At 49.0% G+C, this 141,296-nt stretch overlaps 3 protein-coding genes across 6 annotated transcripts; 1 reads left to right on the plus strand and 2 right to left on the minus strand.

Moving 5' to 3' along the window:
- The first annotated feature begins 1,418 nt into the window (after positions 1–1,418).
- Positions 1,419–64,754, plus strand: STK11 (serine/threonine kinase 11). 3 transcript variants are annotated; one of them, XM_035118028.3, is made up of 10 exons: positions 1,419–4,614; positions 21,719–21,802; positions 23,500–23,589; positions 25,492–25,624; positions 27,737–27,873; positions 33,465–33,592; positions 40,278–40,335; positions 47,647–47,849; positions 59,318–59,563; positions 63,806–64,754. In XM_035118028.3, the coding sequence occupies exons 1-9, from the start codon at positions 4,331–4,333 to the stop codon at positions 59,530–59,532; spliced, it is 1,332 nt and encodes a 443-aa protein (XP_034973919.1). In that variant the 5' UTR covers positions 1,419–4,330; the 3' UTR covers positions 59,533–59,563; positions 63,806–64,754. The 3 variants fall into 3 exon arrangements, with proteins under 3 accessions (XP_034973919.1, XP_088529168.1, XP_060131310.1); XM_088673042.1 differs by having other exon boundaries at positions 63,810–64,754; XM_060275327.2 differs by lacking the exon at positions 1,419–4,614 and adding an exon at positions 5,871–6,031.
- Positions 64,755–69,190: 4,436 nt separating this feature from the next.
- CBARP (CACN subunit beta associated regulatory protein) lies at positions 69,191–102,960 on the minus strand. Of its 2 annotated transcripts, none has more exons than XM_088673043.1 (12): positions 102,791–102,960; positions 95,018–102,652; positions 90,426–90,590; positions 90,095–90,171; positions 86,953–87,098; positions 86,230–86,291; positions 84,413–84,578; positions 81,258–81,429; positions 80,211–80,339; positions 78,466–78,667; positions 75,381–75,564; positions 69,191–72,815 (listed from the first exon to the last, which is right to left on the minus strand). In XM_088673043.1, exons 4-12 carry the CDS (start codon positions 90,143–90,145, stop codon positions 71,699–71,701), a joined length of 2,229 nt encoding a protein of 742 aa, XP_088529169.1. In that variant the 5' UTR covers positions 90,146–90,171; positions 90,426–90,590; positions 95,018–102,652; positions 102,791–102,960; the 3' UTR covers positions 69,191–71,698. The 2 variants fall into 2 exon arrangements, with proteins under 2 accessions (XP_088529169.1, XP_060131309.2); XM_060275326.2 differs by having other exon boundaries at positions 90,339–90,590.
- Positions 102,961–104,252: 1,292 nt separating this feature from the next.
- CIRBP (cold inducible RNA binding protein) lies at positions 104,253–108,487 on the minus strand. Its single transcript, XM_035119825.3, has 7 exons — positions 108,428–108,487; positions 106,846–106,956; positions 106,518–106,624; positions 105,926–106,064; positions 105,740–105,830; positions 105,577–105,644; positions 104,253–105,089 (listed from the first exon to the last, which is right to left on the minus strand). Exons 2-7 carry the CDS (start codon positions 106,946–106,948, stop codon positions 105,073–105,075), a joined length of 525 nt encoding a protein of 174 aa, XP_034975716.1. The 5' UTR covers positions 106,949–106,956; positions 108,428–108,487; the 3' UTR covers positions 104,253–105,072.
- Positions 108,488–141,296: the final 32,809 nt, after the last annotated feature.

A 141,296-nucleotide genomic window follows, 5' to 3' on the forward strand; every position in this document is an offset into this window, starting at 1 on the left:
CATGACCAGTCCAACGAAGTTGATGTTTCAGAATCATTGCTTCGACACTGGGGATCTTTGCTTCTTCCAATGCACTGGCATTAGTTCGCCTTTCTTCCCAAGTGATGTGTAAGCTATTTCGGAGACGCCGTTGATGGAATCTTCCAAGGAGTTGGAGATGGTATTTACAAGCAGCCCATGTTTCACAAGTGTACAGTAAACTTGGTAGTGCAATAGCTTTGTAAATGAGCATTTGTAAACTACATATAACGTAGCAAAATAAAAAAAATTCCTTCAGTAGCACCTTAAAGACCAACTAAGACCAGAGTTCTTCAGAACTCTGAAGAAGTGTGCATGCACACACGAAAGCTCATACCAAAATATAAACTTAGTTGGTCTTTAAGGTGCTACTGAAGGAATTTTTTTATTTTGCTTCGACTCAGACCAACACGGCTACCTACCTGTACATAGGTAAAGGTAAAGGGACCCCTGACCATTAGGTCCAGTCGTGACCGACTCTGGGGTTGCGCGCTCATCTCGCATTATTGGCCGAGGGAGCCGGCGTATAGCTTCCAGGTCATGTGGCCAGCATGACAAAGCCACTTCTGGCAAACCAGAGCAGCACATGGAAACGCCGTTTACCTTCCCGCTGTAGCGGTTCCTACGTAGTGAATGAGAACAGGTGGTGAGAGAGGACACCGAAATTTGCTGTCGCGCAAGGCACTGCTGAAATTTGGAAGGACCAATAATCGGCCGCTGCCAGTCCCCAGTACAGTAGTTTGACTTCACTCCCAATGGCACATTCCTGCGCTGCCTCTTGAGACAGACTGATGCCAACCATTCAGGGGTGCCAACTTGAATATAATATCGGGGGGGGGGAGCCCAAGTAAGTCTTGCCACACATTATTGATCGCACACACGTCATTTGAATGGGAATGGCCGTTAACTTTGTGGGGGCCATAGCCCCTAGGAGTTGGCTCATATTCAACCGTGTCCTTTCCTTCCTCTTTTATTCCCTTCAGACATCTCGAACTACAACCCCCATCAGCCCCGGCCTGACTAGGCGACGTGCCGGGGATTGTGGGAGTTGTAGTCCGGCAGCGTCAGGCGGGTCAAACCCCATTGGCTGGCGCCAGCGCGCGTACTCACCTCTTAGGCGTCGAGCAGGCCCAAGCCGGCCTCCCCTTACGCGTCCCCATGGCAACCCCGCTCCCCCCCGCCCCGCGCCCCCAATCACCCAATCACCAATCTCCTCCTCCACCTCCCGCGAGGCGAGGCAGAGGCCGCTTAGCCAATCGGGCGAGAACGACGAGGGGAAATGACCTATGACAGCGAGAGGACGCTGCGGTGGGGCGGGGCATCATTTTTGTGGTTTTTTTGGCCCTAGCCAGTACTAGAGCGCGCGGATTGCGCATGCTCGGAGGAGGGGGGAGGTAAACAAAATGGCGGCGGCGTGTTAGCTGCGGCGGCAGGAAGGCAAGGAGAGGGGCGAGGCGGCTTTGACGTAGTCAGGGGAGGGGAGCAGCCGGCCAGCCAGCCCCCCACATAGCCGCCCCTTGGGGAGCGGCAGAGCCCCCCCCATCCCACCCACCTATTCCCCGTCAGGCTCGAGGGGGGAGGGGTCCCAAAAGGACTCTCACTCACCCCCCCCTGCTACTTGAGCGCAGGGCTTGGGCCTAGTTATTTTTTTTCCTGGGGTGGGTGGGGAAGGCTCCCCCTCATAAGCAGCAGACTCCCCATATTCATTTTAAGCCGTGTGTGTGTGAGAAGGAAGTTTGGGGGGGGGCTCTCTTTGCAGGGGGGAGGCGGAGGGGAGAGGATCTGTGTGTTTGTGGACGGGAGGGTGGTGGAATAAGCTATTTTTATATAATTTATATTTTTTATTTAAATAGAGAAAAGTGTGTGTGTATGTGTAAATATATATATATTGACACACACTTGGTGTTGGGGTTTTGTGGGGTGGAGATTGGTAGCCTGTCCTTTAGGGAAGGCAAATCTACTGATAGTTCTGTTAATTGACTGCTCTGGCAATTCAGGGCCCTTCTTCCCCTCCCTCCCCTTACGGAGGAAAGTTTCTTCCCCAATTTTTATTCGTGAAAGTCCATTAGTTAATCCCAGTTCCCAACCCTTTCTTTTTCTTTCTTTTTTTTGGGTGTGTGTGTGTGTGTGCCAATTAGTGACATTTATTTTCTCCCACCCCATTCGTAAAAGGGGGAGATTGGGGAAGAAATTGTAGGGAACTCTTGGGTGACAGCCAGTGACCCTTCTTGAGGAAAGATCCTTCTCCCCACCCTATTTTTTAAGTTGAATCTCATGAGGAATTGAACCCCCTTTTTCATTGGGGAGGAGTGATCCTGAGTTGAAAGGATACTTGCCTCTTTTTTTGTGGACGGGTTAGTGATTCCTCCTGTTAGAAATTGTGACGGGGAATTAAGTCAAAGAGTATTACGTTAAGCAGAGGTGTTTCCGTTAACCGACTTCCCTCTTCCCCCTCCCCTTTTTCCAATTTAGAAATTCTTCTGAGAAGGGAAGACCCTTACCTCTTCTTCCCTTGTGGTGGTGTTATTTTTTCGCTTCTGTTGCCCCTTCTATTAGGGTCAGATTTTCTCTTCCTCACCCCACTTGCCTTTGCAGAGAGCTGTCACCCTTGTGTAGCCCTCATTAATTGCCACCATTTGAGAGAAGTGTTATAGCTGCCTCCCACCCCCAATCCCAACTGGCACTTGTTTTCCTTTTAGCTCTTAAGTTCTCTCTGGCTGAGAAGGGACCAGGTACTTTCTGTCCCTTAACATTTTTTCCCCTCTGAGGCATCTCCCATACTACAGATTTCCCTTCCGCCCCTCCTGTAGAGGGAGGAAGCTCCACATAAGGATTCCCTAATTTTGTGGGTGCCAATCTTGTCAAGAGGAAGATACTTGGGGATTATTGAAGCTTTTCAAAAGAAAGAAGAGCCCCATTAGGGATTTGGGAGGAAAGAGCCAACTTTCTCTCCCCCCCCAAGTAAATATTCTCCCCACCTGTTTGACAGGCATCTTGGTCTCTTGTGGGAACGGTACAATTACCTGTCAAGGGAAAATCTCTCAATTCCTTCTTTTTTCTTTTCCCCACTCATGTGCCAAGGATAACTTTCTCTTGACTCTCTGGGCTTGTGAACATCACATTGCATTTCCTTATTTAGATCGGAAGGCCACATAAACAGAACTGTGTGCGTGTCCATTCAGAAAGGGACTTAATTACTCAGCAAGATCGGTCAGGAGTCTGGCACTAATGGGATCAATCTGTTCTGAGTGATGCCTTCAAAAGCCTGGAGTTGCTGCAGTATAGCTTGAAGGTAGAGGGGGTTCCCCAAGAGCAGGATGTTTAGAGGCTTCCCCTCTTTTTTCAAGACAGTTGCTTAAGCTAGATGAATTGTGTAAGCTTAAACTTGCCTCAGGAGAGCTTGCTCAAGCACCATCCCATTCTCTCTCTTTTTGTGGGTGCTTAGTTCTGGGAGACTTGAATAGGGTTTGCGCTGCCTGCCTGCCTGCCTTAATACCTGAAGCAGTGGGGTGACACATCATGTGTCAGGTAGACCCCAAGTGGTTGAAGGATGCCCCTGGTAGTACCTACTAGACACGGAAGGCCTCGAACCTTTGTCAAGTGTGGAAGAGAAGCAGTTGAAATCAGTATTGAAAATTCCTTTAAAAAGACTTGGTTCCAGCTTCCGAACGGCTGAGAGGACTCTCATCGGAGGTTGTAGCTGGGTGGTGAGAGTGGTCAAAGCCGAGGGGTGGGTTTGGGCACCTTGATTCTTCACCTCACAGTTTGGAAACAGGAGCTGCCATGCCTTGCTAGCAATGGAACACCCTCCGAGAGACTAGCTTTCTGTTTCTGAACGCAGGAAGTATTCTTGAAGATGATTTAGGTCCTCAAGGAAGGGGGGAAACACCTTGGACTTCTTCAGGAGAACATTACCTGATGTGAAAGACTTGGAGGAGCAAAAACAAGATTTTTGCTGACTGTAAATCAACTTTGTTGCTTTCCCCCATCCTCCACATATTGTTTAAGAGAAGCTCTATAAGTATTGGAACGAGGTGCTGGATCTCTGTAGGGCCCTCCTGGGCTCGAGAGAAAAGTTCTCATAGGCTTTTATTTTTCATTTGGAAGTTAAAACGTTTGTACAATCTTTTTGGGAATCCCTATTTACCTTCGCTGAACATCCTTCTTCCACACCCACCCCACCCCAAAAAAACTGGGAGTAAAAAGGGAGCATCCGATACACCAGGAAAGTGGATTTTTAAACTTTGGCACACACGCACACTTGTTTTCGTCGTCGTAGAACACAAACAGGCTTGGGTCATTTTGATTCGCGATGGAGGATTCCCAGCAGTTGGGGATGTTTGTCGAAAGCGAACTGATCTCGGTGGGCATGGATACTTTCATCCACCGCATAGACTCTACGGAAGTGATCTACCAGCCCCGCCGGAAAAGGGCAAAGCTCATAGGGAAGTACCTGATGGGGGACCTGCTTGGGGAAGGATCCTACGGCAAGGTCAAGGAGATGCTGGACTCCGAAACCCTCTGTAGGAGAGCAGTCAAGATCCTGAAAAAGAAGAAGCTGCGGAGGATCCCCAACGGGGAGGCCAATGTTAAAAAGTGAGTGTTGGGGTTTGGGGGGGGAGGGTTTGGGGGGGAGGGTGGGTCCATACCTACAAAAAATGAGTAGGTATGTCTTCGTAGCACGTCACTGCAGAATAAGGTAAAGGACCCCTGGACGGTTAAGGCGGCTATGGGGTTGTGGCGCTCATCTCGCTTCCAGTCTGAGGGAGCTGGTGGTGGTCCGCAGACAGCTTTCCAAGTCATGTGGCCAGCAAGACTAAACCACTTCTGGCGCAGTGGAATGCCATGATGGAAACCAGAGCGCACGGAAATGCCAGGGACGCGGGTGGCACTGTGGTCTAAATCACTGAGCCTCTTGGGCTTGCCGATCAGAAGGTCGGCAGTTCGAATCCCCACAACAGAGTGATCTCCCAGCTCCTGCCAACCTAGCAGTTTGAAAGCATGCCAGTGCAAGTAGATAAATAGGTGCCGCTGTGGCAGGAAGGTAAAGGGCGTTTCCGTGCGCTGCTCTGGTTTCTGTCACGGTGTTCCGTTGCACTAGAAGTGGTTTAGTGCTGCTGACCACACGGACCCGGAAAGCTGTCTGCGGGCAAACACCAGCTCCCTCGGCTTGAAAAGTGAGATGAGTGCCGCAACCCCAGAATTGCCTTTGACTTTCCATGGGTCCTTTACCTTTTACTGCAGAATTCATTCCCACAAGACGTAGTGATGGCTGCCAACTTGGATGTCTTTGAAAGAGGATTAGATAAATTGAAGGAGGAGGAGGATGCTATCGATGGGTTTTGTCCGGTGGCTGTGTTTTGCCTCCTGCATTGGAGGGAATTTTCCATTGCTGGAACTCAGAAGGGGGGAAAGTTGCTCTTGCACTCAGGTCGTGCTTATGGGCTTCCCATGGGGCCGTCTGCTTGGCCAATGTGAGAAGAGGATGCCGGTCTCGATGCCCCCCCCCCTTTGGCCTGATCTAGCAGGCAGGCTGTTATGTTCTTCCTACAGCAAGTGTTGGGAACCTCTGGCCTAGGAGGATATATGCTGCCCTCTGCCTAATAGCAAAGAGGTGGGAGAAGTGGTTGCAGGAAGGGATGGGTGCACACATTAGGCCAGGCATGGCCAAACATGGCCCTCCATGTAGTTTGGGGACTACAATTCCCATCATCCCTGACCTCCGGTCCTGTTAGCTAGGGATGATGGGAGTTGTAGTCCCAAAACAGCTAGAGGGCCATATTTGGCCATGCCTGCATTCGGCCCAGCCCCCTCTCACTGCTCGGCTCCGGCCTACAGCGGATTCCCCTTCCCCCTTCCCCTAAGGTTATGTGGCCTTCGAAAGGAAAATGGTTTGTACTTTCGAAAAATGTGTGATTGTGAAGCAGAGAAAACAGCCACCTGCTGGCGTTTCTGTCGTAAAAGTTGGAGCTCCAGGATTGACTATGGGGGTCCCACGGGACAGCAGTTGGAGGTAAGGGGGTTGGGGCGATTTGCAAATACTGTACTATGGTCTGCTACTGGCTGGCTCAACTCCCGTGTTCGGATGTGTACTTGCTGGGTGGTGATTGGTGCCAATTGTCTGTCGGAGTTGTTTCCTCAGGCAGGAGGAACAGTTATGGATTCCCTCTCAGGGCTGTCAGAAGGTGCTTTGGGCGACAGCCCAGGCAGAAACAGTTAGGGGGCCCCTGCTCCTGTACCCTATTCACTTGTGAGTCTCTCTAGGTTTCTTTTTGTGCCTTGTCTGTGCCAGGGAAGTCTCGATCTGTGATGGTGGAGGGGCATCTCCCTGCCAGTGTCTTCCCAGCTTCACTTTCTGGCACTTTTCAGTGGTGGGGTGCACTTGAGCAAATCACCTCCCAGGGAATAACCAGAATTGGCAAAAATAAATGAGAGCTGGAATATAGATCGGAGCTAGACAAACCCACTGGCTTGCAAGTTATAGAAAATGCGACGGCATCTGCTGGAGGCATCCTGCGTGGTTTGATATTGTTGTGCTCGTGGGTTGTTCAAAGTGGCCTCCTGGGCAGCAGTTTCTCCCCAGTACAGTGGAACCTCTATTTGCTACCATAATCTGTTCCGGAGGTTCGTCCAGAGGTCGAAACGGGTCGCTGGGAGAGGTGCTGTTGTGGGCAGGCGCGGGCGGTGATTGTCCACTTCTGCGCATGTGTGAACGGCAATTGCGCATGCGCAAACGGCAGCAAACCCGCCGGTTACTTCCGGGTTTGCCGCAGTCGCAACTTGGAACAACTGTAAGAAGAGGTAGTGGTAAGTAGAGGTTTGACTGTAGTATTGGGCAGGTATCCTCAAGAACATGGGTAGGCAAACTAAGGGCCGGATCTGGCCCAATTGCCTTCTAAATCCGGCCTGCGGACGGTCCAGGAATCAGTGTGTTTTTACATGAGTAGAATGTGTCCTTCTATTTAAAATGTATCTCTGGGTTATTCGCGGGGCCTGCCTTGTGTTTTTACATGAGTAGAATGTGTGCTTTTATTTAAAATGCATCTCTGGGTTATTTGTGGGGCATAGGAATTCTTTCATTCTCTCCCCCCCCCAAAAAAATAGTCCGGCTCCCCACAAGGTTTGAGGGACAGTGGACCGGCCCACAGCTGAAAAGGTTTGCTGCCCCCTGCTCAAGAACAAGGGTGATTAACTTGGGTGCCCTCCAGATGTTTCTGGGACTACAACTCCCATCTGCCCCAGTCAGTGGTTGGACATGATGGGAGTTGTATTCCAGCAGCTTCTGGAGGGCCAAAGAGTGCCCCCCTCCCTCCCTTTGTGCAATATCTGCCTCTGCAATTGGCCAGGCAGCATGAACCCTCTGGATTGGTTGTGCAGGTGTAAACTCCAGCGGCATCTCCTCCTGCTTTGCTTAACCAAGATAACCTCACTTGTGCAGGCTGAGGTGTGGAACTCCTTCCCCACAGAGCTGCACCTGGCACCTTCACTGGACAGCTTTCAGCAAAGACCGATGGGGCACCTCTTTACCCTGGCCTTTTGACACGTCGCGTGTCCTTTTCCAGGATGCACCCTATGCTTGTACCTGCAGTCTGATCTGCCTGTGTTTAATACTGGTTTTTTAATTGTTGTAACTTGTCCTGGGACCTGCTGGCGAACAAGCCTTGCCACGTCCTTGCCAGCCTAGGAAAACAGTGCAGTGCTGTTGAGACTTGCCTGGGCCGAGAACTTTGCAGCCAGTAGAGGCAACCCATGTTTCCTTATCAGGCGCCTGTGGCCCTTCAGACGTTGCTAGCAATGATAGAAACTCAGGTATGTAAGCTAATTGCCAAATGGCACCTTAAACCTGGGTTGCGGTCGCCACAATGGAATGTCTAGGCACATTTCTTTTCTTTCTTGCTGTGGAATCTATTTTTTTATTATTCATTTCATTTCAATAACACTTTATATATTAAAGAAAAACATCACAAGCATGTTAAACCATTAAATAAAAAAATCCAGACTAAAACAAATGCAAGCTTCAAGGAAAATATTTCAGATACTGTACTTCTGAAAGTGACATTTTTTCTTTTCCCATACAGTAGAACCTCAGCTTACATTACCCTCGGGTAACATAAACTTCTGGTTGCGAAAGCAGCAATCCCGGAAGTATTTTTCCAGGTTTTGCTGCTCGCGCATGCGCAGAACAGAAATCTCCGGTTGTGGAAACCTTGGAATCCGACCAGAGCTCTGGAACGGATCCCGTCCGTAACCAGAGGTACCACTGTGTTTATTTGCCTACTTAATTTATAGAGCTGCCCCATAGCAGAAGTGCTCTAGGAAGCCAGTGGGGTACAGTGGATAGAGTGTTGGACGAGGACCTGGGAGATCAGGGTTCGAATCCCCACTCCCATCAGGAATCTCACGGTGTGACCTTGGAATCTGTCACAGCCTCTTAACTTACCTTACGGGGTCGTCATAGGAATTAACGGAGGGGGGCGTAAACCAGGCATCCCCAAACTTCGGCCCTCCAGATGTTTTGGACTACAGTTCCCATCATTCCTGACCACTGGTCCTGTTAGCTAGGTTCATGGGAGTTGTAGGCCAAAACATCTGGAGGGTCGCAGTTTGGGGATGCCTGGCGTAAACCATGTACTCCTTGGAGAAAAAGGATGGAGAGAAATGCAGTAAATAAGCTCTTCTGCTGACCTGCTTAAGAAAGCTGGATGGGCCAGCCAGATGGAGATGTCAGTCACCAGCCTGGCACCCAGAGATCTCCATGTGGACGCAATTGGACCCACACAAGTCACAAAACACGCCTGGCCTCTGAGGGGTTTTGAGCACTGGGTGTGAGTTGGAGGACCCGAGGGTCTTCATCCCTGCCTCACTCTCTCTCTCTCTGTGTGTGTGTGTGTCTGTCTGTCTGTCTGTCTGTCTATCTTTGACTCAACAGTGTGTTGCAGCAGCAAAAAAAGCTAATGCAGTTCTTGGCTGCATCAACAGTAATCTAGTGTCCAGAGATCAAGGGAAGTGATGGTACTACTCTATTCTGCATTGGTCAGACCCACTTTCCCAGTTCTGGACAGCATTCTTAACAAGCTGGAAGGCAGGCAGAGGAGATAGACCAAGATTACCAAGGGTCTGGAAACCAAGCCTTATGAGGAACAGTGGAGGGAGCTGGGGAAGTTTTTTGGGCTGTGACTCCTACATTGCAGGGGGTTAGACTAGATGACCCTCAGAGGTCCCTTCCAGCTCTACAATTCTACGATTCTAAATTCCTATTGCTCGCTATCCTCATTTGTGGGGGAAGGTTCTTTAGAGGCCAGTGAGACATGCTTACAGGCAGGCACACCGAGCACGATTCCAACTGCTGTTCTACATAGACCAGCCTTCCCCCAACTTCTAGATCAGGGGTCTGCAAGGTTTACCTTGCCTGGGCCGGTTCACGTCCACAGAGATCGCTCCGTGTGCTGGATCGATTTCTGGCGCCATAGAAGTCCCTGCTCCACCCTGTGCTGGTTTAGCTCAGCGCGCTGGGGCTCGCTGAGCAGGCGGCTCGGTTCGGGAGCGGCTCATGGGCTGTTTAAGCAACCCCCGTGGGCTGCAGGTTGCCGACCCCTGCTCTACATCTTTAACTTCCATGAGCGCTAGCCGACATTTTGGGCCACAACTCCCACCAGCCTGATTTAAAACATGTAGAGGGGCTCAGGTTGTGGGAGGCTGCTAGAGACTGAGACTGTGTGTTTACCCTCCTTTTTATAGCTCTTCATGGTTTTAATTTTGATGCTGGCTTTGTTAAAATAATTGATTTCACCATCGGTAGGCTCGGTTGGCCCACCGCTGATGTCTTTCCCCAACGTGGTCTCCGGCTGCTTTTGGACTACAGTTCCCATCATCCATGATCGCTGGCCCTGCTAGCTAGGGATGATGGGAGTTGTAGTACAAAAGCAGGTAGAGACCAGCACTGAACTAGATGGAACAACGGGTCTGACTCGGTATAAGACAGGTCCCTGCATTTCTGTGTCAGTTTTGCATATTACTGGGGGAGTCTAATCCAGCTAGTATTTGCCCCCCTGGGCTGGTGCATCCTGACCTGCCTGCCTTCATTTTCCTTCCTCCATGTGCCTATGCAGTTCTCCCAGGCCTTTGAAATACGAGGGTCCACCATATCAACCCCCCCCCCGAAAAACAACCCAGGTATTGGTATCTGAAAATACTGCCACAGTGCCAACCCCTGCCCCCCCCCCCAACCAAGCTGGATGCCTCTTTCAAAGCCAGCATCCACCCAGCTTGTTCCGGCATCTGCTGAGCATCAGCCCCGTGGGGTTTTTCTGCCTCTTTAGGCAATCTTGGATAAACGCCTGGATGGAGACGTTCGCCTCCCCTGTTCATCTTTTTGCGCCTGGCTCATCTTTGGGGGGGGGGGAGGCTGTAAGCACTGCCGCCTTTGAATCAGCTTCACTCTGTTATTACTTCTTCAGACAGGCCTTCAGAACCAGGTTTCCTTTCCGCTTCTGGAAAAAATGAGATTTGGGGGGCGGGGGATTTAAACTACCCTAAAAAAATCCAGCATATCTGCATCGCCCTTTGAGGTTTCATGTGTGCAGGAGGCTGAGAAGGTGGTTCTGTGCCACCCTGGCACCTTCCTGATGTTTCAGCTGAAGCTCTCATCAGCCCCTTTGCGATGATGGGAATTGAACTCCAAGCATGCTGTGGTCCTCCATCTCCACCCCTCTCTGTTTCTCTTCTCTCTCACCTCTCTTTTGCAAGTGCTGTTTACTCAGAATGTCCCTCTTTGGCAAATGCAATTTAATCAGAAGGAAGGAGAGACAGGCTGCCACTTCCTCACATCCTGGGGGTGTATCTCCCTCCCAGGCCAGTTTAGTTCCAGGGATCTCTCTCCTTTGCATGAACCACAGGCCAAAAGCATTAGGGATGATTTGCAAGTGTTCACACATGCTTTACATTCCAGATAGGCAGGAAGTGGGGGGGGGTGTTATTGGGTTGTTTTTGTTCTTATATTGATTATGTATTTTGTGGTTTTATATTCTGATTTTACCCTGCCCTGTGACATGCAGAGATAGGGTTGCCATACGTCTAATCTCCCGGTCATTGCTTCAATTTCTTTTGAGATTTTGCAAAAGAAAAAGCTCAACAAATTTGGGCAAAACGAATTGTGTACAGATTTTCACTTTTTGAAATACGGCAACCCTAGTATAGGGTGGTATATACAATGGTACCTTGGTTTACGAACTTAATCCATTCTGGAAGTCCGTTCTTAAACCAAAGCATTCTTAATAATAATAATAATTTATTATTTATACCCCACCCTCTTAAACCAAGGCATGCTTTCCCATAGCAGTGGGGGACTCGGTTTACATATGGAACACACTCAACAGGAAGCAAAACATGTTCTGCTTCCAAGGCAAAGTTTACAAACCAAAACACCTACTTCCAGGTTTGCAGCGTTCTTAATCCAAGTTGTTCATAAACTAAGCTGTTCTTAAACCAAGGCAACCATAAATTTTAAGTGATAGACATTAGGCTAGTAGAAAAAGATTGAAACAAACTTCATTTCTATTCAAAAACCATGCAGAGAATAGCTCATATATCTGCGTTTCTAACACTAATGTAAAGGTTGGAGTTAGCTGGCAATGGAATGCAAAAGTTACACTCTGTGACAGTTCAGTTAGAGCATAAATAGAGGCAAAACGGCCCTTTGCAGCAGCATTCATAGGTAATAATGCATCTCGAGTAGTATTGCTAAGTAAATTAACCCTCATAGCAAGGCAGAAAGCCATTGTCTTTTTTTCTGACACAAATGGGGGGAAATAGAGGTTTTGACTCAGCACCCTTATGCCAAAGTTCTCTTGTTCTGGGGCAGATGCCTTCAGATAAGATCAGGAACAGAGTGACCTGGTGGACTGAAATGTTCGTGTTCTGGTTTCTGGATAATGTGCTATTTCTGATGTCGGATTACTGTGCATAGTTCTCCTTTTGTGGATCCTGCACCCCCTCCCCACTACCTCCAGCGTTCTGGATATACCAGCTTAAATACAGAAGAGCTTCACCCTAGCTGTTGACAATGAAAGTTTCCATGTAGAGCATTATCCTCTTCTAGGGACGCGAGTGGTGCTGTGGCCTAAGCCACTAAGCCACTTGGGCTTGCCGATTGGAAGGTCGGTGGTTCGAATCTGTGTGACGGTGTGAGCTCCTGTTGCTCTGTCCCAGCTCCTGCCAACCTACCGGTAGCAGTTCAAAAGCACACCAGTGCAGGTAGATAAATAGGTACTGCTCTGGCGGGAAGGTAAACAGCATTTCCATGCGCTCTGGTTTCCGTCACGGTGTCCCATTGTGTCAGAAATGGTTTAGTCCTGCTTGCCGCATGACCCAAAAAGCTGTCTGTGGACAAACGCTGGCTTCCTCGGCCTGAAAGCAAGATGAGCGTCGCAACCCCTTAGTCGCCTTTGACTGGACTTAACCTCCAGGGTCGTTTATCCTCTTCTGGATAATTCTAGAGCCCACAGCTAGCTTTGGCAAAGCTATAAGGCCTAGAAATACAGGGTGAGTCCTTTAAAAGAGGCCCTGTGGATACAGAGTACACATGTTCCACGGGCCTCTTTTAAAAGACTCACCCTGTACAGTGGTACCTCGTGTTAAGAACTTAATTTGTTCTGGAGGTCTGTTCTTAATCTAAAACTGTTCTTAACCTGAGGTACCACTTTAGCTAATGGGGCCTGCCACGCTGCCGCCGCGCAATTTCTGATCTCATCCTGAAACAAAGTTCTTAACCTAAGGTACTATTTCTGGGTTAGCAGAGTCTGTAACCTGAAGGGTCTGTAACTGAGGTACCATTGTATAAGTTGCATGTGTTAAGTTTCACAACAGAGAATGGAAACGCCTGCAAGGTTAAAGTCCTCATTTTATTTGCGTGTTGTGTTATTTCTGAGCTGTGTGCTTTTCAAGTACCCTCCTCCATAACTCTTCTCTTTTTTTGCCTTGCTCAGTTGGTGGAGCATGAGAATCTTTAATTTCAGGGTCATGGGTTCGAGCCCCACATTGGGCAGAAGATCCCTGCAATGCAGGGGTTTGGACTAGACGACCCTTAGGGTCCCTTCCAACTCTGCAATGCTGTGGTTTTGTGATTCTGCCTGCTCCCTTACCAGGGCTTACATGACTAAGCCTGGCAGGCAGCTACCCCAGCAATTACCTCCGGGCTTTTGCCCGTGAAGTCAGTGCCTCTGTTTAAGACCCTGCTTCTTCTTCTTGTTGTTATTTATTAATTTGTGACATCACCTTCCACGTATATCGTCCCAGGGAGATTTGCAGGCACACCCTTAAAAACAGGAGAAATAAAGTTGCAGGCATTGCAAGGACAACTGGGTATAGGTTTAAAAGTGACACAGCATGAACATCGCAGGGGGTTGGACTAGATGCCGCGATTCCAACACCTGAAATGGGAGTGCTTCTCATCCAGCTGGAAAAGCTTCTCAATGCAAAACAAAAACAAAACAGCTTTAGGAAAGTGTAGACAAGCCTGAGTGGCTGTGCCTTCCAAAGGTTGTTGAACGAAAACTCCCATCACCCCTGACCTTTAACCCAGCTGGCTCCTGGGGCTGATGGGAGTTGGAGTCCGAGATCACCTGGAGGGCAGCATGCTTTCTACCCCTGTGAGCATAATGAAGAGTTCCCAGTGAAGGTGGAAGAATTGAGAGTCCCTTGCTAAGTTTAGGCCCCTGCATCTGTTGCGGCCCATCTTGCGGCACTGTAAGCAACAGCTGTTGGCCTTTGCTACGTTGCGAGAAGCTCTTCCTGGACATCCACTGCCTTTCCAGTTCCTTTTTAGCTTTGGTGCGCCTAGTTCCTCTGAGGTCGGGTTTTGCAGCTCAGCGTAGGGCAGGATTTCATTCTTTCCATTCCCCTTCTCTTTCCCCTGCTCGTGTCAACCCCAGTCAAACCTGGCCAAGACCAGCTTGAAGGCAGCATTGGAATTTGTTGGCATCCGTCTGTCTCGGGAGTTCGCCAAGCTGTTGGAAGGTTGCTGCGGCTTTAGAGACCAATGCAGGATAGACATGTTTTGTTGCAGCCAGGGCAGATGAAGGCGTCTGGTTGTGCTGCTGCAGATGCACAAGGGTGTTTCTTCTCTTTTTGCTCCCCCAAGAGGTTGTTCCTCCTCTGGTCACTGCTGTGGATGCACAACCTGACTCCTGTCTCCAGACACAGCGGTCGTTTGCAAGGGGTTCCCCCACAGCAGGGTTGGCATTGCCAGTTTTCATGCCACGTGCCGGTAGGCCTGGGGCTGGAAGCCAGCTCCCCATAGAGCATGTCCTTGGGGGATCCTGTCGTCTTCCATTCTGTGGACGTGACGTCGCTGAGACAGGAGTGGGAAAGCGCTGGGAATGTGGCTCAGGAGAACACATCTTTGTGCAGAATTCTGTCCTGGCACAAGATACCCCAAATCTTCCTGATGCAGCACATGTGGAAGGCTTCGAGGCATCTCTCATGGTGGGTGTAGGTTGCCCATGACTCACTTCCATAAAGCAGCGTGCTCAACACACAAGCCTGGTAGACCTTCATCTCGGTATTAAAGGTAAAGGGATCCCTGACCATTAGGTCCAGTCGTGGAGGACTCTGGGGTTGCGGCGCTCATCTCGCTCTATAGGCCGAGGGAGCCAGCGTTTGTCTTCAGGAGCTGGGACTGAATAACGGGAGCTCACCCCGTCCTTCAAAACGCCTGCCTTCTGATCGGCAAGTCCTAGGCCAGAGGTCAGCAAACTTTTTCAGCAGGGGGCCGGTTCACTGTCCCTCAGACCTTGTGGGGGGGCGGACTATATTTTGGGGGGGGAAATGAATGAATTCCTGTGCCCCACAAATAACCCAGAGATGCATTTTAAATATAAGGACACATTCTACTCATGTAAAAACACCAGGCAGCCCCACAAATAACCCAGAGATGCATTTTAAATAAAATAACACATTCTACTCATGTAAAAACATGCTGATTCCCGGACTGTCCGCGGGCCAGATTTAGAAGGCGATTGGGCCGCATCCGGGCCCCGGGCTTTAGTTTGGGGACCCCTGTGCTAGGCTCTGTGGTTTAGACCACAGCGCCACCCGCACCCCTCATCTCAGTATTGGATGTTAGCAATTAAGAACATTGAAAGGGTCTGGTTGCTGGATCAGGTCGGGGGGGGGGGCGCAATTCACAGCAGCTTCCTCCATCACTAGAGATTGATAGCCTCCTCCTAGCCTCCTCTTTCTCAGTGAATTGGTCTAATCCCCATTTAGAGTCTTCAGAGTTGTTGGCCTCTCATGGGAATGTCATCATTTGACCATGTGCTCTGTGAAGGAGGAGTTACTTTTGTCTGTCCAGCTTCCTTGGGTGTCCCAGAGTATTCGAAGAGAGGGGAGCGGCTTGTTTGTTTACGTTTGAGCATTTTTCTAAAGGGCTCTGTGTGTGTGTGTGTGTGTGTGTGTGTGTGTGTGTGTGTACTGGTATGTCTTAAGCTGTGTGCAAATAGCCGTTACGTTCCAAAGCATAAAGCACAGCAGTGCAAAATTCCTGTTTTGGGGGTCATTGCTGTATGGTATTCTGTGTCTATCCTAGGCCCCCTTTTACACTGGACGTTTAAAACAGTGCCTTGTCACTTTAAACAATCCTGGGAGCTGTGGTTTGTTAAAGATACTGAGTGTTGTTAGCAGACCCCTATCCACCTCACTGAGCTACAATTTTCAGAGTGGTTTAGCAGTCCGTCCGTCTTCCCAGGGAGTTCTTGGGAATGTGGATGTATGACTTTACTCTGTGTGCGTGTGTGTGTGTGTGTTTGCAGTGGCCCAGCCTTAATGGCTCTCCCATGGTGAACAAGATCTCCTCTAGGCAGCTGTTAAGGAAACTTTTGCAATCTGGAAAGGGTTCCCACCCACCCCCATCATTCCTGGGATAGCTCAGTCCTGGAGCACAAGACTCTTAATTTCAAGGTTGTGGGTTCGAGCCCCACATGGGGCAAAAGTGTCCTGCATTGCAGGAGGCTGAACTAGATGACGCTCGTGGTCCTTTTCCAACTCTACAATTCTGTGATTTTGCAGGATGGCTATCAGTAATGAGATAACATACGGGTGTGGAAATTTTTGTGGGCTTATTTGGACGGCCCACCATATTGGTTTTAGTCGGTTAATCAAGATGCTTTGGGTTTAAGAACAACAACAGATAGGTGGATAGGTGCCCTTAATTGGTCCACAAGGGTTTTGTTTTTTAAGTGATGTACCATAGTGGGAATGGCTATAAGATCATAGAATTGTAGAGCTGGAATAGACACCAAGGGTCATCTAATCCAACCCTCTGATGGTCCCAGATTCAAGCCCTGACATCTCCAGGTCAGGTTAGGGAAGGCCCCGGGGGCCTGAGCCACCCCCTGCCCTGTTTCACACCCTCCTAAGGTGGTTTTGCCTAGAAATAAGTCCTTGAACTTCAATCATGTTGCTTGCTTGTTTCAGCATGTGTGTAGCAACTAACCTATTGTACAAAGGTAAAACATCATATTGCTCCACCCACTTTTGCCCCTGGCCCCTCACACTGCCAGTCTGTGGCCTCTGGGAGGAAATGTGGCTCTCAGAGTGAAAAGAGTTATCTGCTTTGAGTTCCTGTACCCTGCCATGCAATACTGTAGAACAGCGCACCAGAATTAATGGCTGGGGACAAACGTCCCTCTCTGGCTCTCTAGGAGAAGCTTCTCGATCACGCCAGGGGAGAGTTATTTTTCTCTTCTCCCCTCCTCTCTCTCCCACTGCCGCTGGTTTTCGCTTGCTGATTTGGCCATCTGGCTGCCTTTGGCTACCGGCCAGATTCCGACATCCTGCCTTGTCATGGTGACGGTAAACAGAGAGGGAGATCCTTGCGTGAACCTGTCGGCTGCGTGGCGGACTTCTTGTCCTATTAAAGAACTCGTTGCTAGGGCAATGCTGGCCGGAGCTTTGAAGGCGGGCCCAGAGAAGAAGTCCTAAGGAAAGTGTTTGGGAGGTAGACAGTCTGTGGGGAAGCCTCGGCCCAGCCTTAACCCACCTGGGGCTCTACAGATGTTTCAGCAGGGATGTGATTTTTGAATGCAGTGGATTCTTCTCCCTGGGTTACAAAGCCAGTGTTAGAAACTCCAATATATATATAAGGCTAATTGCCAAATAGCCCCTCAAGCCTGGGTTACAGTCGTCACAACAGAATGTTTAGGCGCCTTTCTTTGAATGAGATTATTATTATTGTTGTTGTTAATTTTATTTCTATACCACTTTTTATTTTAAAGGGGAGGGGAATCTCAGAGTGGTTTGCAACATATTCAAGCATCAAATAAAACGATCCAGAAAAAAACAAATTCAAGCTTCAAGGAAAATATTTCAGACAATTGGCTTTCCGCCTATTTATTCATTTACCTACTTAATTTATAGAGCTGCCCCATCAAAGAAGTACAGTCGTACCTTGGAAGTTCAGCAGAATCCATTCCGGAAGTCCATTCGACTTCCAAAACGTTCGGGAACCAAGGCATGGCTTCTGATTGGCTGCAGGAAGCTCCTGCAGACAATCGGAAGCTGCAATGGATGTTCGGGTTGCAAAGAACGATCGCAAACTGAAACAATTACTTCCGGATTTGTGGCGTTTGGGAGCCAAAACATTTGTCTTGCGAGGCATTTGACTTTCAAGGTACAACTCTACTCTGGGAAAGCAGGGTGGTATAGTGGTAGGACCTGGGAGAGTTCCAAATCCTTTGAAACCTTTGCCCAACATGTTGCCCCTCTGCGGCCTGGAAGTATCGGATTGCCATCTGTCATGGATGCTTTCGTTGAGATCCCTGAGTCTCAGGGGGTTGGGCTAGATGGCCCTCAGGGTTCCTTCCAACTCTGCAATTTTATGATTCTGCTCTATGAGTCTAAGTACCCTGAAACCTCTAGGCTCTGTATGGGGGAACTTGTATGCCCAAGAGCAAAAACTGTGGCCCTCCAGGCCTTTCTGTCTGGCCCTTGGAACGCTCCCCAGGCCACGCCCCTCACTGGCCTCTGCTTTGCAACCTCCTTGGGGTTTTTTTGTCCAGATGGCACATGCCTTCGAACTCGGATGCCCCTCTTTTGGCTGGATGGAGGATGCAAAAAAGGGGCCACGAGTAGAAAGGTAGCCTACTGTAGATGGATAACATTTACATGTGTTACTGTGTCCAATTTTTGCCTCTGGCCCTGCGGGAATGCGGCCCCTGGAGATGGCTCAGCAGAGAATTGTGGCCCCCAGGGCCAAGAAAATTTCCTCAGCTGTGCCTTAGATTGTAGAGGGGCTTGCAAACATAAGCTTCTCTCCCCCCCACCCCACATCCCCGGTACGTGATACTGGTCTTTTCTCTCTTCCTCACTCCCAGAAATGATTTGGGCACATTTTGGTGAACTGAGAGGTGAGTTTTCACTCACTTGTGGGAATTTGACTGCTGCATGCGAAGGAACATGGGAAGCTGCCTTCAACCAAGTCGGATCATTGGGGGTCCATATTGTCTACACCAGGATTCCTCAAACTTGGCCCTCCAGATGTTTTGAGACTACAGTTCCCATCATCCCTGACCACTGGTCCTGCCAGCTAGGGATTGTGGGAGTTGCAGGCCAAAAACATCTGGAGGGCTGAGTTTGAGGAAGCCTGGTCTACGCCGATGTTCTCCAACCTTGGATCCCCAGATGCGGGTAGACTACCATGCCCATCATCCACTGCCAGCTTAGCCCAATGGTCAGGGATGATGGGAGCTGCAGTCCATCCACATCGGGGGGGGACCCAAGGTTGAAGAATACTGGTCCAGCAACGGCTCTTCATGGTTTCAGGCAGGAGCACATTCCTACCTGGAAGTTGAACTCTTGGGACTTTCTAGATGCTTTGCCACTGAGCTACAGCCCTTCCCGAAAGGGATGCAGGCCAGACTCTGTGTGTGTGTTTTCTCCTGGTGTGTTTGTGTGTGTGGCTTGGCTTGCTTGCAATAGTTACCTTGTCCCGGGCACCCTTGATGCGCTTTTCTCCTGCAGCAGGCCTTAGGTTGCCTACCCCTGGGCTAGCAGCTCAACCCAAGGTGTCTGTCCAAGCTGCAGCCACACAGAGATAGCAGCAGTGACCGGCTACAGCTTCCTTTATAGGGTGTCCTGCACTTTGCACTGTCAGAATACTGCAGCTGTCCACAACATCTACCTTGGGAGTGAGCCAGGAAGCGCACAGGGCCTTGCTCCGAAGGGTGGGGGGTGGGCAGACATGGCCCAAAACTGCAGGAAGGAACAGTCTGTCCCCTTGTACAAGTGCGGCATCCTCTGCTTTGCAGACGGGGCCTCCTCACGAGCCGCCTTTCTCTCTCTCCCTTTCTGCTGCCAATCAGCTGTTCCCTTTCCCCAAAGCTTGACACAGAGCTGAGTCGCTCTTCCTGTTTTCGAGCTTTTGGGTGTGAGAATGAAGCAACAGAGGTTGCCAAGAACGGGCAGCCTGAACCGCAGAGGAAGGCCAGGCGCAGGGTGGGAGGGAGGGAGGGGGCGGTTTCTCTAGAAATCAAAGCGCCCCTTTGCGTCCCTAGTTTAGCCTTGCAGCTGCTTTGCAAAACACTTTGCGCAAGCCCTCGCAACAAGACAGTGCCAGCCAGGATTCTCCCAACATGCCGTTCCTGCAAAGAAGGGGAAGCTCGAGGCCGCGGAGAAGGACTTGCAAGCAATAAAGCTTGTGGCATAGGGACCTGCTTCATACCGAGTCAAGTCAACGGTCCCATCCGTATAGCTCAGTATTGTCTAGCTCAGTATTGTCTGGCCGTCAGGCAGGGGATTATCTTTCCCAGCTCAATCTTACATTACTGAGTTTCAAACACTGAAGACTGCCAGCAGCTCATCCAGTGAACCTCCTGCCCAAGTGAGCTTTTAAACCTGTTGTCCTGTTCCTTGCCTTATACCAGGGGTCCTCAAACTTTTTCAGCAGGGGGCCGGTTCACTGTCCCTCAGACCTTGTGGGGGGCTGGTCTATATTTTTTGGGGGTGTGTGAATGAGGGATGTTGAGCGGCACGCGAAAGGGCTCTGGAGAGGGGCTGCTTTAAATGGCGGCTGCTCGAGAGGGGCGCTCAGCCAACCGCGGCTCTTGTGTCTTGTGAGTGGCAGGGGCTGGGGGCAGCGGCAGAGGGAAAATGAGCGGCACGTGAAAGGGCTCCGGAGAGGGGCTGGCACCGACAAAGCCCAGCCCCCTTCCTCCTTTAGGCAGGGCAGGGAGAAGCCAGGAGGAGGGAGGGAGGAGGCGCCGCCGGCGCCATCATCATCATGTGAGAGAGAGGGAAAGAACGCATGTGCTGGCGACCCACACAACGATTCCCAGACTGTCCATGGGCCGGATTTAGAAGACAATTGGGTATGATCTGGCCTGTGGGCCTTAGTTTGCCGACCCGTGCTTTATACTCTTTCCCCCCCACTCTGCTGCTGAAGTGTCCGTATTCCAAGGTGCCTCTGGTTGTATCCTCTGGAAGAAGTCAAATACGCCACCAGCTCCCTCTGCCGCCAACTGCTACAGGGCTCTCTTCCCACATCACTTAGCCATAGGGTACCATATCTAGGTTGCCGGTTCATTTCCGGGCCTGATTCAAGGTGCTCACGTTCGTGTTTAAAGCCTTCAAAGACCCGGTCCCCCAATAGCTGACAGGTAGCCTTCCCTACAGATCCACTTGTGAGTTAAGATCAGCAGAGGGTGCCTTCTTGGTAGTTCCCCTGCCTTGAGCAGCTCGGGGTGGTGGTGGTGGTGGCCTGAGGGGAGAGGGCTGACCAGAACGGCTTTAAAAGAGGAGAGAGCTATTGGTGGCTACTAGCTGGGATGGCTGTTCTCTGGTCTCCACAGTTGGAGGCAACAATCCTCCCGAATTTTGGTTGCTGGAAATCTCAGGAAGAGAGAGTGTTGCTCTTACGTTGGCTAACCACTGTGAGAACAGGATGCAGGATTAGATCGTGGGATTAAATTTTACCGAAAGTTAACACAAATAAAAGCTGAAGAACTCTGGGCAATCCTACTCCCAAAAAAGCTCAACAACTCTGGGCTCAACAACTCTGGACACTCCTCTGCAAAAAATAAAAGCTCAGCAACTCTGGGCAATCCACCCACCCCACGCACGCTCCTCCTCCCTCCAATGACAATGAGTAGATCACTGCCAGTTTTTTTTATATTGGGAGTAGATCACAGTCTCTCAGGAGTTGTACATGCCTGATCTGGCAGGCTCTTCTGCTGTCCTTAGGTTGCATATGTGTGCTTTATCCCCCAAACGCATGGACCCACAAGTGCTGAGTGCTATGTGGAGGAGTAGAGGACTATCAATGGCTACCGTACTACCAGGCAGGATGGCTGTGCTCTGCTTCTGAATTCCAGTTGCCGGAAATCACAGGGGGGGAGAGTGCCCTTGTGCTCGAATCCTGCTTGTAGGTTTCCCGTTGGGATATAGAATAATACACTCATCTGGTTGGCCACTGTGAGAACAGAATGCTGGCTCTTCTGATGTTCTTAGAGGTGGGTGGGTTCAGAGAGCAACCTGCGGCAATGCCTGCAACAAGGAACAGCCTCTGAGCCTCCATTCTCTGCCCATGCAGCAACAGGAACAGAATTCATTCTTAGAGTGAAGGGAGCGTCCTCCCTTGACTCCCTCTGCAAAGAGGAGGTTGCTTTGGTCACCTGCATGTATAGATTTTCCTCTTTCTCTTTCCTTCCAGGGAAATCCAGCTCCTACGGCGGCTGCGGCACAAGAACGTCATCCAGCTGGTTGACGTCTTGTACAACGAAGAGAAGCAGAAGATATATCCTTTCTCCGGGGCGTGTACGGCTTCAGGCTTTGTCTGTTTCCCCTCTCTCGCGAGCCTCGTGGATTAATCTAAGCCTCTTCGCTCCTTGGTACCCAAGGAGTGAATTCGCCCGTTTCATGGTGTGCAGAAGATCTCGGGTTCAGTCTTTGTCATCTTCAGTTAAAAGAATCAGGTGGCAGTTGACGGGAGACACATTTCGCTACCTAAAACTCCTGCCCATCAGAGCAAGGTAGACCAATAGCCCTGGCCTTACCCCCCTGCTGATCCCTCTGTTAAATCCTTGGCCTGGCTACACTGTTCGAAATTCACCAGGCGCATTTTGCGGCTGGCATGGGTCCAATTGTGACCACGTAGAGATTTCTGGGTGCCAGGTTGGCAAGTGACATCTCCGTCTGGCTAGCCCCACCAGCTTTCATAAGCAGGAAAGCAAAAGAGCTTATTCCTTGCCTTTATCTCCCACCTTTTTTCTCCAAGGAGTACATGGTTCACGCTCCCTACAACGAACCTGCGAGGTAGGTTAAGAGCAGGCCTGGCCAGACTTGGCCCTCCAGCTGTTTTGGGACTACAATTCCCATCATCCCTGACCACTGGTCCTGTTAGCTAGGGATGATGAGAGTTGTAATCTCCAAAAAACTGGAGGGCCAAGTTTGGCCATCACTGTTTAAGAGGCTGTGATTGACTCCAAGGTCAGCCCATGAGCTTCATGACAGAGTGGGGATTCAAACCCTGATCTCCCAGGTCCTCGTTTGACACTCTAACCACTGTACCCCACTGGCTTCCTAGAGCACGTCTGCTATGGGGCAGATCTATAAATTATGTAGGCAGATAAATAGGGGGGGGAAGCAACATGTCCGTTAGAGAAGGATCTGAAATATTTTCTTTGAAGTTTGAATTTCTATTGTTCGGGATTATTTTTTTTAATGTTTTAATGCGTCATAAACCACTTTGAGATTCCCCCTCCTTTTAAAATACGAAGTGGTATAGAAGTGAAATGAACAATAATAACTGTCAGGGGATTAAAATAAAAAAATTCCTTCAGTAGCACCTTAAAGACCAACTAAGTTTTTATTTTGGTATGAGCTTTCGTGTGCATGCACACTTCTTCAGGGGATTGTTGCGGCTGCTCCCAAGTAAAGACGCTCCAGTCCGTTCTGTCTTTAATGGTTTATTGTGCATACTATTTACAGTGCAGAGATAGCAGAAAACATGACCGCCTAGTCACTCGCAGAATCCAGCAATGGCGCCCTTCTGCTCTGGGGCCAGCATAAAAGCTTGGGCACCCCGAAACGCCTCCCTCTAACCTTGCGTTTGGGCGCGTGCCTCAATTTGGGCACCGGAAGCGGCTGTGCTCCCTCTCCTACTTGTTGGCTGGAGTGGTGCAGGGGCTCTGATAGATGGCTGAGCCGTGCCTCCTCCACTCCGCTCCCATCCTCATTTCCTCCCCCTGACCCGTTATTGCCACTTTCACTGGGCGAAGTGCTGGTCAGGATGATGGGGGGGGGGAGGCTCCCTGTAGGGAGGCCCCCTGACAATAACAATAATAAATTTCATTCCTGGGAGGTGGGGGAGGGAGAATGGCGACTAGGTGTTTCGTCGACCTAGGTTTCAGGCGCCATTTGACGATCAGCTTATATATCTGATTTTTTTTTCTAACCCTGCCTGGCTGCTGCTTCCTTAACTCATCCTCTCACGTATATGGTGATGGAATACTGCGTGTGTGGGATGCAGGAGATGTTGGACAGCGTCCCTGACAAAAAGTTTCCCGTCTTTCAAGCGCATGGGTAAGTTAAGCAAGGCGGGTGCCATTTCATGTGCCTGCCCTGTCTGAGCAGTCCTGGCTTTGGTGCTAGTGGAAACTGAATAATAATAATAATAATAATAATAATAATAATAATAATAATAATAATAATAATAATAATAATTTTGTAGACCTGAAGGGGCGTCTCCACCCCCATTGTTCAGCCCGCACACTGAGGCCAACTCAGAGGGCCTTCTCAGTGGTGGCGCCTGCCCTTTGGAATGCTTTCCGATCAGATGTCAAGGAAATAAACAACTACCTGACATTTAGAAGACATCTGAAGGCAGCCCTGTTTGGGGAAGCTTTTAATGTTTGATATTTTACTATGTTTTTAATATCCTGTTGGAAGCCACCCAGAGTGGCTGGGGAGGACTGGCCAGATGGGCGGGGTATAAATAATAATTTATTTATTATTATTATTAAGACCAAAGGTGTCAATAGATGTCTACTGGGCCAAGGGTTTGTGTTTTCCCTTGCTCTCTCCTCCTGATATTATTGCAAGATCACCTTGGCATCCTCACTCCTGTTTACATTGACTCCTGAAAACCTTTTGTCTCCCCTTCTCCGGGGCTCCTGTTGCCACAGAATCATTATGCTACTGATGTTTTGGAGCAAGCGCAGATGCCTTTTGTCGCCAAACACGTGCACACACCATACACACAAGGAAGGCGTTGGCATCCTTCTTTTTTTAAATAAACATTTTTATTAGATTTTCCAATTTAAATATCTAATCCATTTTCAAATTATACAAATATCAATTAAACAATTAATCCAAATCTTCTGCCAAACTATACAAATTTAAATTTGACTTCCCATGCATCAGATTCAGAAAGCCTAGTCCTCTTATAGTCACTGCATTTCTAATCAATATAGTCCAGATCTTATCCAATAATATATTAAAATCCTATCTTCTTTCAAGCCACTGAGTTATTCGAGCAAGCAAGTTTGACCAAACCGTATATGTTTCTGTGTGAATTTATGCCTATGATTCCTCTGTAAATTAGCACTGTCTCTTCGCACGCTGGTATCTTGCCAAGTTCGTCCAGAAATCCAAAAATCCTTACAGCCAGCAGCTGCCATCTTCAAGCAGTCCCCCTAAATGAAATCTTTAAGCCTCTGTGATGATTTCTCCAGATCGCTACTCAATATAGCCTTTTCAGGGGAGATTTTGCAAGGTCAGAACTATAAACACACATCTAATGTCTTATTTATGGCTCTCTTCCCCTTTGACTAATATCGTAGCTGGCTTTGTCTCCAATATGGCGGAATCTAAATTATAACTGCGTCATAACTCAGAAGTTTCTTGACAAGTTTCCAGCCGCTAATGAGATTCCTTCTCTTTGATGTCCATGTTTAAAGGAATCTTTAACTACATTCCAACCTCTGCTTAAAAACCTCCAAGGAAGAAAGAGTCCGCCACCTTCCGAGGGAGGCTGTTCCACTGTCAAACAGCTCTTATCCTCAGAAAGTTCTTCCTGATGTTTAGTCAGAATCCTCTTTCTTGTAACTTGAAGCCATTGGTTCGGGTTATACCCTCCGGAGTAGGAGAAAACAAGCCTGTTCCCTCTTCCGTGTGACAGTCCTTGAGATATTTGAAGATGGCAATCAAATTTCCTCTTTTCCAGGATAAACCTAGCTCCTTCAACCGCTTCTCATCAGGCTTGATTTCCAGACCCTTGATCATCTTGGTTGCCCTCCTCTGCACACCTTCCAGCTTGCACATATCTTTCTTAAATTGTGGTGCCCAGAACTGGATGCAGGACTCCAGGTGTTGCCTGACCAAGGCAGAATAGAGCAGTATGATTACTTGAATCTCAATGAATTTGTTTTTGCGTCCTTTTTAAATCCAGGTTTTTCCCTCTCCGCCTCCCCTCTTCACACGCAGGTACTTCTGCCAGCTTATCGACGGCTTAGAATACCTGCACAGCCAAGGGATTGTCCACAAGGATATCAAACCAGGAAACCTCCTGCTCACGACCAATGGGACGCTGAAGATTTCGGATCTGGGCGTGGCAGAGGTACGTTTTTGAGCTCCCATACTTATGCATGTATCCCTCTTGATATGCACCAAGGCAGTTTACAAGCATAGGACATAAACCACTAAAAAGAAAGTAACACAAATAACAAAAGAGAGATTTTTTTGGAAGCAATACAGAAGGAATGTCCGAGGCAATAGAACTTCTCATCTGGCTGGAAGAGCTTCTTGAAACAACAATGTCTTTGTTAACTGAATGAAGATGTCATTGTTTCATGAAGCTTTTCCAGAAGTGTGGATAGTGGTTGACCCACGGAAGAGGGGCAGCCACACTCAAAAGGTCCTGTTCCCTGGTTACTATGGAGCAGGCCTCTGGTATTTTTAGAACCTAAAGAAGAAAATCTACAGAGTACAGTGAGCTTTGGGGTATATAAGAGGTAAGGCCTATCTCTCAAGGGCCCCTATACATGTTTGTGACTGTAGAGGTGACAGCTGCTAAGTTAATAGAATTGTAGAGTTGGAAGGAAGCACAAGGGTCATCCAATCCAACCCAGGAATCTTTTCGCCCAATGTGGGACTCGAACCCACAACCCTGAGACTTAAGAGTCCTGTCCTCTACCAAATGAGCTATCCCAGCTGTCCGACTGAGCTATCCAAGCCTTTGAAAGGGGATTGGATCAAACTCATTTGTTAGCTGCAGGTTATGGCAGTTTCATGCCACCTCCCTGTTCAGTGGCACCACAAATGCCACTCGTTGGGGCACAGCCGTGAGCGAAGCCTGTTTGCTTCACTTCGCATCAGCTTGAAAGCATTTTTTAAACAAAAGCATTTATTAAGAATGACATGGAACAGTCCAAACAACAAATGATGGGAACCTGTCGCTGGGCACAAAGCAAAATACATTCCTATGGCGTGTGTAAGGCAGGGAAAAAACCAGAATCTTAGAGTTGGAAGGGACCCCAAGGGTCATCCATCCAACCCCCTGCAATGTAGGAATCTCAACTAAAGCATCCATGACAGATGGCCACCCAACCTCTGCCTAGAAACCTCCAAGGGAGGAGAGTCCACCACCTCTCGTGGGAGTTTGTTCCACTGCCAAGCAGCTCATAAAACAGGATTTTTTTTTACTGGAAACCACTAACACCACCCTAGTTTCTGCCCAGTTTCTCAATCCCAGGCATAATTTTAAACACTTCTATCATGCCGCAGGGACGCGGGTGGCACTATGGGTTAAACCACAGGGCCTAGGGATTGCCGATCAGAAGGTCTGTGGTTTGAATGCCTGTGACGGGGTGAGCTCCTGTTGCTCGGTCCCTGCTCCTGCCAACCTAGCAGTTCGTAAGCACGTCAAAGTGCAAGTAGATAAATAGGTACCGCTCCGACGGGAAGGTAAACGGCGTTTCCGTGTGCTGGTCTGGTTCGCCAGAAGTGGCTTAGTCATGCTGGCCACATGACCTGGAAGCTGTACACTGGCTCCCTTGTCCAATAAAGGGAGATGAGCGCCACAACCCCAGAGTCGGTCAGGACTGGACCTAATGGTCAGGGGTCCCTTTATCTTTACCTTTATCATGCTGTAACCTCCTCGCCTTTTCTCTAAACTGAAAAGTTCCAAACCCTGCAGCCTTTCCTAATAAGGGAGCCCTCCCCCCCACCGCCGTTTGGTTGCCCCTTTCTGAAAACTTTCCCAACTCCACGTTATCCTGGAGGTGGCACGGTATTCCAGATGTGGTTTGCATCATAGGTGCAGCCTTCAGAGACGCCTCCTCACGGCTCTCAAGTCGTCCGATGGGAGTCCATCTCTCATTTATTCCACGCTCTATTGTGACGTGTGGCTCACAGCCAATTGATGGGACTGTGCTAGGAGCTGTTGTGCCTTCAGGATCTCCCATTAAATAACACGGGAACAGCTGCTTGCGTCCCCTACCGGTACTAATTTTCAATGCTCAGAAGTGCCCTGCTTCCAAAACCCCAGGACCCACCTTGGGTTTGGTCCATGGGAGACTGGAGGGCGTTCCTCTGTTTCTTCAGAATGTGCGAGCTGATAAGTGGGATTCTTTGTTTTCCATCTGAAGTGCTTTCGACCTGGGATTCACCCGTCGCCTCCCCTTCCTCTCCCTCTCCCCCCACGCCTCTCTTGCTTATTTCCCTCCCGCAGGCGTTGCACCCATTTGCAGAGGACGACATGTGCCGAACGAGCCAGGGGTCGCCGGCTTTTCAGCCCCCGGAAATCGCCAACGGCCTGGACACCTTCTCCGGGTTCAAAGTGGACATCTGGTCGGCAGGCGTCACGCTGTAAGCACAAAACCGTCAAGCAACACTCACAAATTCAGGGCAGCCTTGGCCTCTGCAGGCAGCATTCCTGGGCAGCTGCCGAGCCCCCCACCCCACTGCCTTGGACCCTCTTTCTCAGATGAGCTCCGGGCTTTTAATTCCATACTGTGCCCCAGCACTCATTGGGAATGCACGGCCACAGCTTCCCCCTCCTTCTCCAGCTTTCTAAGCCAGCCTTCCCCACCCATGAATTCAGAAAGGGACGAGGGGTACCATCTTATTTATTTGTTGCATTCCTATCCCACCCTTTTCTCCTTCAAGGAGCTCACCTCCTTGTGTTTATGGGTTCTCCCCGTCCTCTGTTAATCTCCACAACGCCCCTTTAAGGTAGGTTAGGCTGAGAGAGACCCTCCCCAAGGCCGCCTGATGAGTTTTGTAGTCAAAAGTGGGGGTAGTCAAAAAGGTTAGATTAGGGATGCAGGTGGCGCTGTGGGCCTAGGGCTTGCCGATCTGAAGGTCGGCGGTTCAAATCCCCGTGACGGGGTGAGCTCCCGTTGCTCGGTCCCTGCTCCTGCCAACCTAGCAGTTCGGAAGCACGTCAAAGTGCAAGTAGATAAATAGGTACCGCTCCAAGCGGAAAGGTAAACGGCGTTTCCGTGTGCTGCTCTGGTTCGCCAGAAGCGGTTTAGACATGCTGGCCACATGACCCGGAAGCTGTACACCGGCTCCCTCGGCCAGTAAAGCGAGATGAGCGCCACAACCCCAGAGTTGTCCGCAACTGGACCTAATGGTCAGGGGTCCCTTTACCTTTTTTAGGTTAGATTACTGCCATGTTTTGTAAATGGCTCAGGACCGCAATACCTCCAGGACCGCCTCTTCCCCATATGAACTGACCTGGACCCTCAAATCATCACCGGAGGCCCTTCTTTGTGTGCTTCCTCTAGAGCAGGCATCCCCAAACTGTGGCCCTCCAGATGTTTTGGCCTACAACTCCCATGATCCCTAGCTAACAGGACCAGTGGTTGGGGAAGATGGGAATTGTAGTCCAAAACATCTGGAGGGCCGAAGTTTGGGGATGCCTGCTCTAGAGGGTGGCAGCGCCTTTTCTGTAGCAGTTCCCCTGGCGCCTTCATTTTCTTTCTTTCTTTCTTGCTTGCTTGCTTCCTTTTTGGATTTTACAAATTAATGTTTCTAGTCACAATCATAGATAAAAAAAATCAAATAAAAAAGATTCTTCCGAATCCTTAGGGATCCCTCCACCCCTCCAAGGGTTATTTGTTTAACCTTTTCTGCTTCATACTATACGTCACTCCGATTTTCCAGTTATCCATTATATCCAAAGTCTTTGTTCCCTTTCAAGAGTTGTTTTAAACCTGCTAAAGAGTTTTAAATGTTTACAGGGGTCTTTCAAATATAATGTAAATTTCTCCCAATCTTCATTTAAGTTTTGGTCTTCCTGATTTCTTATTTTTCCAGGTCATCCTTGCCATCTCGCACAGTCCAGCAATTTACTCTTGCCATTCCTTTAGGTGCCAGGCGAAAATGTTCCTCTTTAACCAGGCCTTCGGCTGATTGACATTCAATGCCCTTTTAAATGTGTCACGGGAGGGGAGCAGATTATTGGTTTGCTGTTATTCTTATTATGTATTTTGTCCTTTTTAATATTGTAATTTTATGGTGTGAACTGCCCTGAGATCTACGGATGAGAGGGCAAGTATACACAGTTGTATAATTATTGTTGTTGTTGTTATTATTATTATTATTATTATTATTATTATTATTTGAGCCCTGGTCTCTGCCAGGTCCTAGTGCAACACTAACCACTATGCAACACTGCCACTCACCACAGCTTGCCCCCTCCACAGACCTCAGGGTCCTGTTTGGAGACCCTGCTCTGACCATAACCACCAGGGCGGTTCTTGAATAGCTCATGTAGGCTGGGCCATTTTAAAATCTCTCTCTGTGATAAACATTGGGCTTGTGGGTGATGAGATAGCAGCTGGTGAAGCCTTTCCTTGCTTGCAGTCACACAAACCCAACGGGTGCTTGCAGGTAAGCAAATATTAAAGTTGCGCATTGTAGGGAATATATAACATGGCCGGAAAAGTTTCTCATTCTACTCTGGCTAGTCTAGAGAAGAGAAAGGCAGCCGTGCTTCTTCCATCTTGAGGTCCAAAAGCGAGTTAGCATAGGAGAAGGAAATTGTAAAACAGGCTGCAACCTCAGACCTATCAGTGTTTGTAACAGGGAGGTACAGGAGTGGTCTGGGAATTTGTAGGTCCCTAACTATCTTAGCCCCTGTGCAAAACCCCTCTTCTTTTTTTTTTTTTAAAAGTTTTTATTGAGGATTTTCTTGGTTTACAAAGGTAATGCAGTCTCATATTTTTTTTTCCATTGTTATACATCAATCTTGCTTGTTGAGACATTAGGAGGAAGGGGGTAGAGGTGGGTGGGGTGGGATGCCTATGTTTCTGTTTTCCTAGATATATGTAGGCGTTCAGTGTCAGCGTTGTTTGTGCGGGTTCTCTGTTGTTCGCTTGTACTCCTTTGTTGCCGAGAGAGGATGGGGGTTGGCGTAGGGTGTGGTTGTTCATTTTTGGATGGCTGTGGTGGTCTTTGGTTTCTTGTGTGAGTGGGTTGGGTGGGTGTTTTGGTTAGTTTAACCATATTGATTTGAATGCTGACGGTGGATTTTTGTCATTATCCTGTTGGGCTGTGTAAGTGATGAAGGGGAACCATACTGGGGTGAATGTGTCTTCTTCTGTTTGTCCCCGTGCTAGTTTCAGCTTACTGGTTAGTTTTTCTAGTAGGGCCGTTTCCCATACTACTTGATACCATTGGTCCATGTTTGCTCCTGACAGGTCTTTCCAGTGTCTGGTTATGATGTTTCTGGTTGCTGACAATAGGTGGGTTATGAGTTCTTTGTAATCTGCGTGGGCGTTGTTGTCTTGAAAGATGTTTAATAAGGCCAGTTCTGGGGTGATTTCTAGTACTTGCTTGGTTATCTTACAAATTTCTCTTATGGTTATTGTCCAGAATGATTGGATTTTGGGGCATTCCCACCACATGTGGAGGTATGTTCCTGTGGAGGTGCACCCTCTCCAGCATTTTGGTGGGGTTCCTGGGTGTATTAGTGCTAGTTTTCTTGGGGTTAGGTACCACCTGTAGGTTAGTTTCATGGAGAGTTCTTTTCTTTTTGTTGATATGGATTTGAAGGGGGGTTTAGACCACATTTTGGTCCACTGGGTGGGGTTTATTTCATATCCTATGTCATCCTCCCATTGTTGTTTGATAGCGTTTAGGGGGTTCGTGGGGCTTTTGAGTAGTATTTTGTATATTGCGGATACCAGTCCTTTGCCGTGTCCCTTTGTCGTTAGTAGGAGGTTTTCAAATGTTGTAGGGGGTCTGGTTGCCGCTGATTTTATTGCTGGATTGTTTAGGAGTGTATGGATTTGGTTTTGTGCCAACCAGGGTATTTGGGTGTCTTCTAGTTTGGTTTGTATTTCTTGTGCTGACAGGGGTTTGTTGTTTTTATAGAAGTCGGTTAGGCGATATAGGCCTTTGGTTTGCCAGGTTTTTATTTGGAGGTTTTGTGCTGCATGGTGGAATACTGGGTGGTAGGTCAGGGGAATTAGTGGGGACGGGGTTGGGCACAGTTTGCCTATTTCTGTTTTCCATGCTCTGAACATGGTTTGTGTGTACCTGGTAAGCTTTGTGGGGATTTTCCTTATTTTGTTTGGGAGGAGTGGGTATGCCGTGGTGCTGATATTTTCGATTGTCTCCCTCTCAAGGTGTGTCCATTGTTTTGTCTCATCTTCTAGTATATATGGGATTATATGTCGTATTTGGTTGGCACTGTAATATGCTTGTATGTTGGGGATCCCCCAACCTCCTTCTGAGGTGGGGAGGTGCAGGTATTTGGTGCTTACTCTTGGTTTTTTGTGTGAGAAGATAAAGGAGTGTAGTTTTCGTTGCCATCTTTGAAGCTGGGTTGGGGGTATCCAGATTGGGAGGGTTTGGAATAGGTAGGTTAGTTTCGGGAGGGTGATCATTTTGATCGTGGCTATCTTGTCTGAGAGGGTGAAGTTCATGCTGCTCCATCTCTTTAGGTCTTTGTTTATTTGTTGCCACAGGGGTTTGTAGTTGTGTAGGTATAATTTGTTGAGGTTTTTGGTTATTTGTACCCCTAGATATCTAAATTTGGTATGACAGAGTTTTATCTTGGTGGTGTTGGTGAGTTTTCTTTGAATGTGTGGGGGGGTGTTGAAGCACATGGCTTCTGATTTTGTAAAGTTTACTCGTAGTCCCGACACTGTTGCGAAAGTGTTGAGTTCTCTGATTAGGGAAGTTGCAGTGTTTAAGGGATCTGGTGTTGTGACCATTAGGTCGTCAGCGAATAGCCCTAGTTTGTAGGTTCTGCCTTTTATTTCCATTCCCTTGATGTCTGGGGCTGCTCGAATACGTATTGCTAGGGGTTCCAGAGCCAGGATAAAGAGGAAAGGTGACAGTGGGCATCCTTGCTTTGTGCCTCTTTGGATTACTATGGTATTTGAGTCCATGTTATTGATTCTGCATTTTGCTGAGGCTTGGGAGTATATTTGCTTTAGAGTTTGTAGGAAATTGGGGCCGAATCTCATGCTATTTAGTACTTCTAGTAGGTATTTCCACTCTAAGCAGTCGAACGCTTTGAGGATGTCTAGTGACATGATTGTTAGTGGGAGTTTAGTTGCCTTGCTATGTTCAATCAGGTTCAGTAGTTTCCTGATAGGGTCTGTAATGTTGCGACCGGGGACGAAGCCAGTCTGGTCTGGGGCTATTAGTTTGGATAGGAATGTTTTTAGGCGGTTGGCCAAGATTGATGTGAATATCTTGTAGTCTTGGTTTATTAGTGAGATCGGGCGGTATGATTCTGCTTTGAGGCTGTCCTTCAGGGGTTTTGGGATGGAGATTATTTTGGAGTGTGTCCAGGTTTGGGGGATGGATTTTCCTTTCATGATGTCGTTAAATAGGCGTGTCATGTACGGCATTAGGGGTTCTTTGAATTTCTTATAGAATTCTGTTGTGAAGCCGTCTGGACCTGGGGCTTTGTGTGGTTTCAGGTTTTTGAGGACTGTGTCTATTTCTTCTGGGGTGATAGGGCTGTCCATGAATTCCTGTTCTTCCTCGGTTAAGGTAGGCATGGTCAGTCCTGCTAGGAATTGTCTGATTTGCAAAACCCCTCTTCTGCAGACTGAGATGCACCCCAACACGGAGGAGTCCGGCCGCGTGCATTTGTGCTTTATTTAATTTATTTAAATTGTTCTCTCTTTTTCCCTTCCAAATCCCTCTTTTATCGTTAAGTGACCCAGGGAACTTCTCGCGTTACAGGGTTGACATATAAGTACCGCCAACAAACGAATAAGCGAAATGAAGGGGGCTGGTGGGGTTGGCAAGGAGATGAAGCTGAGAGTTGGGGCTTACCCCTCTCCTCAACACCCCCCCCCCGGCCACTTCAAGCAAGGTTGTGATGTGCGAAGGAGCCAGAGCGGGAAGCTGAGCCTCCTCTTTGCAGATCCAACCCTCCCTCCCCCCCCCCCGCCCCGATCACACCTGTGCCTTTTGTCTGTTTGCAGATACAACATTACGACCGGCCTTTATCCCTTCGAGGGCGATAATATTTATAAGTTATTTGAAAACATTGGGAAAGGGGAGTACACCATTCCTGAGGATTGCGGCCCCTTGCTTTCAGATCTGCTTAGAGGTGAGTGTCTATTATTATTGCAGTGGTACCTTGGTTCTCAAACTTAATCTGTTTCCAAAACCAAAGCACACTTTCCCATAGAAAGTAATGCAAAACGGATTGATCCATTCCAGAGCAACCCCTAAAACAGCAATTTAACAAGAATTTTACTATCTAACGAGATCATTGATCCATAAAATGGAAGCAATAATCAATGTACTGTACTATAAAATAAATAAAGCAGTATTGTAGATGATTAAAATTTTAAAAAAATTCTTACCTACACTGATGATAGTCATTGTTTGGATGTGGGGCTTTTATCCCTTTCCGCAGTCACACAATCAATCAGTAGCTGAACTGGGATCCACACAGTCACAAAAACAAATTAACTGAAAAAGCCTCAAAACAAAAAATGCAAAATAAATAGCAAAAACAAAAGCACCAAATATAAGCTCCAAATAACACCCTAGAATACGCAGTCGGAAACGGAAGGCTTGAATTACAGTTGGGGGGGGGGCAAATTAGCAGCTCCGAAGCGCCCTCTCCGATTGCATGGAGCCCGGACAGCCCCGTGGTTTTCCATGGATCTGAGGGCAATGAAACAATCGCTGAGACAGCTAGAGCACCGGTGGCGGATAACCCATTCTGAAGCTGACCGGACACGGGTTAGAGCTCAATGTCGAGCCTACCAAGTGGCGGTAGCGACAGCGAAGTATACCTGAAGGAGCGTCTCCACCCCCATCGTTCTGCCCAGACACTGAGGTCCAGTACCGAGGGCCTTCTGACGGTTCCCTCATTGCGAGAAGCCAAGTTGCAGGGAACCAGGCAGAGGACCTTCTCTGTGGTGGCGCCTGCCCTGTGGAACGCCCTCCCATCAGATGTCAAAGAGAAAAACAGCTACCAGATTTTTAGAAGACATCTGAAGGCAGCCCTGTTTAGGGAGGCTTTTAATGTTTAATTATTTTATTTCATTTTTCTGTTGTAAGCTGCCCAGAGTGGCTGGGGAAACCCAGCCAGATGGGCGGGGTATAAATAATAAATTATTATTATTATTATTATTATTATTATTATTATTATTATTATTATTATTATACATCACAGAAGGAGGCAGTCTAGAGCAGAAATTCTGTCTGCCAGGATACCTGATAATGGTCACTGGTTGCATTGCCTGGGCAGCCTGGCCATTCTTTTGTGATGGTTAATACTTTAATTCCCGAGTCCAGGTCACAAGCTCACCCTTGTTGTTGTTGTTTAGTTGTTTAGTCGTGTCTGACTCTTCGTGACCCCATGGACCATAGCACGCCAGGCACTCCTGTCTTGCACTGCCTCCCGCAGTTTGGTCAAACTCATGTTCGTAGCTTCGAGAACACTGTCCAACCACCTCGTCCTCTGTTGTCCCCTTCTCCTTGAGCCCTCAATCTTTCCCAACATCAGGGTCTTTTCCAGGGAGTCTTCTCTTCTCATGAGGTGGCCAAAGTATTGGAGCCTCAGCTTCACGATCTGTCCTCACCCTACTCATACACAAATATGCCCTTAAGACGGGATTTGTAAGCAAATAGACAATGGGAAGGCTTTCCCCATTTGCCTCCCTTACTGCAGAGGAATATTTGAGGTCATTGGGAGAGTCAAAATGGCTTCAGGATTGCTCTCCCATACTATTTCAGACACATGGTTCATATATTTAGATATGTGTGCAGATATGGAATATATATTCTATATTTGAGACCTTAAAATTCTTATAATCCTAAACAGTTCCAGATGTTCCCCAATAGTTGTCACTTTCAGGTGCTCTTAAGTCTGTAGCTTCCTCGCTGCTAGTTAGCAAAGTCTGAAGGTAAACTGACTGTGTGGTGTACTGCAACCCATTTATTTAATTGCATTTTGCATCCTCCCAAGCAGCTCTGTCTGCCGTGCATGGTTCTCCCCTTCCTCCTTTAATCCACACTACAACCCTGCGAGGTAGGTTAGGGCAGAGAGGCCTTGGCTAGCCCCCCAAAGTTGCCCAGTGAGCTTCACAGCTGAGTGGAGATTTGAACCCTGGACTCTCCTGGGACCTTGTAGTCTGACACTCTAGGCTTTGGACCTCATCTTGCGGTCCACCAATTTCCCCTCTGCCCTTCCCTCGCAACCTAATAGGACAACCATAGAAATGGAAAATCGAGACATCAGTTACAGGAGAAGCAAAACAAATGTCAACCAGCCCAGCTCTTGCAGACCCAAGCAGCCAATGAAACATTTTCTGCCCCACATCCACGGGCAAGGTTAGCAAGGGGACTGTGGGGGGCCTCCTCTGTTTTATTGTGGTTTTTTTTTCAAACGAAAAAGCCAGGATGCTCTATTGCTTTTTGTTTGCGGCAAGATAAAGCGTTCCAAGAGCACTTGAAACACTTGATTCCTTATCTAACAGCCATTATGGTACAGCTCAGTAAATATTTAACGGTGGGGGCCTTTTAAGTGAATTCGTTTCCAACAGGTTTCGAAAGAGACTCTCTCTAGCAAGGGAAATGTATTTCAGTGCTTCTTGGGAAATGAACCTGCTTTTTGCCGGGGGGGGGGGGGTGTTACATATTTTCCAGTCTGCTTATGTGAGTTGTTGCCCCAAACAGTTCTCCCCCCCCCAAATATAAATATATATAGGGGGAAGGGGTCTCCCACAGAATGCAAAGCAAAATTTTGTTCTCTGTTGCTCCTGAGAGCAGGGCTATGCCCCCAAGCCTGGAAACAGCAGGGGAGCAGATCTTGGCTGAGCTTCCTAATGGCTCGGCGGTGGCGCAAGCTGGCCAGTGAAGGAGATGTCGGGGAGCTACCCTCTTACTGGAGGGATTTCCAGCATGGGCTGACCAGTGGCTGAGGACTCTGCCTTTGCAAGACTCTTGCGGGGTCAGCCTGGATGACCTCCAGGATCCTTTTCCAGCTCTAAAATTTTACAGAAGAGCGGGGGGAAGGCAGCAGGGCTGAGGATCAGCTTCTGGCAGAAGCAAAAGGGCCTCCTGGGCCTCTCTCACAGCTTTGACGAGCACTAGAAGCTTGGCAGCTTTAAATAAAGAGAGAGGAGGAAAGCAGCTCTGTTCATTGGAGAATTCAGAGTGCAAGTGAAAGATAGGCACGCATCCTGATTGGGGAGGAGGAACTAGTAGGGAATCTTCGTGCGTCACTCTGAAAGGTAAAGGGACCCCTGACCGTTAGGTCCAGTCGTGACCACCTCTGGGGTTGCGGCGCTCATCTCGTTTTACTGGGTGAGGGAGCCGGCGTACAGCTTCCAGGTCATGTGGCCAGCATGACTAAGCAGCTTCTGGCAAACCAGAGCAGTGAACGGAAACGCCGTTTACCTTCCCGCCGGAGCGGTACCTATTTTTCTACTTACACTTTGACATGCTTTCGAACTGCTAGGTTGGCATCCTCTTAGCCATCCTCTTATTTATCTGCCAGAGGGACAGCTCCGCCAGCAGAGCTCAAGATTCTTAATCTCAGGGTTGTGGGTTTGATCCCCACACTGGGCAAAAGAGTCTTGCATTTTGCAGGTGGTTGGGCTAGATGACCCTTGTGGTCCCTTCCGACTCTACGATTCTATAAATACACTGTTGGTTCTCCCCACCACCACTGCTTCAGAAGGCTGCAGTTTCTGAGAGGCTCCGGCAGGTGGCGCTGCATGCACGGGTTATTTTTCTGTGTTTCAGAAATCTCCCTGCTTCAAATAAGACTTGCAATCATTTTCTTTGCTCCTGCCTCTCCCCCTCCCCATGTGCCTGACTAACCTCTCTCCCCGTTGCAGCCAATGCCATCTGCATGGCTATTTTGATTTTGATTTTCCTTTTTTTTTTGCGACGGTTATCACTCTGGTATAAGGCTCCCGCATCTCTTCAGAGCGCCGTTACATAAGGCCCATCTCAGAACTGTTCTCCAAACAGCTGGTCCTGTTTCTCCCGCTACAGACTTTGTCTGAAGGGCTGCAACGGCATGTTGAAACACACGCAATGCATTTGCAAGGGCCTGTGTCTCTGCCTCCCCCCCAACGCTCCTGACGGGATGATGCGTGCCAAAATAGATTTAAAAGAGCCCCATAAACCGAGTTGGGTTTCTCTCCATTAAAAGCCAGCCCAGACAAGAACGGCTTTGCTCCCCGAGCGTTGGGTGTGTCTCCGGAGCAAGTTCCCACCAATTTGGGGGGTGGGCCAGCTTGCAAATTCTCTGCGTTGGGTGGTGCCATGAACCACACGATTCCTCCTCAAGAATTGTCTTCTGTTGCTTGGTTTAATAATAATAATCACCATTCCTAAATGGAGCATTGTGGAACAAGCAGTTATGAGATTTTTTTTTTAATGGTTGCAGTAAAAAGGAGCTAAAGAAAATGTTCAGTGTTCCCTCCCCCCCCTTATGCTCAAAACAATCCTGTGAGGTGGGTCAGGGCCGAGAGATAACGACTGGCCCAAGATCGCCCAGCGAGTTTCGCAGCTGCGTGTGGGTTTCAACCTGACAGACTCCGTCCCCCCCCCTTTGGACCCTTTAAATTCCCAGGACACTGTGCGATGTGGCAGTTAAAAAAACTCAGGAGACTTCCTGCCGCAGCTCTGTGCGAGACCCTGCGAACAAGCAGAAAACCCCGCCAGGCAAATTGGTGTCAACTCTTTATGAGCAGAAACAGGGGTGTCAGGCCTAGTGAGCACAGTGATTCGTTTCCGCCAGGTGTTCCCCCCCCCCCCCGCAGTTTTGGAGACTTCCCATGGAGACCCAAGAACAAGCAGTGAAGTTGATTCTTTATTCGAGGAAACAGAATGCAAACAGGGAAACCTATGGCGAGACTGACACACACACACCCCCCAGTAAAAGCAGTTGATAAAACTGACGATCTGGGCCAGGGATCGGCAGGGTTACCTCGCCTGGGCCGGTTCACTCCAACGGAGATCCATCTGTGGACCAGATCGCACACGCAATTTCTGGGGTCTCTGCATTCACAGACGAGATTTCTGGCACCGCGGAAGCGAGTCCTCGCGCTGCGCTGGTTTGGCGCAGCACGTGGGGACTCGCTGAGCGGGCACCTTGGTTCGGGGGCAGCTTTTGGCCCATGGGCCTTAGGTTGCCGATCCCTGATCTGGGGGTCCCCCTAAGTCTCTTCCCCATCCTTTCCCTGCAGTCTTAAACTCTGTTGGTGGCGCTGCCTGTGCTCTTTGTTCTGCCAAATGCAAAAGTCTCCAGCCTGTCCCACATCTGCAGCGCTTTCTGTCTCTTCTTCCTCTCTCTCACTCAAGCCTGTTGCTTGTTTGACATCTGACCATTCTGCCCCCCCTTCACCCTCTGACCCTGTAGTGTGTGGTCAGTGAATTAGGGCACTAGGGTAGTTACCTAAATCTTCCCTGTAAATTAGGGTGTTAAAGTATTAAAGCCTGGCGCCTCATTCCCAAAGTCCAGGAAGCTTCTCCTCGGCTCAGGGAAGGAGGCACGATGCTCTGACAGGTACAGGAGCCCTCCTGCCACTTTCCCAGAGCATCCTGGTCCTCCATCTCAAAGTCTGGGAAAGTTCTGCTGATGTGCGTGATGTTGCCCCCTCCCAAGCTCGCCCCCACTGGCCCTGACGGTTCCTCTGCAAAGAAATTTCACCACATGCTACTGCTCTGGCCTGTCGTCTGTACCCCCACCACCACTCCCCTGGCTCGGAGCCCCTCTACCATTTCTTCTCGTCCAGCCAGTCCCTGACATCTGGCCACAGTGAGAACAGGATTGGCCTGATCCTGCAGTCATTATCAGTGAGACAGCAGGGTTCCCTGTCGGAGCAGGGAGGATGTCAAAAGAGTGTTTTTTTATTCGCTTCAGGCACCCCAACACACTTTTAGGCAGCCGGCAGGGTCTCAGGAGCTTGCTTTGTACAACGGGAGGGCATCGCCACACGACACCACATTTCGTGCCGGGGTGGCTCCTTGCCGGCTTCTCTCAGTCCCGTCCAGGGCCCTCCCATCGCTTGGGCCTGGAGCCAGAGAGAGGAAGCCACAGAGAGCGTCTCTCTCTCTCTCTCTCTCTCTCTCCCCCCCCCCCAAGGCCCTTGGGCAGTGCAAACAACAGCGTTACAAGGTGTGTTGAGTGGAGGCTGAGCAAGATCAAAAAGCGCTCCTCCCTGGCCAAATTGGCCTGTGGGAAGGTGCCGACGCCACATTGGCAAGACCTGGCCGTGTTGTGATTCTCTCCCCACCCTCCAATATGCTCGAAACAAAAATGGCTCTGTTTTGTGCGCCAGTTTATTAGGAGATGGAGGTGCATATGTGTTAGAAAAGCGGCGAAGCAAAGCCCCGCTGTCTCCTAGAAAACCCTTCCGAGTTTTACAGAGCACTTCAGACTGAGCAAGGAGCCAGCGTGGGCCCCTGCAGTTGTTTCCGATTCCTCTGTCCCTAACCATAGGCTGGGGCAGATGGGAGTTGGAATCCAGCAGCACCCCAAAGAGTGTCCAGTTGGCTGCCTCTGGAGGGGCCCTTCCTCTCTCTTGCCACTGCAGAGAGCATGGAAATGCTCCCTGAATTATGTGTTTTGTGTTTTCATACCATAGTTTTATGTTGTGAACCGCCCTGGGATCTACGGGTTTTGGGTGGCAAACAAATTTAATTAATAATAATAATAATGGGGGTGGGGGACAACAAATCTGAACCCCCTTTTTCACCAGCTGCCCTTGTATTTGACCCCTAACTTAAATGTTTCTCTCTGCCTCCCCTTTCTTTTCCAGGAATGCTTGAATACGAACCAGCCAAGAGATTTTCAATACAACAGATAAGACACCACAAGTGAGTGCTTGAGGTTTCTTCTTCTGCTGCTGCTTCCTTCTATCTGATTGTGATGGGATTTTTGTGTGTGTGGTGGTTGGGCATGAAGCACTTTTTTGCTGCTTTGCTCGGAGGCAGCAGGAAGAAAGGATAAAAGAGAGTCAAGAGGGGAGCAGCGCTGGGTGATTTACAACCCTTAAAAAAGAAAAGAAAAAGAAAAGCATCCCATTTGGTTCTTTAAAAAGCCTTCGGGGAAGCTTTCAAAGCTCGCTCGCAGATCGATAAAAAGTATGCAGTTGCTTCGGAGGAAAGGCTGTGTTGCCCTAGTAAAAACCACAGCAGGTATGGAATTCCCCAATAAAACTGTCGGTGGGTGGTATCCTGTGTACTAATAGAGAACTCGATGTTCTGAGTGTGGATCCTCACCCGGGAAAAAATGTCTGCACCTGCACGCAAGTGGAAGAATGGGCAAGCATGGGAGGCTTCCCCCCCCCCCAAAAAGAAAGGTTTGCAGAAGGGCAATAATATATATTTGAGGGGGGATCCCAAAAGGCGAAGTTCCCTTTTTGTTCCATCTTTCCCCTCCAGAAGTGAAGTCTGCATTCCGTGCCCACGGAGCATGCCCAGTAGAACTCTTCCATCAGAACAGAGCATGCTCTGGAGGTGTGGAATGCTGGCTCAGCTGCTGGGGGACGGGGAGCATGGAGAGCCAGGGTGGAATGGGATGTGGAATCCCTTAGAGGCCTCTGCCCTCTGAGCTCTAACCCCTTTCCCTGAGAATAAGGTTCTAGTCCTCATGGTTAAATAGAAAGGCACTAGCTGGCAGAGGCTCTACAGGGTCTCAGGCAAGGCACATTCCTAGCCCAACCCAGATTGAAAGATTCCCTGCCTGGGAGCTGCTGCCGGTCGGTGTAAGCAGATGCACCTCATGGTCAGACTTCGGCTCAGGCAGCTCCAACACGGGGCTCGAACCCCCACAGCCCTTAGATTTGATAGTCTCTGCCAACTGAGCTATCGACTGCTCCTAAGCAGAGAGATTCCGCTGACCAGACCCCTCTGCAGGTTTCCGAGGTGCCTGTTTTCATCCACGCCCACTCATCCACGCCCACCACCCCTTGTGGTGCTTTGTCAGCCCTTTCATGTCATGCTAACCTAGCTGGAAATGAAGGGCCGTCTCCAGAGACCCAGCTGCAGAGAGGCCGTTGGCTACCTGGTGCAGAGATCAAGCGCTGGCATGCTGAGGCTGCATGTTCCCTCCTAACTGGGCCCTTGCAACCTCCTCCCAGGGCTTTTACCGTTACTATTTAGACTTCTGTCACAGCGCTACCTGGAGAGATGGGGCTTAGCCCTTCCGTTCCCAGAGGCTCCTCTTGCCCAAAAAATGAGGGCTACAGAGATTCCACCGCAACAGCCCAAGCTTTTCCACCCACTGTTCGCTCCTGTTTACAGCTCTGTTGTTTATTCGTAGAATCGCAGGTGTAGATTTCGGAAAGGGACCACAAACACACACACCCCTCTGGCAAACCCACTCAAGGTGGGTGCATAACAGGGCAGGCGGTGGGTCAGGGAGGGTTCTCCCCCAGCCTTACCTGGAGAGATCAGGGATTGAACCTGAGACCATCAGGGGGTTGGACCCTCACCGCCCCTTAAAATCCTACGATTCTATGATCTGTGTGCAAAGAAGTCCACCTTTTTAGCTGATGGAGTTTTTAAACCCAATCAAACTTGATCAGCTGACCAATACAGTAGGCCATCCATCCTTAGAAAGGAGCCCACAGGGGTCAGGCAAGGACTCGACTAGGGCACTCGAAGAAGCAATGGAAACGGTAGGAGGGGCTCCCCCTTTCTCTCTTTCTCTTTCTCTCTCTCTTTCTCTCTCCTCCCCCCTCCTTGTGTATCCAAGGCAACTCACCCAGAGCCTCTCTCCTGGGGAGAGGTGCCGTGTTTCCATTCATTCGTCTTCCTGCTCGATAATGGATCAAAGCAAGGGCAGGTCACAAGGGCGACAGGGTGCCCCAGTTTGGGAGCACATTGGGTGGCTGATGGTGGTCAGGAGTTGGTGAGAGCCGAGAAGCACTTATTGCAATACAGTGTATGTATATATATATGTGTGTGTGTGTGTGTGTGTGTGTGTGTGTGTGTGTGTGTATGTATATATATATATATATATATATATATATATATATATATATATATATATAGTGTTCTATATCAGGCATGTCCAACAGGTACAGGTGAAACTCGGAAAATTAGAATATCGTTGAAAAGTGCATTTTTTTCAGTACTGTAATGCAACATTATTTTTTATCTTTCTTTTAATTTTTACAAATGCTTTCTTTTGGAAATTCCACAGTAATAAAACAAATAGTTACAATAATACAAAAATAAACATCGCTATTACATTTCATTAATTACATTCCATTTGTAATTGACCCGCCTAATGACAAATAATTACAATTACAACAAATAAAGGCTTGACATATATTGCTTTGCATGTCTCATATATTGGTTTCACCTTTTAAGTTGCATTACTGAAATAAATGCACTTTTCGATCATATTCTAATTTTCCGAGTTTCACCTGTAGCTTGTGATCTACTGGTAGATCGCGGGGTGTTCCTGGTAGATCCTGGTTGACCTCTGGCCCCTCAGCAATTTCTTTACAAAAAAAGCACAAAACCCACCAATTTTGCCTTACTAAAAAAAGCTCCACAACTCTGGGTAGATCACTACCAGTCTTTTTACGACAATGGGTAGATCACTGCCAGTTTCTTATGCCATCTCACCCCTTGCTTTTTCCTGCAAGGCCAATTGCAGTTGTTAACAGTCGTCAACAGGTTTACCACTCCTATCAGCCAATCACCCATTCCCACCACCCTTCTGAGTAATACCCCTCCCCACTTTCTGACTATACATAAGGGTCTGGTGTCTTCTGTTTCAGTGTATCTGAAGAAGTGTGCATGCACATGAAAGCTCATACCTATGACAAACTTAGTTGGTCTCTAAGGTGCTACTGGAAGGAATTTTTGTTAGTTTTTTTATACTGTGAGTAGATTGCAGGAGTTGGCCACCCCTGCTCTATATTATGCTTCATGAATGGATTTGCAAGTGCAAATGCAAACTATAAAGATTGCAAAGTACTGTAGGGGGACCATGGGCTAGTATTCTGGTCCAACTGCTTGCGACCTTGGAAATGGCTCTTCACTTCTTTCTGGTCCTCAGTAACTACCCAGGTCACACGGGGCAACGCCCAGGGGGTAGTCTTTGCCACCCACCCCTCCCTCTTTTATTAATACAGAACTTGGGGGGGGGGGTTTGTCTGAGACTATCCCCCCAACACACACACAAAATATATCCCAGAAGGAGAGGCATCCAGTTTAGCTTGCACATGCAAACAACATGCGACCACCAGGCCCCCAAAAATAAATTGTTTCTGTGGTTCCATTCCCCCTCTCCATTCCCCAGAAAATGCAGGAGAGAACCTTCCTTTGTTTTCCCTTCACTTCCTCACTCTGAATTACAATCACACCCCCCCCCCCACTTTTCCTTCTCATCTTTGCCATAGATGCATATGCAAATGTTTGAATATAATCTCCCAGAGGGGGCTGCAATCAATATCCCCCTGCAGGGTTCAAACCTATTTTTTTACTCCTGTGTTAAGTAGGGCACACGCAGGTGGGGGAAAGAGAAGGGATTTAAAATAGAGCAAAGCACATCTTGACCACCTGTGCTACTAAAATAGAGCAAAGCACATCTTGACCACTAACGTTTGCCGTTCTGTTGCGTCCCAGTCTGCTTTGTGGGAAGCTGCGGTCTGGCTTGAGTCAAACCACTGGCCCAACTGCTATAGGATTGTCCGAGCCAGCTGCCTGGATAACTGTCCAGGGCTTCAGATTGGGAACGTTACCTGGAGATGCCAGGAATGTTACCTGGAGACGCAGGGCTTTTTGGTGCCACCACTGACCTGCACTCTCTCCCCTAAATGTAAAGGAAGGCTCTAGTCCTCATGGTCCGGGATACTGTCATGGACCGGCTGGATGCTGAGGAGTGCTGGAAGGCACCAGCCAGGGAACCCCCAGGGAAAGAAGGCTCAGAGCCTGTATATTGGTGGTGGGACGACGAAGGAGGAGGAGCAGACTGGGGGGAGGAGGTGTCGGGAGCAGACAAGGCGGCAGGCTTTAGTGAGCAGGAAGAGGCTGTGGCAGACAGCAGTCCAGACACAGAAGCAGGAAAGGTCGGGGGTGGGTGGGGGGAGAGGCAGGAGACAGAGATAAGGATGGCCACCGAAGAATCCTGGGAGTCTCGCCTTCCTGCTGCAAACCAGCCCCTCCCTCCTCAGTCTTTGAGAATGCGCAGAGAAAAATGAAAAGAGCAGAAGAGAGATTAGTTGTGCGGTTTGCGACTGCGTGAGGGGAAACCCAGGGGGTGGTGGTGGGGGTGAGGTTTACAGACGTGTGGGAAGGCAAGGACCTTCAGTCCTAATCAACTGCTTCGTAGTGTTGCTGAAACCAATAGGCCGGAGCTGTGCTGTGTTTCCCTTAATAAAGATTAAACTTCACTGGCCTCAAGCATGTTACTGCTGACCTATGCCTGACCTGGCAGATATAGGGCTGATTTAAACAGCAACATAATATGCTGCTTTATACAGTATGGGGTCCATTCAGCTCAGTGCTTTCTGCACTGGCTGGCAGCAGTTCCCTAGGGGTTTCATGCAAGGGGCCTTCCCAGCCCTACCTGGGCTTCAACCTAGCACCTTCTGCATTCAAAGCAGGTGCTCTGTCTCTGCGCTGTGGTCCTTCTGTATAAACTCAGGAAGAGTAAGCATCTGATAACTGCAGCAGAGTAAGCAGCAGATAACTGTCTCCTTTTTTCGTTTGGTTTTAATTGATCTGTTTTGTCTACCGTATATTCCGGCGTATAAGACGACCCCCAACTTTTCCAGTTAAAATATAGAGTTTGGGATATACACGCCGTATAAGAAATACGACCCGGCGCATAAGACGACCCCCGACTTTTGAGAAGATTTTCCTGCGTTAAAAAGTAGTCTTATATGCAGGAATATACTCTTTAATGGCTAAGTTAAAATAACAACAACAACAACACCCCACCCATCTGGTTGGGTTTCCCCAGCCACTCTGGGCGGCTTCCAACAAAATATTAAAAATACAATAAAACATCGAATATTAAAAACTTCCCTAAAGTGTAAACAAACACACACAAATTTACTCGTTGAAGAACCTAAGCAGAGGCTCTTTTCTTTGTTTCCTTTTATTAATAATTTTGAGGATTCAGGGGTTTTTTAATAAATAAATAAAAACCCTACTGTTTTGAGAAGGTGGGGGCAGATGCGTTTTGGTATCCTGTACAAAAATATATTGAATTTTTTAATGTTCTGAGACTCCTTGAGATCTATGGATGAAGGGCGGAAGGCAAATATAATAATAATAATACTGAGGGCCTTCTTGGTAGTGGAGCCTGCCATGTAGAATGCCTTCCCATCAGATGTCAAGGAAATAAACAACTATCTGACTTTTAGACGACATCTGAAGGCAGTCCTGTTTAGGGAAGCTTTTAATGTTTGATGTTATATTGTGTTTTTAATATTCTTTTGGGTAACCGCCCAGATGGGTGAGGTATAAATTTATCGATTTATTGATTTATTGATTATACTAGATGGGAGTGTGTGTTGATGCCATCCTCTCTCCTTCCAAGAAAAGAAATTATTATAATAATAATAAAAATACACAGTCTGGAAATCCCAGCTGGAGCAGACAGGGAGCAAACGTTCAAGCAAATGACAGCAAATGGATTTAAAAGAAAAAGGGGGAGGGGGAGTCTGACGATTATTTTCTAGGAAATCCTTAACTCCCAGATGGCAGCTGCAATCTTGGGAGGCCCGGCATAGCTGTAAAAAAGAATCCGTCTGTTTCCCCTCCCAACACTCGGGTTACCCAGATACTGACCTTGATAGGAGGCAATTGGTGGGGCTGATGTGATTAAGAACTCTGCCCCCCCCCCAATCCCCACTTGGCAGATGGTTTCAAAGCCTTGCAGTGGACGGATGGGTGGAAAAGTAGCCTATCTCCCTGAGAAGAGTTGGAAGGAGAGGGCTAGCACTTGGGGGCATTCCTGGGGTGGCTCAGTCGGTAGAACATGAGATTCTTAATCTCAGGGTCATGGCTTTGAGCCCCAGGTTGGGCGAAAAAATTCTCCTGCATTGTAGGGGGGTGGACTAGATGACCCACGGGATCCCTCCCAGCTCTACAATTCTAAAATGCAGGCCACACCTTTCGCTGGCTGTGCTCCACCCCTTCCTTGAGTGCTCTCGCCTGGCTGGCGCAGGTTCTCGATCTGGAAAAATGTCCTCTCATTAGCTTGGATGGAGAGCTCTTTGTGTGCCCAGGGATAACCTCACGCGGCTTTTAATTTAGCCGCAGAGGCAAGAGTAGCAAATACGGCTCCGCCTGTTTTTAAAGAATTGCCTCTGCCCCACCACCACCACCACTGCCATGTGGGCCTTGGAAGATTGCCCGTAAGGAAATATGCCCCCAACCCACCGTGCTGGAAAAACTTCCCTGCTTAAGAGGAATAGCTCTTAATCTCAGGGTCGTGGGTTCGAGCCCCATGTTGGGCAAAAGGTTCCTCAATTGTAGGGGGTTGGGCTAGATGACCCTCGGGTTCCCTTCCAGCTCTACAATTCTAAGAATCACCCAGAGACCGACCACTAAATCCAGATGGACCCAAGCCTTGTCTCATGGAAGATGGAGCAAGCTTGTTTCCTCCTGCTGTAGAGGGCAGGACCTGGGTCATATCACTGCTCCATTTAGTTCAGCGCTGTCTATGTAAGACAGATGTTGACAGGCTGGAACATGTGCAGAGGACGGCAACCCAGAAGATCAAGGGTCTGGGAACCAAGCCTGATGAAGAGCGGTTGAAGGAGCTGGGTATGTTTAGCTTGGAAAAGAGGAGAATGAGGAGAGATAGGATAGCCATCTTCCACTATCTGAAGGGCTGTTAACGTGGAAGAGAGAACAAGATTGTTTTCTCCTCTTGCTCTGGAGGGTAGGGCTCGAACCCATGGCTTCGAGTTACAAGGAAGGAGATTCCAACTCTTGTCAGAAAGTTCTTCCTGATGTTGATAGCTGTTTGACAGTGGTAGGTGGCGGACTCTCCTTGGAGGTTTTTAAGCAGAGGTTGGGTGGCCGTCTTGAGTTGAGATTCCTGCATTGCAGGGGGTTGGACTGGATGGCCCCTGGGGTCACTCTGTGAGTCGAGGGTTCCTGCCCCCGAAGACCCACCGCCCCCACTTGCTTCCCTCCCCTCTTTTCCTGCAGCTGGTTTCGGAAAAAACACGCGCAGGCCGACCCTCTGGTCCCCATCCCGCCCAGCCCGGAGACAAAGGACCGGTGGCGGAGTATGACGGTGGTGCCTTACCTGGAGGACCTGCATGGCTACAACGAAGAGGAGGACGACGACGACTTGAAAGATGACTACTTGGAGGACGAGATCATCTACACTCAGGACTTCACCGTGCCAGGTAAGGGAGCCGAGAGGCGGCAGGGGGTGGTTGCAGTTGGTCTTGGGGGGCCCAGCCAAGTTTACAGCTTCTGGCAAGGCCGGATTTCGGTTTGATGAGGCCCTAGGCTACTTAAGGTAATGGGGCCCTTTCTATGTCAAGCTGACCTGTGTCAACAACAAATTGTCACTGTTTTTTGTGTGTGTGTGTTGAATGTATGCCATAAGGTAATTTGTGGACCTCATAGGTATCTCAAGCCATTTGCACATGCAGAATGTAGGCACCCTATATATAGAAAGAAGCAAACCAGTGATATTTTAGGGAGCAGGCGGGGCCCATGACTTGCATCCTAGGAGCCTACACAACACAGAACACTGTTACTGGATGTAGGTTTTATTTTATTTGGGTTTTTTTCTTATATTTTGGAAATGTACATCCAGGTGTTTTTTTTCCCTTTACATTTTTTGCCCCCCCCCAAAGTATAGCTTGTTTAGCTTATACATAAATCTGGCACTGGCTTTCGGGGGGGGGGGCTACAAGCTAAGAAAAAGAGCTGAGTTTGAGTGCTTGGCTATGTTGTTAAGATGGCTTGCTTCATTCTTTACTATGCATATTTTTTACCTGGCGATTTTGTGTTGCGGACCACCCCCAGGATCTACGGATGTTGGGCGGTATACAAATTAAAATAATAGCAATCGTAATATTGTGCAGATCACGGTGGAGTTCATAACCAGGGGAGGGCTTCCCTGCAGATGTGCTGGGGGTGGCCAGGGGAGGAGAAATTACTTGCCTTTGTTGTGTCCCTGAAATCAGCTGGAAGGGGGTGGCCTGAAACCAGCTGCTTGCAGTAATCATACAACTAGCAGCCACAGTCACTATCAAAATTATTCAACCGCCCATTGCAAACCAGGCTTGTTAGAATTTACAGTTTGCAACAAACAAATGAAAGTTGCCTTTTCAGCTGAATTTGGGGAAACGATTTGAAGCATCCGTTGTGTTGAGCTATTTCGACTGCTTTTGTTTGATTTGCTCCTTGCAAGCAGCTGAAATCCGCCAAAATCTACACTTCCGACTTGGGTTGCCATACGTCCGGATTTTCCTGGACATACATGCGATTTCTGCTCTGTTTATGAGGGCCGAATACCGGCTGTGTCTGGGAAATTTTGGACATATGTCAGCCCTAGGTTCAGGAGCCTAATTAAACGTAGAGCCAGGAGGGTTGGTTGAAAATGGTCAAAACGTGTTGCATTCGCAAGAGCAGGGTGGGTCGTGAAAACACCTCTCTGGCGTCTAAGGACGGAGACGAGCATCTTACAGCAAGCCTCAGCCAGGTCTGTCTATCAGTGTTCCTGAAACTTGGGTCTCAGCTATTGTTGGACTACAACTCCCATTGTTCCTGACCACTGGCCCTGCTAGCTAGGGATGATGGGGTTTGTAATCGGATGTAAGGAAACCTGGGATAGCTGTGGATGTGGAGAAATGACTGGAGATATATATGATATAAACATGGTAAAGGGACTTAACAGATTTTTTTATATTTTGGGTTTTTTAATGTTCTGTAGGCCGGGTTGACTCCTGCGGTATTTTATCTCAAAAAGGGTCAACAAAAATACTCTTAAAAACAATAATAATGGGGTGAATTGAACAAGATTTCGGTTGAAACCTCTTGGCAGGTAGGAGCAGCCGGGCGATGGTTGCCTAGTTTCTTAAGAGGGGGAGGTAGGCTCTCCGGGGGGGGGGTGTGTCTTCAGGTAGAGATTGGGGCTGTTGCATGTGGGGCTTGGCAGAGATGCTTCAGCTCCGAACTCCCCGCCTCGGGCTAGATGACCTCTGAAGGACCCCTCCCAAACCCTGTGGTTCTTTTGTTCCCTCTCCCCCAAGCTCCTTCGCCTCGGTTGACATTTAAGACTGGCTTTTTAAAAAATAGCCGTGTGTTTCACAGCAGGCTAAGCACCCGTCAACGCTAAATCAGCGAGACGTGTTGTGCTTCTCCCCAGAAGGTTATTTTCTGCCCCGTTGAGCATTCTGCCTCTCCTGCCCCAGTTGCTACGCATGGCCAGGATCCTTTGTGAAGGCTATGGGAATGTTGTGGATATTAGGAGAGGATATATTGATTTAATAGTATCCTTCCTAACTCAACGCTAGTGAGTCAGCAGCAGAGTGCATAGCAGGAAGCTAGTTGCTAGATTTGTTTGAATCTCTTTACCTAAGCCCAGTGATGGCCAAACGTGGCCCTCCAGCTGTTTTGGGACTACAACTCCCATCATCCTTAGCTAACAGGACCAGTGGTCAGGGATGATGGGAATTGTAGTCCCAAAACAGCTGGAGGGCCGCGTTTGGCCATCACTGACTTAAGCAATCCAATCTGGTTTAGTCCAGATTGGAGTATATTCCTGGCAAGACCCCTTTTATCCCTCCTAAAAAGAACAAAGACGCAATAGTCTTCTTTTTAAAGTAGTAAGAAGTTTACTCACATTCAGTTCACAGATGGATCCCTGAAGGCAGGCTTTAGCTCAGAGTTACAGGAGAGGGTTTGAGTTCATCCCATATGGGAATGAGCCCACGCCCTGATGGCTGAGAGCCAGCAGACAGCAAAATGCATCAGTATCAGGAGAGCATGCCATCAAGAGGAAGAGGAGGAAGATGGTTGCGTGACCAGCCCCTTTTATATGGAGTCTCCAAGTGTCACGCCCGTCCCCCCCAACCTGGCCACATGCAGTGGGAGGAAGCTCCAGACCAGGTGTGACAGGAAGTCCTCTGGGCTGGAGTAACACCCCTCCTGCTTGTCCACTCTGGGCCAGACAGGAAGTGTTGGGCTTGACCGGTTATGTTACATCCCACAAAGGCCGTTGGGCTGAACCTTGCAAGACGGCCGGTGGGTTCAGCAGTTCACTGCCAGCTTGACCCATGTCACAGGAACACAGGGGGAAGAGGAAGGTGGAACCAGGCCCTGCCATCTCCCCGGCCCCCTCTTCCCCCCACAAAGCTGGTCCACCGGAGCCTATGTTCGCTCTTGGAAGATGTATCGGTGCCAGGGACAGCGGGCAGGTGTTTAAGGGACCTTCCGCAGCCATGAGAGCTGGGAGTCCCCATTGGGGAAGGCTCGGTTCTAAGGTTATGTTGGCCTCATCCTAGCCAGCGGTGTTTTACCCTGGAAAGAAAACTGCATCCACGCAATCGAAATATCAAGAAAAGTTAAAATTAGGTGGGCTTTTACGTTTCTCCACTCCCTGGCACTTTTTCATTCCTCCCCCAACATCTTGGTTCAGGTGTCTGGTGGCTTGAATTTTTGGACGGCCTGGCCCACATATTTTACCTCCATGAGGACTAGGAACGTGCTCTTAATTTAAACACACCCCAGTGGTTTTTCAGAGACCTGGGTTCTTTTCAGTCAGGATTTCTGCGCTCCTGCATTACCCTCCCAACTGTCCTGGTTTTCCAGGGACAGTCCTGGGATGACAGAAGCCAGCCCAGTTTCTGATTTGATCCCGGAATGTCCCGTTTTCCCTCCCCCCCCCCCCCCGCATCTCGGAGAACAATTAAAAGCGGGGTGTGTGTTTATACTGGAAATAAAATACCTGCACCAAACGAAGGAAACGGTGAAGCTGGCCTACGAAGCCCTTCCTATAATTTTTGAAGGAAAATGTAACTCGTCCAGTTTAAATCCTTTCATTGCAGTGCTCCAGCAGCCAGCAATTATTTTTAGGAAAGGCAGGGAGTGTTTATTCCTTTATTGTACTGCAAGTCTTTACATGTCTACTCACAAGGAAGCCCCATTGTATTCAGTGGAGCTTACTCCCAGGTAACTAGGTAAAGACTGCAATCTGAAGCGTTTTTACTCAGAACTAAGTCCCCTGAGTTCAATAGGATTTACTGTCTGGTATGTTCCTGATCATTCTCTCAGATTCCATTACAGTGGTACCTCGGTTTACGAACTTAATCCGTTCCGGAAATCCGTTCTTAAACCAAAACGGTTCTTAAACCAAGGCACGCTTTCCCTAATGAGGCCTCCCATCGCCGGTGGCCTTCCACCATTCGGCTTCCGTTCTTAGACCGAGGTAAAGTTTGCAAACCGGGACACTACTTCTGGTTTTGCGGAGTTCGTAAACCCAATAGTTCATAAACAGGGCTGTTCTTTAACCAAGGTACCACTGTACTATTATTATTATTATTATTATTATTATTATTACTAATACTACTACTACTGTTTAGGGAAGCTTTTAATTTTTAAGAAATTAGTGTACGGTATTTTAATATTTTTGTTGGAAGCCGCCCAGAGTGGCTGGGGAAACCCAGCCAGATGGGCGGGGTATAAATAAATTATTATTATTATTATTATTATTACTACTACTACTACTACTACCCACCATTTTTTCCTGGCAGGCTCAAGGCAGCTGACCGCTAACATTTAATTTCATCCCATTTATCAGCGGAAGGTGTTGTACACCATCCCTTCCCTGCGAGGTAGGCGGGGCGCCGTTGGCTCACGGTGAACCCGACACAGAGTAGGATGTCCCTATTGGAGAAATATTGGGAGGGGATGCTCCTGTGGGATCACAGCCTGCCCTCTGTCCCCCCCTAAGGGCATCGGTTAAGGGCAGCACCTCACACAGGTTGGTCCTGGTATTTCTGCCTGCTGCGCGTGTGTCCCATCCACCCTGACGGCTCCCGTGTTGCGTTTTCCTCAGGTTACGACAGCGAGGCAGGGCTTAGAGAGGACGAGAGCGCAGATCAGGAAGGATATCTTGCACTCCTCTTCGGGGAAGGAGACTCCGCCGCCGCCACCACCAGCTCAGAGGAAGGATGGAGGCTTAGCTTAGATGGCAAGAGAGCTCAGGAGAAAGAGGAAGACAACAAGGCAGCTTGCTTTTCCACCAGCTAGGAGAGTCCCTGGCCTCGAACCATGAGTGGGTGGGCGGGAGATTGTTGGGGGAAAGAGCCCCTTTTAAACAATAGGGTTGTTCCCCGCCCCCCAAAATGCCCAGATTGCAGCTGGTCACCTTGCAAGTTCCTTACCTTCTTGGAAAGTTAATGTATGTTCTTGGTGGCACTTCCCAGTGCTGCAGTTCCATGCCAGGGCTTTTTCCTGGTGTTCCCCAGTCACAGTTTCCACGTTCTCCACCCACCCAGAGACCCAGCTCCCCTCCTGTGCCGTGCCCTGCCAGCAGCCTCCTGAAGTTTCAGGCCTCTATGGCTCCCTTTGGCCGTGCTGGTGATCCTAACCCGAAACCTCTGGCTGTCTTGCCACAAAACGCCAACCCCCCGCCTCCCAACCGTGCCTGCCTCTCTGCACTGTGTCGGCCCCCTCTGTGGGCACTGGCGGATCATCATCGCTGTGGCGTTAATCGCTGCCATTATCTGCCACCCGTCAAAGCGGCCGCATCCCAGAGAGCTGTCAGTCCACATACTTGACAACGTGGTGGGTTGGCTTCTCCTCTTCTTGGCACGCCCCCCCCCCAAGCCGCCTCTCCTGGGGAACACCGGCTCTTAAAAAGTTCTGCCGCCCCCACCCCATTTTATCCAGATTTATTGTTATTGGTGCTTTTAAAAGGTTTTTTTTTTCCCAGAGAAAAGCTGTTCTTTTCCGCCTTCTGTGACCTTCGGTTTGAAGAGCAAAATAAAAAGCTTTGTTGCATTTTAAAGTTCTCCCTCTAAAAAAAATGTTTTAAATCCGTCTCTCGCTTTAGAAGCTTTGCAGTTCAGCTTACGGCAGGGTCGGTTATCTGTCAAAGAATATCCCCTGAGTTTTATATGAGCTGATCATGGCTCTTCCTGAGTGCTCAGAAGACATAAAAACACACACCGCTATTTAAAAATCCAGCTCAGAACGAATGCAAAATAATCCCAAGTTCCCAAACATTTTGTGGCCCAGTGAAAAGAATCTTTGCGAGCGGAGCAAAAACCTCTGGCTGGGTCTGAGGAGAGTTTCTGACAGTCAGAGAAATCAGTGCAAGGCTTGTAGACTGAATTCCTGACAGGTTAGAGGAAAAGGTAAGATTGTGCCTGGGGTGGAGAAAGTCGATAGGGAGGCGGGTTTTTCTCTCGTAATACTGGAACTCTGGGGTCATTCAGGACATACCAAAGAAAATGTCATTCGCACAGTGCAGAGTTCATAGAAAAAGAGAATCTTAAGGGTTGGAAAGGGACCCGAGGGTCATCTAGTCCAACCCCCTGCAATGCAGGAATCTCGGCTAAAGCATCCATGACAGGTGGCCACCCAGCCTCTCCTTTCTTGTCACTCTGAAGCCATGGATTCGAGTCCTACCTTCCAGAGCAGGAGAAAACAAGCATGCTCCCTCTTCCGCGTGAGAACCCTTAAGATATTTGAAGTGTTAAACTGTGGAACCCCTTGCCACAAATTCAAGGAGCAGAAATTCGCACAAATTCAAGGAGCAGAAGGGGCTTTCAGTCAGAAGCATAATATATACATCCAGGAGGCTAAGTTCGGTCAGAATTGGGTATACACACCCAGCCTTAATGCTAAATACATTTCTTCTCCTACCCTACTACAAATAAAAGCTTGGAAGGGCTTGAGGGCGGAGCCCCAAGATTTTACCCGCTTGCGAAGAATTCCTTAAATTATATCTAAAGCACACGGCCAGAGTTCGGGGGGGTTGAGGAGGAGAATAATACAAACTCCTTGACCTTATGCGGCCCCGCTCCCCTGCACTAACATGGAATCAGCAGTGGTTTTAATCTCACGTGTGGTCGGCTTTTCCCACCCGAGATACCTGCTTGAGCAGAATAGCCGTTGAGCAAACCAGTTGCGAGGGACACCGGCTTGCTCGCTGCCGCTCGTGGAACGGCTTTTAAGAAATAAACACGTGAGCGAGGGTACCGCCATATTGAAATAGCCTTTGCCATCACCGAAGCTATGTGAGCTATGGGGATCGATTCCCTTCTGGCCCCAAGGGGTGTTCTGCTTTCCAGAGTCTTTTTTTTTAAATACATTTTATTCCAATTTTCCGAATTCAACAAATTAACAAAACCAATCTTTTATACAAAATCTTATATTCACATCTTTTACCTTGCTCCGCCGAGCTATGACTTCCCCCCCTCCCTTCATGCGGGTTTCTTGTTAATTCCTTTTTTTGCAGTTCCTTTTTTAACATATTGGTCAATTCGTAAGGTTTATTTTAATCCTGCGAGAGTTTTTAATGATCTACAGTTTTTCTCCATATAGTTCACATATTTACTCCAGTCCTTTTGAAACCTTGTCTCCCCCTGGTCACGAATCTTGCATGTCAATCTAGCAAGTTCAGCATAGTCCATCATTTTTATCTGCCACTCCACAATTGTAGGTAATTCCTGTAATTTCCATTTTTGGGCTAACAAAGTCCTAGCCGCGGTTGTTGCATACATAAACAGTGTTTGATCTTCTTTTCTAATCTCTCCTCCTATTATTCCTAACAAAAATGCTTCTGGTTTTTTTGGAAAGGTATATCTAAACATCTTTTTCAATTCATTATATAAACTTTCCCAAAATCTTTTAACTTTTTCGCATGTCCACCACATATGATAAAATTCACCATCTTTCTCTTTACATTTCCAGCAACTTTTATCACTCATTCTATACATTTTAGCTAACTTAACTGGAGTTAAATACCATCTGTACATCATCTTATATACATTTTCTTTCAAGGCAGTACATGCTGTAAATCTTAAAGTTTGATTCCATAGTTTCAACCACGCATCATATTCAATATTATGCCCCAAATCTTTTGCCCATTTAATCATCACTTCTTTTGTCAACTCATCTTTTGTATACCACTCCAACAACAGATCATACATCTTTGCCAAAAGCTTTGTTTTGCCTTCTAGCACTTCTATTTGAAATTTGGATCTTTTATCCTCAAACCTATTTTTCTATCTTCTTTAAGCACATCATTTATTTGATGGTATTCTATCCATCCTGTTAACACTCCTTTAATGTCCTCAAAAGGTTTTAAACTCCATCCTTTTTCAGTTTTCGTCAAGATTTCCTCATACGTGGCCCGCCTCGTTCTGCTTTCCAGAGTCATGAGGTCTAGCAACTTGGGAGTTAGGGACTTTGCTTGAAGCAGCTGCTGCGGGTGTGTGTGTGTGTCTGGAGGTGGCATGCCCGAACGGCACTGCACGGTTGCAGTTTTGGGATGCGCCCCAACCGTCGGGGGACCCCCATGGGTGAAAGCAAGAGACTTGGCATAGCAGAGGGGTCCCCTTTTTGCGTAGGGTTTGGGGGGGCCGTATTAAGAGAGCGCCAGAAAAATCACCGGGTGGCGACTCCCGCAGCGTTTGCGAACACCAGTTAAGCTGTAGGCAGAGGTGGCAGCGGAGGGAGAAGAGAGAAGCAGGAGAGTGAGTCACTTGCGGAGGCAGAAGCTGGCTTATATTGTGGGGAGGGAAACTCATTACGATTCCCATTGATCAGAAGAAGGTGCTTTGGAGAGGTGGCTGCTTTGCATTCCCCCCCCCCACCTTCCTCTGCTCCCTTCTTCCCTGCCGAAACACATAAAAATTGATGTTGCTTGGCCAAATGTACTTTCATATATATATATCCTCAACACACTATTCTTTACTTGGCTAGGAAAGTAGAGGTCCTCTTTCTTTCCTCTCTCTTCTGCTCCCCCCTCCCAAAAAAACACCTCTATTCCCATTTCTGGGACCCCATGAATTTTTTAAGAACCTGAAGGGTTTTTGCCACACTCCAGAAACCCTTTTGTGGATATCTTCCTATATGAATAGAAATGCAAGGTTGTCGTCAGGGTCTGCATCTGCAGCAATGGGGGGGGGAGCCCTTTGTTTTTGTTTCTTTGTTTCTTTCTTTGTTGCCTTTTGTACACCCTGCCAAAAGGGTGTACCAGCTTGCAAACAAAGCGAGGCAGTTGCTATCTCCGCAGGACGACTGTCTTAGAAGAAGAAGAAGAAGAAACGCTACACGACACGCAAGGGAAAGGGGACAGGGAGGGAAGAGGAAAACCAAAAACCCCGGCACCGATTTCTGAAAGAGGTGCTCTTATAATAAATGATCCACTGACCCAGTGCAGGGGCAGCCGGTGTCTGGCGGAGGTGGGGTTTTTGCTTGATAGTTTTTATTTTATTTTTATTTGTTACATTTGCATGCCACCTCTACCTTCCAAGGAGCTCGAGGTGGTTCTCCGCCTCCCTGCTCCATCCTCACAGCAACCCTGTGAGGTAGGTTAGGCTAAGAGACGGCAATGGCCCACAGTCACCCAGCGAGCTTCAGGGTGGATTGGGGTTTTGAACCCTGGTCAGCCAGCTCATGGTCCGACGCTCTAACTGTTATGCAACACTTCTGCTCCCCCCACTGTCCTGCAAAGGCCAGGCCTGCACGCTCCACCTTGAGCTATCTGGGAGGGGAAGGCGGAATAGCAGCACATCAAATTGAAATAAATGGGGATGAACGGTGTACTACTCGTGAGCAGAGCTGAGCAGAGGGCCACCTCTGGGGATGCATACAACAGGTCTTCGAAGCAACTCCTTTTGCAAAGGTCTTAAGCAGTTGTGTGTTTTTTTGGGGGGGGGGCTGGACCTCCCTAGGAAGAAAGGACGACACGCTTTGGGTCGTGCGTAAGTTTGTTACGGTGGCAGCGGCAGCTTGCGTCTTCCCGGCGGCCCCTGTGGCACCCCGGGCAGGTGCCGTGACGGGAATCTGCCTGCGTCCTTGGGTGAAAAAAACGATCAGCAATCGCCGCTTCTCCTGGCTCCCGCTGAGTCATCCGGCTTGAAAAGGTCTGCGTGAAAATTACCTTGGCAGGATCTGCCGGGAGGCACCACCGGCAGCGGCGGGGGGAGCGAGTGCGAGAGCAGCAGACGTGATCACAGAGGGCATTGTTAGCTTGAAAGCACGACTGACGCCCTCCCTCCCACCCGCCCCCATTGCTGAGCTAAGCAGTTGTCGCTCGGCTTTTTTTTACGCTTGCTTGCTGGAAAGCAAATCTCTTGCACTCTTGTGGTTTGCTCCCCAACCCCCGGCATGGCGTTGTCGGGAAGACCCAGCTGTGGCGCTAGCACTTGCGGCGTCCCAGGGTTGCCTGGGAGGAGACCCGAGTTCGAATCCTCCCGCCCGGGTCACGGCACTTGCTGGGCGTGGTGCTTGCTGTGCCTCTTGCAGCCAAAACCTACCTCATCGGTCTTGGGGACTGGAGGGCGGGGGGCAGAGCAATGCGCACGATACCTCGAAACCCATTTGGGAGAGGAACAAGACAGGCTATAAACCTCCAGAGATTAATAATAATAATAATAATTCAGAAATGGCAATGTTTCCTGTAAGAGGCAAGCTTTAAAAGAGAATCAGGAGGGGGAATGGCGGAAAAGTTCTCCTATTGCAGGCAGCAAATGCCTCTGAACGATGCCCGTTGCCGGGAATCTCGAGTGGGGAGATTCGCACTCAGGTCCTGCCCGGGGGCGGGGCATTCCTTTGGGGCGTCCGGTTGACTGCAGCAAGGACAGGGTGCCAGGCTAGGTAGCTCCTCTTTGGCCTGATCCGGCAGGGAGGGCTAACACCAGCCCAACTCCACGGGGGCATCTGGTCAGCCGCTGAGAAGATAGGATGATGAACTTTGGGCATCAAGCGTTTTCTCAGACCTGGGTCCCCGGCTGTCGTCGGACTACAACTCCTATCATCCCTCGCTAGCAGGATAATGGCCAGCAGCCAGGGATGATGGGGGCTGTAGTCCAGCCGGGAACCCCAAGTTTGAGAATAAAACTTTTCGGAAATATTTTGACAGAAATACAATCCAACAAATAGGTGTATTTTGACTCTTCCCTCCCCACACTCCGTTTACTGTTTCATATATATATATAAAACACTGCATTTCCTACATTACTCCAATTATTAATTACTCCCTAGGTCTCTTCTTAGCATTAATTTTTAACTGCTTGGTTTAAATTAATCCCGCTGATGAACAGTAACATTTCAGACAATCCACAAATTTCCCCCAGTCTTGGATAAAGTTTCCCCACCTCTTGGTTCCCTTTTGCTCCCTTAAGTTTTGCCATTTTGGCATGGTCCATTAATTTAGTCTGCCATCCTTCCTTGGTTGGTATTGAATCTTCCCATTTCTGAGCATCCTGCGGTCGTGGCGTACATAGCACTTCTTTCTTTCTTTCAATCTTTCGGTAACTGTACCAGGCATAGGCAAGCTCGGCCCTCCAGATGTTTTGGGACTACAACTCCCATCATCCCTAGCTAACAGGACCAGTGGTCAGGGATGATGGGAGTTGTAGTCCCAAAACAGCTGGAGGGCCGAGTTTGCTTATGCCTGCTCTATACCAATTCTCCCTAAAAGAAATGCTTCTGGTTTTTGTTTTTGTTTTAAAAAAGTAAGTTATTTTGAGCATTTTCTCTGATTCATTTATAAACCATTTCCCAGGAAGTTCCCACATTTGAGATTTAGATGCTCTGCCTGCCCTCTGCGCATGCCCTGTGGCACAGACCTCCCCTGTACCTCCTTTTTTTTTCGTGTTCCCGTGTGTTTGCCTTCCAGGACAGGTGCCTGACGAGGAAGCAAGGCAGAACGGACAGAGCCGCTGCAGCCGGGGGCTCCCCAAGCCGGTCTGCATGAACGGAACTGAGCCGGCGCAGCTCGGCGGCAAGACGAAGGCCGAGCGGCGGGCCAGCGCCTCGTCCAACCCTTCACGCAAAGCCTCGTCTTCCACCAGCAGCAAGATTCGGAAGCTCTCCACCTGCAAGCAGCAGTGACAAGCCGGGGCCTGAGCATCGCCCACCGCAGGTCTGTGCTTCTTCCTCTTCTCTCTTTTTCGGGGCTTTGGGGTGGGAGGGAAGTGTCCAGAAAGGTGGTGCCACTCAGTGGTTAGAGCACTTCCTTTGCATGCAGAAGGCCCCAGCTTCCGTCTCCAGGTGGGAATAAGGAGAGCCCTTGCCAGTCATTGTAGGCAGCGCTGAACAACGTGGGTCAGTGATTTGACCCATAGAATCGTATAAAGTGGGAAGGGAATGCAGGAATCCCAACTGAAGCATCCGTGACAGACGGACATCCAACCTCTGCTTAAAAACCTCCAAGGAAGGAGAGCCCACCACCTCCCGAGGGAGACCGTCCCACTGCTGAACAGCTCTTACTGGCAGAAAGCACTTCCTGATGTTGAGTCGGAATCTCCTTTCTTGCAACTTGAAGCCCTTGGTTCAAGTCTCCTCTTTTCCAGGCTAAACATACCCAGCTCCTTCAACCGCTCCTCATCAGGCTTGGTTCCCAGACCCTTGATCTTCTGGGTTGCCGTCCTCTGAACACGTTCCAGCCTGTCAACATCCGATTTACAACGCCAGCGCTGAACTAAACGGACCAGTCGAAAGATTCCCACGTTGCTATGAAATCAAATCTCTTGGTTCAGAATCGCACGGACTGGGAACTCACTTAATTTTAGGGGAAAGGGTTATAGTCTGGTGGCATGCAGGTCCCAGGTCCAGACTGGTTAGGGCTGGGATAAACGTCTCCCTGCCTGAAACCACAGAGACCTCCTGCTTCCGGTCCGTGTTGTAGGCAGTACAGATCCAGGTACGCCAAGCTTCTGACAAGGCAGCTCTTAAGTTCCTATGCGAATCGGCTCTTGATTCAGAACAGTGAGGACCAGAACGTTAGCTTTATTCAGTGCCCGAGGGCATCATATGCAGTTCAGGCCGGACGAAACACAGGCCTGAATCTCAGCTGTTCGTTAATGATGTTTAAATTCAAGGACCAGCTGCTCCCCATAGGAACCTTGCAATCATTGCTTAATAATAATAATAATAATAATAATTTATTTATACCCCGCCCATCCGAGCGGCTTCCAACAAAAGATTAAAAATACATTAAAACATCAGTCATGAAAAACTTCCCTAAACAGGGCTACCTTCAGATGTCTTCTAAAAGTCAGATAGTTGTTTATTTCTTTGACATGATGGGAGGGCGTTCCACAGGGCGGGTGCCACCACCAAGAAGGCCCTCTGCCTGGTTCCCTGTAACCTCACTTCTCACAGGGAGGGAACCGCCAGAAGACCCTCGGAGCTGGACCTCAGTGTCCGGGCTGGGCGATGGGGGTGGAGACGCTCCTTCAGGGATACTGGGCTGTTTAGGGCTTTCAAGGTCAACACCAACACTTTGAATTGTGTTCGGAAACGTCCTGGGAGCCAACGTAGGTCTTTCAGGACCGGTGTTATATGGTCTCTGTGGCCGCTCTCAGTCCCCAGTCTAGCTGCCGCATTCTGGATTAGTTGTAGTTTCGAGATCACCTTCCAAGATAGCCCCATGGAGAGTGCATGGCAGTAGTCCAAGCGGGAGATAACTAGAGCATTCACCACTCTGGCAAGACAGTCTGCGGGCAGGGAGGTCTCAGCCTGCGTACCAGATGGAGCTGGTAGACAGCTGCTCTGGACGCAGAACTGACGTGTGCCTCCATGGACAGGTGTGAGTCCAAAATGACTCCCAGGCTGCGCACCTGGTCCTTCAGGGGCACAGTTACCCCATTCAGGACCAGGGAGTCCCCCCACCTGCCTGCCCCGCCCCCCAAAATAGTCCTTCTGTCTTGTCAGGATTCAACCTCAATTGATCCTCCAACTGCCTCCAGGCACTCACACAGGGAGCCCAAGGACCCCCTTTGTGCACCCCCTCTGCGAGAGGGCAGCAACACGAGAAGCAGGGCCTTCTCTGCGGTGGCTCCCCGTTTGCGGGATGCTCTCCTGGCGCCTTCTTTACATATTTTCAGACGCCTTCCTGTGCTGCTGCTTAAGTCATGCTTCTGTTCAGAATCAGGCACTTGAACTCAGGGCTGGGGGAACCTCGTACTCGGGCTCCAAATGCCCCTAAATATCTCCCTCACCAGCTGTGCTTCACACCCTCATATATTTTTGCCCAGCTGCAAAATGCCTCCTTGGACCTCTGGCCGTGCCTCTTGCTTGTCCGCAGGGGGCAGCGAGAAGTGCGTGTAGAGTCCCCGCCCACCACCCCCGCTCGTCCCTCGGGAATGGGAATGCGGCCCCCTGGGTTGCGACAACAGGCTCCAGCTCCCCTTTTCTCTGCGCTGGGCTGCCTCCTCACGCTTTGTGATGGACAGTTCCATTCCTCCTCCGCCTCCCTTTTGGCGAAGTCAGCGCAGGAGGAAGGAGGCCGTTACCAAGTTAACCAAAGGAACTCACTACCACAAGGTGTTACGCACACATTCGGGGCCATCTAGACTCACGAGCATCCTTTTTGGGGTGTTTTAATTCACCCCCCCCCCAAAAAAAATTAGAGGGAACTTCTGACTCTTACATACTGACCGAGGCGGATTTTTTGAAAAGCATGTATTGTGCCTCTGAGCTTAAGCGAGCAGGGATCACGGAGGGGGGGCGGTCGCGATCGGCTCGTGCGTCCGGCTTTCATCTGACTTGACGTATATCCCTCCCTTTCCCAGCTCTGCAGAAAACCCCAAATCTCTCCTTCACTCTCTCTCCTCTCTCTCTCTCTCTCTCCACCCTGAACAAAAAAATAATAGGAAAAAATCCCTCCCCTGCTGTTTTCACCCAGCCGGTTTCAGCTCTCCTGATTCATAAGCTCAGCCCAGGAAGAAAGAAGAGAAAATTATTCATCTGTGATCTGCCCACCCCCGCCTGGCCTCGCCGCAGTAATGCACTTAGCCGGTGGCGCCCTCTCTTCCTTGCACCCCCCCCCAAAAGCTTTTACCTCCTTGGCTCGCAACCAGGTTTCTCCATTCACTCCCCCCCCCAAAAGCCGGTTCTTCTTTTTCCGCCTCCTTCCTCACTCCCGGCTAAGTCTCCGAATAGCTTCGGTAAATAAGTCATGCAGGCAAGATTGAATCTGTAGCAGGAGGGGTGTGTCCTCCCCCCCCAAAAAACCCACAATCCTACTCCAAGATAAGAGATTTGGAGGCGAGCACCACCACCACCACCCCCGAAAAAGGTGGCTGTTGAGCTTTTGTTGTGCTAGACCAGCCAAGGCAAGCCCCCAAATAATTCAGCCAAAATCTACCCTCCAGACCCTTTATTATAGCAAAAGAAGAAAATCTCTGTCCTTTTTGGAACCAGCCGGTCATGTTTCCATCTCTTCTTCCCCTTCAGGCTAAACCTTTCTCCATCTTGACCCCCCCCTTCTCTGAACTGCCCCCCCCCCCCCGGTTCCAATTTGCCTACGGCCTCTTTTAAAAGTGCTTCGCCCCAGAACTGGACGCATGTTTCCTGCCTTAATTCGGGAGCCAAAGCAAAAGCGGGACTTGAAGCGACGGTTCTCTTTAATGCAGCTGAAGATTGTGTTTGGCTTCTTTGCAGCCGCATCGTGCTGCCGGCTTGCGGTCTTTATTTTTACTTCTTGCCAAGGTAGCATGCTCTCTCTTTTCTTGCTCTGAACTTGCTCCCAGTAGGCTTGCTGCAAGTTAGCAGGATGTGTTTTCTGTGGATCTCCTCTGCAGCCCCAGAAAGCCATGAGAAACAGTAGAAAGACTTCTCTCTGCCCCGGCCAGCTGCCCTTGCTAAGCCTCACTAAGGCTTTTCGCCTTCTGCCTTGAAAGACCCTGGACATCGGACCCTGTGCCGTTTTGCCGTACTGTTTGTTGGCGCTTGCTAAAAACATTTCTGCTTGGACGAGCCAACCCAGACGTTTCAAAAGCTTGTGCAAGCTCCGATCTGCTTTTAGCTTGTTGTTAAAATATTGAATGTCTTTAAATTAAGTGTGGCTGATTTTTCTTAGAATTTCTTAGAACTGTGGGGTTGGAAGGAGACCTTAGCGGTCATTTAGTCCAACCCCGTGCAATGCTGGGATCTTTTAAAAATCTGTTTTAAAAAAATATGTATGCAAATGTTAATAATAATAATTGCAGTGGTTTTTTTTTTTAAAAAAGTTTTAGATTATGCACTCTTTTTTGCAAATGGGCGTGTGTAACTGTGACACAACGAAGCAGCATGCAACAAATTGCAAAACTTTTTCTGACATCCGCTTTCTCTTTCTCTCTCTCCCTCCCCCCCTTTTCTTTTTTTTAACTCTTCGCAGCCAGAGCCCCGAATTACTGTGCTTGGCGGCCGCTGTGTCCCCTCCTCGGCTCTCTGTGCATCTCTGCCACCCACGCCGTACCCTTGCCCGTCCCCCTCCAAGGCCAGCATCCCTGGTAGCCGACCCCCGTAGATCCACGCTTGCGATCCAAAAAGAGAGAGCCAAGAAACACGAAGAGAAATGCCTTTTCGTAAAGAGAGAAAAAAAAAGACACGATACTCTTACTTGGGGGGGGGGGGGAGAGAAGAAGACATCCATCCTGCTTTTTAGACTGGCTGTGCTTCACCTCCTGAAATCCTGTCTGTTTGGCCGTCCGGATTCCCACGACTTGTTGGGGGGTGGGTTGAAGTGGGGGGCTGTTCCTGGTGGGGGGGGCGTTGTGAGATGGGGGGCAAGTTTCCTCCAGGACTTGGCACAACTTGCTCTCCCCCCCCCAGCCATTCCTCCTTGTGTTAGAATTTTTGAAAGCCATCGACACGCACTTTATGTAGTTGACTACTGTTCTATAATATATATATTATATATTATATTTTTGTTTCCCCACCCCTTCTTTCTTTCTTTTTGGCCCCCTCCTCCCTCTCTTCCCCCCTCCCTCTTTTTTGAGGGGTGGGGAGGGCGGTTTATATTTTGCAGTTATCTTTAGAGAACTTCCTTGCACATTTGTGACCGTATCTGAAATAAATAAAAAAAGGAAGAGCTGGGGAGAGGACGTCGCGGCCTGAAAAAATTGAGTGGGGGGGGGGGAAGGTTCAGAAAGTGGGGAGGGGGCATTATAGGGGGGGAGAACCCGGTATTTAAAACGACAACAAAAATCACCACACTATTAAAACGAAAATAAAATAAAAATCTGCATGCTGTTTATAAGGGCTGGAGCAAAGGGAAGTGAGTGCTTTTTTTCCTTTCCTTTTCCTTTTCTTTTTTTTAAAAAGAAAATAAAAGTCAAAATGGAGCCATGGGTTTCTGAGCCTGTTTTTTTTTGGGGGGGGAGAGGGGGGCTGTTGATTTAGCCCAGCCTGGGAGGAAAAAACAGGTGCAGTTCTTACATTTTGGACGCCGTGTTTAGTTCCAGAAATGTTGGTTATTTCCGAACGTTGCAATCTTTTTGCTTAGATTGTCCAAGAGGGCCAAATAATCATCATCAGTTCCAGTCACAGGATTGCAGAATTGGAAGGCGCCACAAGAATCATCTAGTGCAGGCACTCCCAAACTCGGCCCTCCAGATGTCTTGGGACTACAACTCCCATCATCCCTAGCTAACAGGACCAGTGGTCAGGGATGATGGGAATTGTAGTTCAATAATAATAATAAATAAATTTATTATTTATGTATTTATACCCTGCCCATCTGGCTGGGCTTCCCCAGCCACTCTGGGCGGCTTCCAACAAAATATTAAAATACAGTAATCCAGGCATCCCCAAACTGCGGCCCTCCAGATGTTTTGGCCTACAACTCCCATGATCCCTAGCTAACAGGACCAGTGGTCGGGGAAGATGGGAATTGTAGTCCAAAACATCGTTTGGGGATGCCTGGTAATCCATCAAACATTAAAAGCTTCCCTGAACAGGGCTGCCTTCAGATGTCTTCTAAAAGTCTGGTACGGTAGTTGTTTTTCTCTTTGACATCTGATGGGAGGGCGCTCCACAGGGCAGGTGCCACCACAGAGAAGGCCCTTTGCCTGGTTCCCTGTAACCTCACTTCTCACAGGGAGGGAACCGTGAAAAGGCCCTCGGCGCTGGACCTCAGTGTCCGGGCAGAACGATGGGGGTGGAGACGCTCCTTCAGGTCTTCTGGGCCGTTTAGGGCTTTCAAGGTCAGCACCAACACTTCGAATTGTGCTCGGAAACGGAATGGGAGCCAATGTAGGTCTTATAGGTGTTATATGGTCTCAGTGGCCGCTCCCAGTCACCAGTCTAGCTGCCGCATTCTGGATTAATTGCAGTTTCTGGGTCACTTTCAAAGGTAGCCCCATGGAGAGCGCATTGCAGTAGTCCAAGCGGGAGATAACCAGAGCATGCACCCCTCTGACAAGACAGTCTGCAGGCAGGTAGGGTCTCAGCCTGCGTCCCAGATGGAGCTGGTGGACAGCCGCCCTGGACACAAATTGACCTGTGCCTCCATGGACATCTGTGAGTCCAGAATGACTCCCAGGCTGCGCACCTGGTCCTTCAGGGGCACAGTTACCCCATTCAGGACTAGGGAGTCCTCCACACCAGCCCACCCCCTGTCCCCCTTTGAAAAGAGGGAGAGGGAAGGAGGCAAAGGCTTTTTTCCATTAAGGGAGCTTAGGTCCCTCTCCCTGGGAGAACTCTGGGCAGGTCCCTGTCTCGGAGGTAAGAGGCCGGCCTCCAACTGGACCCCTGCCACCTCCATGTTTGTCACCATTTCTTGCACGTATAGCCCACTTTTCCCTACCACTTCTTTAAACTCTGCAAGGTAGGCTTGAGGCACAGCGAGGTCACCTGGGGAGTTGCGTGGCTGAGCGGGGGATTCAAACCCTGATCTCCCAGGTCTCCGGGGGGGGGGGGTCCTGACGCAGAAAGCCGCAGCACGCCGGGTCGTTTGCCCCCTGCTGGGAAAGAGCCTTTTCCCATCACGACTGCAGTTTGGAGCTGTCTGGGCTGGTGGATCTCTCTCCCCCCCCCCCATTCCTGTGGTCGCCACCACGGTGGTCTCGACGTAGCTGGACTCCAAACTCCCATCAGCCAGCGGTGAGAAATTACAGGAGTTCTATTTCATTGCGGCATTTCTATCCCGCTGGCATCTTCAATCCTCTCTTTCCCAAGCTTAAAACCATGGAAGCACCTGGGATGAATAGAGACATCGGATTCTTACCTCATTATGCATGATCAAGCTTTCTTTAGCACCTCAGCCCAGGACTAATTGCAGCCATCAGCAGCCATTAACAGCCATCTACAGGTTTACCACTCCCATCAGCCCATCACCCATTCCCACCAACCCCCACCACCCTCTGTATATATATAGGGTCTGACACTTCTGTTTCTAGTGTAACTGAAGAAGTGTGCATGCACACGAAAGCTCATACCAAAATAAAAACTTAGTTGGTCTTTAAGGTGCTACTGAAGGAATTTTTTTTATTTTGCTTCGACTCAGACCAACACGGCTACCTACCTGTAACTGAAACCTCTCCCTGTTTTTCATTCTCACAACAGCCCTGTGAGGTAGGCTAGACCGACTGGGGAAGGGCCCCAGCTTGGCGATGGAACCTCTGCCTCGCATCCAGACGTTGCCAGGATCAGTCCCAGGGTGGCTTCTCCCAATAAGGCTGGAGACCCTTTTGGAAGCGCCGGAGAGCTGCTGCCAGCCAGTGTAGGGGTTACTGAGCTCGACGTGACTTGGGCCGACACTGCAAAGACATTTCCTGTCTATGCTTCTGCCCTTCCTTGCAGGAGAGATGGGGGAGCTTGCAGGAAGGGGGCGGCAAAACAACTCGAGCACACCATGGGTAGGCAAACTAAGGCCCGGGGGCCGGATCTGGCCCAATCACCTTCTCAATCCGGCCTGCGGACAGTCTGGGAATCAGCGTGTTTTACATGGGTAGAATGTGTCCTTTTATTTAAAGTGCATCTCTGGGTTATTTGTGGGGCATAGGAATTCGCCGTTGTTTTTTTCCCTTCTTCAAAATATAGTCCGCCCCCCCCACACAAGGTCTGAGGGATAGTGGACCAGCCCCCTACTGAAAAAGTTTGCTGACCCCTGACTTACACACGTGTTTTCTAGTCTCTGATCTCGGCTCTTAAACGGGAAGGGGGGGAAGAAACTTAAGATGAGGCCTTTCAAGCTGGCGCAGTATGCTTTTAAGGGCCCATGTTGCTGCGATATCTTCTGTTGCTGTGCATGAGCTCTGGAAGAAAATATATATCAGGTGCTCTTTCTCCCTGGGAACTGCATTTGCCAACCTGGCGCTCTCCTGCTGTTTAGAACTACATCCCCCAAAGAGGCTGATGGGAGTTATCATTCAAAGCAGCTGGAGCTTGTGCCAGGTGGATCGAGGCTTTTCCTGGCCTAAACCTGGGGTTCTCTGGGGGCCACACCTGCACAGCCATTGCTGTGTTTCAACACCCACAGGATCCCTTCTGAGCACAATTCGAAATGTTGGTGCTGACCTTTAAAGCCCTAAACAGCCCAGTAAACCCGAAGGAGCGTCTCTACCTTCATTGTTCAGCCCGGACACTGAGGCCCAGCTCCGAGGGCCTTCTGGCAGTTCCCTCCCTGCAAGAAGTGAGGTTGCAGGGAACCAGGCAGAGGGCCTTATCGGGGGTGGCGCCCTCCCATCAGATGTCAAGGAAATAAGCAACTATCTGACTTTTAGAAGACATCTGAAGGCAGCCTTGTTTAGGGAAGTCTTTAATGTTTGATGTCACTTTTTTTTTATTAATATTCTGTTGGGAGCCACCCAGAGTGGCTGGGGAAACCCAGCCAGATGGGCAGGGTATAAATAATAAAAAAATAATATTAATAATAATAATTTTCTGCCATAGAGAGGAGCTTGAATCTTCTTAGAACACCCTGCTTTGAGCGCTGCTCTTCAATGAACCGGACGCTCTGTTCATGTTCAAGCGGATCAGATTCCAAACCAAGCTTTCGAAACAGGGATCTACTAAGTCCTTTTGGCGTCTTGGCACACCTCCCAGGGCAAAATGTAAGCCTTGCATTTCCAAGAGGTTGCCACAGGCGAAACTCCAGTGCACTGTATTCAGGGATGGAGGTGCGGGGTGTGTGTGTTCAGCTGTGCATCATTTTATAAATAGATTTCACCTTTCCCCTAAATGGAAAAGTCCCAAATCCTTTCCCGATAGGGGAATCGCTCCATTTCCCTTGATCGTTGTTGGGCTTGCCCTTCTATAACTCCGCAATATCCTTTTCCAGGCAGCTGGAACAGCACGCAATTATCCCAAAATGTGGTCACGCTGTAAACTCGCAGCCCCACCCCTACCCCACCCCTGGCAGCAAAGCCAATGTAGAAGTGAGGTCCAAAATATCTAGATCAGGGGCCAGCAAACTTTTTCAGCAGGGGGCCAGTCCACTGTCCCTCAGACCTTGTGAGGGGCCGGGTTGTATTGGGGTGTGTGTGTGTGAACGAATTCCTATGCCCCACAAATAACCCAGAGATGCATTTTAAATAAAAGGACACATTCTACTCATGTAAAAACATGCTGATTCCCAGACCATCCGCGGGCCGGATTTAGAAGGTGATTGGGCCGGATCTGGCCCCCGGGCCTTAGTTTGCATACCCATGGGCTAGAGAGGACACCTGCTTGGCAAAAGCCACACCAGGGAGCTCTAACTCCAGGCCCTATATACAACCTCTGGGGCTGACAGCGTTCACGACTTCAGGGGAAAAGAAGACCACACACACCCATTGGAAAATGTTGGCACATCGTTTATTTTTAATAAAGTCTTGTATTTTATATTTTATTTTTATTTTTTTGCTCTCCCCCTCCCTTGAAAAGGGGAAAAAAAGGAGGTTCGTGGTTTGGTCTGCTGCTTTTACAAAGCAGGGAGGAAAGACGCCCCCCCCCCACGCCGAGAGAAAAAGAGAGAAGACAATTGTGATCATAGAATGGGCAGAGTTGAAAGAGACCCCCCCACACACACACAAAAGGGTCTTCTAGTCCAACCCCCTTGCAAGGCAGGAGTCACAAGCTAGATGATGATGGCGATTTCGACAATGACAAGAGCAAGGTGGCAAAATAAGCTAGACCTTTGGAATAAATAAATAAATATATGTGTATATATATATTCTCGCATCTCCAAAAGAAGAAGGGGCGGGGAGAAAAAAGATCGGCCCGCCGCACCTCTGGCAGCAGACTTACTTTCTCACTTTTACAAAAATTAGTTTCTCTTATTTTCCGAGCCCCTACCTACCCCGATCCCCACCCCCTTCAAGTAGTGGTTTGGATGTTGATTTTGAAAAGAAAACTGAAAAACGGGAGGGCGGGACCCACACATCCAACCAGGCAACCGCCCTCCCCACTCCTCCCCCAAACCCACCCTCTGTTGACATGCAAAATAATTGAAGCACAAGAGGGGAAAAAGTTAGGAAAGGAAAGATTTGGCACACACACCCTGCATGGCGGCGTTGGAGGTGGAGGTGGATGGGCCAGTTGCCCCCTCCCCAAGCGATGTGCTTGTAGCAGCGATACGTTAAAAGAAAAAAAATAAAGCTTGCTGCCGCCACCTTATAATCTGCTAAAAATTAAAGGCGCAATAAGACCGTCCGCTTGTATATTATTATTATTATTTTCTTCTTCTTCAACCACAAATGTGGATAAATAATTAATTTTAAAAATAAAATAAAAAAGAGAATGCACACACCCCTTTTGCATCGATTTGGAGAACGGCGCAGATTGCGGAATAGCATGTTGGAAGAGGCGCGTTTTGTAGCCGAGTGTGTGAGGGCTATGGCTGATCTCCCTCTGTTTCTTCCGCTGGGCCTTGCCCCAAACTCGCTGCTCTCCTATCTCAGCCTGGGGAGGAAAAATGCGCAGCTTTCCAATGGCTCTACTAGACTTCCTGGCTTCTGAGACTAGCAGTCCAACAGCGGGGGTGGGGGTGGGGGACACACACACACAGAGACATCAGTAACCTCTGCATCATCCATGAAACCCTGATGCTAAGACCAGGGTATTTCTCATTCTGCAGCCCAGTTTGCATGAGGACTAGAAACTTGGGAGTGTTCAAGTAGCAGCTCCGACCCACCTTTTCCGATCAAGTTGTTTGGTATCTCTGCGCAAGGGACGCTGGCGTTGGACGGAAAGCCAGAGCAAGCGGGGGGGAACAGCGTACAATTATGTTGGACGGGAGAAGTCGGAGATAATAAGAGAATCGGTGACGGAGGAGTAACAGGGATGCGAGGAGACACGGAGGCCTGAGCTATCGGAGGAAAAGAAGTCGGGTGTGCTGTTTCTACTGTGACCCGCATGCCTTGCTTTGCCAAAACGGCACAACCCGCTCCAAACCTGTGCAGGAACCCATGGCTTTTTCATCCACCCTGGAGGCAGGCAGGCAGCTCCCCAGCTTAATAAAATAGCCGGCTCTTCTGGAGCCGGTTCCATGCCAACAAAAGTTCATTGGAAAGAAACTTGGGTGAGAGATCGGGGCCAAGCGGGCAGGCTTTTCTGTCCCATCTGGAAGGCGAGGTTGTTGCTGCCTCCCGCCAAGAGGACGCCCAGCGACAGACGGAGGGAGGAGGAGGAAAGGATAAGGTTATTGCTTGCAAAAAAAGAGAGAGAGAGAGAGAGAGTCTGTGTGCAAAGGTGAAGGAGTCATTATAGTTATCTGCTACAACCAGCTCTTTTTTTTCTTAATGTCGTGAGGTAAAAGTCGGGCCTCTGCTAGGTTCCGGGGTCTTCTATTATTAGCGAGAAAAAGCCCCTCGGAAACGTAACGTCCGGGCTGTGCAATAGAGGCGCCTGCTTTGGCAAACCCACCTCGGAGGGGGAAGGGAGAACTGAGACCCCCCAACCCCAACCCCTCTCGGGCACCGGCAAGAAGGGAGCAGAGGCTGCCGGGAGCAAGGTCCCACCCTCCATGGCCCCTCGCATGCAGAAGGCCAAGCCTTAAGGGCCTGCTGCTGCCCGTCGGACAAATGCAGCCTCGACCAGAGCTTCCCTCGACCCTCTGCGGACTTCAAGTCCGGCTAGAGGCAGGGATGCCTGCGGGATGGCGACTCCCCTAGGATGCAGCGACGTCCCTTGCGTGGTACCTGCCCAAGCAGGACCGCAGTCCTCCAAGATAGCGCAACCTCTATGGCAGCCCTGGTGTGTGCCCCCTTGCCCTGGTTGGCTGGCAAATCCCATGCCGGCATAGGGAGGGACTGGGGAGAGAGCGACGGCTACCTCACCCTAAAGTCAACACCATTCCCCTGCTCCTCTACTCCGGGCTAGGGTCAGGAGAGGTGTCTGCCACAGCCACAACGCACTCTGAACTCTCTCTCGGTTTTTTCAAGCGCCCGTACATCCTTTCCTCCAACCCCCCGGTTATCTTGTCCATCAGTTCGGTGCCCAGGCCCGGGCACTGCCCGTCCTCGAGGCAGCCGCTGCCATAAGGGTCGGGCGGCACCTTGACCTCCTCTGGCGGCTCTTCTTCTATCACCTGGATTTTGTCGCCGGCTTCCGCCGCCTCCGGTGCCACCTCCTCGTCCCCAGCGCTGACGATGCGGGGCAAGGTGCTCTGGTAGCGCCCTTCGAGCGGGTAGTTGACGCTGTCGCCCCTCCGCAACGGCGTCCGGTGCCTCTCCAGGGCCGGCGGGTACCGGACGCCGGGGTCGCTGTACTGTTTGGCACGCTGCCACTGCTTCCGAAGGTGCGTCCGGGAACGGTGCTTTGCCCGCAGTGGCGAGTCGTCGAACTGAGGGTCGTGGCGAACGAAGGCGTTGAAGAGGGCGTCCGTCTTCTCGTCGATGCTGTAGTCCCGGCGGGGAAGAGTGTCCCGGGTGGGGAAGAGCTGCCCGTACGGGGCCCAAACCAGTGGGCTCAGTGGGGCTGGCGGCCCGCCGGCCGCCCCTTCCGCAACCTTGTCTTCCTCCTCCGGTTCTTGGCCCTCAAAGCTCTCGAAGATGGTGGCTCGGCGGCCCGCGCTGGTGAAGCAATAGCGCTTCTCCGAGGCCGTCTGGTCCTCACCGACACGCCCACCGGGAGCCTCGATGGAGGCATAGCCGCTGTCCATCTGCAAGAGCTTCCGGGTGCCGGCCTCTGACTCCACGCTGTCCTGCTTGGTTTTCCCCGACAACCGTTCCTCTCCTCCTTCGGCCTCGTCTGCCAAGGAAGAAGAGAAGCTAGGCAAGCCGCCGCTCGACGAGAGGCTCTCCCCGCCATCGCTGCGCACCGAGTCCCGGTCGTTGCCCTGCTCCGATGAAGCGTACATCTCCAACGAGGCCCGCAGGCTCCAGATGTCATGGTAAAGGGGGGTGGGTGGCTGCGGCGGCGGTGGCGGCTCCAAAGCGGGGGGCTCAGCGGAGGGGGGGCTGGGTTGCTCTGATGGCTCTATCCTGCATTCAGAACACAACAGGTACATTTTCCCTTTAAACACCTTTTTGGTCTTAGCAGCGCATGGAACGAAGACAGCAAATGATAATCGAGCCAGGATTTGCCAGAACTGGCACCTCTCAGGTGTACACCATTGCCATTAATATATATATATATATACACACACACCACACAAAATAAAAAAAATCCTTCCAGTAGCACCTTAGAGGCCAACTAAGTTTGTCATTGGTATGAGCTTTCATGTGCATGCATACTTCTTCAGATACCTGTGCATGCACACGAAAGCTCATACCAATGACAAACATACCTGCCAAGTTGCTGTCAGAGAAATAAGGGACCGCGCCGGAAATAGCAGACCGGAAGTAGCGCTGCCGCCATTTTGGAACTGGGCGGAGCATGCTCAGAAGTGACTTTTGATGCTGCTTTGCCCAGTTCCAAAATGGCCGCCATGCCAGAAGTCGCGCTGCAGCCATTTTGGAACTGGGCAGAGCAGCATCAAAAGTCGCTTCTGAGCATGCTCCGCCCAGTTCCAAAATGGCCGTCGCGCCAGAATAAACCGGGAAAAAACAAAAAAAATCTGTTTTTTCAGCTAGGAACAGCTGGAAAAACAGGGATTTCCCGGGGAAAACGGGAGACTTGGCAGCTATGATGACAAACTTAGTTGGTCTCTAAGGTGCTACTTGAAGGATTTTTAAAATTTTGTTTCGACTACGGCAGACCAACACAGCTACCTCCCTGTAACTACACACACACACACACACACACACACTTTTCAAGTTTATACATTTCACTGATTTTACAATCATCTTGACATTTCAAAACTTTACCTTCTTCCCCCTCTTTCTGCAGTTCCTTAAATTTGCTCAATTTGCTCATTCATTCATCTTCTTTAAATACATGCTCTTACGAAACTGCAGGTTATTACAATAATCCTGCCGATGTTTTTTATCCATTTACAAATTATCTGTAAATATTCAATAAACCATTTCCATTCTTTTATTTTTTTTATTTTTTATTGTTCTCTTGATTTATTGTTCTTCTGGCAAGTTTCGCCATTTCTGTGTATTCCATTGCCGTTATAAGATAACAAATGAGATGCTCGTAGTAAGTTCCGGCACCTTTTTTTTTCCCTAGAAAAATAGCACTGACCTGGCCCATCCTTCCCGCAAAAGGACCGCACCGATTCCAGCTGCTGGAAAACGGCAGAAGGGGAGAACGCTGCTCTTGTGCTCAAATCCAGCTTGCGAGTTTCCCTTTGGGGCAACTGGTTGGCTCCTGCGAGACAGGATGCTGGACTAAATTGGCCTGACCCAGTGGGCTCTTTGGATGTTCTTATGGAACCTCCAGGCTCAGAAGCAGTCTATCTGGGCTCCTTGGCATTTGAACAGGATGCTGGACTTAGATGAGCCAGCAGCCTCTTCAGATGCTCTTACTAAACTAGCCGCTGCAGCTCAGGAAGGAGAGGAGAGGACCTTCGCGAACTGCCTTGCGGACACGGCAAAGCCTGCCCGTTCGCAGGAATTCAGCCAGACCTAACAGCGTTCTCCCCAGCTGCCAAATCCCTCGCAGCTGGCATTCAGAGTTTTGCTAGCGGTGGAGGTAGCCCGTAGCCTTTGCTGCTAGTCTCCATCAGCACCTGTATCAATTTGTCTAATCCCCTTTTAAAGCCCAGGTGATTTTTAACGCCAAATCCAGGCCTTGCTTCAAAGACAGGGAGTGTCGCACAGTGGGTACTGCTTCGAAGACAGTAAGTGTGAGCTGAGAGGGTTAATAGCTCAGCAGTCGTCCTGGATCATGGGGTCTGTGACATGTCATGTAAACAGGAAGCAGGAAGTAGTACCTGTTACTGTTGTATCTGTAATATATGACACGGTATGTTTGCATTCTGTCTGTTGTCTTGCTGTTCGTCGCAGCTGCAGCATCATGGAGATGAACACTCCTGGCTGAAGTTGCCTTAACCTTAATAAATCTTCTTTGTTTTAATGAGCAAGGGAGTCGGAGTGAGTTATTTTCACAGGCCCTGAAAGCTAGATAAGTTTCCGCTGCAACGGATTGCTACAGACTGTTATCTGCACTTGAAAGAAAAGTTTCTGGACTTTTAAACAGAGGCACGCAGCGAAAGCGGGCCGGACATTATCTGCTACGCAGCTGGAATTGTGCACAGGCAGATAGATTGCCTGACAAGGCTGGGTTTATTGTTGTTTACCAATTGCATAATTGGACAACATTCTACAGTAAGGAAGAAAGACAGGCTTGCAGGACTTGCCATGTCTCTCCGGAGGGCCCAGCAGATGTTGCTGGACTCCAGCAGCCAGCTGGCTCAATGGTCAGGGCTGATTGAACTCCGGCGGCAGCTGGAATGGCCTCCACCGCCCTCCCTGCCCTGCCTCCCGATGGCTTCTAAGAGCCTGGCAGATGTTTTTCTCTTTGACATCTGGTGGGAGGGCGTTCCACAGGGCGGGTGCCACTGCCGAAGCTCTCCCCCAGTCTTTCCTCATGTCAACGCACCTGTGTCTTCTCTGACCCCTCCCCCCCCGCCCCATTCCCACTTATCTACTGAAAAATACCTGCCGAGGGATAAGGTGGAGCTGGCTGGAGCGGGCAGGAATGGCCCGCTGACAGGCCTGAATGCCACGTCATCCGTCCGGGCGATGTATTGGATGATGTCCGTCTGGTGGGGGTCGCGGTCTTCTTGGTCCATGCTCTCGCTGGCGGCCCTCTGCCGCTGGAACTGATGCCGTTTCGGAGAGCCTGGGTAAAGGAGGAGGTGGCGACGACCAAGAGTTTAGTTGGGGGGGAGGGAGAGAGAGAGAGAAGAAGGACAACAAAAATATGATTATTTTGGACAAGGGCAACGAGTTTATCGAGTCCCGCCCTGCCGGCAAACAAGAGATGTGCACTCAACCAACAATTACAGGTGAAACTCGGAAAATTAGAATATCATCAAAAAGTGCATTTATTTCAGTAATGCAACTTAAAAGGTAAAACCAATATATGAGATAGATGCATGACATGCAAAGCAAGGTATGTCAAGCCTTGATTTGTTGTAATTGTAATTATTTGTCGTTAGGTGGGTCAATTATAAATGGAATGTAATTAATGAAATGTAATAGCGATGTTTATTTTTGTATTATTGTAACTATTTGTTTTATTACTGTGGAATTTCCAAAAGAAAGCATTTGTAAAAATTAAAAGAAAAAGAAAAAATAATAAGTTGCATTACTGAAATAAATGCACTTTTCGACGATATTCTAATTTTCCGAGTTTCACCTGTATAAAAATGAAAGTGTGGTCAGAAATGAAGGCTCTACGTTTGTGCATACGGCTGCCATAGGTCCAGGATTTCAAAGGTGGAATCGATGTCCGAAAAGCGGCACTTTGTCCCGGATCTTAGAGAAGTCAATCGAAAATTTGTGGGGGTTTTGAAGTTCTTGTTCTTGTTTTTTTTTAAAAAAGCTCAACAACAGCTTTTGGGTTTTCCTAAATAAAAGCTAAACAAAAAATTTTTTGGGGGGAGGGCGGATTTCCTAATAAAAAGCTCAACTTTTGGTGTGTCCTGATTTTTACTTTTTGAAATATGACAACCCTAAAGGTCCGTATAGTTCAAGCTCTGGTTTTCCCAGTAATGATGTATGGAAGTGAGAGCTGGACCATAAAGAAGGCTGATCGCCGAAGAACTGATGCTTTTGAATTATGGTGCTGGAGGAGACTCTTGAGAGTCCCATGGACTGCAAGAAGATCAAACCTCTCCATTCTGAAGTAAATCAGCCCTGAGTGCTCACTGGAAGGACAGATCGTGAAGCTGAGGCTCCAATACTTTGGCCACCTCATGAGAAGAGAAGAATCCTTGGAAAAGACCCTGATGTTGGGGAAAATGGAGGGCACAAGGAGAAGGGGACGACAAAGGACGAGATGGTTGGACAGTGTTCTCGAAGCTACGAACATGAGTTTGACCAAACTGCGGGAGGCAGTGGAAGACAGGAGTGCCTGGCGTGCTATGGTCCATGGGGTCACGAAGAGTCGGACACGACTAAACAACTAAACAACAACAACAACATGTTCACCAAAGCAGAATGGATAATCGTTTCTCACGAGTTAAATACCAACAATACACTTTATAAAAATTCTCTGGGATAATGTAGATAATCAATTACCATGAAATCATGAAAGAAGAGGGTGTATTATGGCCTCGTCCTGATGAACACATCTCTCTTACTGCATTAAAAAATGGCTTCTCTTGTTGATGCAACTCAGTCCAAGGACCCTGAAAGGTCTTAAGAGTATTTTACTACCTTGCCCAGGACCTCAAGTATTTAGTCTTCAATCTCATCCAATTACACTTCAAGATTAAGCCAATTTAAACGGTACGGCTTTAGACTTGTACTGCAAAGTTTCTTTTGGCGGGGTCACTTTCCATTCCACTGGTTTTCAGATATCTACAGTGGAATCTCGGTTTACGAACACCTCGGTTTATGAATTTTCGGTTTACGAACGCCACAGACCCATCTGGAACAGATTAATTCATATTCCATTACTTTCAATGGGAAACTTCACTTCAGTTTATGAACGCTTCAGTTTATGAACAGACTTCCGGAACCAATTACACCCATGCTTCGGGTTAAGTACGCTTCAGGTTGAGTACTCCGTGGACCCGTCTGGAACGGATTAATCCACTTTCCATTACTTTCAATGGGAAAGTTCGCTTCAGTTTATGAATGCTTCAGTTTATGAACAGACTTCCGTAACCAATTGTGTTCATAAACCGAGGTACCACTGTGTATTTTTACGAGTTTAACAAATGTTTGACATGAATTTTACTCTCTAACGCAGGCATCCCCAAACTTCGGCCCTTCAGATGTTTTGGACTACAATTCCCATCTTCCCCAACCACTGGACTTGTTAGCTAGGGATCATGGGAGTTGCAGGCGAAAACATCTGGAGGGCTGCAGTTTGGGGGTGCCTGCTCTAACGAGACCATTGATCCATAAAATGAAAGCAATAAACAATGTACTGCATTCACACAATCACTCCATCAGTAGCTGAACTGGGTTCCACACAGTCAAGAAAACAAAACAAAAAAAGAGCCACAAAAACAAAAACGCAAAATACCGTAAATGGCAAAAACAGACAGACCTCGACGTAACACTCAAAACGGAAGTGTGGCACTCAAAACAGAAGCGGAACACTCAAAACAGAGCACATTCGGCTTCCGAAAAAAGTTCGCAAACCAGAACACTTCCGGGTTTGCAGTGTTTGGGTTCCAAGTTGTTTTAGTACCAAGGCGTTTGAGAATCAAGGGACCACTGTATGCTTAAATCAGGCATCCCCAAACTTTAACCCTCCAGATGTTTTGGACTACAATTCCCATCATCCCTGACCCCTGGTCCTGTTAGCTAGGGATCATGGGAGTTGTAGGCCAAAACATCTGGAGGGCTGCAGTTTGGGGATGCCTGGCTTAAATAAAAGAGGCTACAAGGTGATCCCCAGGGATCACCAGAACAAGATTGATGCCTCCAGTTTACCAGTGTAATGCTTGAATTGTGTCAGTGAGAGCTGCGTGCCGGGTGGGCACCAAAGGTGGGCAACTACCCCAGAAGGAGCACAACGTGCCCCCCTGGGCCAAAGTATCACCCCTCCGCCCGCACGACCCACCTCGTGTGTCCAGGCTGGAAGCTCTCTGGCTCGTCTCCAACTTCCACTTCTTGATCCGAAAGTAGGGTCCGGCGCCCTCCAGGCTGGCATGGCGGCGCAGACGGGTGAAGAAGTGAAGGACAGTGCCCGGGGCAGGGGCCGGCGGGGGCTCCCCGGTCCCGCCCCCTCCGGCACCCTTGGGACTCTGGCCGGCGCTGTCAGACTGAGAGGAGAGACAGGAAGGAGGAGGGATCTGTCAGGAACGGCTGGCAGATTTGCCACTCGAATGGAAATGCTTCTCTAACCCAGTGTTTCCCAACCAGTGTGCCTCCAGATGTTTTGGGACTACAACTCCCATCATTCCTGACCACTGGTCTTGCTAGCTAGGGATGATGGGAGTTGTAGTCCCAAAACATCTGGAGGCACACTGGTTGGGAAACACTGCTCTAACCATCCAACACACACAGAGAGACATGCCACTCTTTAATGGCCCCCCTCCGGGCGCGAGGACGAAAGCCGCTTCTGAACAAAACTACCGTAGTTCAGTGGTTCGAGCGTGAGACTCTTAATGTGAGGGTTGTGGGTTCGAGGCCCACGTTGGGGAAGAGATTCCTGCATTGCAAGGGGGTTGGGCTAGATGACCCCCCCCAGGAACCCCTTCCGACTCTACAATTCTAGGATTTTGCAATTTTAAAAAGCTCGCCTTTTTAAAAGCAATGGATGGAAGCTGAGTCCTGAGCGAAGATGATCCACTCTCTAAGTGGCCCTTGGAGCTATTCCTTTCCCTAGAAGAGACATAGGCAAACTCGGCCCTCCAGGTGTTTTGGGACTACAATTCCCATCATCCCTAGCTAACAGGACCAGGGGTCAGGGATGATGGGAATTGTAGTCCCAAAACACCTGGAGGGCCGAGTTTGCCTATGCCTGCCCTAGGACATGCCAAAGAACTTAGGAAACGCCTGCTGGGTGAGGCCAACGGCCGATGTAGTCCAGCATCCTGTTCTCACAGTGGCCAACTGTGTACCAATGTCACACTCTGGCGTGACCCAGCGGATGGGACACAAGGTGGGGTTATGGAGAGGCCAGTCGCGGTTCTCCGGCGGGGGGGGGGGCATATTTGCTCTCTCTCTCCCCCCCTGCCCCCGCCGAGTGAACCTGCAGGAAAAATAAACTACAACCCCCCAAAATTGGGATCCTCTCCAAACCAGTGCCAGGATTTGGGGGTGGGTTTGTTTTTGCTGCAAAAACCCTGTGTTTTGCAGGCCCCACAAACTGAGTATTTGATACAGCAAACATGGGGTTCATACTTCGCTTCGAACCTCCAAATTTGGGATCCCTTCCACAGATGCACAGAGACATTGAATCTTAAGAGTTGGAAGGGACCGGCGGGTCATCTAGTCCAACCCCCTGCAATGCAGGAATCTCAGCCGAAGCACCCCTGGCAGGCAGCCATCCAACCTCTGCTTTAAAAACCTCCAAGGAAGGAGAGTCCATGACCTCCCAAGGGAGTCTGTTCCACTGTCAAATGGCTCTTGAGGTCAGAAAGTTCCTTTTCAGAAATCTCTTTTTCTTGTAACCTGAAGCCATGGGTTCGAATCCCGCGCTCTGCAGAGCAGCAGAAAACAAGCTCCATCTTCCATGCGGCAGCCCTGATCATCTGTCCACCGTCTATTTTCCAAGCTAAGCAGCCCCAGCTCCCTCAACCGTTCCTCGTATCCTATATTTGTGCATTTGATTACCCCCGGGGCCACATTAGGTTGACGTACCGAGGTGCCTTCGCCGGAATCCGATGAAGCGGAGGAGCCAGCCTCGACGGTGGAATTATAGGTGTCTCCCGGCAAGGCAGAACTGGCGCAGGTTCCATGGCTGGTCAGGGCCGTCTCCGGCAAGGGGTGCTACCAAGAAGGGATGAAGGTGAGCAAGGGTTAGGGTTAGTGTCACCGACCCACTCACACACACCCCAGAAGTTTTTTCGATTGCCCCTGCGGGCGTAAAAATAGAAGACACATTTCCAAAAATGCATCCGAATTGCACGCCCCCCCTCCACTTTGTTTCCGTACAAAAAGTTTGCCTCTAGGACCAGCCATGGGAAGTTCCGAACTAGAGGGCTGAATGTGGCCTTTGCAGGTAAGACGACAGGTCTCTGCCCCAGAGAGCTTACACATAAATGTGAATTACGGAACTGGGAGAGGCCTTGGCTAAATTCTCTCTTCTGAGCATCCATGGGTGCCCTCAGAGAGTAGTACTGTAGTAGTAGTAGTAGTAGTAATAATAATAATAATAATAATAATAATAATAATAATAATAATAATATATTTCTTATACCCTGCCCATTTGACTAGGCAGTGGTAAATTATTATTAAGTAATAAGACAGGTCTCTGCCCGAGAGAGCTTACAAATGTGAATTAAATAACTGGGAGAGGGCACAGCTGCCCAAAATCCTCTCTTCTGAGCATCCATGGAGACCCTCAGAGAGGCCAAGCAATCAATAATAATAATAATAATATACCCTGCCCATCTGACTAGGTAACCCGAGGCATGCTGGGTGGCAGTAAAAATAGAATAAGACAGGTCTCTGCCCCAGAGAACTTACAAATGTGAATTAAGGGACTGGGAGAGGCCTCGGCTAAATTCTCTCTTCTGATCATCCATGGACAACCTCAGAGAGGCCAAGCAATAATAAATAAATAAATCTTATACCCCACCCATCTGACTGTGTTACCTGAGCCACTCTGGGTGGGTCTCTGCCCCAGAGAGCTTACAAACATGAATTAAAGAACTGGGATCCTGTCCCCGCTCCTCTGGGTCTCACCTGGAAGATGGCCAGGCTAGGCTTGGCTGGGGGGTGCCGAGGTGTCATGGCAATGCTGTTCTCGTTGGACTCATGGATGGTGACAATCTTGAGGGCGGCGGACGGGGGCAAGGGCAGGTGGCTGAGGCGGGCATTCTTCAGGTGGTGGAAGTCTCCCTCAGTCAGGGTGTACCTGGCAGGGAGGGTGTTCCAGGGGAAGGAAGGAAGAGGCAAAATCCCTCAGTGAGAGAGAACAACCTCAAAAACAGGGAACAGGGAACTTGTCCATCTAGGCTAGTTTTGCCTCCATTGACCCTGGCCAGACAGATGGCCGCCAGACGTTTTGGCCTACAAGGCCCAGCATGGCCATTTTGGATGGCAACTTCCCAGCAGGGCCATTTTGGACCATGATTTCCCATCAGCCCTTGCCAGCAGGGCCACTTTGAGCCATGATTTCCCATCAGCCCTTGCCAGCAGGGCCATTTTGAGCCATGATTTCCCATCAGCCCTTGCCAGCAGGGCCACTTTGAGCCATGATTTCCCATCAGCCCTTGCCAGCAGGGCCACTTTGAGCCATGATTTCCCATCAGCCCTTGCCAGCAGGGCCACTTTGAGCCATGATTTCCCATCAGCCCTTGCCAGCAGGGCCATTTTGAGCCATGATTTCCCATCAGCCCTTGCCAGCAGGGCCACTTTGAGCCATGATTTCCCATCAGCCCTTGCCAGCAGGGCCACTTTGAGCCATGATTTCCCATCAGCCCTTGCCAGCAGGGCCATTTTGAGCCATGATTTCCCATCAGCCCTTGACAGCAGGGCCATTTTGAGCCATGATTTCCCATCAGCCCTTGCCAGCAGGGCCACTTTGAGCCATGATTTCCCATCAGCCCTTGCCAGCAGGGCCATTTTGAGCCATGATTTCCCATCAGCCCTTGCCAGCAGGGCCATTTTGAGCCATGATTTCCCATCAGCCCTTGCCAGCAGGGCCACTTTGAGCCATGATTTCCCATCAGCCCTTGCCAGCAGGGCCACTTTGAGCCATGATTTCCCATCAGCCCTTGCCAGCAGGGCCATTTTGAGCCATGATTTCCCATCAGCCCTTGCCAGCAGGGCCACTTTGAGCCATGATTTCCCATCAGCCCTTGCCAGCAGGGCCACTTTGAGCCATGATTTCCCATCAGCCCTTGCCAGCACAGCCATTTTGAGCCATGATTTCCCATCAGCCCTTGCCAGCAGGGCCACTTTGAGCCATGATTTCCCATCAGCCCTTGCCAGCAGGGCCACTTTGAGCCATGATTTCCCATCAGCCCTTGCCAGCAGGGCCATTTTGAGCCATGATTTCCCATCAGCCCTTGCCAGCAGGGCCATTTTGAGCCATGATTTCCCATCAGCCCTTGCCAGCAGGGCCACTTTGAGCCATGATTTCCCATCAGCCCTTGCCAGCAGGGCCATTTTGAGCCATGATTTCCCATCAGCCCTTGCCAGCAGGGCCACTTTGAGCCATGATTTCCCATCAGCCCTTGCCAGCAGGGCCACTTTGAGCCATGATTTCCCATCAGCCCTTGCCAGCAGGGCCATTTTGAGCCATGATTTCCCATCAGCCCTTGCCAGCAGGGCCATTTTGAGCCATGATTTCCCATCAGCCCTTGCCAGCAGGGCCATTTTGAGCCATGATTTCCCATCAGCCCTTGCCAGCAGGGCCACTTTGAGCCATGATTTCCCATCAGCCCCTGCCAGCACAGCCATTTTGGACCATGATTTCCCATCAGCCCTTGCCAGCAGGGCCATTTTGAGCCATGATTTCCCATCAGCCCTTGCCAGCAGGGCCATTTTGAGCCATGATTTCCCATCAGCCCTTGCCAGCAGGGCCACTTTGAGCCATGATTTCCCATCAGCCCTTGCCAGCAGGGCCATTTTGAGCCATGATTTCCCATCAGCCCTTGCCAGCAGGGCCATTTTGAGCCATGATTTCCCATCAGCCCTTGCCAGCAGGGCCACTTTGAGCCATGATTTTCCCATCAGCCCTTGCCCGCAGGGCCACTTTGAGCCATGATTTCCCATCAGCCCTTGCCAGCAGGGCCATTTTGAGCCATGATTTCCCATCAGCCCTTGCCAGCAGGGCCATTTTGAGCCATGATTTCCCATCAGCCCTTGCCAGCAGGGCCATTTTGAGCCATGATTTCCCATCAGCCCTTGCCAGCAGGGCCACTTTGAGCCATGATTTCCCATCAGCCCCTGCCAGCACAGCCATTTTGGACCATGATTTCCCATCAGCCCTTGCCAGCAGGGCCACTTTGAGCCATGATTTCCCATCAGCCCTTGCCAGCAGGGCCACTTTGAGCCATGATTTCCCATCAGCCCCTGCCAGCACAGCCATTTTGGACCATGATTTCCCATCAGCCCCTGCCAGCAGGGCCATTTTGGAGCATGATTTCCCATCAGCCCCTGCCAGCTCTGGCACACTGTCTCTCCAACCCCACAAAAAACCACAAACTTGAATATTTTTCTCCAAGGCCCTTCGCTGAAAGGTATAAACCTTCCTTTGCCTCCAGAAGGTACCCCCACCCACAGCACCTGTTGCATGGCCATTTTCATATTCCAAGATTTATAAAGGTTTACATTATCACCTTAATTGTGGCCCTTTGGGCCCCTGCTACGTACACATCCACCCACCAAGACCCTGCTCGTCAGTGTAGGCAATCTTGGGAGAGAAATACTGACCCAGAGCCGCAAAACAGGTTTATCACAGGCCTTGGGGGCTACCTCAGAGCCCATCTAGTCTGACCCCCATGCATTGTACAGGGTTCAAGTCCTCCCAACCCAACCCTCAAACCCATCAAGGGACTACAGTCTCTCAGCCAGTCCTTACCTCACAGGGCTGCTGCGAGGATTTTTTTTTTAAAAAAAAATACGTTCCCTTATATAAAGGATTATCATATCTGAACAGAATGGAAATTTATTTAATTTTTTGGAAGAAAAAAGGTAGAAGAATGAACTCATCCACTTCGGGGGTTGGGCAGTTTGATTAAATTGTAGAATTTGGCGTCAATTGGATAAAATTGGTATTGTTATAGCGAGGCCACTGTTGGAAAACCAATGAAAAATGCGTATTTTTCAAAAAAGTTGAGACGTATACATACTAACAACACTTCTCTCTCGAACACAGGACCACCACCTACCTCCTCCCTTTCTCCTGGGTCTTCTTGCTCTGCTCGAACAGGGCAGCCTCGTTGAAGGACACCCGTCGCCCCGTGGCACTTCCCGAAGAGAGGAACCTCTCGCTCTCCGCGTCTCGGTAACTGGAGCTCGACATGCAATCGGGGTCATCCACCTTAATGGTGATATCTAGGGGAGGCAATGGTGGGTTTTTTAAAAGCCCACCCATCCTAGCTAGCCGGTGTTTACAGCTGGTAGAGGATGAGGTTTCAGGCCCGGTCAGAGATATTTACAATAAAAGGGGTGGTTCCACCTTGAATCCAAACCCCCGAAACCAAACTGGACACACACAAATTTAAGGGCACTAAAAAAAGGACCCAAATATTATTATTTTTTAATTGCAAATAGGAGGAAGGGCCATGATGATGATGATAATAATAATAATAATAATAATAATAATAATAATAATAATAATAAATTTTTATTTATACCCCGCCCTCCCCAGTCAGAACCGGGCTCAGGGCGGCTCACACCAATAAAATTACAATAAAACATAAAAAGCAATTAATTAAAATACAGATTAAAATACAGTATTAAAATTAAAGTTTAAAATGCAGCCTGATTTTAAGTAGTCCATAAATCCAAGCCATGAGGGAGGAAAATACAGGGGTCAGACTAAGTCCAACCCAAAGGCCAGGCGGAACAGCTCTGTCTTGCAGGCCCTGCGGAAAGATGACAAATCCCGCAGGGCCCTGGTCTCCTGTGAAAGAGCGTTCCACCAAGTTGGGGCCAATACTGAAAAGGCCCTGGCCCTAGTAGAGGCCAATCTAGCCACCTTATGGCTCGGGATGATGCCCCCCTTACCCACAGTCGCCCCCCCCTGCACCCCCAAAAGGAAGTTAGGCTCCATAACTATGTTTTTGGGGACGAGGGAGAACGGAACGGAGTAGTCTGCAAGAGGTCACCCCCAATGAATTCGACATTTTATCACCGGGCGCCATTATTTCTTTTGAGCAGCTGGAGCTTTTGCAAGCAGGGAAGAAGAGGGCTTGGTGTTTTATGCAAGGAACTCAAGAAAGAGAACCCCCCCCCCCAAAAAAAAATCTTGCACTTTAACACCAGGGAAAGAGCACACTACCCTCTCGCCACCTGCCAATGGATACCCTTACAAATGCCCATTATAGAAATCCACAATTGCGGCTGCATTTGAGTAACTCTGCGCAGTTCTGGTTGCCTCTCCTTGAAACGGATTATTTTGCAGAAGTTGAGAAAAGGAGGCTGCGAATATTATGGCCACCAAGACATGGAGGGCTTTAAAAGAGGACTGGGCAAATTCATGGAGGAGGAGAATCATCATCATCATCATCATCATCATCATCTGGCCGGGCGTCTCCAGCCACTCTGGGCGGCTTCCAACAGGATATTAAAAACCAGCATCACTATGCTCTGCCTCAAAACCGTTTGCTAGAAACCGCAGGAGGAGAGAGTTGCTCTCGCACTCGGGACCTGCTTTCGGGTTTCTTGCAGCTCGCCAAGGATGCTATAGGCCTGATCTAAACCCCTCCTCCAAATTCCTTTTCCCCCCCCTGGCACCTCCCCACTGATAGGCTTTTTGGAGAGGGAGAGGAATTAAACCAGGGAGGCAGCATCCCCGGAGAGGTGCTTGGTTCGGCACAAGGAGATGCAACAGGAGGAAGAAGAGAAAGAGAGAAAGCAACCGTTTCCAGGGAAACAGGCCCTAGCAACCAGAGCGGGTACCACTATACCATCCTATAGAAAAGGATGCAGCATGAAAAAAAGCCCTTGCCTGATTTTGAAAGTAAGCAAGCAAGCATCTCACCTTGAGCCGGCTGGGAGTCATCCAGATAGGTAGTGTTTGTTTTTTCGGGGTCATCGCTGGCTCTGAAAAACAGAAAGAGAAGAAGGAAGGTGGGTGGGCAGGCAGGCGGGAAACCTTGAAAAAGGCGTACATGGCAGATTGAGATGAAAAAAAGTCTTAAGAAAAACCTGTGCTGAATAGCTCCAGGTTTGCATAAGCCATGATTTGCATATGAAGGGAATATGCTGTGCATCTATATATATATATGGATCTATCATCTTATCTATCTATCTATCATTTATTTTACCAACTTCGCCCAAATGGCTTCATTTTCACACACGCCTTCAACCCTGCGACGTAGGCCAGGAGGTAACAAACAGCCCAATATTACTATTATTTTAAAAAACAAATAATGCACAGTGAGTTTTGTGGCAAGGTCCCTCCGAAGGCTAGACTGATGTCAAGGAGACGAATAACTACAGAACTTTTAGAAGTCATCTGGAGACCGTCCTGTTTAGGGTCCCGTCCAACTCTGTGGCGCTATGAAAGTCTTGTGGTTAAAGCAGTTGTCTTTTAACTCAATGCTCTTGAGGACTAGAATCTTACTTTCCAGTTAGGGGGGAAAGCGCTAGGTGGACCAACTCCCGCATAAAGCAGATCCCTCCTGTTTTGGTTGCAGAACCGGCCTTTTGCACTGCAACCTCCCCACCTCAGGGTCCCCATTCTGCTCCCCACCCCCATTACCTGGAGTGCCGCCGGTCTGGCTCGCAGCAGCGTCGGCAGACGATCAGGATGCCGAAGAGAAGCACCAAGGTGCCTCCAATAAAGATTGAGAGAAGTACCAGGAGCAGGACATACCCATCGTGGGTCTTCACCTCGCCAGGCACTGTCTGGAAGGTGGGAGATATATATATGGTGAGTTAGGGGCTTCTTCTGCGCCACATCCCAGCGAGGCTAACATACACAAGGAGGGATCCAGTCAGGGCAATATGAAGGCACATTTCTCCACCATGGGAGGGGGCGGGTTAGGAGATGGGAGACACTCTTCACTTTTACACACACACACACACACAAGTTTGGGGTGTGCGAAGTCAAGAATTGCCTGCCCTTGGAGATGGCTCCCCCATATGTCTCAGCACGAGTCAGTGGTCTCAGCACAGTTACAAAGCACGCAGCGATGCAACAGGCACCCTCCTCGGAAGGCAGTTAAGGACCCAGAGATATGGGTGTCCTCACGTGGAAAGCGGGTTGGACTCAAATCACCCTTCCAACTTTGCAATTTTAAAGAACTCTGTGCCCTTCCCCGACTCTCCATCCTCATGACTCAGACTTCTTTCAGCTCCTGCCATCGGGACGGAGATATAGAACAATGCAGGCAAGAACGAGCCGTCTCAGGAACAGTTTCTTCTCTAGAGCAATTTTGGCCTTAAATGGAAAGCCCGGACTTTGAAGTCATCTTATTTTACTTGTTATTTTGTAGTATATTTACTGTTTTTAATTAGCTTTTGTAATTTTGGATTATGCGGAATGCTTTATCTGAGTGGATGTAGCAACCGAGTAATTTCGTTGTTCCCGCAAGGGGACAATGACAATAAAGATATCTTATCTTATCTTCTTCCCACCCCACTCCAGTTGATTGTACCGTGCAATGAATCTGTTCTGTATGCTCCCTGGGGCAGAGATCCTCTCTCTTAATTGTGTTAAGATTCCTGCATTGCGGGGGGTTGGACAAGATGATCCTCTCTACGATTCTATAATTCTGTGTGCTCATTGCCAATGCTCAGTGCTGGCACTATATTCGTAAAATAATAGTAAGATACCAGTAAGAACAACAATAATTTATTCTTATTATTGCCCAGTAATAATTTGTAATGATAATCATCTACCCCCTGAAAGAGGATTCACCTACCCAGGCTTTTCCCAGCACAGAGAGAAAGACCCCAGAACTTTCAACCTGTTGGATTTCTACCTGTCGAGGTCAAAGAGCCCGACTTAAGCTTGTGCCGGTGAAGCTGAGATTCCTGCATTGCAGGTAGTTGACCCTTGAACCCCCTTCTTTGATTCTTCTGTGATCATGTGCGAAACTGGAATATCTCCCTCGGTAGAGAACAAGACTCTTAAGAGTTGTGGGTTCGAGCCCTCCGTCGGGCAAAAACATTCCTGCATTCGACAGGATGGCCCCTGTTAGTCTCTCTTAAGTTTCTACGATTCTAGGGCCTTGGTGGTGGGCGGTAACTGAGTCAGACTTCCAGCGCTCAAGTCGGTGGCTGATGGCAATTAAGTCCTCTGGCCCCTTCCTTGGGACTGTCGTTTACTGATGACTCAGCAACCAGCTAGTCCTCAGCGCAGAGTTCCGAATCGTTTCAGAAAAGGAAAATGTGCAGAGATGAGAGGAGACACAGCCCCGCCCCCCAATTGCATCCCAGGAGAACAGGTCGGCGCATGCTTTGGAACAAGCACGATCCTTACTTTCACAAACGACATATCGAAAGCATTTCCTGCAGATTTTGAAGCCAGCAACTGTCTTCTGCGAATGCACGTGGCTTGAGTTCTGGGGTCTGTTTCCGACTGGCGGTGGGCAGGATTGAACCTGGGTTCGTCAGCACTCTAACCAAGGAAGAGGCCCAGCTGCAGAAAACTGCATCAGCTTGCAATGCAAGCAGCAGCTGGTTCAACAGAAAACCCTTCAAGGGTTCCCTTTTCCTAAAAGAATCATAAGCTGGAAGGAACCTCAAAGGTCATCTAGCCCAACCCCCTGCAATGCAGGGATCTTTTGCCTAACATGGGGCTTGAACCACAACCCTGAGATTAAGAATCTCCTGATCTACCGACTGAGGTTGACTTGCTCCACAGACACCCCAAAAATATTCCCGGGAGCCATTCCCGGGAGTTGTAGCCCACAACCTCGAGATGAAGGGAGCCGGTGATGTGGATAGAAGCCGCAAACTCCAAACCTAGATGCCTTCGCTTTTTATTCCTATACCCATGGGCTTTGGTCGCAGAGTGGCAAGGCAAAGGCACTCTGCATATGCTCAGAGGCATCACCCACAACAATTACTCGTTTCTACCAAGATTTCACAATACCGCAGCTCCGTCAGTATAAATCAGCCTAGCCAGCTTTGCATGCAGAGTTTCCCAAATTCAATCTCCAACGGCATCTTCAGGTACAGGTGGGAGAGCTGCTGCCAGTCAGTGCAGGCAAAACTAAGCTAGACAGACCAATGGCCTGATTGAGATTTGAACCGTTTTCTATCCTATTTAAATCTGAGCCTTTTGCTCAGGCCTTTGAGTAGGCCTGGGAAAACACGCTGCCTGAAACCCCAAAGAGCTGCTGCCAGTCGGTGCAGACAATATGCAGCTGGATCCTTCCCAAGACTTGTGGGCCCAGGAAATACTGTCATTTCTTCCCTCCGCGCTAGGTCAAAGGAAACAGCGGTGCCGGTTGAAAACTTCCCTACGATTCGCAAAAATTGTTTTAAATCGTTTCTCATATTGGTGTTTTCAATTGCAACCTGCCCTGGGACTTTAGCGTGAAGGGCAGGTAACATTTTAAAAAAATGCATTTAAAAAATTGCCTAGGCTGGGCAGATCAAACAGGGTCGGGATCCACAGGGCGAAAGACAGTTCCTCTCCCACAAGCTCACAACTCAGCAACTCCCACAGCTACTCCTGCCAAAACTTTGGTGGCATTTCCGACCTGGGCCCAACCTGAATTCTCCTATCCAGAGCCGGTTCCAAAACTGGTGTGGAAGGAAGTGGGGAGACCTCTCTCTCTCTCTCTCTCTGGAGGGGGGGCATGCAATACAGCATATCACCCACCCCGAAATAAAAGCCTCACAGACCTGTCCCCAACTGCCCCGAATGCCTCCACGGCATGGACACTCACCGTCACACCTCCCGTGGTCGCGTTTTCCCATGCGCTCAAATCATCGCTCATTGTCTGTCCTCGAGAGATATGTCCTCCTGAAAAATGGGAGGCACAAGACGACAGTGACACGACGTTGCGCGATTGCAGAACGAGATTAAAAATATATATATATATATTTCAATTAAAAATAAGGCGAGAGTGCACAGGGAGGGGGAAGAGAAAGGATAAAAGGGTGGGGGGGAAATAAAGAAATGTAATGTACATATATCAAAATTTGCAGAAGAGGCAATGTGTTCGATGAGGTTGTAGATTCTTCTCTTCCCTTTCTCTCTCTTTCTCTCCCGGTTACCTCCAGCTCTCCATCTCTCCTCCCTTTGCAGCTCACATGTTTTTTGCCGAAAGGAAGCTCAGGGGTGGATTCCGTTCACAAGATCCTCGGCAGCGCCATGCTCCGATTACAACACCCCGGGAGATGATGGACCAGTCCACACTGGCTCCCCAGCTCAAGATGCAACTGAGGAAGGAAAGCAAAATTAAAGGCTGGTGTGTTTTTATTTATTTTTAAGAGGAAGGCAGGATGGGGAAAGGAAGCGATGGGAAGAGCCTCGACTCCAGCACCCTTTCTTTCCTCCCCTTTCTCTCTATCTCTCTCTCTCTCTTCCACTGCCTGATGTCAGATGGTTTTCTTTAAGGAGCCAGCGGAAGGCCGCAGAGCAGCCTTTGGGGTGGTGGGGGTGGGGGAGAGGCTGAGAAAAGCGGCCGAAGCCTTTTCCCCAAACCCCGGACTCTGGAAAAAGAGGCAGCAGCCTCTTCTCTCCTCCCCGATGCCCACCCAACCCGGCCCTTCCGCCCCAGGTGCAGTTGGGAGCCTGGAAATTAAATCGCCTTTTCAAAAGACACATGCATGCGCTAGGATCCTGGCTCAGCAGCCCACACACACAGGGTTTGACTCACGCCAACGGGAGAGATGAGCAAGAGGGGAAGGCAGTGAGGGGGCGGACGGCTGCTGCAGCAGAGAGGGGGGAGAGCCCACCCCACCCCGAGGAAAGAGCAGCGAAAGGGTGCCGGGCGGCTTTGATCCGGGTGGCTGCAAAAAAAGGGGGGGGGGAAGGCACGCAGAAAAGACTTGCCTTGAGGGTGTTAATAGCTGGGGGAGATGGGAAGGGGTTTTATGGCACGCACCCACCGGTTAAGGAGCTAGTAGCATGTACACACACACACACACGTGTGTGTGTGCAAGGATCTTAATGCAATTCCTCCTACCCGCAGCGAGAGAGCAAAGGCAGGTGGCACACACACTCCCAGAGGAAATCTAGGACTGTGCACAGAGTCAGGCCCATCAACCTTGGTGTTGTCAACACTGGCCAGCAGCAGCTGCCCAGGGTTCCAGGTAGGGATGTTTCGCCGCTCTACCTGAAGATGCGAGGGGTTGAACATTCTGCTCTGACCCTGCCTCGCCCTCCTGGTTCAGACCGGAGGGTTGGTCTAACCTGGCTTATATACCGAGTCAAGCCATTGGCCTGTCTAGCTTGGTGTTGGCAACACTGGCTGGCAGCGACTCTCTGGGGTTTTAGACAGAGGGGTCTCTCTCTCCCATCACATCTCTGTGTGCAGCCACAGAGGAACAACCTTCCCCCCCCCCCAATAATGGTTCCAGTCCTCATGGTTCCAAGCTAAATAAGAGAGTTGGCTTTCACCAAGCCATGCCATGGGTTGAACAAGTTTTGAAGCACGCTTAATACACATGGTGTCCCCCAAAGAATCCTGGGAGCTGTGGTTTTTACTCTTCACAGAGGTACAATGGACAGTGCTGTTCAACTACAGTTCCCAGGATCCTTTGCTTTAAAGGTATGGTGTGGGCCTCCCCACAAAATAAATAATTTCCCACACTGGCCCGGTAATGCTTTTTCGCTCCAAGTTCCCATAACGGCCCCATAATGTTCACAAAAGCTTAGCGCCCCACTGCGTGGTCTCCAGCCACCGAACCTCTGAGCATGTGGGAAGTGGATTTGCTACTGCCACAGAACAGCTTTGAACCTTGGGTTGGGGGGGGTTGTTGGGCAGTTGCTGTTGGTCTTCAGTGCCTTCATTTCAGGTCTTGATACTCTTAATCTCAGGGTTGTAGGTTCGAGCCCCATGTTGGGCCAAAAATTCCTGCGCTGCGGGGGGTGGACTGGATGACCCTCCAGGGTCCCCTTCTGACTATGATCCGCAGCAGGTGGGGAGTTGATGGACAGACAGACTGCTTTTCTCATTTCCACACACACACACACCCTCCCTGATCATCATGGAATGATTTCATCTCCATGGTGATATGAGTTGCAAGATGGTTTTTTTGCTTGCGGGCTTTTAACCCTGCAGCTCCCGGTATTAAAAGCAGCAAAGAAATAACCTCATGGCTAGGGGGAACTGGAACTACAATTCCCATCAGCCACTGCCAGCACCGCAGTTGGGAGACATAGTCTGAATGGCTGAGAGGTCAGGAGGCTGAGGGAGGCTGCTCTGCCCTTAAACCCAGTGCGCTGTCTCAGGCTGCAGGACAGACAGGCGACATCATAGGATTGGAAGGGGAGGTCCAGCCCCCCTGCAAGGCAGGAATATGCAGCTGCCTCGAACCTGCGATGTTGGCATTATCAACGCTAGGCTCTGAACAACTGAGGTATCCAGGTAAATCCATCACACACACACACACACACACACACACAGAGGGAAACTCGCAAGCAAGGAATGACAGAGGGCCTGGGCTTGCCCCCAGTTTCCGGTAATCAGAGATTGACTGCAGCTATATATGGAGGTTCCACTCCTTTAAAACAAAAACAAAAAAGGCTTGAGGGGTGAATAGACAGGTCCTCTGAATTGTTTGCGTCAAACATGCCAAGGGCCCTGGAAGCTTAGACACAGACTTCTGCCTTAAGGAATCATCTCCGTGGGCAAGCTGTTCTCTAGGGAGGCCAGATCTATTGCTCTTCCCCACACTGGGCTGATATTGAGGGGTAGACTTCTCCTGGCCATGGAAGTTCTACCCAGTCATAACTCCACAAATGCCATCTTAACCCAATGGCCGGATCAAGTGAGAGACAGCCAAGAGGGAGACTATAGGGAGCGAGTTTCAAAAAAGAAACGAAATGGAGAAAAGCGAAGGCAGAGGTTTAAGAGGCGTCCAAGGCACGACGCTGCTATCAACGCAATAAAAGGACAGATTTTTGGGAGGGGAAAAAGAGAGCAACTAATGCAGCGAAATAATAGATAAACAGAAACCCTTTTGCCGTTGCAAGACCTGCAGGCAAAAACAAATGACTCTCTCCCTCCTTTTGCAAAAGGGTTTACAAGCCTGGGTTTCTTGACAGCCCCTCCTTCCACACTGCACGGCAGTTAGGATCTGCTGTAAAATTATTTTTATTTTATTTTTAATACCGGGGTCGGGGTTGTGGGGTGGAAGAACAGAGGGAGCAGCAGACACAAAAGCTGCTGCTGGTACTTATTTTGGCAGCTGGCGAGTGGGGTGGGGTGGGGTGGAGAGAGAGGAATCCCCCCACCCCTTTGCTGGGAAGCAGGATCCGAGACAGAACAGAAAAGCCTCCACCAGCTTCAGAGGTGAGGATCCCCCTCTGCCTTTATGACACCACCATTTCTGAACAACAGCAACAACACACACACACACACACACACACACACAGAGCTGGGGGCAGTCCTGCATAGGTCTACTCAGAAGTCAAGGCCAGATCCGCTCAGTGCAGGGCTTACTCCCAGGGTAAGCATAGATATTTTTTAATTTTGCCCTCTTGACATTTACCACACCAAAACAACTATGACTTTGCCAGATGGGCGGGGTAATACAGTAGTAATAATAATAATAATAATGACTAGATTTGCATTAATGATTCCGTTTGGGGGTTGGGGAGAAATTCATCTGGACGGTAAAAATATATCCAGAAAATGATTTAAAAAACAACAACAATTCATGCACCCAGATTGAGATGAATGGACATGACTGGGGAGGGGGTGGGGATGGCTCAACTCTGCATAAAGCTGAGTCAGATTCGAGCCGAATCATTCCCTCCCAAATGAAAATTAAAATAAAGGAAGTCAATTGCATGGTATCTTTCCTACTTAAGGAGGTCGGTTGCAGCTGTGTCCTTGCAACAGGAAAATATTAGTCAGTTTCTCGGATCTGCTGCAGGGCGCACGCAGAGTAGACCCATAGAAAGCGGGAGGGATAGGAAGGACTTTCACTTTCATGCAAATAAAAATGTGGAATGTTTCTCTCTCTCTCTTTCTCTCCCCCGCTTCCATCGCAAGCCCCAGAATGACAGCAGCAGGGAGCAAACCGCGCCGCTCGGGCAAATCCTTCTTTACAAGCCAGATTCTTCCAAAACAAACAAGCGGATCATTTAATTTTTTTATTAAAAAAATTCCACACGCTCCCGGAGAGATTCACCTACTGGAGACCCATTTCCGTTCATCACAACACAGAGACACAATCTCTCTCTTTCCCCCGCCCCCCCCCCCGCCCCTCTGCTCAATTGCAAAACTGGTTGAAGCACGGTTAAAACGCGTAATTTAATTTTTTAAGAAAACGGAGCGGAAAACAAAACATATTGGAGAAACCCAAGCCAGCAGGAAAAAAAATGGTCTGGATTTGGGGGTGGGTGGGGGGGTGAGAGGAGGTGGGCAAGGGAAGGGATATTTCCTTTGCTTTTCTTATTTTTAAATATTATTTTTTATTATTAATGGGAATAAAATGATAAGCCTACAGAAAAGGGGAGGAGAAAAGGAGAATGGAAACAGGAAGAGAGCGTAAGAGATGGACACACAAACACACAGAAAAAAAGGAGAATGAATTACGTTATGCGTTGCAGGAGGAAAGATTTAGGGCTTTCTAGAATTATTAATAACAGTAATGGGCGAGAAGAGACTGTGGTCCAGAAACGAAAGACTCACCTAAGTTCGTGCACTCGCATCTAAATAAATGAACTCAAAAGCAAGAGAAAGCCGAGCTCCGGAGCCTCTCTCTCTCGGATTTCAAGGGGGTTCCCCGCTTTCCGCCTTCCTTTCCGTATCACACCTTAATTATGATTTAAAAGGGGCAGAGAGGATTTATGAATGAAAAGGGACCCACCCACTTAGGAACGCGGAGAGGAAGCTGCGCGGGGGGTGGGGGTGGCACCCCACGTGACCACACTCTCGGGCTAAGAGTGTGTATGTATGTGTCATTCAAGGATAATGAGACGCTTCTCATTGGACGGGTATCCGGGTTCATTTGAATGAATGGGGAGGGGAGGGGAGGGTTATGTAAAGCGCGCAAATAAATAAATAAATAACCGAAGCGTGGTCCTTTTATACATCACTATCCATTCCCTCCCTTTAAAATAAGCAAGACAAAAACAAAACAAAAAGTCTATTCGGGTGGCGATGAATCTGATATATATATGTCGGGATCTCTTCTAAATTATTATTAGGATTATTATTATCACTGTATCTGAAGAAGTGTGCATGCACACGAAAGCTCATACCAAAATAAAAACTTAGTTGGTCTTTAAGGTGCTACTGAAGGAATTTTTTTATTATTAGGAGTTTGTACATATTATGGTCTGGCTCCAACCCAGCCTTCCTCGGAGCACACCTATTGAAATGAATGGGCCGATTACGCCCATTCATTTTGATAGGCTTACTCTGATAATAATTTTTTGTTAATTTTCAATTGCCATCCAATAGTAGCCTCGTTATAACAACGCCGAATTATAATACAATTGCTAATACCAGTCATTCAGATACCGAATTATGCAATTGAGGTATGCTAGCATTGATGGGTTTGATGATTTTCTTTATTTCTGCTTTCCAAAATCTGACATTCTGGTCAAAATAGTAATCCCTTATACAACAACTGCAATGTTAATGACTTCTATTCGTGTTCACACATTAAACTGGTGGGTTTACTTTGAGCTGCCCTACACACTTTCATAGGCAGGGCCAGATTACCAACGTATATCGCCCAGATTATTGAGCATGCCTATATTATTCCACTTGACGATAAACTGTTGATATGATTTGCTGCTCCCCTTTCCCGCCAAAGTGGCATTGCATGGTTCTCTGCCCCCCTCCCATCCCCATTTTATTTTCACAACAACCCTGCAAGGTGGTGGTGTTGTTTAGTCGTGTCCTGGACCAGAGCACGCCAGGCACTCCTGTCTTCCAATGCCTCCCGCAGTTTGGTCAAACTCATGTTCGTAGCTTCGAGAACACTGTCCAACCATCTCGTCCTCCGTCGTCCCCTTCTCCTTGAGCCCTCCATCTTTCCCAACATCAGGGTCTTTTCCAGGGAGTCTTCTCTTCTCATGAGTTGGCCAAAGTCTTGGAGCCTCAGCTTCAGGATCTGTCCTTCCAGGGAGCACTCAGGGCTGATTTCCTTACGAATGGATAGGTTTGATCTTCTAGCAGTCCATGGGACTCTCAAGTCTCCTCCAGCACCATAATTCAAAAGCATCAATTCTTTGGCGATCAGCCTTCTTTATGGTCCAGCTCTCACTTCCATACATCACTACTGGGAAAACCATAGCTTGAACTATACGGACTTTTGTCGGCAAGGTGATGTCTCTGCTTTTTATGATGCTGTCTAGGTTTGTCATTGCTTTTCTCCCAAGAAGCAGGTGTCTTTTAATTTCGTGGCTGCTGTCACCATCTGCAGTGATCATGGAGCCCAAGAAAGTAAAATCTGTCACTGGTCAGGCTGAGAGACAGTGACCGACCAGAGGCCCCCCTGATGAGTCCAGCAATCTCCGAGCAAATCCGTTCCACAGGCCTTACCGTCAGAAAGTTATTCCCAATGATTCATCAGAATCTCTTGCCACCAAATCCATCCCTCAGGAGCATCGGAAAACAAGCATGTGACTGTCTTCCATTTGTGCCAACTGAGGTTGCAACCGACAAAGAACTGGTGGTGTTGTGGAAAGAAGTCCCGCCAAAGAGACTTGAGTTATCTATGGAGGGCCGCGGAGTTTGTCGGGAGACTCAGGGCAGATGAAATAAAAGCTCTCTTCCTCCTGCAGAACTAACTGCCAAAAGCTTGGCCACTAAAGTCAGATGGCTTTTAAAAAGGAACAAGGGAAATAATCAATGATACACTGGGAAATGGAAAGAGGACATAAGAATGAAATGACAGCCTGGGAACAAATGCGGAAGGTACATTTGAAGTTTAGAGTAATTATTTGAAAATAGGTGGTACCTGACACCTAACAGACTAGCAAAAATGTATAAATCCAAATCAAATGTTTGTTGGGAATGTAAGGAGAAGGAAATTACGTTCTGTCATATGTGGTGGAGCTGTAAGAAGGCAAAAGCTTACTAGAAATGATAAGAGTTGGAAAAAAAGGTTTAATACAACTTTTATTAAGAAACCAGAGGCTTTGCTTTTGGGGAAAATAGGGGTAAAGATACCCAAACAATATAAAAATTCATTTATGTTTACAATCACGGAGCCCCAAATGATTTATGCCCAGGGATGGAAAGATAATGTCCCAACCAAAGAAAAATGGCAGCATTTATTTTTTATTTATTTTTTGGAATATGCAGAAATGGCGAAACTTACTGGAAGAAAAAGAAACCAAGAAGACAGTGTTTTTCTTTCAGAGTGGAAATCGTTTATTGAGTATTTAAAACGTTCTTGTAAACAGATTAAATCACTGGCAGGACTGATATAAAGACGTGCAGTGATAAAAATAATAATTTTGAGTATACTGGATAAATAATAATTAGGTTTAACTTGAATATGCAGCGAAAATAATAAAATATAAGCAATTGCAGAAAGGGGGGGGTCGAAATTGGGTTTTTTAATGTAAATGTAAAAAATAAATGGGGGCGGGGGATGAATGGACAAGTTCATAGAGGAACTATTCATGGCGAGAGAACTGCCATGCACTGCCTGTTCACAAAGCAGAAAAGGCTTCCGAATACCAGGTGCCGGAAGCCACAGGAGGGAAGAGGGCTGCCCTTGTGTTCGAATCCTGCTTGCTGGTTTCCCTTTGGGGCATCTGCTGTGCTGCTAGGCCCATCGGCCCGATCCAGCTGGCTCTTCTGACGTTCTTAGTTCCCCCTTAAAGGTCCCCAAGTCCTTGCCAAAGTTCTTTGGGGTTCTCCCAATGACCTAAGAGCAGTTGCAAGAGGCCTTCCCATGGCCTTTCCCTGCCAACGAACAAGGGAGACCCAGCCTGATTGCAGTCCAACCGCTTGCTTTTCCAAGGCTCCTCAAAACAGGTCAAGGAAAAGCAAGAGAGCTTTATTAAATTGACAAAGTGGGGGAGCTTCAAAACAAAACACTTGAATGGTGCTGCCCGTAAGCTTCCAAAATATGCATGGATTTTGCGCGAGTGCACAGCTCTCTGCGTAAAGCTGGGTTTTTTGTTTTGCTTCAGAAGGGCTGGGGGAAGAGGAAGGAGAGCATGGAAACTAGTCCGTGTTTTGGATGGAAAAAAAGATACGATGCCCCAGGAGGAACAGATAAACCCAGGAGGCCAAGACAAAACACGCAAGGCATTCCTATGACGCGGAGGCTCAGAGCTCAGACTGCTGGAACACGGGCTGGGTTTTTTAATCCACCTGCTGCCCACGGTCGGGCCAGAAAAATGCCTCTGTTAGGCCTGAGAGGCGAACTTTCTGCCCAGCTTCCCCTACAGAGGAACCGAGGGCTGATTTTGCCCAGTGAAATATATAATTTGCTGTATTATTTCCACCAGTACGTGGGGAAAAAGGGTATTGGAGCTGCTTACAAAATAAAAAAAACAGGCCCATGACTGAAAGGATGGCACACATGAGGAAGAAAGCAAGGGGAGGGATGAGGAAAGAAGCTCAAGCTCTTAAAAGTTTCTAGTTCTTATAGCCATGCAGCCCGTGTCAGTGACTGGCCAAATATCCCTGAACGGCACCAGGCCGGAAAGCAGCAGCCTCCCTGGTGAATTTTGGCCGCCTAGCAACCACCTTCCGGAGGCATACTATTTCTGGGCATGGAAGCTCTGGGTGGGAGGGGCCAAGGGCAGAAGCAGGTGGGGCAAATGCAAACTGGAGAGGGTGTGCGTTTGTGTGCCTAGGGAGGGGGTGACTGGTCAGTTGCAAAAAAAAAGGATCCTTGTTCCTTGGGAGGGAGTTCCCCAGTTGGGCTTTGTCATTTGGAAGACTGGGAATGTCGCCCCTGGAGGCCAGTTCAGCTGAACGGTCTGGTTGGCATTTCCCTAAAAGCTGTGGGATTTTTAGCCTTCCAAATGTCACTCAGCTGCAACTCAGGGATGGGGAGCTTGCTACCACCCCCATCCCCCACCTGTTGGAGCATCTGGCTAGACATTGCCTACACTGACTGGCAGATCTCCAGGATTCCAAGCCTTCTCAGCCCATCCTGCATGTACTGCCACCAACTATTCTCCCTTCCTTGGGAATAAAGAATCTAGTCCTCATTATTCTAAATAAAAGGACAGATTTAGAAAGCATAGGAAGCTCTAGCATCGAGCCACGGTCCCACACCCAAGGGGTCTTTTTGGGGTCCCCCAACCCTGACTTCAAGTACCGGTATGTTATTTCCCCGCAGAGATTATTTCTGAATGGCCATCACCGTTCTGTCATGTCTCTCTTTCTCTTGCCATAAAGCACCCTCTGCTGGGGAAAACAGGCACAGGTCAGTTTTTAAAATCCTGCTTCTTTCGCCCCGCAAGGAGAGAATCAGAGAAGGAAACCCAAAGACCAGCTCTCCTGGAAGATGTTGTGTGCCCCCCCCCCCCGGGAGGAGCAACAGGCAGGAGAGATGAAAAAAGTCACAGGTCTGATCAGGGAAAGCCATTTGTCTGAAATTGCAGAACTGGGTAGAATGACCCTCAGATTAAGCATTCCTGCCTTTAAAGGATGCCAGAGGATGACAACCGAGAGCAGCAGCATCTGGAGACATGGCTTTTAGATATGTCAGGAGATTCAGAGCAGTGCAGTTAAAACTATGGAACTATGGCCAAAATTCAGAGGAGGTTGTTGAGGGCTACTAGCTTAGGCTCCCCCAAGGATCTAAAAGGCTGTCAAGTCAGGCAGAGGACTTGGGAGCGTCAGGTAGCGTTGTCATATTCTGAGCAGACCCATTTTGAAGGACACGGCTTGCCTACGTGCACCAGCTCACGTTAAAGTGAGGTGTCTGCCGCTATAGCTTTTCTCGGTTCCTCTCTCACAATTTTATTCCATCCTTTCATCACAGAATTGCAGAGTTGGATGGGACCCCATGGGTGATCTGGCCCAACCCCCTACGACTTTTTTGCCCCACAGCCCTGCGATCCAAGCGTCTCGTGCCCTATGGACTGAGCTACCCGAGACTTCCTTGTTAAACTAGCAAGTATAGATTTGGATCGACTCTAAATGTAAGTAAAGGTAAAGGTAAAGGGACCCCTGACCATTAGGTCCAGTCGTGACCGACTCTGGGGTTGCGCGCTCATCTCGCATTATTGGCCGAGGGAGCCGGCGTATAGCTTCCAGGTCATGTGGCCAGCATGACAAAGCCGCTTCTGGCAAACCAGAGCAGCACATGGAAACACCGTTTACCTTCCCACTATAGCGGTTCCTATTTATCTACTTGCATTTTGACGTGCTTTCGAACTGCTAGGTTGGCAGGAGCTGGGACCAAGCAACGGGAGCTCACCCCGTCACAGGGATTCGAACCGCCGACCTTCTGATCAACAAGCCCTAGGCTCAGTGGTTTAGCCCACAGCGCCACCTGGGTCCCTACTCTAAATGTAGTGGGCTGCAAACCTTCATCCAGTTTAAGGAATGCCCTCCCCCCAGGGAGATGCCGTACAGCTGGCGCCTTTAATACAGCTTTAGGCACCAGGCAAAACACATTCCTCTTCAACCAGGTCTTTTCCTTATTAGTCCTATACCCGTTCTATTAAATGTTTGTGGGGTAGAGGGGAAATTTATTATGTTTATCCTGTATTTTTTTGTTGTGAATTCCCCCGAGATCTACAGATGAAGGGCATTATACAAATTTACTAAAATGCTTCTCCAATGCTCCAGAAGGCTGCCTAGGACAGACGGGTAGAAATCACAATTAAGGGTTTGAGCAACTGGCACACTCTTTTAAGAACGGATGCCCAAGTTTTTATTTCTTCCTCTCCCCACGTCCCATTTCCCTCAGTGTTTGTGTTTTAAGATTGCAGAGACAACCTTAAATGGTAAGTCACGTTGGGAACCTCTCTGGCCAAATCTTAAAAGCAGATTTGGGCAGTTAGGTGGGCTGCAGAGGTAATACAAATCTCTTTATGCCTTCTAAAAAACCCCACCCCACTTTCCATTTTAAGGCTGGGAAATTACTTGACAAAGCTATTTTTTTTAAGAACGGGAAGGAGCTGAAGTGAGCAAGCTTTTGGATTGCAAACTGGAGACACTAACTGCCTCCTGCAACACAGGGATGTGTGGCAGCCGGACTGGTGGCAAATTGCTTTCAAGTTCTGGGAGCCAGGTAGATTCACAAGGTCAGAGCCATAAATCCACCATGGAACAGCCTTCAAAAGCTGCTGCCTTTGTTTACTGGGGCTGGGTGTTTTCTGCAAGAGGTTTTAGGTAAATGCTGTTTCTGAAACCCAGCTTTTGACAGACAATGAGCTTTATCTGTAGGGCGAACCTTAAGTGCAGCCCAGGGCACCTATTCTTATCAATTACTGTACAGTACTCGTTCTGGTGCCTGCTAAAAACATGTTTAGCGAAGCCTTCCCAGATATATAGAACGTTGAGAGTTTTAAGCTTTTAATTTACTGCCAATTTAAATGTTTCTATTTACTTACGATTTTTTTCTCGTGAACCACAATGAAGCAGCACACGAGTGACAAAATAAGCAATAATGTAGTAGGTTGCCCTGCCCTGCACACCCAAGAAATATCCCTTTAATCAATGAGCCTCAAAAGTTCTTGGCTCCCTTCTCTCGGCCAACTTGCACCATAAATGTGTCCGAGGAATTTTAGCCCTCAGGCTCCTGTGCTATGTCAAGAATGTTCCCTAGTTCACAAAACAGCCTTCTGCTTCATCCCTAAATGCTCAGCATCGCTCTGCCAGAACTCTACAACCTGGTAGGTTTCTCTTAGGACCCAGCCTCAAAGTAAAGGATCTTGGGTAACAGGGTGGGTTATATATGGAGGGCTAAAGCCACCCCTAAGCAGTTTTCTTAAGACAGGCACCCCCAAACTTCGGCCCTCCAGATGTTTTGGACTACAATTCCCATCATCCCTGACCACTGGTCCTGATAGCTAGGGATCATGGGAGTTGTAGGCCAAAATATCTGGAGGGCCGCAGTTTGGGGATGCCTGTCTTAAGAGCTACATTCCTCTCCTCTCATAATTCAACTAGGCTAGTAATGACTCCACGATGTGAGTTTCTTGGGATGAGTGTTGCCAACACATCCCCCCCCCCCGGCCATGGCACCCCGTTGCCTTCAGCGAATATGCACAACTCAACCGTATTTGTAGCCCTGTGTTTTATTAGCCTTGTTGAATCCATTAAAAAAATGCACAGCTCGAAGCTTTTGCTGCCCAGCTCCTCGCCTGTCCTCTTCCACACAGCACGCGACTGAAAGAGAAAATAGGGGGGGGGGATACAGAGTTAACACCCCGGAAAAGCAAGCTTAGGAGCGTACTATATGTCAGCATTAATTTGAAAACAAAGCCCATATGCCTTTCACGCCTAGCAAACCACCAAGAGCCTTACCTGCTTAAGAGTCAAAGTTGGCTTACGGTCTATGTTCCCCGCTCAGCCTCAAAACCGCTTCCTGATCAATGGCTTTTTTCTCCGTCAACCTGTCAAGACAAACTCCGGTTACACACATATATATACCCCCACATGGCAAAGCTTCTACGCTTTCTATCCTGCCCACCCTCACACAATCCGCTCCCCCCCCAGCAACCAACGTTTCCCCACAAAAGGGTTTCTGCGAACCCGCACTGACTCTCAAGAGCCCAGCGTGGGGGTCAAGTGTTCCGAGACTGAACCGGCGTCCCCCTCGGACTGGACAATGGCACCTGACCCCCCCACAAATAGCATTAGTCGTGGAGGAAAACGGTTGCTTAGGAATAAGCGTGGGCTACGGGGGAAAAGTTAAAACGCAAACACGATGGCAGAGAACATTACAGTTACATGGACTTAAGTCTTAAGGAAGTGTCTCCGGAGATGAGCATTAGTCTCTTGGGAGGGGGATTCGTTTCCCCCCCATCTGAAATCTACCCTACCGGCAAAGAAATGGCTGAGAACGCAACACCCCTTCTGACCCACATGGAATTTATGCCACAAAAACCAAAGACTCAGTACAGGAGATTTAAAAAAGAGGATTTTTTTTTAAAGGGTGGTTTTTTCAGCTGACCGAAATTGGCAGAGAAAATTTTGCTTTCGGACGGGTTAAAACATTCAGACTTTCAAAAAAAAAATATAAATGAGAGCTCTCAACAGGAGGAAGGATGCGGACATGAGGAAAGGAGTTACCTCGAATTACGGGACTATCCCCACATATGAACTAGCCAAGAGAGCAGCTTTCGTCCCAGAGGTTCTCTCTCTGTTGGAGGCACAACACTTCGCTTTTTCGTCAAGGCACTGCAGTTTTCCATACGCTAGCAGAGAATTCTCAGAACTTAAGAAGGCAACGACAAAGCTAGCTAAATTAGGTCACAGTTATCGGCCTTGGAACACTGTCAAGAATTGGCAGCAGAAGCTGACCCCGGTTAGCACGAGGCTCCCTTGTCGGCTAAGAATGTCTGGCTGGCTTTCAAGCTACCAAAGGTGTCAGCTAACTCTTGCTCACACACTAACTCTTGTCACAAGCTGTCTGCTCCGAGTCACCAGGTGCAAATTACTATGGGAAGCGGTGGTTTTTTGTTTTTTTAAACGTTGGGTCCGTTCCAGCCAGAGCCAAGAACTGACCCCATTACGGGAAAAGGAGGTGGACCAGCTCCTTTAGATACTCTTGCTTCTGCTTCAATCACCCTCAACCTGACCTGGTGTCTAACTAGGCCTTAAAAGTACAATTAAGATTTGCATTGTTTCCACCACCGTTATGATAGCCAGCCTGCAATCCTCTCCCTGCAGCTAGCTGCCCTTCCTTTCTGACTGTACACTTCTGACGGTCAAATCCAGACTTGTGTTGTGCAGCAAGATGTAAAATTTCAAGAGCAGATATATATTTTTTTTCAGATGGACTTTTAATAGGCTTCGTGAAGCCAAAAGGAAAACTGTACAAGAAATCCTTTTCAACCACTTCAAAATTACAACATCAAATGAATTAGGCATACTTTTCTTCCAGTAAAAAAAGGACAATAGAAACAAACATATATTTTTTTCTCATGAGCCTCTTGCGAGTTAAGATTTGCAGTGTCTTTCTGGGATAAGTTTTATGGCATACAAGCAAAAGTCTCTTAAATGCAGGTTGAACATACAAGCAAGTTTCGCTTTAGGTATACCAAGGTGGGTTGCCTTTTAAAGTCGTTTAAAGTCATACCCAGGCTACAGTGCCTACCTTGCTACACTAAAGTTTGTTACAAAACGATGCACTAAACAAACCGAGTTCACAGCTTGCTCAGCTTCTACTGAACAATTACGGTCCTCTCGCGCTCAAAATAATAAAAAAAAAACCCACAGAAATGGGGCCCCAAAACCTTCCAGTCTTTTTCTTTTTATATAAAAAAATACACACACACACTAAAAGACACACAACCAAACACACACACCTCTGCTCACAAATGAACTAAAATCTTAAGTGCTTTAAAAAAATAATGTTAAAACACTTGAGAGGAAAAACCCAGAGCTTTCTTGAGTCTGAACAGACCATCGCATATTAGAAGCTGTCAGGCTGTGTTTTTTTTTTTTGACAAGGTCAGAACTGAGAGTTTACTACAAAAGTGAGAATACAAAGGAGATGACTACACAAGAACGATTTCAGCGAAGCTCCCAAAATCTTTATAAATACAGCCATTGGAAGGACGATCTTGAGCCAGGAAGGTTTTTTACTCGTTGTGTGTAGCTGAGGACAAGAAGCAGGCACAGTTGTAAAGGCACTGAAGCATAGACAAGGTCCCAGCATTTTTTCCTCCCCTACTCGCTTGCAAAGCACCTCAAGGCTACCAACGCTATCTCTCCTTATCTCCCACCCCTTTTGTACTCTCTTCTTTTTCGCTTCTGGGCTTTTGAGAGGGTTTCTCTGGTGTCATTTCCAGCTTCCGAAAAAACGATAGTTACAAAACAACTCGCAATTTTGGCTTCGGGTTTGGCTAAGCGTGGCGCATGCATTAATGAGGGCGGGGGTTCCCCCCCCTGCTTTTCCATGGCGCGAGCGCTAAAAGGCCTGCCAGAAAAGCGGCAATTTTCGAGGGCAAGGAGAAGCTTGCTGGCAATAGGCTCCAAAGTGAAACTAACAGTACTTCCAAAGGTTATCATCCCTGCAAAAATCAAAGAGAGGTTCCAGGCATTCCCATGTCAGTGTATCCTTTCCCTTATGATCTAGGGCTTACCATAACTGTCATAGCTGTCTCTGTAGGAGCCTCCTGAAGGCCTGTCGCCATAGCTGCCTTGACTCCTGCTGTGGGGAGAGATGAGAAGATGCTCATTCACAAGGCACAGCTACAACCAGCATGCACACGGGGCCATTTTTTGACCCAGCCTCCCTGCGCTTACCTGCTGCTGCCATAGTAGTCTCTGGAACCACCGTATCCCCCACTTCTGGATTCAAACCGGCTTCCCCCGTAACCTCGGTCTCCACTGGCTCCTGGGAAAGGAGAACCACCCAGAGGCTTGAGATGCATCCAATTCAATGCAATCAAAGTCCAAAACTATAGAGGCCACTTGCAAGCCCCGGCTCACCTCTGGAGAAGCCCCGACCCCGACCTCTGCCTCCGCGGAAGAAGCCCCTGCCGCCAGCTGAGCCGCCTCTGTAGCCACGGGACCTGTTGTCAGACGACTTGCCTGCCTGATCAACTCTGATCTGGCGGCCGTCGACAGACTGGAAAGACGAGGAGTTTCGGGGTTAGCACAGTGCTCCACAAGCATATTATAATGAACACGCACACAAAAGTGGTGACTTGTGTGGGACTATCAAACAGATCCTCAGTTAATAATAATAATTTTTATTATTTATACCCCACCCATCTGGCTGGTTTTCCTGGGCGGCTCCCAACAGAATAGTAAACACACAATAAAACATCAAATATTTAAAAACTTCCCTAAACAGGGCTGCCTTCAGATGTCTCCGAAAAATCAGGTAGTTATTTCCTTGACATTTGATGGGAGGGCGTTCCACAGGGCGGGTGCCACCACCGAGAAGGCCCTCCGAGAAGTTACGTTTCCCCAAACTGCTAGCTTTTTAACAGTTGTTCTATCGCAATCACATCCTAAAAACAGGAGGACTTCTGTCCTACCAAGCCCCGCTGTTCAGAACAACCACCACAGAACTCACCTTCCCATTCATGGCCATCATCGCATCTTTAGCATCATCAACACTCTCAAAGGTGACAAAACCAAACCCTCTGGACCTCTGGGTTTCTCTGTCTTTGACGACAACAACTGGCAGGAAGGAAAGAGAAATGTAAGCCATTTGGTCAACTTAAGAACTTAAGCGCAGGGCACAAAGCCAAACTTATCCCCACAAGAATTTGTGCTAATCCGAGTGTTTATTTCAGTCTTAATTTGAGTGTGAGGTAAACTCAAGGTTATCTTTTATACCGGCTGAGCCTACCACATACCAATTGATGCTGAATTACATTATTTTATTTTATTTTAATTACCATCAGTGATCTGTCCGTATTTAGAGAAGACTTGCTCCAGCGACTGTTCGTTGGTGTCAAAACTGAGGCCGCCGACAAAGAGCTTTCCTTCATCTGATGCCATTTTCTTCCCTGTGAAAAACAAGCCTTGTGTTCAGCATCCGCCCAAGGTGACAAAACGCAACCCCCCTCCTAGAGCAAGTTCTCTGATCATCAACCAGGTGGGGTCACGACTCACTCAAAACAAGGAGCTTTGCAGCCAGTGACATAAATCCTGTTTTATCCGGGGTTATTTTCAAAAAGTGTCCACCCGATACAGAAAACCATTTCATTACCTTTAAACCTTTTGTTTATAAAAGTATGTATTGGCCAGCCCTGCATGAAAAGCCACATTTGCCAAAAACGTCCAGTCTTTTTTTGGAAAAATGTTGGAAACGCAAGAGGCATGCTCCTCTTTTGCAAGCAGGCAAATAAAAGGAAAAAGGATTTGGGGGGGAAGCGAAGCACAGATAAAGAAAAAACAATGTAGATTCTTGTATTGCATGGATGGGATTAGTAGTCTATCACAGCTGAAGAAGCCTTAGAAAATGTAAACAAGCCCATTCCTGGTTTTTTTCAAAGCTTCGAGGCCCATGTGTTAAATAGCACCTGTACATAAAAGGCCTTTACCCCCCCTCCCGTCTTTCAACCAACCATATTGTTAATGGTACTTTAACTGGCCCTTCTCGTAATGTTAAACCTTCTCGTGTATTTCTATGCAAGTGCGGATTATAAACTGTGAAAATAATCAATTGGGATATTCTTCATGCAAGCCTCTTCAGGGATGTGTTTTTTGTTTCCTAAATGGCAGAGGAAAGAAGGGGGGGGGCACGAAACCAATTAGCAACCAACGGGAGCACAAATGACATGAAACGAGCTGTCAAAAATGTCTCAGGATTAAAAACCACGCGCAAGTAAGGTTAGCAGTTGAAAAACAAATTGGAATAAGCAGTTGAAATGTCAGAAACGCTGTGCAAAAATAGTAATTTACTTTTTATACCCCACCCATCTGGCTGGGTTTCCCCACCCACTCTGGGCGGCTCCCAACAGAGTAATAATAATAATAATAATAATAATAATAATGCCATTTTATTACGCATCTAAAATGCAACGTTTTTGCTTTCCATTCAGCACCTGACTTGCGTGGGGGCAGGGAATTAAAGCCACCCTTAGGCGCATGCGCACCCGGTTCCAGTATACAGGGATTAGAGCAGCCGCTAGCGCATGTGCGGATACACAACCCGTCTCTCGCTCTTCTCCTGCAGCGCATGCGCGACACTACACCTCCCCCCCCGCGCATCCCTTCCCGGCTCCGCCGCCATTTTGAGTCTTCCTTCCCCCACAAGCCTGTCGGGAAGCCATTTTGTTTTTGTCCCTTTCTCCCGGTGTGCGGTTCGCCGCTCGCCTTCCAAGCGGTCCCAAAGTAAAATAAAATAAAATAAAAAGGGGGCCATTTTTCGAATCACCACCCGTCCTTTTAATATTATCAACCAAAACATATTTTTCTATTTCTTTATTTCCCCTCCTTCGTGCGCCCGCCCCGCATCGCCCCCCTCCCCCTTACCGATGTCGTTTCGTAGCTGCGCAAATCAATTTCGAGCTTCAAAGTCCCAGCGCGAACTACGCAGCAGCTTGTCTGCGCCTCCGCATATATATCGGCTCTCAGCCTCCGCCCTCCTCATGAATATGCAAATGAGCGCGGCTCTGGCAAAAATTGCGCGCTCCTCCTCGCTCGAGCTCTCGAGGGGGGAGAAAGAATGAGGTAATCTGCGGTCGAGTCTTCCCCCATTGGTCGGAGGGCGATTAATAAACATAAGGAGAGGCGGGGCCGGACTGTAAAGCAGTAAAAAGCATATCTCCGGGCCCCTTTTACTTTCCGTTTCCGCCACCGCGTGAAAAAATCAAAGACGTGATTGGGTGATGCGATTAGGTTGCTGGGTGACGAGCCCTTCTCGTGAGCCGATTGGTGCAAACACATCTCCGCCCACAAGCCGCAAGACCTCGCCCGGAGCATCTCTGGCTCACCAGCGAGACAGTTGTATATACGAGGGAGGGAAGGAGGAGGCGGAGCAAGGGGGCGTGGCCGCCCTGACCTACTTTCGCGCCCTTGTCAGCAATGCGGCGCGGTTTTGCCGCAACGAACAAAGGCGATTCGTGGGAGGAGGAGGGCGCGGGAAAGCAGCATGGCTGCCTCAGGGCCCACAATGCATAGCGCGGAAAAGGGCTCTCTCCCCCCCCCCTATCAAAAAAATTAAAACACCTCAGAAGTACATGGCAAAAGAATCAAAAGTCCTCACATAACATTCAAAGTTCGCAAAATAAAAATGAAATAAAAATGTTTTCAGGGGCAGCCCCTTTACCACGGTCACTGTGTGTGTATATATGTTTAAAATTAGACTAAGGAATACCATATATGTGTTTGAGCATGTGTATGTATGTATATGTACAGTCATATCTCGGGTTAAATACATTTCAGGTTGAGTACTTAGATTGCTATAAGGAGTAACAGTGCAGGAAAAATACATAAAATGAACAATAGGTAGCATGAAATGAAGGGGGGGAAATGCAACAGGACAAAAAATAACATAAAATGAAAAGTGTCTTCTTCTTCTTCTTTGGCGATCACTCGTAGCCGAGTAAGATTGTCTTCCATAAACACGGTTTTAACAAGCGTAAATATACGTTAACATACAACGGGGGGGGGGAGCACATGACATAAAATAGTGCTGGGGCGGGGAATCGATGGCAATTGAATTCTCAAATCCAAGTTCTACTCGCGAGTATGTAGCAGGTGCCCAAAGGGCCACAATTAAGGTGATAATGTAAATCCTTATAAATCTAGGAATATGCTTATATTAGAAGAGTTATAAATCATTACAGGGTACATCATTTCATGTTTAATGTGCATGCGCAATAAGCATTGCTAACTAAACGTTGATTCTAACAATGATTTGTTACATTGTAAGTTAGTATGCGTGTTGGGAACCTATGTTACGTGTACCATGTAACAAGTAGACCCATTTAAATGAATGAGGCCTAATCTGTGTCCATTCATTTCGGTGGGTCTGCTCCGAGTAGCATTATCCAGTGCTTTTTTCTATGTTTTTTAAAAAAATGTTTAGGGGTACTCTGATTTTGACCCAAGGAAATCACCATTTTATGGTTCAAATCAGGGAAAATAAGTAACAGTAAATGGACAAAAGTACAAAGATTCACAAAATGTTTAGGGGCATGCGCCCCCCCTACGTTCCCCCCTCCCAGAAAAAAAGCACTAGCATCTATATATATAAAAATGTAGGCATTGCGTGCGCAGAGGTCACAGCCTTTCTCCGTAACCACAGAACTGTAATGTAACAAATTTGGCCACAACATTCCATGCCCATCAGTGAGGGACCTGGCATAATTTTTTTTTCCAAAAAAAGCAAACCTTTCATACCTAAAATAATGATTAAACACAAAAAGTGGCGCCAAAATTAGACATCACTAGCAGAAGCTCTGAAGACTCCAGCAGCATCCAATAGAAAGGCAGATCGCCCACTGCTGCCTCCAAAGCCGTGCCACCAGATGACATCACAAAATTCCACAGCAACCAACTGAAAACAGGTCTTATGCAGCAACAAGGCCCAACATTGCCAAGTGGATGTAGGGGCCTGCCTGGGGTTGGGTGGGGTGAATAGGGGGCAGGGATAGGTAATGGGTCAGAACAGGGGGGGAGAGACACAGGGGTGAAACCTGCCCTCTCCACAGTATCTCGCCTCAGCTTTGTAGACTAGGCTGAGTAGATTTAGGGAGGGGCCTGCCTGGGTGGGGGATGGGGGGGCGAATAGGCCGCAGCATAGAACATAGCTGCCAAGTTTTCCCTTTTCTCGCGATGAAGCCTATTCAGCATAAGGGAAAATCCCTTAAAAAAAGGGATAACTTGGCAGCTATGGCATAGAATCAACTGAATATGGGCCTTTTACAGGGCCGTGCCTTTGGGTAGAATAAATGTTATTTCACATAACACACACGTGGGTAGGGGAGTCAGGGTTGGGGCAGGGCAAAATTTTACAGAACACGCGCATTGGGGGAATGATTGTGTGCAAAATGAACGGGTCACAGGGATAACCCGGGGGCATAGCTGCCAAGTTTTCCCTTTTCTCGCAAGGAAGCCTATTCAGCATAATTGAATTTCCCTTAAAAAAAGGGAGAACTTGGCAGCTATGCCCGGGGGGGGGGGTTGGACGGAGGAGAGGAGGGAAATCACAGGGGTAAGTGGGGGGGTTAGGGGGAGGAGGGGGAAAATCACTGGGATAAACCGGGGTGGGGGGAAGAGGGGGCATAATAGGTCATGGATCCGGACAGAGTTGGGGGATTCACAGGAATGAGGGAGGGGGATGAGGGGGGAATCACTGGGATAAGCCAGGGGAGTGAGGGGAGGAGTGGGGGAATCACAGGGATACGTCATGGATCGGCACAGGGTAGGGGAAATCACACAAATAACCCACAGCAACGCGTGGCAGGGTCAGATAGTTATCTACTGTATATAAATGCTAATACAGTGGTGCCTCGCTTAACAAACGCCCCATAAGACAAAATTTTCGCTTAAAGAAAGGATTTTTCTAGCGGAGGTTGCCTCACTAGACAAATTCGCTTTACGAAAAATTCGTCTAGCGAATCGCGGTTTCCCATAGGAATGCATTGAAATTCAATTAATGCGTTCCTATGGACAATTTTTTTTAAAAAAAAATACTCAATGCATTCCTATGGGATTCGCTAGACAAATTTTTCGTTATAAGAATAGACCCGTGGAACGAATTAAATTCGTCTAGTGAGCCACCACTGTACCAGCTTGTATAATCTTGTCTCCCACCCCACCCTTCTCAGTTTATCACTGTTGAAAAACATCATGTGTATGTACATCGATACATAAATACCCCGTTTCCCCTATTTTAAGACATAGTCATAAAATAAAAGTAGTCATAAAATAAGCCATAGCAGGATTTTTAAGCATTCAAGACATCCCCTGAAAATAAGCCATAGTGCTGTGGAACCTCGGTTTATGAACACCTCGGTTTATGAATTTTCGGTTTACGAACGCCGCAGACCGAGTTCGCCTGCTCCCACTCTCCCCCACTGCAGTGAGATGCATTGTGTTCCTACTTAATTATAGTAATTATTCCTAAATTTTGTGTGTACACATACAAATCAGCATGTGCAAATTCCATGGTGTGTGTGTGTGTGTGTGTGTGTGTGACGCATTTTCTCTTTTTCTTTTCAGGAGCACATAAAGATTTGACCAGCAGATGCTTTATTCCTGACCTTTCAGTAGCAGCAATATCACAATCCGTTTTATTTTTCTTTCCTGATTTTGGCTAAGCTAGAAATCTGTAATCTCAGCAAACTGCCTTTATGAGTACAGTGGTACCTCGGTTTATGAACACAATTGGTTCCGGAAGTCTGTTCATAAACTGAAGCGTTCATAAACTGAAGCAAACTTTCCCATTGAAAGTAATGGAAAGTGAATTAATCCATTCCAGATGGGTCCGCGGCGTTCGTAAACCGAAGATTCATAAACCGAGGTGTTCGTAAACCGAGGGTCCACTGTATTCTCCAAGGGCTGGTCTCCCTCCTGCCCCACTGAGAATAGGGTAGCAAATGCAACGGAAGCCAGCTCTTCCAAAACAGAAACGATAGAAAGTTGGTGGTTTGACAATATATATACCGTATATTCGATTTGACCAGAGGCTTTGTGTGGCTGCTATTATATTCTTTTCTCTAAACTCCATAGGGCCAAGGAAACATAACTCCAGAATAGCTGCAAAAAAAGAAAGAATATGGTTGCAAAAGTTTGCAATGCCCCTGAATTTCGGTAGGCACAGCACCTATTATTATTTTTGTAGCTATCTGTATCCTTTGATGCAACAGGGATTCATTAGGATACATGTTCCGTAATTGCATTTCAACTACCGTTAAGTGCTTAAAGGAAAGAAGTGGGGGAGGGGGGATTACGTATCTGGAATTAAATCTAAGGACAAAGCAATGAAACAATCCAAAAGTCAATTAATGTGAGGGCTGTGGACAGAGAGATTACCTCTGCTAACTGCAAAATTTGGTGGTCTGAAACAGCCCGGAGCCTGTTCCAAACAAAATTCATTTTACAAGGATCTCAGCAGCATGTGGAAGGTGAAGAAGATTGCAAATCTGGTGGTTGTTGTTGTTTTGCCTTTGGAATGCAGGACTGAAAAGAAGCAGTGCTGGTCTTGGAGCGAAAGGGCACCTCGTACAATTCAGCTAAAGAAAACAGAGCTTGGCTGCTGAAGAAAACGCAGCCCTTTTTGCAAGTGGAGGCAGAGAAGAAGCAGAAACACAGCAATTTATGCAAACCCTTTTTGTGGGTGCGGAGGGGGCGGTCAAGAAAGGCCACCTCTCATTCCACTTTAAAGGAAATCTGCCTGTCGAAGGGGGAAACCCGCAGAACGATCCTATTATCTTTGTCAGTAACATGACTGACATCATTGTGAGGTTGCCAACTGCTTCTGATTTCTCCTTGCTTTTGCAAATGTTGTGCTGCAAGACCGGCCGCCGGAACAAACCTTAGAAACCCAAGGCTGGCAGTGACGTGTGGAAGTTAGTTGATAAATTTGCATGCATCTGTGCATGGCGGCGGGGCCGGGGGGGTGGGGAGAGAATTAATTGCTCCAAGAGAAGAAAGCATTAAGAAAAAGAGAGAAAATAATATGAGATGTGTATCTCTAGAAGCAAATTCGAAGAGGCATGTGCCCCCCCCTATCTCAGACAGGAGGGAATGCCTCTCCTAAGATGGTGTCAAAGTTTTCTAAGGCTGCACAAGGGATGCATTGCAGCAAGTGTCCTTTGAGAAGAGGCATTCTGCCATTTATCATCATCATCATCATCATCATCATCATCATCTATTATTTACACCCTGCCCATCTGGCCGGGCCTCCCCAGCCGCTCTGGGCGGCTTCCAACAGGATATTAAAAACACAATAAAACGTCAAACATTAAAAACTTCCCTAAACAGGGCTCCCTAAGTCAGGTATTTGTTTATTTCCTTGACATCTGATGGGAGGGCGCCACCACCGAGAAGGCCCTCTGCCTGGTTCCCTGTAACCTCACTTCTTGCAGGGAGGAAACCGCCAGAAGGCCCTCGGAGCTGGACCTCAGTGTCCGGGCTGGAAGATGGGGGTGGAGACGCTCCTTCAGGTATACCGGGCCATTTAGGGCTTTAAAGGTCAGCACCAACACTTTGAATTGTGCTCGGAATTGTTGTTGTTGTTTAGTCGTTTAGTCGTGTCCGACTCTTCGTGACCCTATGGACCATAGCACGCCAGGCACTCCTGTCTTGCACTGCCTCCCGCAGTTTGGTCAAACTCATGTTCGTAGCTTCGAGAACACTGTCCAACCATCTTGTCCTCTGTCGTCCCCTTCTCCTAGTGCCCTCACTCTTTCCCAACATCAGGGTCTTTTCCAAGGATTCTTCTCTTCTCATGAGGTGGCCAAAGTATTGGAGCCTCAGCTTCACGATCTGTCCTTCCAGGGAGCACTCAGGGCTGATTTCCTTAAGAATGGATAGGTTTGATCTTCTTGCAGTCCATGGGACTCTCAAGAGTCTCCTCCAGCACCACAATTCAAAAGCATCAATTCTTCGGCGATCAGCCTTCTTCATGGCTCAGAATTGTACTGGGAGCCAATGTAGGTATTTCAGGACTGGTGTTATGTAGTCTCGGTGGCCGCTCCCAGCCACCAGTCTGGCTGCTGCATTTTGGCTTAGTTGTGGTTTCCAGGTCACCTTCCAAGGTAGCCCCCCATAGAGCGCATTGCAGTAGTCCAAGCGGGAGATAACCAGAGCATGCACCACTCTGGAGACAGTCTGTGGGCAGGGAGGGTCTCATCCTGCATACCAGATGGAGCTGATAGACAGCTGCCCTGGACACAGAATTGACCTACACCTCCATGGACAGCTGTGAGTCCAAAATGACTCCCAGGCTGCGCACCTGGTCCTTCGGGGGCACAGTTACCCCATTCAGGACCAGGAGGGAAATGCCTCCGCAGATGGTGTTAAGGCTCTCTGGGGACGCATCATGTACCTGCGGTGTTATTTTGGAAGAGGCGTTTTTGCCATTTCTCCCCAAACAGAAGTGTTTCGAGAAACCCCCCACCCTGCCAAACGAACGCCTCTTCTCAGATGGCGGCAATGTCTTCCAGCTTGGCATCGAAATGACACTGATTTCAAGAGAGTTGAATTCTGCCTTCTCCAAGAGGAATCCCTTTCCTAACATGGCAGCAATGCTGAAGTCCGCATCATCTTAGAATAGGTCTTCCCTATGTGGTGGATTTCTTCAGTAAACACAGCATTGCGGTGTCTGAGATGACTTTACTTGATTGGAAGAAGAGTGGCCGATGGGAGGGGGGGCACACAAAGTTGTTTAGCTTTTCTTGGGAAATGAAACACGAAAGAGGCACGTTCTGGTTCTGTTGGTAAAATCCCAGACATTCTGATAATTTCCCGAAATCCCCCCCCCCTCCGACGCTATTTTCGCCGCTTGAATCCCACTTGAATTTCCTTGCCTTAGCTCTACAAACACACAGAAAGTGAGCCATGTTCTTTATCAAATGCCCACCAGACGTCAAAGAGAACAACAATTACCAGACCTTTAGAAGGCATCTCAAGGCAGCCCTGTTTAGGGAAGCTTTTAATGTTTGATTTCTGTATTTTAATGTTTTGTTGGAAGCCGCCCAGAGTGGCTGGGGGAACCCGGCCAGATGGGCGGGGTATAAATAATAAATTATTATTATTATTATTATTATTATTATTATTATTATTATTATTATCAAAGCCGGATAAGGCTCTACCAGACTACCTCAGGGCTGAGTTTCTCACTCTCTGTTATAGTTCCTAACACAGTGATGGCGAACCTATGACACACATGTCACTGCTGGCACGCGCCCCATCGGCCCATTCGCACTGTTGTTGTCCCCCCCCCCATTTGTTCTCCCGCTCCTCCTACAGCTTGTCTCCACTGTTAAAACCAGGATCCTTTTTTGTTGCTGTTGTTGCTGGTAGCCAGAGATTGGTTTTTTAACCCTTTCTGTGCTGTTTTTCCTGGCGCTTTGGCAGACTATGTTTGGGTGTAACAGCGTTTGTTTTTTAACCCGTTCTGTGCTAGTTTTTTGGCGCTTTGGCAGACTATCTCAGTGCTGCGTGTTAGTTCCAGCGAAGGTATTACAGTATTCATCATTTATTTCTGTTCTCTTCCCCCCAAAAAAGCAAAGCAACTTTTGCACCCCCCCAAAAAAAACCTCCATAACTTTGGTCAGCAGCTCCCCCCAAAAAGCTCAACAACTCTGGGCACTTTCTGATAAATAAGGGGTTTTTTGTTTGGTTTGGTTAAATAATTAGTTTTTGGTTTATTAAATACAGTTATATATTACAATTATACATTTTTGTTATTTAAACTATAAATATCACGAAATTATGGTGACACACCACCCGAGTTATGCTCAGATTTTTGGCGAATTTTGACACACTAAGCTCAAAAGGTTGCCCATCACTGTCCTAACATCTCTTCACATCTAGGCTATCCATCAAAGGATATATTATAAATTACACTACACCCGCGCTGTCAGAGGGGAAACCTCTTGCATAATGGTTAGGCCAGTGAACAGTTTTGGGAAGAATCTCTGACACCTCCAGGTAGGTCCAGGAGAGAGGACACACACACACACCCCGTCACAAATCCCAGAGAGCCACTTCCAGTCAGGATAAACCAGGGGTCAGCAACCTAAGGCCCATGGGCCAGAAGCAGCTCGCGGAGGTCGTTTGACCGGCCCACGAGCCACCCCCCAACCGAGCCACCCGCTCACGCACTGTGCCAAACCGGCGTGGCACAAAAAACCGCATCTACGCAGACGCTGAAAATCGCAGGCGCGCGTGTGATCCGGCCACCAGAGGGATCCCCGCGGGACCGATCCAGCCCAGGCAAGATAAACCTTGCTGACCCCTGGGGTAAACAGTGCTGAGCGAGCTGGACCAATGTTCTGACTCAGCAGAAGGCAACTTCCTATGCGCCTGTTAAACCAGCCCTGTGTTTGTAATCATGAGGACTAGCACCTTGTTTTATTTTTAGCGAAAGGAGCACTGCTCAGGGACAGAGCATCTTGCTTTGCATGCAGAAGGTCTCCAGGTTCGATCCCCGATGGCATCTTTAGGTAGGACTAGGAGGGTCTCTCCCCCCACTTCCATAACCCTGGAGACCTGCTGCCGCCGCTCAGTATAGCCATTATTGGGTTCAATGGAGCAACGATCTGATCTGTGATAACGCAGATTCCTGCATTTGCCTTGCTTGGGGAAGTGGGAAAGCTGCCCATGTGACCTAGTTCTCTACGTTACCAGGGTGTGACCTGCTGTTTCTTAATTCAGGACGAGCTTATGGGGAAGATTAAAACCAGATGAAGCAAGGCGGGACCTCAGGGAGCAAAAATAATTACAGAGGCGACAGGATGAGGCGATGCAGGAGAATTCAGCAGAGGTTGCCTCTCTTCCTCTCTTCGAATCTGGTCCTTTAAAGAGCTGGGCAGCAGGCAGAAATTCAACAGGGCACCTCCTCCCCCATATTAATATGCATCTATATATAGGGAGCTGAGGAAGCGCTTTGAATTGCTGCCTGCTTTATTTTTCCTTGCAAGGTCCATTCCCCAGCTTGGGTTTTTTTTATATTTTGCAGACACTTTGTACGAAGAAGAGGCTCCCAGCCACTTTGCAGAGGGGCTTACAATTTATAATATGGACATAGAACAGGGGTCAGCAAACTTTTTCAGCAGGGGGCCGGTCCACTGTCCCTCAGATCTTGTGGGGGGGCCGGACTATATTTTGAAAAATAATATGAACGAATTCCTATGCCCCACAAATAACCGAGAGATGCATTTTAAATGAAAGGACGCATTCTACTCATGTAAAAACATGCTGATTCCCGGACTGTCCGCTGGCCGGATTTTGAAGGCGGTTGGGCCGGATCCGGCCCCCGGGCCTTAGTTTGGGGATCCCTGACATAGAAGATAAATGGGGTAGGTGGGTGAGGGGAGGAGAGGAGAGGCAGTGATTTCTGGTAAGTGGCACTTAGAAGACTACGCAGTACATCATGCGCGGGAGCTGGGGAGCTGCGCCAAAGGTTGCACGGGAAAAGCTGGGTTTTCAAGAGGGAATGGAAGGACGGGGGACATTGTGCAGGCATTCTGGAAGGCAAATCCAGGCACAAGGGCCAGCAAGGGAGGGGTTCTGGGTGTCAGGGGCAGCGAGGAAGAAGGTCCTGGTGTTGTAAACAAAATCTGCCCTTATTCCCGTATGGGGTTCACAAGAGCCCTTACAGAGTCCTTTGTAGGTTCTCCATCGGCAGGAGAAAATAACAGAGGCCAACCAGAGAATATTGAGAAGCAAAGCAGCTAGTGACAGGGACAGGAAAGTCCCGACGAGCTGGGTGGCTGAGTAGCCTCGCACCCAGATTTTTTTGTACCGTAACAGCTAGTAAGCCTGATTTTTATTGAACTGTTGCAACAGGGTGCCCCCTCACAAGCAGGAGAAAAGAGGAGGACCCAGAACCAAGGCGTGCCTGCCCTAATATAGACATTTTAAATTGCCCACCCTGGAGTCCAAGACCACCCCGAGAAACATCATACATACATCACAGAAGGGGTGTAGCCCAAGACCACCCCCCAGATACATCATACCTACATCACAGAAAAGGCGGTCTACAACATAAATCTGAGTGTGTCGTTTATCTCCCGTCTGGCAGGTTACCTGTTAATGATCACTTGATTGGATTACCTGGGGAGCCTGGCCAGTCTTTTTGTAATGATAAATACTTAGGTCACAGGCTCACCCTATTCATACACAGACATATACACAGACATACCCTTAAGACAGGATTTGTGAATGAAAAGACAATGGAGGGGCGTTTCCATTTTCCTTCGACCTTGCAGAGAAATATTTGAGGTCAATTTGGGAGAGACAAAATGGTTTCAGGACTTTTTCAGACATGTGGTTTATATATTTACGTACGTGTTTGCTTGGTACATGTATGAACATTTATTACATATCCTACATATCCTTGATGGCACAACCTTGATGGCAGAAAGTGAGGAGGAATTAAAGAACCTTTTAATGAGGGTGAAAGAGGAGAGCGCAAAATATGGTCTGAAGCTCAACATCAAAAAAACCAAGATCATGGCCACTGGTCCCATCACCTCCTGGCAAATAGAAGGGGAAGAAATGGAGGCAGTGAGAGATTTTACTTTCTTGGGCTCCTTGATCACTGCAGATGGTGACAGCAGTCACGAAATTAAAAGACGCCTGCTTCTTGGGAGAAAAGCAATGACAAACCTAGACAGCATCTTAAAAAGCAGAGACATCACCTTGCCGACAAAGGTCCGTATAGTTAAAGCTATGGTTTTCCCAGTAGTGATGTATGGAAGTGAGAGCTGGACCATAAAGAAGGCTGATCGCCGAAGAATTGATGCTTTTGAATTATGGTGCTGGAGGAGACTCTTGAGAGTCCCATGGACTGCAAGAAGATCAAACCTATCCATTCTTAAGGAAATCAGCTCTGAGTGCTCCCTGGAAGGACAGATCATGAAGCTGAGGCTCCAATACTTTGGCCACCTCATGAGAAGAGAAGACTCCCTGGAAAAGAACCTGATGTTGGGAAAGATGGAGGGCACAAGGAGAAGGGGACGACAGAGGACGAGATGGTTGGACAGTGTTCTCGAGGCTACGAACATGAGTTTGACCAAACTGCGGGAGGCAGTGCAAGACAGGAGTGCCTGGCGTGCTATGGTCCATGGGGTCACGAAGAGTCGGACACAACTAAACGACTAAACAACAACATTACATATCTAAGACCTTAAAATTCTTATAGCACTGGGGTCAGGGGCAGCGAGGGAAAATGTAAGAGTGAAGGCAGTTTCACTGGAACCAGGAGCAGAAAGGGAACCTGAAATATACTCGGAGTCGAGAGTGAATTTCATGCTCTTTATTCAGCTCATATTCATCAAGGAGAAGAAGAGAAGACGAATGGCTCTTTTCCCAAAACCATCTGCTTATATACATTATTTACACAATGGGCCTTGCGTGATTGGCTACTTCAGGGCTACACCTGTGGGCCAATTATATTGTGGATTGACTTCTGCCTGCAGCCTGATTGGCTGCTCCTACAGGCCAATCAGGTAGCAGATTCACTTCTGCCAGCCGCCTGATTGGCTGCTCCAGCAGGCCAATCAGGTTGCGGATTCACTTCCACCTGGAGTTGGATTGGGTAGCTCCCGCTGATTCTGAATCCTATTGTTCTAGGATTCAGCTCAGTACATAACAGAACCAGAAAAAAAACCCCAACCGGACCCCAAATGGCAGTTCCTAGAACATTTCCAGGTTCACCTGGCATGGAAGCTTCTGTTTCCTCTGGAGAGCCGAGAAAAGAGGCTACGAGAAAACGCTCTGGGCAACCAGCATCGCTCAGCGGAGCCCTGTCCTTGTTTTGCAAAGCCTGGCCTGTGAATTTAACATATTTTTAAAGCATTTTTTTGAGGGGGGGAATTAAAGAAGGAAGAGGAAGGAATGGCTTCCCCCAAGCCAGACAAAAACAGTTGGCGGGCTCCTCTCTATCACTGTATGAGGCTTTTAAAATAAAAGTGGGTCAGGCCAAACTTAGAACTTTGCAGATCCGGCTTCCGGGCTGGTTTTGCTATAATTCTCTCGGTCACGGAGCAAGTGTTTGTTTGTGTGTGTGGCTAGCAAGGAAAATGAGAGAGAAAGCAGAACCCCCACTTTGCAAAACCCACCCAGGTCTACTTGGAAGTCGCACTGAGTCCATCATCATTTACTCCCAGGTAACTGCGCACAAGCTTGCCATCTTGTGAGCATGCTGTAGATGGGGAGGGGAAAAAATCCAGGAGCTACACTCAGCCTTCCTTTTAATGGCCTGGAAACGATGCCTTATGACAGGGGTGTCAAACTCAAATTCATCGGGGGCCGCATCAGCAGTTTGGTCACCCTCAAAGGGCCGGTTGTATCTGTAGGACTATGTGTCCACTCTTTATTATCATAAATTATTGTCACTTCATTTAATTATTACTGTTTTTTGTAATAATGTAAGTAATAACTAGCTCTGAAAGCAGAAACATAGTCAGAATAATGGCAAGTAGATATTCAAATGTACAATTATTGTACAATTTATTGAAAAATGATTTTTGGTAACTGCACTGGGTGGTGAAGGCTCGCTAGGGTTTCATGCAGGACCTTTGCAGAGCTACTAGTACCTGGAGATGCTGGGGTCCTTCTGCATGCAGGACAAATGTTCTGCCAGTGAGCCACCACCCTTCACCAAAGGGACTGGCTGAGATTGACTCACTGGAGCTGCTCTCCTGGTTCCAGGGTTTAAGGGCCAGAAGTATAAAGCAGCATCCTATGTTTCTGAGGAGAGGGAGAGGGAGAGGGAAGGGAGGGGAGGAAGGAAGGAAGGAAGAAAAGAGGGAGTGGGAGGGAGAGAGGAAGGAAGGAAGGAAAGAGGGGAGAGAAAGAAGAGTAGGAAATAAGGAAGGGAATAAAGAAGGAAAGAAAAAGAAAGAGGGAGAGAAGACAGAGATAAAGAAGGAAGGAAGGAGAGGGAAAGAAAGAATAAGAACGAGAGAGAGGAAGAAAGAAAGGGAAGGGGGGGTCGCCGCCTTGATTCAGTGCCAGAAAAGAGCGCGAAGGGACCCAAGGGCAAAAAGCATTTCCCATGCAGTGTGAGGCAGCGGGTGTCCGTTTTAGGAGAAGTGCGTAAAGTCTCAGAGTTGCACGTTCGTGAGGCTGAGCCGCTGCTGAGCTCACGTTCATGAGTCTGAACCGCGGCAGGAGGAGGAGGAGGTGAGGCAAGAGGAGGCGGAGGCGGCGGCTTGCCGGGTCAGTGCCCGGCAGCGCCGTGCGGAGAGTCCCGAGCCTCTGGGACGCAGCAGTGCTCTGTAGCACTTTGAATCCTCCTCCTCCTCCACGCGGCGCTGCTGGGTGCTTTGTCTGTGCTTCAGTAGCTGCAGCAACCGTTTCCAGGCGCCGAGCTGTGGCAGGAGGAGGAGGATTCAAAGTGCTACAGAGCACTGCTGCGTCCCAGAGGCTCGGGACTCTCCGTGCGGCGCTGCCGGGCGCTGACCCGGCAAGCTGCCTCCTCCTTCTCCTGCTGTGGCTCGGGGCGCTCCACGCCTTTCTACCCCCCCCCCCAGCCCCAGCTGTTTGTCGGCGCTTTGTCGGCGCGGCGCTTCAGCAGCAAGGTCCCGCTGCTGGGTCCCGCTGGCTGGGGCGCTCGGCGGGCCACATAACAAGGTCTGGCGGGCCGGATTTGGCCCCCGGGCCTTGTGTTTGACACCCGTGCCTTATGAGGAACGGCTTAGGGAGCTGTGTATGTTTAGCCTGGAGAAGAGAAGGTTAAGGGGTGATATGATAGCCATGTTCAAATATATAAAAGGATGTCATACAGAGGAGGGAGAAAGGTCTGCTGCTCCAGAGAAGCGGACACGGAGCAATGGATTCAAACTTCAAGAAAGAAGATTCCACCTCAACATTAGGAAGAACTTCCTGACAGTAAGAGCTGTTCGGCAGTGGAATTTGCTACCAAGGAGTGTGGTGGAGTCTCCTTCTTTGGAGGTCTTTAAGCAGAGGCTTGACAGGCATATGTCAAGAATGCTTTGATGGTGTTTCCTGCTCGGCAGGGAGTTGGACTGGATGGCCCTTGTGGTCTCTTCCAACTCTACGATTCTATGATTCTAATGAACAGTGCAGGATGGATATTTTTCACCTGGCGTTCACCCAACGGGCATGTGGGTGAAAAGCTCCTGCCTCTTCCAACAAGGCGCCTCCAGGATGATAACTTTTGGCAATTAAAAACCCTGGAGAGCTGCTGCCAGCCCGTGCAGGCATAATGAGCTTGGCTTTGCGAAAGGTTTGTACAAAGTCCGTAGAACGCGAGAGTCTCCGTCTCAGGGTTGTGGGTTCAAGCCCCATTTGGGGCAAAAAAATTATGCACTGCAGCGGGTTGGACAAGGTGAGGGGTTGCCATATTCCAAAAAGGTGAAAATCCGGACACTGCTGCTTTGTTTTTTATTTTTGTTTGGCAAAGTTGCTGAGCTTTTTTTTTTTTGCAAAATCTCCCAAGTTTTAGAGCTGCTTTTTAAGGAAATTTGCCCGGATTTTCCTGGATATATTTTTTTTACCAATTTCCGGAAATTCCAAACAGACACTGTTTTCGACAGACGGATCCTGGATTTGTCTGGGAAATTCTGGACGTATGGCCAGGGCCGGTGCTAGAGGTTTTTTGCGCCCTAGGCGAGATCACCTCTGGCGCCCCCACCCCCATTTCCCAGAGTTGTTGACCTTATTTAGAAAAAATAAAAGTAGAATAAAAAATAAAATAAATAAATAAAAATAGGAAAAAAGAAAAAAAGAAAATAGAAAATAGAAAACAGAAAAATAGAAAAAATAGAAAAAAAAATAAAAATAAAAAGAGAGTTCCTTGGTTGTTGGTGAGGGGAAGGGGTAAAAAGCAGTCTCTTTACCTTGTCAGCTAGCGGCCTTCCCCTGCTTCCTCTGGAGCCCGATCTCGGCGCGCTAGCTGCTCCAGCGAGCGAGCGGAGAGGGCACCTCCAGGGCCGTCCCTAGGCCCGGGCTGGGTGGCGCAAGGCGCCAGGGTGCCTGGCCATCAGGGGCGCCGAAGGGGCGCCGAACTCAGCGGCTTCAGACAGCTCTCCAGAGGCACGCAGAGCCTCTCCAGAGGCTCCGCTGAACAACTGAGAGGCGCGGCGTGGCGGCCCCAGACCCACGCTCCCTGCGCGCCTCCGGAGAGCGGCCTGAAGCCGCTCAACAGCTGAGAGGCGTGGAGGAGGCAGCCCCAGGCTTGCGCTCCCCGCGCGCTATCCTGAAGCTGCTCAACAGCTGACAGGCTCAGTGGAGGCGGCACCGGGGGGCGGGGGGGCGGCAGGCAGGCTGGCCAGCGCCCCCTCCATTTTGACGGCCTAGGCAGCTGCCTAGTTCGCCTTAATGGACACGCCGGCCCTGCGTGTGGCAGCCCTAGACTAGATAATAATGGAACACTGAATGGTTTAGTTTATGTAAAATGTGCAGGGATTTATGATATGCAAAATGAACCATGGAGCAGCGGCGGAGCTTCATGCTCCGTCACCGGGGGCGGAGAGCAGGCGCGCTGCCCCCAGTGACGTGGCGCGTGTTTTGGGGGCGGGGGGGGGCGCTGTGCATTTTGGGGCCGCGCCGCGCGCAATGATGTGGCACGCATTTTGGGGCGGGGCGCACCGTAAGCAGTGACATGGCACACATTTTGGGGCACGTGTTTTGGGGCGGGGTGCATCGCGCGCAGGGGCGGGGTGTGCATTTTGGGAGCAGGGCGGGCAGCAGCGATGGCGCCCCTGGGATCGCGTCACTCGGGACGCCACCGCCCCCCCCCGCCCCTATCTTCCTACGCCCCTGCCATGGAGAGATAAGAAGGGAAGTTGTTGATATTTTAAGGATGTCTAAATGAGCATTCTAAATTGTAAAACAGAAAATGAGAGAGAGAGAGGAGCGAGAGAGAGGATAGATAGATAGATAGATAGATAGATAGATAGATAGATAGATAGAGTGGTGCCTCGCTTAACGAATGCCCTGCTTAACTAAATTTCCGCTTAACGAAAGGATTTTTCAAGCAGAGGTTGCCTCGCTAGACGAATTTGTTTTATGAAAAATTCGTCTAGCGAATCGCGGTTTCCCATAGGAATGCATTGAAATTCAATTAATGCATTCCTATGGGATTCGCTAGACGAATTTTTCGTGGAACGAATTAAATTCGTCTAGCGAGGCACCACTGTAGATGAATCTTGTGGCCCTTTCCAACGCTACAATTTCTTTCTTTCTTTCTTTCTTTCTTTCTTTCTTTCTTTCTTTCTTTCTTTCTTTCTTTCTTCTTTCTTTCTTTCTTTCTTTCTTTCTTTCTCCTTCCTTCCTTCCTTCCTTCCTTCCTTCCTTCCTTCCTTCCTTCCTTCCTTCCTTCCTTCCTTCCTTCCCTCCCTCCCTCCCTCCCTTCCTCCTCCTCCTCTTCTTCTTCTTCTTCTTCTTCTTCTTCTTCTTCTTCTTCTTCTTCTTCTTCTTCTTCTTCTTCTTCTTCTTCTTCTTCATATCGTGCCTTTCCTCCAAGAAGTTCACACGTCCACAGTTCCCCCCATGTAATCCTCACAACAACCCTGCGAGGCGGGTCAGGCTGGGGGGGTGTGGTGGATATAGTGACATGGCCGCCTGGTGAAACTTCACAGCCGAGGGGGAGGATTCGAACCCTAGTCTCTCCCAGGTCCTAGCACCCTAACTGCTGCATCACCATTGCCTCTCTGCGCCTGTGGGGTCATTTTTAATCAGCACAGCAAACCGACAAACACCTTTAAAGCCTGAGCAATTTCCGCGGATAGACGTCCGTCCGTGTGAGCGGGCTTTTAGCAAGATGAGTCAGCCTTGGGAGGCCTCAGCCTAATGGCTCCAGGATGGAAAAGAAACAGGCCTTTTTGCGTTGCCAGGGCAACTCCTGTGCCAGCTGCATCCTTGCTCCCTTTTTGTTTCCTCTGAGCGTTTGGGGGAAAGATTCCAGCCGCGAGGAAGGCCGTTACAAAAAAACCCTTAAGGAAACCATTGCACGGGTGTAGGCCAATGACATACATTATTTTGGGGGAGGCTTTTGGTTCAACACACGGGGAGGCAACCTAAGGCCCGGGGGCCGGATCTGGCCCAATCACCTTCTCAATCCGGCCTGCGGACGGTCTGGGAATCAGCATGTTTTTACATGAGTAGAACGCGTCCTTTTTATTTAAAATGCATCTCTGGGTTATTTGTGGGGCATAAGAATTCGTTCATTATTATTATTATTTTTCAAAATATAATCCAGCCCCCCACAAGGTATGAGGGACAGTGGACCGGCCCCCTGCTGGAAAAGTTTGCTGACCCCTCTTTCAACAGGTTAACACAGCCACCCCCAAACTTCGGCCCTCCAGATGTTTTGGACTACAGTTCCCATCATCCCTGACCACTGGTCCTGTTAGCTAGGGATCATGGGAATTGTAGGCCAAAACATCTGGAGGGCCGCAGTTTGGGGATGCCTGGGTTAACAGGTTTACCAAAAATGGAAAACTAGCGAGGTCCCAACAAAAGAAGAACGACAACTTAAGCTGACAGAAGATGTGCAGCTTGCAGACTTAAACATATAGAATAAAGAGAACAAGAAGAACATACGTTTAGAGGAGATTGGAAAACGTTTACTGAATATATGGGGAAATATTGTATGCACATGAAAATGCTGGCAGCATTGAGATAAAATTGAAAGTGCAAATGAGTTCTGATGGTTGCAATAATGGTTTAGTTTTTGTAAAATATGATGGCAAAATGAACCATGGAAAGAGAAGAAGGGAAGTCACGGATATTTTAAGGATGTTAAATTGAGTATTTTAAATTGTAAAACAGAAAAGTTAATTAAACAATTATTTAAAACAACAACAATAACAGGTTGCCAGGTTTTGTTCTGTTAATAAATCTGCATGGTTTCAGGAACCTGCAAAACATTCTGCATTTTCCTGCACCCCCCAGGATGTCCCCTGGCAGCCACCAAAATAGCCTTCCTGGAGTGCAAGCTCAAGAGTCCCTGCAGTGGATTTCCCCAATGTTAAGCCGTTTCAACCCTACACATAGCCATTCCCATTTCAGTGTGAATTTAACCAATTCTATGATTTTCTCGAAGAAATGGAGGCAGTGAGAGATTTTACTTTCTTGGGTTCCATGATCACTGCAGATGGTGACAGCAGTCACAAAATTAAAAGTCGCCTGCTTCTTGGGAGAAAAGCAATGACAAACCTAGACAGCATCTTAAAAAGCAGAGACATCACCTTGCCGACAAAGGTCCGTGTAGTTAAAGCTATGGTTTTCCCAGTAGTGATGTATGGAAGTGAGAGCTGGACCATAAAGAAGGCTGATCGCTGAAGAATCAATGCTTTTGAATTATGGTGCTGGAGGGGACTCTTGAGAGTCCCATGGACTGCAAGAAGATCAAACCTATCCATTCTTAAGGAAATCAGCCCTGAGTGCTCACTGGAAGGACAGATCCTGAAGCTGAGGCTCCAAGACTTTGGCCACCTCATGAGAAGAGAAGACTCCCTGGAAAAGACCCTGATGTTGGGAAAGATGGAGGGCACTAGGAGAAGGGGACGACAGAGGACAAGATGGTTGGACAGTGTTCTCGAAGCTACGAACATGAGTTTGACCAAACTGCAGGAGGCAGTGCAAGACAGGAGTGCCTGGCGTGCGATGGTCCATGGGGTCATGAAGAGTCGGACACGACTAAACGACTAAACAACAACAACAACGATTTTCTCCCCTCCCATCTCTCCTGGTATCCCTCGCAGCTCACAAGGACGGACTTATTGGGGTGTTTGCAAGGCAGTGTTATAAGAAAATTACTGCTCCTTTCCCCCTATGGGGTATCTAAGAGCCCGTCTAGAGTCCTTTTGTAGGTTCTCTATCGGTACGGTAGGAGAAAATAACAGAGGCCAACCAGAGATACCGGTAATATTGAGAAGCAAAGCAGCTAGTAAGCCTGATCTTTATTAAACCGTTGCAACAGGGTTCCCCGCTCACCCCACGCAGGGAGGGAGGAGAGGAGCCCAGAACAAGCTCTTATATAGACTTTTGAAATTGCCCACCCTGTAGCTCAATACCACCCCCCAAAACACCATACTGTACATCTATCACAGAAAGAGGTGGTCCCCAGCAGAAATTTGAGTGTGTCTGTCTGATAATGCCTTATCTGATTGCTTTTTTTGGGTAGCCTGACCATTCCTTTGAGATGGTAAATACTTACTGGTGCCGTGTTTCTCCGAAAATAAGCCATACCCCGAAAATAAGCCATAGTGATAGGCAGTTTAACCTTGTAGGTTAAACTGTACCATACTTAATAAAAAAATAAGACATCCCCTGAAAATAAGCCACCGGTTTTTTTTTGAGGAAGGTGTGTAAGCCCCTACAGACCAAAGACAATTGGAACGCTTTTCCCATTTCCTTCCTCCTTGCAGAGAAATATTTGAGGTCAATTTGGGAGAGTCAAAATGGCTTCAGGATTGCTCTCCTGGACTATTTCAAACATGGGTACGTATGTGTTTGCCTCGTACATTTATGAACATTTATATATTATAAGACCTTAGAATTCCTATAACAGCGGTGAGGTGTTAATGAAGTCTGCAAATATCCAAGACAGCCCTCTCCAACCTGGTGCCCCTCTGCGCATTTATTTAAGAGACGAAACTGAACCCAGGGATGAAAATGGAAAAGGAAGGAAATTTAAAGGCTAGTGGAAGGCGCCACCTGGTGGGCAGAATCTGCATTGCATGTTTGGCTACTGGCCGCATTGGAATCATAGAATCAAAGAGTTGGAAGAGACCACAAGGGCCATCCGGTCCAACCCCCTGCCGAGCAGGAAACACCATCAAAGCATTCTTGACATATGCCTGTCAAGCCTCTGCTTAAAGACCTCCAAAGAAGGAGACTCCACCACACTCCTTGGTAGCAAATTCCACTGCCGAACAGCTCTTACTGTCAGGAAGTTCTTCCTAATGTTTAGGTGGAATCTTCTTTCTTGTACTGTAGTTTGAATCCATTGCTCCATGTCCGCTTCTCTGGAGAAGCAGAAAACAATCTTTATCCCTCCTGTATATGACATCCTTTTATATATTTGAACATGGCTATCATATCACCCCTTAACCTTCTCTTCTCCAGGCTAAACATACCCAGCTTCCTAAGCCGTTCCTCATGAGGCATCGTTTCCAGGCCTTTGACCATTTTGTTGGCTCCAAATGATACTCCTTTTCGGGATGGTGGTTAACATTGTTGTTGTTGTTGTTGTTGTTGTTGTTGTTGTTGTTGTTGTTATTCCAAAAAATGTGTGTGGATTGAATCGGAAGAGCCCCAAAGCTGGATCTGGCCACAGAGGACCCAACTAGTCCAGCGCCCATAGAGCCTAGGAATCAAGATAGACTGCTTCTGGACCTGGAGATTAAGAGACCCGATAACAGTCTCCTGGGTCAAGCCAGTGGCCCATCGAGTCCAGCGCCCTGTTCTCACTAGGGCCAAGCAGATGCCCCAGTGTGAAAACCGCTAAGCAGGACCCAAACACCAGAAAATTCTCCTTTCCTGCAGTTCCCAGCAACTGAGATTCAGAACCATCCCTGAATGCAGAGGCAGCCTGTGCTCCTATTACCTGCCTTAGCTGCCCGATTCCTGTGGTTTGCGTGCCTGTCTAAATCAAGCTGGGGAGAGAGAGGTTGATGCTTTTCTAATTATTATCTGAGTATGCATTTGATATTGTTATAATTTTGTATTTCTAAAATCAAATAAAAAATATTTAATTTTTTTTAAATGAATGAAATTCTCAGAGTTCATTTTGGTTTCCCTGCAAATGTCCCGGTCCTCATACTCTCTGCACTTCAATCGGGAGAAAGCCGCACTCGCTCTGCGAGATTGTACACTTATAAAGACACTAGCAGGACTGAGATAAAACTCACAATGTTTAAAAGAAGGAACATTCTATTTGTGATTAAAGTGTTTAATAATATAAGATAGATATAGAATGGAGTCGTAAAAATGTGTGGAAATAAAATAGTGATATAAGAAAACCAGAAGACGGAGGGAGGGAAGTCGAGAGCTCGGCAAAGAGAATGATGTTATATTACAATGTTATAAAATTGTTAGAATTGGAAAATCAATAAAAATATATATATGAGAGAGAGAGAGAGATAGGTTCCGGGGGCCGCATTCATAGAATCATAGAGTGGACACGAGGTTTATATAGTAGTCCAACCCTTGGCAAGGCAGGCATCTTATTTATTTATTTATTTATTTATTTATTTATTAGTTTTACATAAAAGTTATACACCATAAACATAACATTTTTGCACATTAAAAAAAAGGGAAAGGGTTCTTTTGAACCTTGAGACCTCCTTCCTTCCCTTGACGGGATCCAATTCTAAATTTTATTCCTGCATCTTTTACTATAATCTATATCTGTTATACAATCATAAAAGGTAAAGGTAAAGGGACCCCTGACCATTAGGTCCAGTCGTGACCGACTCTGGGGTTGCGCGCTCATCTCGCATTATTGGCCGAGGGAGCCGGCGTATAGCTTCCAGGTCATGTGGCCAGCATGACAAAGCCGCTTCTGGCAAACCAGAGCAGCACATGGAAACGCCGTTTACCTTCCCGCTGTAGCGGTTCCTATTTATCTACTTGCATTTTGACGTGCTTTCGAACTGCTAGGTTGGCAGGAGCTGGGACCAAGCAACAGGAGCTCACCCCGTCACAGGGATTCGAACCGCCGACCTTCTGATCGGCAAGCCCTAGGCTTTGTGGTTTAACCACAGCGCCACCTGGGTCCCTGTTATACAATCATAGTATCCAATAATATCCAATGTTACACTACAAGTGTCATGGTTATTCCTGCCAGTGATTTCAACTGTTTACAGTGGTCTCGCAAATATGTTAGAAAGTTATTCCAGTCTTTTAAGAATACTTGGTCTTCCTGGTTTCCCGTCAGTCTTGCCATCTCTGCCTATTCCATCAGCTTGGTCTGCCATTCTTCTCTAGTTGGAACTTTTTCTTCTTTCCATCTCTGGAAGCTAAGAGCATTCTTGCTGCTGTCATTGCAAACATAAACAACCTTTTATTTTATTTTGGTAGTTCCACACCTATAATTCCTAACAGAAAAGCCTCTGGGTTTTTTTTAACAAAAGTTAGCTGAAACATTTTTTCCAACTCGTTATATATCATTCCCCAGAAAGCTTTTACCACCCCACATGACCACCACATATGATAAAACACACCCTCTTCCCTTTTACATTTCCAGCACACATTCGAACTGGTTCTATACATTTTCGCATTTTTTACTAAGTTGTCAGATACCAACGGCACATCGTTTTCATACAATTTTCTTTCAACGAACGGCAGGCTGCAAACTTTGAATCCTCTTTCCGTAACTTTTCCCACAAAGAAAACTGTATATCATAACCGAAATCTCTTGCCAGGTGCATCGTTGCTGATTTAACGTCAAAGCAGGCCAATCTTCTTGCCCAACACGGAACTCGAACTCGCAACTCTAGAGATTCAGAGCCACATGCTCCACTGACCTGAGCTGTTCCTAGCGCCTTCGGCCTGGGAAACAGTGTGAAACGGTCCAGCTCAGTTCCGCAGGTGAATTCCCCCCCCCCCCTGAGGGGGTGCAGTTGTAAAGGCAAAAGAGGAAGAAAGGATGGAAGGAAGGGAAGGGAGGCAGGGAATTGGCAGAGCAGAGGGAAGGACCTCTCCCCTGCAGTGCTGCGTCATCGCCTGCAGGGGGCGCCATTGTCGTGCAGCCGGTGTTTCACACACCCTTGCAATGCCTGCAGGCTCTTTGTGTGCGGTCCTGGGAGAGGTTTGCCAGAGCGCCACCCACGGCTTCTCCTCCCAGCAACCGCCCAGCAGCCAGACACCTTCCTTGGCTCCTCTGGGCGGCTCTCACCAAGGCCAGGCAGAGCAGCGGCAAATAGGGAGGGTGGAGAGCGCTTGCAAACCCGAGCTGCAGGCCTCGGGGCGGCTGGGTTTGTGCCTGCAAAACCAGGAGGAAAGAGGGCAGTCCCTGGGAACGCCAGCATCCTGTTCTCACAGTGGCCAACCAGATGCCTGCAGGGAAACCAACAAGCAGGATTCGAACGCAGGAGCAGTCTCCCCTTCTGCGGTTTGCGGCAAGTGGTCTAGTAGGCTATGAGGCCTTGATAGTCCTCTTCTCCTCCATGAATTTCTCTATCCCTCTTAAAGCCATCCAAGTTAGCTTCCTCCTGTGGCAGGGAGTTCCGCAGTTTAACTTTGCACTGCGCAGAGAATTACTTTCCTTTGCCCGCCGTGAATCTTCCACGGCTACCGGAAGAAGCATCTTCTAAATAGACTTCCTCTGACTTTTCTCGGAGGAAAGCAGGGGCGCTCTGTTCTACTCAGGAATCCTCCTTTAATCTCTCCCGCAAACATACAGTAGACGTCATCTGCACACTGACATCGGTCACCTCGAGCCAATTACAACCTCTCCACCTCACCTACCTTGCAGGATCGTCGTCAAGAAAAGAGTGCTCACTCGTGGTTCCTGGAAAAAAGGGGGGGACAAGAAGCATGCCGAAGGGTTCTGTCCTGGGCCCGTTGTTGTTTGACGTTTTTTATAAAGGATGTAGACGAAATATTTGAGGGTATGCTCGTCAAATTAGCAGGTGACACACCAAATTTCGAAAAGGATCTAGGGGTCTCGGTAGACCACGAGCTGAACGTGAGCCCACAGGGTGATGCCGCGGCAAAAAAAGCGAATGCTATTCTAGGCTGCATCCGTAGAATCAAGGGGCAATACTGTACAGTGGAACCTCTACTTACAACCATAATCTGTTCCCACACTGCCAGTCAGAGCAGCCAGGTGGGACCGTGGGTCTGACTCAAAGTGGGGCAGTTTTCCCTATGGGGAGGGTGTGTAGTGTGTGCAAATTTCCACCTCAACAAAAGCACTTCTAAACGGAATCCCTGGAAAGAATCTTTTTGCTCTCGGGGGGCTGCTGGGAGTCCTAGTCCGAAACGCCCATATTGCCAGCTCAGGCTCAGTGCTTGGCGACCCTCCAGGGCTGCTCTCAAAGATCTTCCCTGGTCCCTTTCCAGAAACGCAGATCCTCAACCCAAGCCGTGAAGGTCGCCCCAGAAGGGGGTCCCGCAGGTGTTGGGCCTGGGGCCTGGAGAACGGGACCGGCCGCGACAGTATGGGAGGCGGTTGGGAAGGCTGGGTGGGCGACCGGCGTTAAAAGGATTCCTAAAATTGGCCAGACGAATGGAGCGCCGTTTCCCAGCCAGAGGGAGAGAAGCTTGGCAGGTCGAGGCAGGTTTTTTTCTGCAGGAATTGGAAGCAAAACCGCCCACCCTTCTGTCTGGATCCCAGATCTGGAAGCCCAGAATATACCTAAAACCTCTGCCAGAGGTTCCCCCCGCATTGCGATTCTGAAATAGGTTCGGGAATGGTGAACCAAGGGCCTTCCATGGGTCCTCAGACTCAGAATACAATTTCACCTGTACACTCCTGGCATCCGAACTGGCGGTAGTGACCAGGAGAGAGATCTTGAGGTCGTAGCGCAGTGGTGGCCAAACTCGGCCCTCCAGCTGTTTTGGGACTACAACTCCCATCATCCCTAGCTAACAGGACCAGTGGGTCAGGGATGATGGGAAATGTAGTCCCAAAACAGCTGGAGGGCCGAGTTTGGCCACCACTGTTGTAGCAGATAGCTTGACGAAGACACCATAATCCTATATTTAGGATGGTTTGACCTCCTGCTAAATGAGCGCTGCTAAACGTGATATTCTCGATCAGTCAAGATTAAACTCGTAATGCAGAATCTCTAGACCAAACTCTATGCTAGAGGTTCATTGTGGATCATTTTTTAAATAATAATTATTATTATTTATTTCTACCCCGCCCATCTAGCTGGGTATCCCCAGCCACTCTGGACGGCTTCCAACAAAAGATTAAAAATACATTAAAACACCAGTTATTAAAAACTTCCCTAAACAGGGCTGCCTTCAGAACTTCCCTAAACAGGGCTGTCTTCTAAATGTCATATAGTTGTTTATTTCTTGTTTATTTCTTTGACATCTGATGGGAGGGCGTTCCACAGGGCGGGCGCCACCAACGAGAAGGCCTCTGCCTGGTTCCCTGTAACCTACGTTCTCGCAGGGAGGGAACCGCCAGAAGACCGTCGGAGCTGGACCTCAGTGTCCGGGCTGGACGAAGGGGGTGGAGACGCTCCTTCAGGGATACTGGGCCGTTTAGGGCATTCAAGGTCAGCACCAACACTTTGAATTGTGCTCAAAAACGTCCTGGGAGCCAATGTAGGTCTTTCAGGACCGGTGTTATGTGGTCTTGGCGGCCGCTCCCAGTCACCAGTCTAGCTGCCGCATTCTGGATTAGTTGTATAGTGGTCCCTCGACATCCGAATGACTCGACTTCCGAAAGTTTCGACTTCCAAAGTCGGCAAACCCGGAAGTCTTGTCGCCACGCACGTGTTCTGCGCCTGCACAGAAGCGCAAAACTGCGCTTTGCACATGCGCAGAACAGGCGCTTCGACAACCGAAGACCTCAACTTACGAAGAGCACCGTGGAACGGGTCGTCTTCCATAAGTCGAGGTACCACTGTAGTTTCTGGGTCACCTTCAAAGGTAGCCCCATGGAGAGCGCATTGCAAGAGTCCAAGCGGGAGATAACCAGAGCATGCACCACTCTGGCAAGGCAGTCCGCAGGCAGGTAGGGTCTCAGCCTGCGTACCAGATGGAGCTGATAAACAGCTGCCCTGGACACAGAATTGACCTGCGCCTCCATGGACAGCGGTGAGTCCAAAATGACTCCCAAGCTGCGCACCTGGTCCTTCAGGGGCACAGCTAAACCTGAGCTGCTCACTTCGTGAGGTCCAAGGATGTCTCTGCCCGAAAGCCTTTGTCTCTCACCCAGCCCAGTTCTTGACCCTGACTGGAAATGTGTTATCCAGACCTTGGGTGTGGCGTCTAAAGAGGGAAGGAAGTGGGAAGCTTTTAATCAGCAGAATTTGAAAGAAAAAAAACACCAAAACCCCCACCATCCTGTGTGTTTCTCCCTTGAGGGCTGAGGACCCTTCGAGAGGGTTTGGTTGACTCATTCCCCATAAGCCCAAGGACATTTCGGAGAAGTTGGCGCAATGCAAACTATGCGGGCGAACATCTCGGGGCAGCACGGTCGGATTTTGGGAAACGACTGCATGCATCGATGACGTACCTTTCTGCAAATTGCATGTGTAAATCCGGACTCTCCCCTCCTGCGGTTTCCAGAAACTGGGACTCAGATGCATTTACGGCCTCCAAACTTGGAAGCACAGCGTAGCCATCACGGCTAGTAGACATCTAACGCCTCTTGCATGAATTTGTCCGATTGCCTTTCCAAGCCATCCAAGTTGGCAGCCGTCGCCGCCTCTTGTGGCAGGGAGTTCCGCAGTTTAACCATGTGGCTCGTGAAGAATGGCTTTCTTTCATCTGTCCCGAATCTGTCCAACCTCGTCCTCGCTGCATGCCCATGATTACGGGGAGGAAAACCCTCACCCTTCTGCAAATACTGGGATTTTGACCATTTGGCATATGCAAATATCATGCAAATCCTAACTTCCAGATGGGGAAGCGAAGTTTCCCTCCTTTCCAAAATGATTACTTTGAGGTGTTGTGGCGCCAAGGGTCATGTTTTGTTTCCCCTTTTCAGTGAGGTTTTTGGCACAGGGTGCTGAGTCAGGGTTCGTCCCCGACGGTGACTCAGCACCCTCTGCAGAGATGTCTCAGTTCCTTGCCCCAGAGTGGCCGGGCCTTGCAAGACGGACAGATGGAGGTGGGAGAATCTCCTACACAAGGAGAAAAGGTAAACAGGCTACAGAACCTGGGAATGAAGGAAAATCCTGGTCCTCATCTCCTGGGAGGGTCGGGAAGGAAATTGGCTGCATCTATACAGCTATTAAAAAACGTTCTGGAAACGCTCTGGGGGAAAAAAAACATTTTAAAGCTCACCATTGAAAATTTCACAGCTCCAATTTCATCTCCGCAGCATTCTCTGGTGCCAGTGTTACAACGCATTTATAAAGGTTAATTTTTTACTAACGTAGCAGAGTCCTTTGCCTCTGAAACCCCGGAGCGCTGCTGCCAGTCAGTGCAGACAATGCTGAACTAGGTGGACTTGGTATATAAGGCATGCTCACCGTTGAGCCATGAGGACTAGATCTTTAGCTTGGCATGAGAAGGCCCCACAGGCATCTCCAGGTAGAGCAGAAAAAAGACTCCCCCTCTGAAACCCCCGATAATGGTCCACCTTGGCCAATACTGTCTACATGGACCGGCAGCAGCTCTCCGGAGTTTCAGACAAGGAGTCTGCCCTGCCTGGGGACTGAAGCCGGGACCTTCTGCATGCAAAGCAAGTGACCTGTGTCTAAGCTAAGAGTCTAGTCCTCATGGTTCACAGTGAAGGACTGGTTCAGCTAAGAGTATTCCATATAAATGGAGTCACCTAGCTCAGTGTTGCTCACACGGCCCGCAGAGGCTCTCCAGGGTTCCTCCCACTAACCCCAGCCCTACTGGGAGATGCTGTGGCTTCAAGCCCCACATTGGGCAAAAGATTCCAGGGGGTTGGTCTAGAGGACCTTCGGGGTACCCTTCCAACTTTGCAGTGCTATGGAACCAGGGCTCTCTCCCACAACGGGGTGGTCCCTAGTTTATGCGAAGCATGAACCCCATCGTTTGATGCCTCGATCCGCAGGGGGCTTCACTGCAAAAAATAAAATAAAAAATAAAAAACAGCAGCAGAACTTTGGAGAGAAAGGATGCCAATTTGGGGGGGGGGGTTCCTGGTTTGATCTGCACATGCAGGAGCGAGGGAGGGAGGCGATCTTGGGAGGATGACAGAGGCCTCTCAGACTTGGCAAGCGAGCAGAGCGGAGGAAGAGAGAGAGAGAGAGAGAGAGAGAGAGAGAGAGAGAGAGGTGGCGCCGCTGGGCCGCATGACTCAGCATGCGCTGCGCACAGCAGAAAGGCGAGGGAGGCCGATGAAATTCCCAGCAAGCCCTTCCCCTCGCCTGTTGAGAAATGGGAGCCCCCAGCACATCCCCTTCCTTCCCTCCCCCCCCCGCCTCGAAGTTTTGCATCACAGAGAAGGCTGCACGCAAGCAGCACGGATGACGCTGGGGAGAGAGGAGACGGCATGTGTTTGTGCGCATGGAAGGCGCTGGCGCATGGACTCTCGGCCCCTGCAGGTGGCAGGCAGGGTCTCTTTCAGCGCTGAGACTCGTGCGCCTCCGACGGAGCTGCATTATCGGATAGAGGAAAGGAAGCGCTGCTTAAGATAGCGCATAGTTAACCTGCGGAACTGCCTCCCACAGGAGGCAGGGGCTAAGTGCGCCACCAAATGGGACGTGTGTGTGTGTGTGTGGCTAGCGATGGCTGCCATGGGCTAGGCTCTGCCCCCCAGAGTCGGAGGCAGCGATGTGTTCCAGCACCGCCGGAGGGGAAATCACAGAATTGTAGAGGGCGAAAGGGACCCCCGTGGGTCATCTAGTGCAACCCCCTGCAATGCAGGAATCTGTGGCTCGTGTGGGGTTCGGAACCCGCGACCCTGAGAGCCCCAGGCTGACCTGGGATGGCTCAGTCAGCAAAGCATGAGACTCTAAATCTCATGGTGGCGGCTTTCGAAAACACTGGGGAAATGCTTTTCAAAGAAACACACATTTTGAAAAAATACATTGAATTTGCCATCAGCTCCCCACCGCCATCTAGTGTCCCATTTGTATAATTCATGTAAAACGTTATATTTGCAGCTGAGCCTCGATAATGACGCAAAAGGAAAGAGTACCCCTCTGCAGACGCAGAGTGGTTAGGGCCCGGATCCCACCTCTGTTCAATCCTGCCCAGAGGTTTGGGGATTTGGGGCATCTGGAAGGGAGGGTGTGGGGTGTCTCTGCCCCCCAACCCTGGAGCAAGCAGGAAAACTCCGTTTCGTGCAGCGTGTGTCTGTGTCGTTTTTGGACCACAAAACCATTTGCAAAGACCCTCCAGCCTCCTTAATCATCGCAGGTGTATGGGAACTGTGGACTCTGCATATGGTCAGAGGCGCTCTTTATCCTTACAGTGCCCTGGTGGAACCGAAATTATAAACCTTGCCTTGGAAACGAAGGAATGCTCAGCTCACTTTTGCGGCGGGGCTTGTAGGCAGAGGGCCCTCTGCTTATGCTCAGAGGCATTGCCAGGGACTGAGGCCCCATGCCTGTCCTGGCTCTTTAACTGTGGGAAGCAGTTGGGCCAGACAGCGCGCCTGCACTTTGCCATATGCTCAGAGGCACAGTTCCGGGAGCTGAAATCGAAACTTTCCTAGGAAGGTTGTAAAGCTGCATGCAGACAGAACGTCCAGTCTTAAGGAGATTTAGTTGAGGTTCCTGCCTTGCAGGGGGTGGGACTAGATGATCCCCGGGGGGTCCCTCTGCAATTCTGTGATTCTATGAGAGCCCTGCTCAGTTGGCTAGAGCATGGGTCAGACCCACAGGCATACAGTGTGTTAAGTCAGAGCTTGTTGTGAAAGGAAGGCACTCGAGCCATGCTCAGAGAATGCGAGAACATCAAAGAGCCCCAACTCTCCCTTTAGAGGAGAATTTCCAGGGCATAGAAAAACGCTTCTGAAACAGGGACTGGAGTCAATAGCTGGATCAATACCTGCTCATCCTGGGCTGAATCTGCGCTGAGGAAATGGACCTCTGAGGTCGTGCAGAGCTCTCATCTCCCCGCCCTCCCCCCTGACGCAGAATGGCGCTTATTCTCTGGATATGTGGGTCTTATTCCTATTTCCCCCTGGAGTTGTTTAATCCCTTTTATCGTTCTCCTGGAACCTAGAGGAGTTAATTCTGTCGGTTCTTCGTGGGCACTCTGCACATGCTCAGAGGACGCTGTCTCTACACGTGCATTTTTTCAAAAAACTTTTTGGGGAGGTTTTGGCGAGAAATGGGGCCAGGCCCTAGCCCCACCCCGGCAGAAGGGGCGGCGGGGGCTTCTTCTCCCCAGTGGGGTCAGGCGAGGTCTCTGGCTCCACGTGACTGAAGGCTGGGCTGGCACGAGGAGGCCATCTCCACGGCTGAGTCACCGCCAGGGCTGTGGGTCTGTGAGTCACACCTTCGCGAAAGACATGGGAGGAGAGAGAGAGAGAGAGTGTATTTGGGGGCAAGCCAGGACACGGCAGAGGAAAAGCCAGCGCAGCGCACCAGCACTGGCGCTCTGCACATGCACAGGGGTCGAGATGGCAGCCGGGCGGCTCACTTACTCCTAACCCTGGTTGTCACAGAATTATGGACCTCGAAGGGAACTCCCGAGGGTCATTGACTCCAACCCCCTGCGATGCAGATGGACCCCCCCCCCCACAAGCCCTGTTCAAAAGTCTCTGAAGGAGGTGAGCCCACAGCTGGTCCCTGTTTCCATCAGAAAGTTCTTCCTGAGGTTGAGTTGGAATCTCCTTCCTCGTCACTTGAAGCCACGGGTTCGAGTCCTGCCCTCAGGAGCAGGAGAAAACAAGCATGGTTCCCTCTTCCACGGGATGGCCCTTCAGATATTTGAAGATGGCTCTCCGATCTCCTCTCAATTCCAGGCTAAACATCCCCAGCTACTTCAACTGCTCCTCATCAGGCTCGGTTTCCAGACCTTTGATCATCTTGGTTGCCCTCCTCTGCAACACCTTCCAGCTTGTCAACGGCCTTCTTAAATTGCTTGCTGATCAGAAGGTTGGCGGTTCGAATCCCTGCGACGGGGTGAGCTCCCGTTGCTCGGTCCCAGCTCCTGCCAACCTAGCAGTTCGAAAGCACGTCAAAGTGCAAGTAGATAAATAGGTACTGCTCTGGCGGGAAGATAAACGGCGTTTCTGGTTCGCCAGAAGCGGCTTAGTCATGCTGGCCACATGACCCGGAAGCTGTACGCCGGCTCCCTTGGCCAATAAAGTGAGATAAGCGCCGCAACCCCAGAGTCGTCTGCGACAAGACCTAACGGTCATGGGTCCCTTTTTAGGACTTCCCTTGATCTGGACACTAGACTTCTGTTGATGCAGACTAGAATAACATTTGCTTTTTGGGCTGCTGCATCACCCTGTGTGGGCTCATGTTCAGCTTGTGGTCCACTGAGACCCCTAGATCCTTTCCACATGTCCTGCTACTAAGCCAGGTGTCCCCCCCCCTCCATCTTAGACCTGTGCATCTGGTTCTTCCTACCTATGTACAGAACCTTACATTTGTCCCTAAGGACATTCACTATGTTAATATTGGCTCAGTCTGTTGTCTTGAATCCTCATCTCGATTCTCTGCTTAGGGTATAACTCTGCAACGGAACGTAGAACAGGGATGCTGGACTCGATGGGCCTGATCCGGCAGCCTCCTCTCATGCTCTTACATTAACCCATTAGGAGGATTAGGAAGACTGGAGACCATGGGCGTACCCAGGATCAAAACTAGGGGGGGGGCCAAGGGGAGGGGCCAAGGCACGGAAGGGGAGGGGCCACAAAGTGGGCGGGAACGGCGAACTCGTGCTCCGCTGGGCTGTGCCCCTCCCTAGAAGCAGGGCTGGTGAGCGGAGGCGGAGCCCAGCCCAGCGGAGCGCGAGTTCAGCGTTCCCGCCCGCCGCGCCGCGCTCTTTGGTTCCCCGCCGCGCTTGGCCTTGCCAGAGGGCGCGACGGGGAGCTGGAGGGAGGGCACAGCGCGGCGGGCAGGAACGGCGAACTCGCGCTCCGCCGGGCTGTGCCCCTCCCTAGAAGCAGGGCTGGTGGGCGGAGGCGGAGCCCAGCCCAGCGGAGCGCGAGTTCGGCGTGCCCGCCCACCGCGCCGCGCTCCCTGGTTCCCCGCCGCGCTTGGCCTTGCCTGAGGGCGCGCCGGGGAGCTGGAGGGAGGGTGCGGCGCGGCGGGAATGGCGAACTCGCGCTCCGCCGGGCTGTGCTCCGCCTCTGCCCACCAGCCCTGCTTCTAGAGTAGGGCAGCTGCCCTAACTTGCCCCGTGGTGGGTACGCCCTTGCTGGAGACCTGCCTCCCACCAGGTCAGCCTGGTGTGAATGCAGATAGAGGACTCAGCTACATTAGTAAAAAAAAAAAAAAACCACAGCACTTTGAATGTGTTATAAACATCCAACACTAGATGGCACTAGAGAGCAAAAAAAATTCTTTGAGATTTTACATAGCGTTTCCCCCCCCCATTTGTTATAACAATTTAATTCCTGACTTATTTATAGCGGGTTCCCGCCGCCGCCGCCGCCCTGTGTGTAGATCCACTCAGATTTACAAGGCATGAATTTGAAAGTGCTGAATTGCACACAACTGCATAAAAGCATAATAAAAAAATCCAACATAAAAAGCTTTCCGATATAGGGCTGCCTTTAGATATCTACGGAAGGTCATAATATTATTTATCTCCTTGATATCTGCTGGGTGGGCGTTCTACAGGGAGGGTGCCACCACCGAGAAGGCCCTCTGCCTGTTTCCCTGTAACCCCACTTCTCGCAGGGAGGGAACTGCAAGTAGGCTCTTGGAGCTGGACCTTAGTGTCCGGACAGAACGATGGGGGTGAAGACGCTCCTTCAGGTATACTGGGATACAGGGCCCTTTAGGGCTTTTAAGGTCAGCACCAACACTTTGAATTGTGCTCAGAAACGTACTGGGAGCCAATGTCGGTCTTTCAGCACCGGTGTTATATGGTCTCGGCGGCCACTCCCAGTCACCAGTCCAGCTGCCGCATTCTGGATTAGTTGTAGTTTCCGGGTCACCTTCCAAGGTAG

Source organism: Zootoca vivipara, chromosome 6 (genome assembly GCF_965207765.1).
Source record: "Zootoca vivipara chromosome 6, rZooViv2.hap1.1, whole genome shotgun sequence".
In the NCBI taxonomy this organism is placed as follows: domain Eukaryota; kingdom Metazoa; phylum Chordata; class Lepidosauria; order Squamata; family Lacertidae; genus Zootoca; species Zootoca vivipara.

Excerpts from the sequence above, each read along its gene's own strand:
- CBARP (XM_088673043.1), bottom strand. The coding sequence starts at position 90,145 with ATGAGCGATGATTTGAGCGCATGGGAAAACGCGACCACGGGAGGTGTG. Across the intron at positions 86,292-86,952 it reads CCAGACCGGCGGCACTCCAG|AGCCAGCGATGACCCCGAAA; the intron begins GTAATGGGGGTG and ends TCTGTTTTTCAG. Across the intron at positions 72,816-75,380 it reads TCCACCTTATCCCTCGGCAG|GATAGAGCCATCAGAGCAAC; the intron begins GTATTTTTCAGT and ends TTCTGAATGCAG.
- STK11 (XM_035118028.3), top strand. The coding sequence starts at position 4,331 with ATGGAGGATTCCCAGCAGTTGGGGATGTTTGTCGAAAGCGAACTGATC. Across the intron at positions 4,615-21,718 it reads GGGGAGGCCAATGTTAAAAA|GGAAATCCAGCTCCTACGGC; the intron begins GTGAGTGTTGGG and ends CTTTCCTTCCAG. Across the intron at positions 33,593-40,277 it reads GCTTTCAGATCTGCTTAGAG|GAATGCTTGAATACGAACCA; the intron begins GTGAGTGTCTAT and ends TTTCTTTTCCAG.
- CIRBP (XM_035119825.3), bottom strand. The coding sequence starts at position 106,948 with ATGGCATCAGATGAAGGAAAGCTCTTTGTCGGCGGCCTCAGTTTTGAC. Across the intron at positions 106,625-106,845 it reads ATACGGACAGATCACTGATG|TTGTTGTCGTCAAAGACAGA; the intron begins GTAATTAAAATA and ends CCTTCCTGCCAG. Across the intron at positions 105,645-105,739 it reads GACTACTATGGCAGCAGCAG|CAGGAGTCAAGGCAGCTATG; the intron begins GTAAGCGCAGGG and ends CTCTCCCCACAG.